General features: G+C 41.0%; 1 protein-coding gene across 2 annotated transcripts; it reads right to left on the bottom strand.

Annotated features, from left to right (window-relative positions):
- Positions 1 to 27267: 27267 nt before the first annotated feature.
- On the bottom strand, positions 27268 to 143864 carry ATP10A (ATPase phospholipid transporting 10A (putative)). 2 transcript variants are annotated; one of them, XM_009666377.2, is made up of 21 exons: positions 143119 to 143864; positions 97824 to 98028; positions 79172 to 79257; positions 72450 to 72556; positions 72208 to 72339; positions 69626 to 69759; positions 67729 to 67981; positions 56995 to 57212; positions 54693 to 54887; positions 52678 to 53239; positions 47204 to 47307; positions 46908 to 47034; positions 44492 to 44676; positions 42802 to 43123; positions 40805 to 40881; positions 36875 to 37000; positions 32319 to 32519; positions 29971 to 30051; positions 29781 to 29885; positions 29258 to 29445; positions 27268 to 28526 (listed from the first exon to the last, which is right to left on the bottom strand). In XM_009666377.2, the coding sequence occupies exons 1-21, from the start codon at positions 143559 to 143561 to the stop codon at positions 28040 to 28042; spliced, it is 4338 nt and encodes a 1445-aa protein (XP_009664672.2). In that variant the 5' UTR covers positions 143562 to 143864; the 3' UTR covers positions 27268 to 28039. The 2 variants fall into 2 exon arrangements, with proteins under 2 accessions (XP_009664672.2, XP_068779451.1); XM_068923350.1 differs by lacking the exon at positions 143119 to 143864 and having other exon boundaries at positions 27280 to 28526; positions 79191 to 79257; positions 97824 to 97962.
- Between the last annotated feature and the right edge of the window lie 315 nt (positions 143865 to 144179).

Raw genomic sequence — 144179 nt, 5'->3', positions numbered from 1 at the left:
TTAAGCAGAGTGGAGTTGGGGTGGGATGCATTGCTTGCAGGTGGAGCACCCATGGCAGAATAAGAGGAACCAGGTTCCTCCCAGGGTGCTTGAGAGGGTGATGCTTGCAGCACAAAAACACGGAGTCATAAGCCTAAGCAATGGCAATCCAGAAGAAGCTTCGGACTTCCCAAAGGGTGGGATTTGTTTCACCTAAGTCCAGACCATGCAAGTCATCTAGACTCCCTTTAAAGGCTATCAAATAGACTTAGCCCATTGCATGTCCATCAAAATCTGAAGCTAACACTACTTTTCATTCCTAGCTATCTGAGTGCTGCTATTTGCATTACACGTTCTATAGGCCCATGGGCACCTTCCAGTCCCCTCCACATTTGCTACTCATGCAGCTGTGTAGTATGAAGGGGGGAGACAGGCCCAGCTCCTATTCCACGCTTTGTATGGGCTGTAAGTAGTATTTGTAACCTGGAATTGAAATATATATCACCTGATGGGCAGAGGGTCAGGCATTAGCAAGGGCTATTTGAGGCGGGATAGCAAGATATGCTGTGGTAGATACTTTCTTGAGAGGCAGCTTGTCCTATTGAGGCTGCAGTGGGCTTATTACACCACAAAAAGGGACTGGGAACTTTTTAGAGACCATTTTGCTCTTAAGTCTGTTCAGAAAAATGAGAGTGCTAGCCGTGCCAAGCAATTCATAAAAAAAGAGGGGGTTGCACTCAATATTTGTAAGGCTATCAGCCATATCCATCAGCGATCATACCTATTAACATGATTACTGTCGATAATGTACCCTTCAGTTCTCAGCTTCTTTAATTTGAGCATTCATGACTATCAGATGCCAGCTGAAAGGCTTCTGAAGTTTTTTTCCTGAATATTATTAGACAGAATTATTGCCAATGATGAGAAATCTTTGAAAAACCCCTTCCTCTGGGAATTGAATTTTGGCATCCTTTTCAAATTTTCTACTCCGTGAATGCCTGCAACAAGAGCAGAAATGGGAGAAAAATGTGTCCTTGAGCACATGTTCAGTGCTCAAATTCAGCTGCAGCACCAGATTTGAATGAGGCAGCAAAGTAGGACAATAACCTTTTTCTCCTGAATGCTCTTGAGGTCAAAAGGAGAAAATGCACCATTCAGCTACAGAGATTTCCAGTTTCTGAGGCAATCACTTATTTTTGCTGTTATCAGCTACTTATAGTACTACGTGTTATAAAAAATGATTCCCCCATCCTTCTGTACCCTTGTATTGTGCTTGTTTATGCAATTCTGCTGTGACACTTATGAAACAACCAAAGGAAGTTTCATACTAAGCTTCCTATAATTTTATACATAGCCTACATGTGTGAATCTATGTGTTTCTGTGTGAATATCTATATATATCTGTGGAGCGTGGTATAGTCAGGCATTCTTGGATATATTAATTAATAAGTCCTAAGTAAAAGAGTGTATCTTACTATCAAACAAGGCATCCTTCTGCTTATATGGATGGACACACACATTACCTGTATATTTATGTTTTCACAGACACAGAAATAAATGCACAGATATAAATATGTGCGTGAAAGGGACGAAAAGGCAATATTTAACCCTGGACCCGAAATATTTAACCCTGGACCCGAAATTAAATTGCATTTTGATGGCCCAACTTTATGCCATGTAACGCATCGGTGAATTCTTTATCTGGGGCTCTCTTACCTGGATTCAGGCCTTCTGCGAAACGCCCAGAGGGAGACTGCGTGCCCGAGCTACCCCTGTTCTCACAGACATGTCTATAAAGGTGTGTTATGCAATGTAGCTTTCTGGAATCTCAGTAATACCTGCACCTAAAATGTATGTTGTAGCTATGTCTATAAAAACACCAGAAGGAAGAAAGGATGTGTGCCTTATGCCTAGCTTTCCAGTTTGTGTAGGAAACATTATTTTCAGCTATAAATTTACTAAGCTTCAGTGGCCTAGGATTTGTTTTGGAGAAGAAGGAGATTTTTAATATTTTGGAAAGGGGGGGTTGACTAGAAAACAAGTTTATTGTTCATTTTGGGAGGGATATTTTTGTCATTGGTTTTTTGTTATGCATCAGAAAAACACAAGTCCCTTCCCGTTTTTTTTTTTGAGAGCACTAGAGAAAATGTATTTTGTGAAACACACTTTAACCATCGTTAGTCTTTGATGTGCCTGAGACCCAGCACACCGAATGAAAAGGTCTGGTGAAAAAAACTGGCAGAAGGGCCAGGTGCCAGATTTACAAATTGTACGGCAAATGAAAGCACATTTCTCTCCCATATCAAAATCACAGGTAGGTATAAGCTACAAAGTGTAGTGCCTGACTTCCTCGTACCATATGGGACTCCCCTCTGGGCAGAGCAAGGTGGGCTGGGGGCCCGTTCTGCCCTCCACAAGGGCTGCTCGGCTGGATGCAGCACAGGACAACTGGGGAGGAGAAGCGTTTCGATGGCTGTTGTGAAAAAGTGAACGAAAGGTGAGAAGCAGGCATCACGGTGCACTTTTGAGCTGCCCGCTTCACTTCACGCTTACGTTATGGATCTGTCCCTACTTCCAACGTTTGCACCATAATGCTCTCCCAGTGTAAAACAAGTAAAGGGATGGAGCGTTAAGCTCAGCTAGCAGCATCAGCTCATTAGCTAGCACTGGTATATGAAGACAAAATGCCAGAATGAGGTTGCATGAGAAATGCTAATTCCCTCTAATGGTAGAGAGCAGAGGCACAAGCCTCAGTTTGATCTGATGCATTTGCTTTAGCGGTGAAGTAGGTCGTCTTGGAGGTGCTCCAGATGGCTTATTCTTGGCTTGTAATAGAGTGAATAAATACCACTCCTCACTTGTAAAGCCAGGCCCAAGTAGGTGACTTTCTCCTGGAGAAACTCTCTCATCCCCTCTTTGACAGTAGCATGTTCCTATGATTAGACTGAGTGCATTATAGAGTAATAACCCTCGAGTACATTGAAAATCTGTATTAGAGCCAGCAAATAAGGGTTTGCATGACGTTATGGATGGATGGACAGACCTGGTCGGTCACAGCAGCAAAAATGGCAAAGTATCTTGTCTTGGCAAAGGCTGCAGCAGGTATGGAGTTCAAGGAAGCTTAAAAAACATATCCCTGGAGGTGGCTGTCTCAGCTCAGGTTCTTATGTTTGTAGCAAGTGGCTGCCAAACAGAGCTACGGGAGTGATCATCCCCATAAGACAGCTGTCATTCATCTGCTTATCTGAGTATGTTGCTCACTTATGCCTTCACTGGTGCTGCCTCCTCCTCTTCTGCCTGGGAGCCTCCAGGTGTTCCTCATGCATAAATGACCGCAGGGGCCATATCTACAGCTATGTATTTTGCTACTTCATCTCTGCATGGTTAAAGTAGGAGAGCTCCTCCCGCGGAGATGTAGATATGCTGTGACGAAAACAGTCCTCATGCTGGAGGGTTTTTTTTTGTTTGGTGAAACAAACTCCATGCTGTTGCTGGATGAAGGGATATAGCGCAACAATGCTGCTCTACATCTAGTGCAGGCTTTTTAACCAGCTTAAAAAGTACCAGAAAAAGTAAATCACACCTCTTATGCAATTGTTAACTGTGCTGGTGACACCTGTCACGTGCCAGGCTCCAGCAGGGTCAATAAAGGCGTCTAACCGCAAAGCTGCCAGATCTCATGCAGATCTCTGCCTCCCTTTTCATCCTCCCCAACACCTAGGCCTAGGGCTAAAACATGCCGCCCTCAGGCCCCAGCGGATGCAGACCTGGCTCCCGTGCTAGGCAGCACAGGGCGGTTCCCAGTTTGCACAGCCCTGTCAGCCTCGTCAGCCCTGCCAGCGCCAGCATTTAGACCCAACCGCTTGCGCCAGGTCCCTGCAAGGCTGCAGCCTGCCTCTTGCTCTGTGATCTTGTCTTTGTCTGAGGGGGCAACTGGCCTAATCCATGGCCAGCAGCATCTGGACCCGGTGGGAGGCTCCACGGCAGAGAGAGGAGGTATCACCTGGTGAGACGCAGGGTTAGAAGGGCCACGCTCTTCATCTGCAGACGGTCTGCTCACCCTCGCTGCAGTCATGCCTGCTGAGGTGGTGCTGGCTTACTCATGAACTGATAAACATCGTGTAAGATCTAAAATTAGCAAAAAGAATTTAGAATTTCTCTCTCTCTAGTGGAGATAGTTCTTGAGGCTCTGCTGCAGCAGGTCTACCTTCGCACCCAGCTCTCTAATATTTGACTGCAACGCACTTAAACTCCCTGGGCTGGAGTCAAGCAAAACCACAAAGAAAGAGCTGCCACCTTTCAAGGCTGCACACATTTTGCAGCCTCCTACCTGCCCCCACATCATGGGCGGCTGCATACTCTCTTTAATTAGAAACTCTTGTGCGCATATTCCTCAGAGAGTAGTTGAGAAGCTGATTACATTTCAAAATTAGTCCAGTGAAGAAAGAGAAGGGAACTTTAGTTCTGTCATTTGTTCCCTTCTTTAGCTGGCAATGAAAAAAAAAACAGTAAGGCAGGAACAATAAGCAAAATGAATGAACCTAAAATCCTTCCTTTGCTCTCCAAATAGGAGAAATAATTCTACAGCATGAATGCAAAAAAAGCCACCAAAAGCTCCAGGGCTGCAGATAAAGCTCCTTCCTTTGAAAGCCTTGCAGCAAAACACACACCTTGAGAGAAGGAGGAATTATGTTACTTGCACAGTAACAGAGAATTCAGCACTGTAGCGTGTTTACTTAAGGAGTAATGCTCTAGCTGTTCTGTTTTATGAAGTAATAATGCACTTCCCAAGAGGGTAAGCTGTGAGGTCAAAGACCAAGTTGTGTATTACAGCTGGAGAACTGAATTGTTACTGATATTAATCATAACAAAAATGTACCACGGTAAAGTATGACAGCCATTACACTGGTACGCATGCAGCTACCTTGAAAGAAATAGGCATTTGTCGCTGGCATTGTAATATATGCAAATATTCAGACACTCCAGGATAGACAAGCTGACCTGTGCAATTCCAGAGCACAACCTGCTCTCGGCGGTTGGGCCGAAAGCTATCGACTTCTCAAATGAAGGAAAAATCCTTACAAACTCCAGATTTTTTCGCAAAGCCTTACTTTATCCTTCTAAAAGACTGGTGGAGATTTCCTCTATAATCAGTGCAGAAGTGTCTGCCTCTTTCCAATAGCTATACTGCCTGGACAACAGCAAAAGACAATCTGACCTTCAATCAGAGATAGTTACGTATGATGAATCCCATATCCAAGAATGGGTGGGAGCCAAACCACTGTTGTTGAGGTCTCCTGGGGGTGCAACATTTTCCTTTTCCCTTTGAAGGGTCTCTATAGTCCTCTGGGACAAACCTTGAAAGCATGTCATAGCTAGCAAAGGAGATGTCCTCCAGCCTCAGAGCAAAGATTGTCTGTGACCCTCCCGTTTCTCTAATATGCAAACCACTGGGAAAACTTCTGATCTCAGGATGGTAAGTAATATTAACCATGCAGACTTTGCTACAAAGGATAAACAGCTTCCTACAAGACTGGGGTGGGTGCACTTTTACCAGGAAAGCCCAGCCCTGATGAGCAGGTGCCTTGGGTCTGCTTTTGGTTGCTCAGCCAGTAGGTCCAACCAGCAGAGTAGGTTTTGCTGAAGGAGACCTCATCTCGTGGTGACGAGACCCGAGGCATTTTCTTTGAGCACAGCCGTGTGACAAAGCAGTGTCTGGACCCCCGCAGGGTTTCACCAGTGTTGACCTCCATAGGTGTCCTTTGGAGACAGAGGAGATTTCGAGCTGCACTGTTTGCCTGAGGGTCTCTGGGGTAGGGGAACCCAAAGGAGCGGGCACTGTGTGTACATTAGGCTCTGGTGCAGGGAAGGGATCAGTGGAACTCCTTCACACTGGTGAGCCGTTTCACCCCCTGGGGCAATTGCCTGCTTGGCATCTGGTGCTGTCTCCATCCCAGCAGCAACATCCCCATCTCAGTGCAGTGTGTGGGCTTACAGAGGGCCATTTGTGATGGCTGAAACTTTACAGCTCCTCAGAAAATGCCCAGGGCTGAGGATCACCGGTCTGAGTGCCTGCATCCGTTCTTTGACAGCGGGCTGTGTTCTTACAACTCTTCTTGTCACCCTTAAAGATTACGGCACAATGAAAGCTGAAGTAAATTAAAATCTATCTAGCAGAGCTTGGTCTACAAAATTGTCGACTGGCGGAGTCTGCCTGGTCCCTAGAGCATCACATGATGTTCAGGTCTGATTTTAATTATTTCCAATCTATAAGAGCAAATGTCTCTGGTTTAGCCATGTAAAAAGCTTCTGAATTACTTGTACAAACTAAATAGGTAGCAAAAGAAATTCCTGCTGGGCTTTTAAATGAAAGCTTTCTTCTACTTATTGCTAAAGGCAATCATCTCTCCTGCTTTGCAGGACTAGTAAACTCAAAGCTGACAAAATCTGAGTCATCTTTTTGTCCCTGAGTTGTTTCTGAAATCCAGTATTCTGTTTTTTTACCTTCTACCAGCAAAAGTCCGTAATTTCAGACTGCAGCTGGCAGTCCTTGTACTTTTTGGGCTCAGCCCCTTTCTTCTCCTTTCTTTTGTATATGATTCCTCCAGTTTACCAGCTCCATCAAATAAATATGTGGCTGTTATGATTACGCCCCATGCTGAGTTAAATGTTCTTAACAATGTTAAAGGATTGTTACAGAACAGAATGCCTCCTGGGTGAAAATACAGTAGTAAATGTGGAAAATGTGGGTCTCTCCAAGCAGTCAAAACACAATTTAAAGCAGTCTGCTCTCAGAAGTGCTTTAGTTCTGCAAACATAATGCACACTTTTGTTATCAAAATATTTCTAGATCAATATTGCTCTTTGAAATCACATGGGGTCTCTGCTGGAAGAGGGCTGTAATGAAAATTCCTCTGTCTAGGATTTCGCACTGGGCTTTGTTTGCTCACTAACTGAAAGAGAGAATTAGAGAAATGCTGATGCTGAGGGTACTGAGCTACCTCTAGAAGTCCCTTGGCCTTTCTTTGGTGTGTACTGGCCTGGTCATATAAGGCAATATAAGGCCTTACAATGGAAGTGGGGCACAGCGTTTGCTTGTAGTCCTGGTACCTGTCAGGACACCAGATTATAAAGTCATCACATTCTGTGCCATAAAAGCAGGTTATTGTTGAAAGTAACATTTATTATTTCTGATTTTCTTCTCCCCTTGGCATACTTGCATTTGTATTTGTGGTCTCATGATATCAATTCTCTAGGAAGAAGAAAATGGCAGGAAGTGCTACAGAGTGCTCTAAAACTTTAAAACTTTCAAGATCTTTTTTTTCTGAGAAGGGTTCTTCTGATAGATGTGCAGGGTTTGCAAAAATCCAGTAGGAACATGCAGGTTTGGGAAAAAAACATGCCATTTCCAGCTGTTAATGTCCCATCTGCTTCCCTAAGATTCCAGGTCTTCTCCAGTTCCTTATCTGATCTCAGCCTGATGTGACTTTGTCACATTATTGTCCCTGCAGGGATGAAAACAAGCCCCACTGCTGAATATCTGCCTATATCACAAAAGTGCAGCTTCCGGACCAGCCTCCCCATCTATACCTTGATCTAAGAGCCAGGTGCTGGGAGACGGGACAGTTCCCTGAAGGACCTGGGGCTTTTTTTTTTGTTTTCTATACGCCTGTGCATGATCAGTTGCTCTACTAGTAAAGATTTCATTGTCGTTGTGATGCAAGTGCGCACATTATTAAATAATTTGAAGAACGGATAGCAACTTCCTAAACACATTTTTAAGGAAGCTGCGTATGTTCTGCAATGCCCGCTAACAAGCTGTACAGGAGCAGCATGGAAATTAGTGTCTTCCCTGCTTCCACTGAGCCTCGGAAATGCTATTCAGAATGGTTTGTTTTAATTTTAGCGGAGAGAATTGCTTTAAAGGCTTATACTCTCTATGGCATTATGAAATGTATGCCCTGAAAGGCATGTTATTTAATCTGTTTTCACGTCTGTGTACAATTTAATGAAAAAAAAACACCACACACACAGAGGTTTTCCACTGTTCTTTCTTTAACAGCCTTTAGAGAACAGCTGAAATGCAAAAGCAGGAGCCACAGTATTGCCACTGCCATAGAGATAACAACGGGGGGGACACGCTGTAGGCGAGCGGGAAGGTCCTTGCTGGGGCAAGGACGCATGAGGTCCTGCTGGGATGAGGTCAGCCAGCAAAGCCGGTCGCCTGCATGTGGGTCAGAGGCTGGTGCAGCCGCTCACTACTGCTCTTCTTCGCGGAGCCAGTCAGGGAAATCAGCTCCCAGACATGCGCCTGCGATGCTGCTTTGCTCGGCGGAGCGTGCTAGGAGCGTGCCGAACACGCAGCAGCTGGGAAGGAGCTGAGCAGGAGTCCTGGGACAGAAACAGCTAAGGGACAAGCTTTTTGGCACTTCAGAAACCCTCGAGCCATTTCAGAGCATGGCAACAAGCTTATAGGGAAATTGCTGTCTGATACCGCTGGTCACAACAGCCTCATGGACAGAGAGAGGTTTCCTCGTATCTGTGCAATGGGCTGAGTCAAAAGCCTCAACCTGAATGTTCTGGAGCTTGGAAAAAAACTATTTTTAAGCCCAAACTTTTCAGCTCAGGATTGTTTGTATTCCTAACCTAGCCACAGAATAAGTGGCTAAATAAGTCCTTTTTGTACAGTTTCTTGAAACGGACCCCAGGGCAGTGACTGCTAGAAAGAAAGGGTAATCTCTTTTGGTGAAGTGCTGGCCTACAGAAAGCGCAGCTTCATTTCTTCGTTCGGCTCTAGGCTTGGGGCATGCTAGATAGCTTACGGCTTACTCCCTTCGTCCTGCAGTCCTCCCACAGGCTGAACGATCACACTCGCACCACTCTTTGGAGAGCACCGTCAGCCTTTGCGCTCAGATAGGGCTGCCGAAGCATAACCGGGAGAAGACCAAATCCTGCTCGGAGCTGGTGGCATTCCCCACGTTCACTTTGAAGTCGTCAGGCAGTAGCCTTTCTCTCTGTCAGTGGTGTATGCAAGCAAAAAAAAAAAAAAAAAAGAGAGGTGAACTCCATACATACCTGCTGTGACAAATCGCTTGCTGACGTGCAAACAAATTACTGCATTCGATAAACGAAACAAAATAAAAACAGGCTGAGAAAACTGTATCTTTCCTCAGCTTCCTCTCAGAGTCCGTGAAGGGACAGATGCATTTTCCCACTTTCCCAGGCAAAAAGAGAACAATTCCTGGGGCGGCTCTGCTCCCCACCGCAAACTGCAGAATTTCTCACAGTCCACACTGATACAAAGGACGTATCCTACCGCTGTCTCTAGCTTCATTTACTCCATTCAGTAATCTTTATAGGTAGATGAAGAAGAATTAAATCTGGACGCAACGTGCGTGGTGTATGCAGGGAGAAAACTGCTTAGTGCCTTGCTTAAGGATTCCTTCTCTTTACAGCAAATGCTCACTCATTTTGCAGTCAGGACAAATAAACCTTTCTGCAAAGGTGGTTTACATTGGAGGGAAATTGTGTGATACAGAAATGTGACAGCTGCTTGTGCAGACTCCTGGTAAGAACGCAATGTTCTCTGGAAAGAAAATATGTTAAACTGCTGTCACTGAAGGTATTTTCCCAGAGTGAGTGGAGGGGGGAGGTGAACAGGGAAAAGGCTTTATACAATTTCTGGACAAGTGTTATATGGAAAAATTCCCTGTGACATCATCAGTCTCCTCAGCAGCCAATTCTAGCAGACCCCCTTCACCAAGGCACAATTAAAGGCTCCAGGACAGGATTAAATTGGATGACGTCCAGGGAGGCAGCATGTTCCCACAGCTGGCTTTATCTTACTCCAAACCAAGTAGTTTTTTATGCTGAAAAAGTACAGAAAAACGAGACCCAGAACATCCCAACTACTGCTAATTCCCAAGTGTTTGTGGCAAGCTTCCTTGTGGTACAAGTCCAGGCCCTCAGACACAGCTTGACACCGTGGATGGACTTTGTTTCTTGTGTAGAGCAGACGCCCTCCAACGTTTTCCTCGCGTAGCCTATGCTTTCATACTGGGACCCTCCCATGAAACATCTTGCCCTCACACTCCCAAAAGCCCCATGGTGGCTCAAGCAGTTGCTCACGTGGAAAAAAGCCGTATACATAATAATAAGCTGGAGTAGTTGTTTTAAATGCATTTTAGCGTCCTGGAGCTGCCTGGGATAAGCACAAACCACCACCCCCTGCCTTTTCCCCACACTACACCGCCTCCAAGGTTAACAGATTCCCAAGTCTGTAATCTCATGTCTAGGTCTCCCTCGCTCAAAGCAAACAGAAAGAGAAACACACTTTTCGCCTTCTTGAAGGTCCCTCTCTCAGCTGGGGCGGGAAGCCCTCTTGCAGGCCACTGGTCGGCTGGCTCCTACTGGGATGACGGGGGGATTGGATGGGACAGGATGGGATGGGACAGCTGCTCCTAGTCCCAGTGGCAGCTCTCCCACTCCAGCTGCATTAATAGTAGTTTCAGCTGCCTGCTCCAGAGGCCCTGTACTTCGCTGCCCCTCCTGCATGGGTTCATGATCAGCTCGGGGCTCCATCTGCAAGAAAAACAGGGCTGGGGGAAAATCAGAAATAGGCAGCTCCTACTTGCTGTTTTCTGCTCTGTTTTACTGGAAAGATGATGTCTGAGGCACATGCTCGTGGGGATTTTGGGTCCTACGGTGAAAACACAAATGAACAGAAGTAGGGCTCTCCCCATGGAGAAAATGCGGGGTAACACGTGGGAGAGAGCTCTCCTCCCGAGCGAGACGTTTGCCCAGAGAAGAGTTCATTGCGTAGCAGCAGTGTGCATGGCCAAGGCTGTAGCTATCACCGCCTGAGGGCATTTCCCGGGGACCTGGGAACTGGAATTTTCCAAAAAAAATCTCATCTGACACGGCAGCAGCGTGCTGGCCTGTAAGCTAGAGGGTCCTGCCGTGCGAGAGAGACACCCTGCGCATTCTCCTGCGGAGGCTGGAGGGTCTCCTTGCTCTCAGTGGAGAGTCCTCCTTAAAGAGGAGCACAAATCTGGGACGAAATTTCATGTCTCGCTCCTGACCTCTCTGCTATAGCAAAGCACCTGGGCTGCTGCTGTTGGTTAAAGCTGCCTGTGTTATCAGGGTTTCCAGCGTCAGCCCTCAGTCCCTGAAAAGCAACTTTGCTGAATGGCTTTCAGCAGAGGGCATTGGCGAATGCTGCTCTGCTTGCAGTACTCCCTCGCAGGTGGAAATGTGGGCACCTGGGAAAGGGGGTCAGGTTGGTGAGGGCAAACTGGGAGGGAGCCGGTCGGGGCCGCGTGTGGCTCAGCAGCAAATTTTGCCCAGCTGGGCTGCTGCGTTTGGGAAACATTTGCAAGAGCAAATGCTCGGGTCTTAAAGTTGAAGTTATCCAGCCAGGACAGTGTATTGTGGGGGGTGTGTGTGCAATCCTTGCACCTCGTCTGCGGAGAAAATAATGCTCCAGGCAGGCTCAGTGACGGATGTGAAAACCCAGCTGGGTCTGACAACTCTCTTGCCCTGACCAGCACGAAGAGCGACCATGACGCTGGACAGCCTCCCCGGCGTGGATAAGCCTGGCTATAAAGGTGATTTTTTTTTTTTTTTTTCCTTTGCAAGGTTTCTCCAAGGCACTGCGGCCCTGAACCCTGCTACATCTGCTCGCTGTGGAGGAGTCAGCAGTCCTTATGGACCACAGTGATTTTGAAGGCTGGGAAGATACTTGGCTTCAGCTCACCCCTCTGAGTCAAGTCTCATCTGGTTTCCTGCAGGATGGAAGTACTTCACCAGCCCATCCTGGCACTCCACCCTCCAAATCAGGGGAAGTCCTGGCTGTATTGTATCAATGGCATACTGTATAACAAAAAAAAACAACAAACAAAAGAAAAGAAAAGAAAAGAAAAAGGAAGAGTGTTTCCCACAGATCCCCTAGTAACATGAGGTATTTGTGATCAAAATACCTGAGGCAGGGTTTTCAGAGCTGCCAGTAAGTGAATGAGCTAATTAAAGGATTTTTCTTGGCACAAAGACCCCATTTTTGAAGGGGCTAAGGGAAATAGGACAAAATCAGACATTAGGAGCTGCAGCACTTAAGCACGAAGCTCCTAAATCCTTTATTAGCTGTCACTCTAAGGATCAACCTGCCACAAGTGACTTTACTGTGAATGAGCCACAAAAATGCCTTCCTGTCAAAACTGCCAATAGCAGAATGCCTGTTTTAATCCACTTAGCGTCAATTGATAGTAACCTTTGTCAACTGATACTAACCTTTGCCATGCTGTGAGGGCAACCCTAAACAGGGACGATGCCAAGGTTGACGTGAGGTACATACCAGTGTAATGGCAGCTCTGGTGAAGAAATACAAAGAGGAGCCCAAAGTTAATTTAATATTTTCCCAGAGATGCACAGTATTGCCCACAGAGACAGGAATTCCCCAGCAGAACAAGGCTCTGGGCTACAGTTTCTGCAGCAAAAAAAGATTTTACAGTGAAAGGACAGAATTGAACTGGACCTTAATTTTTTGAGAGCATGATGAAGGACCCACTCTTCATCCACAGATTTTCCTTGGATACCTGAGTCTCGAAACAGACCAAAACCAGTAAAAAATAAAAGGTGGGAAAGAGAAGTAAAGTAGCCAGACCCAAAAGCAATGTTTAGGGTAGGCTCACTTACAGCAGACTGTAACAACTCTTTTCTGGATTCCTGACTTCTTGATTTACATCCTAGATGTTTTATGATTGGATAGAAAAACCTCAACTGGAAAATACAAAAAATATGAAAATCAGCTAGCACCTTCCTAAACCAATATAGCTGAAAGAAATCACATTGAAAAAGAAAAAGAATGGATTTGATTTTGCCTTAATTCCATGTTTGATATTTTTAGGGAAACAAATGCCTTAAAAACATGATGGTCTGCTACTGAACGAGTGAATAAATAAAAAGGAAATGAGTTTGTTCCTAGACAGAGAGGCTGCATTCCTGAATTAATCAATGCATTCAAAGACAAGCAAATTGAAGTGCTGGTGGCTTAATAAAAAAAAGTCCTGTAACACATAGGAGTGTTACGATTTGTGGGAGGAAAATGCGGAGTGCCCCTAAGTGAACACAGAGCTCTGGACTACAGGAGGCTTTAACAGGAAAGCTGAAGGTTGAGCTTTTCTCACCGTAGGGAGCTGAGTAGTTTAAGTAATGCCCCTTTTAAAGTCAATGGAAAAAGATAGGCAGTTACAGAGTGGTGAAAATAGTGGTGTTAAGAGAGGGGGGGGGTGAAATCTTTGGTGAGGGTAAATGCAAGCACATCACGTGTGCACTGGGGTCTGGACGCTCGGCTCTGCGTGGTTTTCCTGCTGGACCAGGAGCGGAAACAAGCAGAGACCTTCAGTCCTGGTGTTTCACAGATGACAAATTCAATCTGTAATTCTTACATAGCTCTTGAGGCAATTTACTCTGGCCTGCTAATACAAGATACAGCCACGTTTCGTACCAAGACGAGATGTCAAGTTACTCTGCCCTTCTGAATAAGATGAAAAATACACCTTAGACGTTATTGCATTCATCTCGGAAGCCTGCTCACAAATCATTCGGGTTTTCCTGAGAAGGAATAAACCTGATGGCTATGTATTGAACAGATTATCAGATACGGGCATGCCCAGCTGCTTTGCGCTCGGGTTATATCTGCACCCTGGGAATGTGCCGGGCCAAGCTGGCAGCCCCCTTCCCAGGGCGACCCCTCGGCCCCACGAGCAGCACTGGGGGCTCAGACCAGCGCTGAGCTCACAGCAACTCCCACGGCCAAAGGGTCACGCAGCCCGGCGTGAGGGAGACAAATAAAAACCACTGATTTTTTCCAGCTCCATCGGTCGCTCTAGTTGCCTCCCCAGCCAACCCTCCCCAGCTCACATGAGGATGGTACCATATGCAAATGGTGCATGTGATGCCTGCTGATTGAACATGCCAATGAATTAATTTAGGCCAGGAAGAAAGCTCGCTTCCCCAGCCCGTCTGTAAATACGTCTCCGCTTTGGTTGCACAGGACCGGAGGGACAGACGAGGAACGCAGGCTGCTGTGATTTACGGAGCCACACGCTTTATCAAGAAGAGGAAAAGAAAGAAAACTTCTGCAGTCAGAGCAACGCGCCGACCTCATCGGCTGCGCAGCAGCACCCGCAGCCCGGCCGGGCGACGGCGGCCACGCGCCCCACGGACAGCCGGCTCCTCGGGGGACACCCCGTGCCGCAGCACGGCCCTGCCGCGCAGGCAGGTTTCTGTAGCTGCCTCATTTCTGCATTCTGCTTTTGCAAAACCACTTCGTCAGCCGGTTTGCTGCTCCTTCTGGAGCTCACAGCTCTTCCTTTGGCAGGATATTTCATTTTTATGGGTTCATTAAACCGGCCCCAAACTATGCTTTTGTCACTGTGACCTGTCACTGTGACTGCTCGATCCTGTGAGTTTGCAGCTTTGCCCGTCTGCTCCAGCTCTGAAGCTCTCGGCGGCGAACACCTCCGAAATACGTAGCAGCTCAAACGTGCGGATCGCTTCGTGTCTGGCCAACGTTACTTAAGTCACACGGCCTGCACAGACACACACACACGCAAACAAAAGACACGTGCACACGGTTAGTTATCTTTCAATGCTAGAAACAAAACGAATCCCCCCTCCCCCCCCCACTGTTGTTCTTTCTGTATTGGCACCCGCGTTGCGTCTTTACCGGGCCTGAAGCCTAGCTGCTCCCCACCAGCGCTGCTCTTCGCGTTACCCAGGAGCTCCAAGAAGGAAACGGCCTGCGCAGAAAAACTACGCCTCCTGGCAGGGAGGGACCTGACCAGCTCTTCTCGGTCTGACGCTTTGTTTTCAGAGGTTTTGCCACGACCCGACACCTGCCTCGTCCCGAGGCTGCCCAGCTCCTGTGGCACTCGCAAAACCACGCGTGCCCGAGTCTTTGCAAATTAAAGCTGACGAGGGCTTCGGTGCCTGTCAGGGGTGGGAGCGAAGGCGGGGAAGGGCAAGCGTTACTCTGCAGACACAGCCTGGGCCAAGCACCAAAGTGCTTTTCTGGACCGAAATCCCTTTGAACCACCGGTTGCCTTTCGCTCCCGGGCACCAACGCCACCCAGAGGGGCCCCCAGACTCGCTTCTGTGGCAGGACGCGCCGGTGAAGTCCCTTCCCCAAAGCTTCTGCGCCGGGATTGCCACGCAGATGGCAAGTGAGATACAGTTGGGTAGAAGTGTACTTTTTTGGGGAGAAGACACGAAAAACAGTTTTGAAAACCGTATGGGCACTTCACCGACTACCAGTATTTTTAAAACAGTCTGGCCTTTTCAAATGTCTCCATAAACCTGTCTCAAATGGACTTCTTGAGGATAAACATCATTTATATTTGAAGCACATCTAATTAAAACTATTCCAGTGTTTAGTTCGCATTTCTTTCTGGTTTCGTAAGGAACAAAGTGCATTTTTTCCCATCCTGAGGCCATTGCAGCTGAGCTTTTGTCTCAAAGCCCTGCGTTACAGATTGGCAAATCCCATGTTGCTTTCAGAGAAACGCAACAGTTCTTGATTTTAATTAACTTTTTCTTTTTTTTTTTTTTTTCCTCCTCTTCACTGAAGCACTTTCTGTTTATAACCTGCCTCGGTAACATGCAACCAAAACCAGAGGCTGGTAACGGAGAGCGCTGGGCAATTTTGAGCGTAGGCCTCACTCCCAGCCCTACTGACTGCTGCGTAGCCTCAGGGGCCTTACACCTGTTGCAGTACAAAACGCTGAAGCGTGTATACTAAAAGACGTAGAGGCGCTGGTGCCTGGGCAAGCTGCTGTGTAAAGAAAAGCAGCTCCCCAGGGCAATACCAGCGCAAAGTCCAGGCGGCTCCTGCCGGCCCCGGCTGTGATTTAATTCAGGCATTTGAGCCCTGTCCGAGGGCAGCTCGGATGGGTGCTGGGTCCCTGGAGGGCAGGTTGCCCCGGGCTGTTGCTGGCTACCGGCACCGATTTCCTCCCAGGCCTTATTCCCACGCTCGTCCTTCCTTCGGCTTCTTTTTTTTTCTTTTTTTTTTTCCCTTCCCCGCTGGATCATCTATCAAAGCCCAGGAAAGTCCCTACCTTTTTTGTATTACCTCAAGATAAGGAAGCGCCGGTGGCTCAACCCTCCACACCCTTGCGCGCGGTTCAGTCCCCAGCTCTCAAAAAGTCGGCGAAGAAACCAATGGCTTGTTTCCCCATCACGAGCTCTGCTGCCCCTGACTGCAAGAGCTGGGTTTTAAACCCTGCGGCTGGCACGAGAGGCAGCAGTGAGGATCAGGGGACCGGCTGCCGAGAGGGGACCCCTCTCCTTTCTCGAGTAATGCCTAATTGCCCAAAATTTTCTGCTAAAAGGGGGCACATTCCTGACTTTTTTTTTTTTTAGATTTTTTTTCTTTAAAGATCCTTTCCCTAAAGTGCGCAATCTTTATTTAGCAGGCCGCTCTGGTTATTTTAATGCACCTCCAGGCACCTTGGTCCGCTCTCTGATTCGGAAGGCGGAGGCTGGATAAAGGCACTTTAATGTAATTTTCTTCTTTGCTTTTTTCCCTTGCCATTTCCCTCCCGCCCCGCTTCGTTGTTTCTCTGCAGTGAATCATGGGGCAATAGGCCGGCAAAGGCCTGAAAACACCTGGGCGTCTGTAAGCTGAGGTGGAAAAAGGGACTCCAAGGACTACAAGACCTTTTGAACCTCAAGCAGTGGATTCAAAGCAAAAGTGCCTACACCGAGGTGATACACCACTTGCTTACCTTTCTCCTTGCTCTTTTCCTGCTCCCAACAAACTGGGAGCAACAGCAGATTTGCTTCAAAATAAAAATATTCTCCTCTTCAAAAAAAAAAAAAAAAGTTAATATTCCTCCCTGAAAATAGCTGGCCGCTTCCTTTGCCTTGGCCCCCGGTCCGGGGTGGTGGCCGGCCCCCCCGGGTGGCTCTGGACTCGCTGCCTGCGGACGGAGGAGGAGAAGATGTAGGTATAAGCCTGTAATATTGTAGACGTGACGGAGCATCCCTTGGCAGGCGCAGCCTTAGGAGGACCTGCCCCCCAGAGCTGTTCCTTTTCAGCTCCCCCGCCACGTGATATTTTACTTTTTATTTTTATAGAGACCCCTCCTCCTTGGGACAAAGTACCGGCTGCAGTACGTGAGATGAAATTATTCCCGTCCTGCATAGACAAGTAAAACTGGCTGGAGCAAGATCCCAGTCAATGGTTATATTAGACTGAGAGGAAAAATGGAGCTAGAAAAGTGGGATAGGGGAGGGGAAAGGAAAAAAAATCTATACATGTTGTCGCAGAGAGAAAGGTAAAGAGTGTGGGGAAACGTGTCTTTCCCCAAGCCGGGAAGTGGGCGAGAGGGAAACGCTTTTCCTCTCTTGGCTGTGCCCCGGGCAGGTGGGGATACGCCAGGGCTGGCGTTCCCGCGAGCCGTCGGGGAAGGCGCAGGTCGGCGGCAGGCTGCGCCAGGGCTTTGCTCTCCCCAGCATCCCGGACGCCGGGGAAGGACCTGGGGGCTTCGCTGCGCCTGGGCCAGGGCCCTGCAGCGCAGCCCCAAAATCCTTCTGCTGTCACTTGAAGCGATGCTAAGCGGGTAGAAAACGCTGCCGTCGGTTCAGCTGGCAGAAGAGTAAGCGCCTACACAAGGCGCAAGGCAGGGGAGAAACCAGCCCAAGCCTCGCACTGGGCGGCGCGTGAAGCAGCTCAGCGCAGAGGGCCGGATAAAACTCCCTACCTGGGCCCAGGGGCACGCCGGCGCTGAGCTCAGCACCTCCCACATCAGCTCATAAACCAGCCTTGGCCCCGGCTGTTTACCAAAGTGCACTGCAGTCTCTTTTCTCTGAAATATGTTACTTTTCTGAGTAAGGGTAGCTTACCCTTTCCGTAGGCACGAAAAAAGTCGCTGGATTTACAGCCACACAGATTTGTGCTTGCCCCGGAGAGCGCGGGCCCCGGGTGCCCAGCTGATGTTCAGTCCGTCACAGTGACCGTGCAGAGGCGCAGCTGAAGGCTGTGGCTAATGCAGAAAAAAAAAATCAGGTGCACAGTGGTGGCTGAGCTCTGAGCAGGGGCCCTCAGGGAGGTCGAGGGGGGCCAGTTAGTTATTGAACCGGAGCAGCCAAACCTGCCCTTCCCTGCCTTGCTGCGGATGTGAGCGCAGGCTACCGGGGGTCATTAAGGAGCAGCTGCTCAAAAACGAGGTTGCAATTCCAGCTCCTTTTTTTCCGAGCTCATTGAAACCTCTGGGTTTAAAAGCGCGGAAGGTGGTTGCAGTTCTCCCCCCTCAGTCAGTAATGCGAGCCCCCTGCTCAGCACCACGGCTGAATCGTGTACAGCGGTGTATTTGCCTGTCTGCAACGCTCCACATCACCAGGACATTTAGACATAAATGAATTAATTCACTTTCAAGCTTTGAAATTTAGGGTAAATCTAAGAGAACTTTAGACTAACTGCAACTCCTGATACCTTCGTTGATCTTAATTCTTTCCATATACGCACCCAGGGACCCTTTGCCTTTAGTTACTATTATAATTGCTCCCATGGTGTGATCCTTTGTCCTCAGTTTCCGGATTACGCCAAGCCAACCCTTCTACTTCTATCATCTTACACGGAGCTGAAGATTGAATCTCTTTCAGCTGTAACAGTTCTCTTGAGTTCTTTGGGGTTTAGCAAAACAAACTAGATACAGATTTAATTGCGTCTGCAAAATGACAGGAATCATACAGACTGCAAACACCCGGCCCACTCAAACAAAATTGGTTCATGCAGCTAGTCCGTACGATCTTTAAGGCTGATTGAAAACGTTTCTCACAAATTTGAGTTTGAAGTAAATATAACTAATGGTAGACTTGCAGCTTTAAAAAGTTTCTGTTCTTCGTTTGAAATCGAGCTCCCAAATTTTCATCAGGAATTTGACAAAAAAGTGCTTTGCATTTTCAGATTTTTACTGTGAGATGCTGAATATCCCCCTTTTCTTGCCCAAATGCCTGAGCATTTGCAAGTAAAGCATTTCCATGTAACAAGCAGCTTCAGTTCTTGCTAAATCCCCTTCAGTGGACAGTTGTGGAGGATATGAAGGATGTATCTGCCAACCTGCTACTTAAAACTGAATTGATTCAGAGGCCTCTCTACTGCTTTTATTAGCAAAAAGACTCTTCAGGCCATATTCTTCTGTCATTTACAGCTATGTAGATCATGAGCGATGCCACGGAAAACGTTTGAGTCACAGCCGACATTTGTGAAGGTCGAAATGGCATGGTCCTTTACCTGCATGTGACAGGGAGGAAAGCAAGGGAGAGCGCATCCTTCCACTGAGGGAGGGCAAGAGCCAAGACAATATGGAGCTGGCTCCAGGAATGTGTAGATGTAATCTTGCACATAAAACAGGCAATCCAGGAATAAAAGGGAGACTTTAAAACCTGCGGCTTTTGGAAGATATAATGAATAAGCACAAGCAATATATTGGCAGTCCAAGAACCAATAATCTTAGTTACACTAGTGCAATGTTTTTTTTTTTTTTTAATGCCCAAAAGACTTAGGAGCCTGAGCGTGAGGCACCATTATTCAGACTATTATTCAGTGCTGTGTCTGGAAACACATACTCTGCCCAGTCCGTCCTGGAGAAACTTCCTAGGTCATAAATAGGAATTAAATTACTGGGCCATCTTCCTGCAAAAGGAAGTAGTAGGTACGCCACCTGGTTTGAGTAGCTTTTATTTGTCTAGTGCTAGTTCTTCACTGACACATTTCTCAGCCTCTTAAAAGGTTCTTTCAAGTGCTGCATGTGCACCAAGAGACTTCTTTCATGCATGTGCTACATATGTTGCAATAATGCAGGGATGACCATGCTAAATGTTGAAATCTTTATTCCGTTTTTAACAAGGCTCCTGGTTAGTCATACCTCTTATTAGGCTAAATCACAGCTAGGCTTTATGCGAGACGAACTGATGTAATAGGACTTTAAGGGCTGACCTAGCTGAAGTCCTCACTGCAGCAGAACTGGCTACAGGATCTGGCTGCCTTTTCCTGCCCTGGATAGGACATGCTAAACTTCCTTTCGGAAGGATTTATGTAGTGCTGCACTTTATATATCAAGGGAGACATTACTGAACAGAGCAAACAACTGTGCTTAAAACCATGTGGAAGCTGCTGCTCAATTTAGACATCATTCTTCATATCGCTATATAGAAAAATCTCCCTTAAAAGTTAGTTTTTTCTTTTCAACAGTTCTTCTTCCGTGTAATAATATACAGTCCTTGTGTCAAAATTGCTGTTTTGAATAGCAGCTTCTAATTCTGGATTGTGGGATTCTGGGGTGGGCAGACCCCCCCCCCCTTTTCAGGCACACGAAGCACCACAGATTCATCTGAAATGTGTGATGCCCCGCAGGGTTTCACAGCACAGGACAGCTGGAAAACACTTGTCTACATCTGGGTGTCCAGAATCAGAGACATTTGTAAATCTTTCCCTGTTATGTGCCTCTTAAGTCAGGGTGAAAGCATTTTGCCTTTTTTTTTTTCCCTTTTAACTTAATATACATGGGCTGTGGCCATGAAGCAGCTCGTTCTTCAGCATTGAGGAATCCTAATGAATCGCACGCATAGCGACTGCTGGAGCTATTGGTAGCAGCGAAGGCGTCCAGCACCCTCAGTGTGGCAGCCCAGGGCACAGATGCTTTAAGAGGTCACTTTTTGCTGGAGCACAACATTTTCCACAACATCTTTGACAGCAAGAAGTGCAGCCAGGTTTTCCGATGGCCAGGATTATTACTGGAAAGCGTGGGAGAAAAAAATGAGAGATTTATACAACGCCTTAGGAGATTATTGATGGAGCAGGAAGGCTTTCCCTACCAACTTAGCTGCTGCTGCTTTTCCAGGTCACTGAAAGCCAGGAGTTGTCATGTGCCCTGGACATAGCAAACAAATGTGTGGATTCAGATGGGCGATCAGTGGAGGGTCTTGCACACGCATAAGGACACCAGGGTGCCCCTATTCTGGCTGTTTATGGACATGGCCAGAAAGCAGTCCTAAGGGGAGCGCTGAGCACTGCTTGAGTGCGGCAGAGCTGCCTGCATCGCTGGGACCCGTTTTGGAAATCAAAACAACAGAGTTGCCAAAGACGGAGTAGCCAGACTGCCCCGGAAAGGACCCTTTGGATAGGAATAAACCACTGGAGCTGGACGAGGGAAGCTCGTTCTGCCCTGGCCTGCGCTGGCCCTTCTGTGCAAGATGTTTATGGAAATGGTTACTTCCATTATTACACACAATAACGGCCCCTGGGAGGGTAAGGATAGGAAACAACCCTTTCATAAGCTTCTGCACTTTACTGGAAAGTGTTTATTGACTGGGAAGGATACCCAGTCAATATACCAAATATACCAAATGCTAATATAGCATGAATGCAGTGAACATTACCCTGTACACAGGAGAGCAGACCTTGCAGCATAGCACAGTAGGGCAGGTGCATTAGAGGTGGCACCTTGCTTCCCCTCCAGAGTGTCTTACATCTTCCTTTGGGGTATGCGGACACTGCGGCCACAGCCTGCCCATGCCTGTAGTTATTGTGGTTGTGGGAGCTGGTGTTGATGGGGGCTGAGCAGCTGTGACGTGCCATGTTGACAGGCTGGGAAGGGTGTTTTTGACAGGCTGGGAAGGGTGTTTTTCTCTGTGTCCCCTGGTGTTGCTGAGCTGAACCCTGTGCTGGAGCGTGCTGTGGTGGAGAGCGGCCGCCAGGCACGGCCGCAGCGCTCAGTGGCGAAGCAGGTGTGCAACGGCTGGTGGCCTGGCCATGCCGGCCCTCCTGCTTTGCTTCCCGCTGAGCAGATCCTCTACGAAGTGGGCTTAGATAAAAAGAATTTGGGTAGCCCTGGATTGGGTTGCGGGAAGGAATGCTAATACTGCACGGGGACCTGCCTTAATAATAGGTCTAGGAAGCATGCCTAACAGGCACACAGTCAGCAAGTTCGTGTTTGCAAAACCAACACCTCCTACCTCTGCTTAGGTCAATACAGCTACAGTGCTTGATGTCAGCGGGGTATCCAAGCCCGTTATCTCCATTCAGATCCAGACAACGAGCCAAATTCATTCTTGGTGTAACTCTATTGAAGTTTAATGTCGGTACGAATAAGCCTGCCAGCGGGTGGAGAGGGAGATATGCAGCATCACTTCGCTGAATCAACACAGTTGGAAAGCTTTAAAATTCCACTCATCTTTCTATCTTGGGACTTTTGAATAGCATCTATCACTGTTTTTCCTTCCCAGCTACACTACATCTGTATAAACCTGTCTCTAGTGGCTTCTGCAGTGTCTTTGACATGTATCTGCTACTACTCCATCACAATGCACAGTGTGTTATACCAGCAGTGTTTTCCTGAACTTCTACATGCATTGACTTAACAAAAGTACACTTCTGAATTTAATGCTATATCAAGTAATGCCTCAGGCTCTGAACAGTTTGAACTGAGAACTTGCTGCTGCAAAAAGATGAGAGCTTTTTTTTTCAGTATGGGTTTTGATGCAGATTTTAGACAGTTACGCTCAGATGATTCAACCATCCAATAAAGCAACATGCAATTCTGATGTCATTTATTATAACCTTAACATATCCATACACTGCAATCACTATTAGTGCAAAACCCTTCTATGCAGCACCTTTAATGCATAAACTTCCTCAAATCCTCCACATCTGCTCTATGTGGAGAGGGTGATCACCCTACAACATTTGGGCCATATAAGCCTGGAATGAAGCCAAATGTGGGCATGCCACCAGAACGCTGGGGCACGACGTAATGAAATGACACCGGTTAATTGAGTGGGTAAAGCTGCGAGAGTGTGACTGGGAGCAAGCATAGCCCTCAGACTACAGAGAAGTGATTACAAATAACCTACAACTCATGGTTCAATATAAAGTAGATGGAAAAGTTGTCTCGTGGGAGAAAGAGCAGTCTCTTGTTGAATAAATTGAAAGGGTCTAATGAACTTTTATTAGTTCGCAGCCAAAGACTCAGCTCTCCCCATGAACAAAGCCCTTAAATCAATGCAGAATATCACTGGACTTGGCCACACTGAGAAGTCATCACTATCATCAGCTTTCCAATTTATGAAAAACATAAAAATCATTTAACAGCCATCAGGGGATAGGGCCTGGGTTCTACCTCTGACGCAAGAGTATGACTAGCAGGTGCCTAACTGTCTTGGCGCATACAGCAATGATGTATAGCTGAAATATCTTGTAAAAAATACTAGAGTGTTGTTTTGGTTCTGTTTTGACATCTTATATGTCCAATTCCACCTCACTGGCATATATTGCAGATAAAATTTCTGAGATTAGAGTGCTAATCTGCTAGAAGAGTTCTGGTTATTCCTCAAAGACCTCTGCACATCCCAAGGGAAATTCGTAATATGGATAAATCACAACTAAGTTAATCCAAGTAAATAAGTAAGAAATATGAAGCACTCTGATGCTTAATTCACAGTTCTGTTCTCCTCAGTCATTAACATCAGCTGGACTACTTCAACTGGCAAAATGCAGCAGAAGTAAAAGGGCTTGCAGAGTTCAGTGCACAGACTTGAAAGAGTAGTCTGTTGCTGGTAATGGATGGAAACTGGGTATTGTTTTAATTGCCTTATGGAATCTTTTAATTAAAACAATTGTATGCTTTTTGAGGAAGTGTGAATTTAAAGCTTTGTTTTGCATGATATGACTATTGCTCAACTGCACCAACAGGAATAACTTTAGAAATTTATTTCTATTTTACTAAAATCAATGTATACAGCTTCAGAAAGTCATTAGTGTTTGTTTACTTAAAATGTTTCAAGTATTAATAGCAGCTTTGAATTGTTGACAAGCCTTAAAGCCTAGCAAGTAATATGCTTTGATGTATTTGTCTTCTGAAGAGAGATCTTCTGATTTGAAATGAAAAGAATTAGTTTGCTTAATATTTTCTTTCCAAATGTGAAATCAGTTGTTTTTTCTTTTTCCCTTCGACTCTGTGGTTGAAGTTACATTTTATTTATATTATTTTAAAACTTATCTCTCAGAAGAAAATGGAGATATCTTGCTTACTTTTTACTGACCTGGTTCTGTGCTCCTAGGTATCTTGCTGTAACTTTGGCACATGGAGGCCTCAATGTTAAGTACCTTCCTATCTGCAAGCATACAAGCAGTCCTGCCGAGGTCACTGCACCATTAAGGTCAGTGGGATTACTTGGTTTATTTAAGGTTAAACTCGTGTCAGTTTGCAGGACAGTAGCCATAATAAGATTTTGTATCTTTTACTAAGAAGCATTTACACTTTATGTATTTCAAAATACACCTATAAGTAATTTTTTTGGTAGCAAAATACAGCAGTTATTGAGGCCTGATTCTCAACTGGGGAAGTCAGCTTGCAGAAACTGATGGAGCTGTGATGGCTGTAGCAACTGAGGAGCTAGATCTATGATAATGTTGACTTTCCCTAAACATAAGACACAGATGTATTGCTCTCACAGTCATAGTGGCAACTACCTGGCAGCACGTCTTAGTCCCAAAGGAATACGTCTATCCCTCATCTACACAGAGAGTCTTTGAAATACTAACAACACAACGATGAAACCAAATCTTAAGTATCACAAAGGCACAAAAACAGTAAGAAAGAGCATCGTTAGCCAGGAATTTAGGTCCTTTTTGATGAGAACACCCCACTCTGAGCCAAATACCGCTGATGTACCAGGCCTGCACCAGGCCTGTCCCAGGAAGACACTATGGGAGAGTACTAACTGTAAATGGGTAAAATGGCTCATGTTTCCATGTTGTCTCCTAGAGTGACTGCATTTCTGTAATCAGTAAAGCTTTTCTCATATGCATGAAGTACTGCAATGTTTGGGGAAAGATTTCACGCAGGCAGAGGGCCAGGAGCAGTATCCGAGCCCTGAAAACTCTGCTTGTAGGAAAGGAACTTGCAACTTTTAGCCTGAAAACTCTGTAAGGCTGAGATTTTATACAGTTTAATTGCAAGCTGCCTTGTCTCACAGGGATCCAGTCTTGGTCGGTACCCACAAACTAGTATCTCACTTACTCTAATCTAGGGACTCCTCAACGTTTTGAAGAAAGATATCTAAGGTAGAGGTGCCATCATAATTTTCATTCATAACAAAATGGAAATGAGCCTAAATTTGGATTGCACGACAAGAAAGTGTGCTTATTCTTATCTTTTAAATTCCTTTCACAGCAATTCAACAGACCATAGTGGTTAGCAGGTGTGAGCTGAGAAATGCTACTCTTTACACTGCAGTACACCAGATACGCTGTAGAAAGATGTAGAAGAGTTAACAAGCTTGAAAGATCTTCACCCACCTGCTTGTGTTGGTGGAGCCATTGAGGAAAAGCACACACACAGAGGACATCCATGGCAAGCTCCTGCTATGACCTCAAGAAACTCTTTAGATTGAAGGTTGAATTTAAGGTCTTGCAAAACTATCAACTCTACCTACTTGGTATCTGATATTCTGTCCTTATGCGAGATCCTGTTTCAAGAGCAAGGGAATGTTTCTAACCAGATGGCAATATTTACACATTTCAAAGTGTCATTACATTTCCTCACTAAAAAATACTGCAGCTCCAGATAGGAAAGTTATTTAGAACGGCAATCACTGCACAGTTTGTATCAAATACAGCCAATTTACCTTGCAAAAAATTACCTGTAATGTAATCCCAGCAGAGTTATTCTCAAGACCTAGGAGGCTGGTAGAGCAAGTAGAAATGTCTAAAACAGGAACTGTCATACCCAACTACGAACCCTTGCAGTGCAGATTTCCCCACCTGTGCTGAGTCACCCAGGCTCCCCTTCCAGACAGTGAAGAGAAACAAGCACTTTCAAGGTGCGAACCTCTGCCCTGTTTTAGAGGTCTACATCAGCAGGCATGTCCCAGTAGTTCCTGTTTCCAAGACTGTAAGAGAGGCTGAGAGTAAAAAGTTCCTATGTTGATGCCTTTAGTGCAGATGCCTACGGTCAGTGAAATGAAAGGCCACTCCTACTGCGTCACTTCCTTAGTAAGAATAGAGCAGAAAAATGTCATAATGTTTTGAGCCAAATAAGTCAATAGGGGTGCTTTTCTCTGCTAAGATCTACACATGTAGACCTATACTCCTGTTTAAGTAGAGGCTAAAAGGAGGAAGTCGTGTTTTAGGTACAATTTCTCTTTGAGTCAATGGCAGGCTTAAAACTCTTCACAGAAGAGACTGAAAATCCTGTAAACCCTTTAGCACGTTTGCTCTGTCCCTAATTAATTCTAATCCCAAAACATAGTTTAGCTCCATGTTGAGCCACATTTAATCAGGATAACATATGTACAGGCTGCAGCTTTTATTTAGATTGATTTCATTTCTTCCTTTCATTGCATTTTACAGTTTGATATTACCAATTCTGTTTTTGGGAAGAAGCTAATGTATAAAACCTTAAAATAAAATCCCAAATGGAATAGAAAGTGGCATATGGTAGACACTGTGGCTTAATAGTTGAGGCAATCCATGTGGCAACCAAGTTGCCTGGCACTGTGCTGTCAAGAAACAACATGATGTAACAAGGTTCTGGCCTTACACAACTAATGGTAAACAAGGCAAAGATGTCTGAAAACCTGTGACAAAGGAAAGTAAGAAGCAGAACAGCTAGTTTATGCGCAATTATGGTGACGACATATGAAAGAACCAAGCAGCCATCCAAGGTTAAAAACCCCTGTGATCCATCATAGTGGGCCCAGTGCAGCTGCACACCAATATACCAGCTGCAGTTTGTGAGAAGCATGCAGTACAACCATGTAAGGTCAGTTCAGGCATAATCTCAGAAAGTACTGCAGTTACCTACTTTCAGTACTGGTGCAAGCCTATTTTAGACCGAGTTCAGGTACCTCGGCACAGCACTGCACTGTCCTGGCTGGTCACGTCCCTTCCTGATCACCAAGGACTTGATTTAACCCGGCTGAAACAACAGTAAAAGATGCTAACGAGGCTCTCCACTCTGCCTGCCCTCCACCCACCCATTAGCAAGCAGGGCTGAGTTCTTCAACCTGTTTTCTGTAGCGCTCCAGCACAGAAGATCACAGACTCCCCCAAGTCCTACTCCACAGTGGACACAACACACCAGTTCTTTGCCACCCAGTAATTCCACAAAAACGAGAAATAGCTTTTCTTCAAAAGTTGAACAGCCTGATACAAGGCTGTGACCTTCCAAACACTAGTTACTCCAAGTGAAAGGCTGAGTTGCTATTAATGCCAGACTGGGTAGCCACTTTGTAATATGGACGGTCATTTATTTATTGTTTTATCATGACACATAAAATGCTATGGCGGCAATATCAAAATATGGTATCACTTATAAAATACCAGTGTTATTAATGCGGTGGTAAGATACTGTTAACATTTACAGAGAAGTGTATAGTATTTCCAAAGTCTTGCCTAATGGTTCGCTGCTGTGACAAAATATCCTGGCAAGTAAATGATGCATGGAATACAGTGTCTATTTATTATCATGGTTTTTTGCCCTTGATTACTGAATGGCCTGTATTGATATCAATAACTGTTGCTGAATCTAATCCTTTTGGGTATGGTAGATAGGTTGTTTGCTTTTACAGTATGTGTCAGAATAAAAGAGAAGCATCTGAAAAATAAACAGATAGCATTTCCTTACAAAATGAGATGAAAAAATAAAACAATATAAATGGGACTTTCAAGTGTTTCTTTTTATATTTAAAGCTCTTATTTCAATATACTGTATTTACATATTCTTAAATAATCATTCTGTACCTTTGATTTTTTTGTTTCGTCTTTGGAAACAAATAGAGTAATCTCACTATAAATGTGTGCAAATAGAAAATATATAAATATCTTTGAGGCCCATGTCATAAAAAGGTGGTCTCAGAATTGTCACTTTTACAATTGTCAGCTGCAATCCCTTTCATTTTGTCCTGGAAGTTGTTTGAGCTCTGTTCTTTCAAGCCTTTGAAGTCCACATGCAAAGAAGAGCCAAGCACAGACACACTGTTTCAAAGGGTGTATCACTCACTTTAGCAAACTGAAGTCTGACTGATCTGCTTCTGAGTTCCATGGGAAAGCTGCTCCGACAGACACTGACTCCACCTCTGAAGTGTTGTGGGTAACTTCATGAAATCCCACAGACCTTCCTGGACTACTTGCTGCTGAGGAGTTTTTGTTTTCCCCATACAACAGAGCACCTTGGGGAGAAGCAGCCACGGTCCGATCTGTTGCGTGTTCTGCCCTTGCAGGCTCTGGGAAAAGTGACTCATTTCTTTGATGAGATGCTGGCAAAGGGGTGCTTTGGTTATAAGCTGTGTAACAATCACTAGCATTTGAGCAAAGGTTTGGTGTGAAGCTGCCTGCAAAGGGCTGTGTCTGAACAATCACTTCCCTTTTGACATTCAACTTGGTCAGAAGCTGGGTGCGAATCTCTGGGGATAGTTTACTCAACTGGCGTCCAAGCTGAAGCTGAGTTGGGAACAGTGTCCCCTGAAGGGTTCTGTACAGAAATCTGCAAGAGAAGAATGTGCACCTGAAAAGAACTGAAAGAGAAGAAGTACCCAAGATATTATCAAGAGAAAATATCCAAGAAAAAAACACAACATAGGAAAATAAGAGAGTTTTGTGCGCTCTTCCTACGTTTGACACAAGAAAGATTGCAGATGGAAAAGCTCTGAATGCTCTGGTAATATTTTGATTAATAGTAAGCAATGCAGTAAATCTGTGTCTTTAGCCAGTGATCCACCTGTGATTACAGATGGTCTTTCATCTTTCCTGATGTAGACTCAAAGCCAATGGGGATCAGTCTGCAGGGCAAGGCTCCTACACCCGTAAGTAGGTATGTAGTCCACAGCATCCTATCAGAACATCTGTACTGTGCATTGTTACGGGAGGATGGGTTGAATCTAAAAACATCATGGAAAACCTCATAGGGCAGCGCAGTGAAATGTGTTAGCTGACCACCTTCTCCAAAATCCCTGCATGGCCAGCAAAGCTGATGCACAGTCTACCATTATCCCCACTCCTGTGGTCTATGGCTGGGATATGTGGTCTATTCCTGTGGTCAGAAGCACAGAAAAGGTTAGACAATCTGGCTTTATATAATCAATGACTGAAAAAACCTGCTTGGCTGGTAAAGCAAAAAGAAAGAGAGAGAGAAGAGCAAGAACCCTTTCTCACCCTCCCAAACATACGTATGAACTGTTATCATATATAAGAAAGATATGAAGGAAGATACAATACCTGGGCAGCAGCGCAATGACTGGTGATATAACGCAAGTGAAATAGAACATAGGGTCTCCCATCAGCCTTTCCATAGTCCAGTAGGGATTGGAAGGAGGATGGCATACTGGGCAGGAAGCATTGTAAACCAGAGCCACAAAGAAAAATAAAAGGATACTGAAGATGCAAGATGACCAGTGGAGACAAGTCTAGAACAAACCAGAACCAAACATTAATGATTATTTTCTGAGAAATCTGCAGCCATTCTGAATTAATAGTTCTTAATTTCTGGAGAAAAATCCATGCACAGGAAAGTGTTTAGAGCCTTGTATTTTCAGAAATTCGTATTATATGCACAGAATTACAAAGCTGTTTACAGGTCACAGTTTAAAATCATGTTTAAAAATCATGTTTGCTTAAAATGCTTGATAAAAAGAGAATGTGCTGAGGGAATGAAACAAGCATCTTGTGTTTTTAAAGAATGGCACTCAGAAAAGAGTTGCGATATTCCAGCAAGTTTCTGTGTAGTCTGTGGATGCCTTACCCAAGTTTTTGTTTCAATAGCCAAATGTAATATGATGGTGAAGAGAGCTATCGTGGTGACGGGAGTTCCCCAGGAGAAAATATCCACCTCTGAATCATAGTAAGTCTGTAAAGAAGAAGTCACAATTTAGTGCAAGCTGTGTTTCCAGTTCAAAAGGCTTGAAATAGAATGTCTTAAACCAAACACTTACAAAATATGGGATGAAGAAGCAAACAAGGCTTTGATACATAGCATCAATCATGTTCATCCAGAACATATGTGGCTGGTACTCCTGTGGCACAAAAGAAAAAAAAAACAACAAAAAAGAAAAAGATCAGAGCCTAATGAAGATGGTATTTTTTGGCATAGGTATTTGGAGGGGGATATTCTAATGGATATTTTTCAGGGCTCATGCAAACAATTTCACCACTTTGCCAATCGATTAGGTACCCTGTGAGTTGAGGTGTGAAGCAGGTCACTCTCTCTGGGATGGAGACTTTGCTGCTGCTTTCCCTCCCCGCCCCCATTGCCCCATTAGAGGGTATAATCTCATACTGATACCTGGGCCAGCAAGAATTTACAAAGGCTCAACCTTAGGCACAACAGTTTGACCACAGATTTCAGGAGGAGCTATGTGAGGTGTAAGAACATGAATAAGTGCTTTCTACATCATGTACATACAGACACAGAGTATTTATTCACAAGAGAGAAAACAGAAAATGCACAGATATTTAGAAAAGAAGATCTATAATGATCTTTAGTGACAATTTACACCACAGTGTATGCTAACTTATATATATACATATATATGTACAAGAAATATATATACACATATATGTGTCTGGGTGGGTGGGTGCGCGCGAGTGCGTGTGGGCACAAAATAGTTCCATAAGAAACAACACCAAAGTAGCATTTGGATTTAAAGGAATTTACAATTGCAGGGATATGCTTATGCAAAAGACCTGGATATAATGGAAAACAGTCTGTAAATGCTTAATCTACAAAATACTTTTTTTGTTAATTTTGGGATACAGGTTAGATCTCCTACCACTCGGCTAATCAGAACTCTTTCCCTCTATGATGAACATAATTTCAGCCTAAAAATGAGACATGAAAGAGGCTGAGAAAAAATTCTGGTGTTCTTTGGTCTAATGAAATAACACATGATGAAGCACTGGCATAGGTTGCCCAGAGAAGCTATGGAATCTTCATCCTTGGAATATTCAAAACTGGACTAGGTAAGGCTGTGGGCAAACCTGTCTAGCTTTGGAGCTAGACCTGCTTTGAGCAGGGGGTTGGACCAGATGGCCTCCAGAGGTCCTTTGCAACCTAAATTATTCTATAATTCCATATGCATTGAATCAGTAATACCTTTTTGAAAGAGATCCTACCTCAAGCAGAATTTTTGGGAAAGTTTTTAAAATGCCTTTTTAGGTAAGTACTCAGAGAAAATCTCACTAGACTTCAAACAAACTTAGAATGATCCCTAGGCTTTCCTCTGAGAAGTAATTCTGCTGTGAACCTGAGGGACTTCTCTCCTTCAGCTTGCCAGCTGGAGAAAGGCAGACAAAACCTTCCAACAAGCTTAAGCCGTGACATTTCTGTCACCTCAAGAGTGGAGAAAACAGACAGGAATGAATGTTATGGATCTTTAAAGTGTAATACACTGGAACAGACAAATGGATAAAAAAAATGAAAAACAACAGCTGGATGAAAAAGAGAGAATTTAAGACAAAAGCACTAATAATAAGCCATACTAAAATTCTCCTCTTGTCTTTCCACAGCAGTGTCTAGCAATGTTATTAGACGTGTAGCACACCACAGGCAAGCGTACATTTGGAGGCAAAAGACAGTCAGGGTCTCCTCTCAGAGGACACACTGTCAGACACTTTTAAGAAAGGTGTTTACTTGGAAGCAATCATTGGATTTGGATAGTTTTGCCAAGCAGATAATCTCCCCACAGTAAACTGTAGTTGCAATCACCAGAAATGGTTTGGCTTGCATCCCTTCTGCAGTTCTTTCAGTCTTTGTACAGTCTAAGCAGATGGGGATAAGGTGTTTTCAGCAAAGGCTTTCTGAATCTGTGGTCTGCTGATGACTAGTCCCGTTAGAGCCTAAGTATGTCAACCTCTGTGCTTACTCCTAAAGCCATCGTTCTCTTCTGCCTGTTTGCAAAGGGCTAGGACCTGAATTTTCCAGTCAGTAAGTACTGTGTGGGTTATTCTGTGCACGTCTGCACTAGTCTAGAAGGTATAATCTGCCTTACCTCTGTGGTTGTTTGTGAGCCTACACCATGAGATAGGTGTTCAGCGTTGACTGAAAGCAGCCAGCTCCCCTCCTTTATATATATATTTAAAATAACATAGCTGTTTTTTTATTTTTAAATGACCTTTTGACACCTAGATACTTTGACTACGATGAGAAATATTGATAAATAACAACAGTCACTTCTCAGACTTCCATTTTTTATTATTCATTCGTCCTTTGGAAGCAAGGTCGGTTTTCAGTTGAAACTGATGTTATTTAGGAAAAAAAATTCCAAAAAGTATGAGTTTTTACCTCCATATTCTGGCCACTTTTGTAGAGCTGAGGTACAGCAATTAACAATTCAGCTGGTACGTCCTTATCCAACACACCAGTAATCAGTTGTGGAAGAGAAGAGAACAGTAAATTAAAGAAGATGAGATACCACTGATCAACCATCGAAGAGCCAGAGAACCCGCAGTAGAACTGGTACCAGAAGAGAAGGGCCACAAACATCTGAAACAAAACCAGTAATGCTGTAAATACAACTTGTCTGGAATTTAAGACAAAGAGGGATCATCATCCCATTGTGTTCTGAAATCATTCTGATTCCAGCTTCTGCAAGGATGTATCTACGACCTCTAAACACATAAGCAATCCTTCTGAAGATGCTTAGTCTTTAACATACTGTTCTGGATGACCAGACCACTTAACTAAGCTACAATTTGGCACATGTGGAAATCTTTGTGCCACTGGAACCTCAGATATCCTGAGTCAGGGATGGCTTCACAAGAAATCAACTTTCAATTCAAGCGGAACTCTCAGATACAATTTAGCTCACCACAAAAAGCTTTCCAAACCATCGCTGACCGCTAGGTATATGAGCACTGATCCCATAGCACTTATATTACTGTCATAAGAATAACCATTTCCATATTATCTTCTGCTGGCTTGAGATGTTTCTGGAGGCTCAGCTGATCTACAAATGGTAAATGCAGAGCTTTTTCAAGACTGTCATGGGACTATTAGCAGCAAGGGAGGTGAAACTATAAGGTCTAACAAAGTTATGTTTAACTATTCCGATTTCTGTGCTTTGAATTTCAGCAAATTAACAGTGCTCTAAAGATTCTTCAGTCTTCCTGTCCTCTTCACGTGAATGAAGAAATCAGTCGCATACATCGCTGCTGGAATAACCCAAATTGGTATGAAATATACAACTCCTTTCTTCTACCATCAGTACAGCGTGGAAAATTCAGAGTTTTTTGGGGTTCACGAGAGGTGCCGATCTCATCTGTGATGGAGGATTTGAGCCCTAGGAAAAGATGGGCACCTTCCTAGGGAAGGAAGTAAATTACTAAGACTTGGTCCTCCTAAAACCGTAATTTATATAATCCTTCATAAAGTGATAAACACTAAATGGAAGTCTACTAGAAATACCTGGGCAACAATCCCTCAGGGGCTTTCCCCATTTTAGCCACGAAGAAAGGGAAATTACACGGCCTCTCCTTTCATTTCCTCTTTGTTTTATATTCCGTTTCCAAAGCTCTTACCCAGCTGGAATATATTAACCCTTCATCATCTTCAGTTTGACAAAGCAAAATGTAAATATGTTCTATCTGTATCCTAAAATGCAGGTGAAATTTAAACATGAGAGAAAAAAGCTATGGTCTGCTTAACCAGTGAAAACTGCTAAGGGGAGAGGAAGCACATCTTATAAAGGAAAATTGCCACAGAATAAGAGGGTCAACGCTGTTGTACACAGCCAGGTTGTACATATATATGTTCAGTCAGTGTTTGCGTACTACGTTGAAGTAGCTTCTATACCAGCAGCAACGTATTTCCTGCTGTTTTTGAATAAACTAACCTGTTAAAAGTTAAATGGTAGCACTTTTTAAAGGATCACCTCTGAAAGCGCTCCTATGAAGAAACATGTTTCCAAAAAAATATCTTCCCTGTCCTATGCAGGGATATGCCTTGTGTGTTCTTTGGCCACAACAAGATTGAGTTAATAGAGCTTACCATCTACACTGCAGTTGGCTGGAAGATGGCAATTACACTTCACAATTGAATAGATTTTGAAATTTATTGCCTTTCCACACCCAAAATACAACAAAACTTCCTGAGTGTTTTCTCAAAACGGAATTGGAATAATATATGGATTTAGACACTTTCTCGCATCAGAAATAATGAAAAGCTAGCTAATCTTGGGCCTCAGAAAATTTTTCTATTTAGAACTTTGCTAAAATTAACAAGTCTTGCTGAAACATTTTGGCTTTGATAAAAATGTTTATATTGATGAAAATACAGTTAGTTGAAAACTTTCCATCAGAATTTTTCTACCATCTCTAGAATGGGCCTCAGCAGTCCCGTCAGCAAAAGCTGTGCGAATAAGTGACATTTCAGTAACCAAGCTTAAATCAGATTTTTCTTTTTCTCTGAAATTTTAATTCTGGGTTAAATAGTGTTGAATTTGAGTCCAATTATGTTTCATCTTGTTTCCATGCATTACCACTCTGAAAAATAATCAGAACAAATCAAATTTAATGAAACATGCTTGTTTTGACACAAACATTGAATTAGTTTTTTTTTAAAAAACAGTTTCCTTTTTTTTTCCAGATAAGACTATTTCCTGAATTTGGGCCCAAATAGAATTTCTCAGTGAATAAAGTATAAGTCAAAAAATGTCCAGTGCTCCTTTGCACAGGTAATGTATAAAGGGAAAGCACCAGTACATGCTTGTGTTGGCAGAAGTTTGTGTATATGAGCCCCCTTTGTATCAAGCTATCTTTCCAGGCATGCTATGTTTTATGTTTTATTTGTATTTTTATTATCCCCACCAAGCCAAACATCTTCTTGAATAAGTCAACTGAGTTTCCAAATAGCTTTTACAGCAATCTGGAGTTTAAACTCAGAGTTAGATAAGTTGCACTGGAAAACAGAAAATGTCATAATATGAACAAATGGGGGGAAAAAAACTTGACAGAGTAGAAAATTTGCAGAACACATGCAGTGTAGCTATCTCGACTCTATGATGGACAGTCATCCGGAGTAGTCTCCTTGCAAAAGGATCAGGTGCTCACACCTCACATTTTTGAATATTCTTTCCTGAAGGCAGCCACTGTGTCAAGACACGTGGATATACACTGCATGCTCCACTACAGTTTTAGAGTCAGTAGCAACAAGTGTTGCTCATAAAGCTCTGAAGTCTGCAAAAGCAGAGCCAAGACAAAGAGAGATTCTTCAGTTATACTCTAGCCTTAAGGCAGCACTTTCTGAAAATGTCTTACTAAAAATGGCTTAAGAAATAATACTTGTAATCAAGGGGAGTTATACCGAAGGAAATGGAAGATTTTACAACAATGTATAAAAAACACCTCTGGCTGTTGATTGCTGGAATACCTTATGTGTATTACTTTAATCTTTTTTATTTTAAAGTAAGATGGCTCCGAATATATTTCTCGAAGTTGATGAGAACTGATACTGTCAAGCCAAAGGGTATCCTGAAAACATACAGAATGGGGTGTAGGGGTACAGATGTTCAGCGTCATTCAGGATGAAGTTTTAAAACTCAGGCCTTCAAACACCTGTGTTTCAACAGGTGGACCTCCACTCACAGCAGCATTATTTAAATCTGCTTGCTATTCTAGACTCAGAGAGGAATTCAGACTTTGCCAGCCCCTACCTACTTTTGTGCCTGGAAGGGTGCTTGCATGCAGTTTCTGATCAGACACAGAAGGTATTTTATCCTGCTTGCATGTCAACACAAAGCTGGTTTACTAATTCTTTAGCTCCCTTAAGTATTCCTATGCTGTTCATAATTTTGAACAAATCATGGTCTTTTCCTGAAAAAATAACTATCTTCATATTCAGATCAGGCAGAGATTACTCAGACAGAGGGAATTTACAGGAAAAAGTTACCATGGACTAAGAAATTGAGGATTAGATGGAATTTGGAAAGCAACTTTCACAAAAATGAGAGCTACTTGTTTTCTTGCAAGATTCCGATAAGGACGGTGAAATCCACTCTCCCAATTGATAGTTCACACATTACCCTCTGGAGCAGATAGAGGTCTGAGAGATCTGGCCCTGCTCTTTTTCCTGGCTCTTCACTTCCCTTGCTCCCAAGGTGATTTGTAGGTGTTGAAAGTGTGCAGGTCTCTGTGCTTGACTCCTACACAGTCGATGGAATTCTTGGTTGTTGTATTAGACAGTTTTCAGTCATCTCTGTACGACATCAGTAATGCAAAGAGACTTTGCTGGGCCAATGAGTTGAACTTCTACTGGCCCAGTGCCCAGTACTGGAGTAATTCCTGCTTCATATACCAGAGAGGAAATGCAGACCCTTAATGTGTTCTTTACCACAGTGTGCTTCCCTTCTAATGCATTCATTTGGTTAGTTGGGAGTAAAATAAATCAATAAAAATTTTCCAAATCTCTGCCTCTGAGACACACAGAGGATTCAAAGTATTTCACGTCACTGGGGGAAATGTACAGTGATTCATAACAGATTACAAGACAGGGTCAGGAAGAGAAAACACACCCAACTGCTACTTTGGACCAATGCTGGATAGCCTTGGCATTAAAGACTCCTGTGTCTAGCCAGCTAAATTTCTGCAACACTGCTCTATAAAGAAACTTTTCTTAAGCCGTGCTTGTTATTTCTGTTACCTAATTTGCACATTCAGCAGCACACTGTAGCTGTTATGGAGTGGGGTCTGTATTTCTGCAAATGGCAGCCAGCTGTCTTTCAACTCTGCAAATTTCTTTGCAGCTTATTTATAAACTGTTTGAAGGCTGACCTAATGCTCACTTAGCACAAAATAAACCCTGGAAACATGTGGCGCCACAAAGCTGCCAAGTCAAACACTTACTGCATTTTTGTAGAAGAAATACAGCACCATGTTGGCAAGTCGGGAGTAACACCAGTGTCCATGAACAAGTAAGAGCTTCTCCAAATGCCGGAACCTTGGGATTGCAAAATCACTTGCCATCACTGCCTTCAATGAAAGAAAGAGTTGGAATCATTAGTGCAAAGTGCCCCTTTCAATACCAGCAAAGAATCTAGTCATCCTCTCAACTCAATATAAATGTTAAGTCGATGGAAGTTGTGGTGAAGAGGAGTCAAATCCATCACAGTGCACCTGAAATGCAGCTACTGCTTTGCAATACCTATAAATACCCAAAACCAGGCTGCTCTACAGAACATGTGAGAAGATCTGGTCCTTGCCCAGAGGGGATCTCAGTCTACGTCCTGGTTGGTGACAAAGAGCAGGCAAGTGAGAGGTGGGAGAACGGCAGGGTTACAGCAGCATGAGCATGAAGGCTCAGAGTACCTATGTGAACATCTTGGTGGGTGTAAAATCTCTCTCTGCAAAGCTACAGGGATACTGTCAGGACAAACTGAATTTCCAAAGGGAAATGAAATGAAAAAAGCAAGATTAAGTGGTTGCATCTTAACTACTGGACCTTAACTACTGGACTTTAAGAGGCAAAACAATAGAAATATTAGTTTTCATTAGCATTCGTAATTCTGGCTCACAGAGTTCACTTGGCTTTCCTCTCAGTCCCTCATTTTGAGTGAATTTTTAAATCACATGCTGTCTAAAACTCTCCATGAAAAATCATGCCAGACGACACTCCTGTGGGACTGTGCAGCCTGCCAAATCACATTGACAAAACGAATCACACAATTTCTCTCTACTTCTGACTGACTAAAATTCAAGGCACTGTACAACTAGACGAGAACTTGTAAGCGATGATGCATCACAGTCGTTTCATGAGCCTTCATATCACTAGGATCATATTAAGAGGTCATGTTATATTGTTTTCTATTTCATTTCTAATTTCGGTATCATCTTTCTTCTCACAGTTTAGCAGAATATCACAAAAGGTAAATTATCTCCAAAGGTCCAATGTCTTCCTCATACTCTACAGAGTGTATTTTGGCTATATTTTTGAACAAGAGATGCTTTCCTTTTAATCTTTTCTAAATCCTTTTCTTAGTAAATCATTAAAATGTTTCAATTTTCCCAAATAAGTACCTTCAGAAACTATTAATATAAACTGTAAAACAGGATGCAAGAGAAGCTGAACTAATCTAATATAATTTAAGCAAAAGAGGTATATAAACACAACGGGGCACTTTCTAATATGTTGACCTATCCTAGGATTTCTCAGGTACTGAGATACAGCTGTTATAACCTCACTACATAGAACAGTCTGTTCTGTCTTGCAGACTTTATAAAGCTGTCTTGCAGTTTGAGATGTGCCACATCTGCTTCCTTCTCCTTCACCCAATCTCATTCTATTCCAGTGTTAAGACAAAACTGTTAGCTTCCTTTAATTTTTGTGTTTTTATCACATTACTTCACAACATGTGAAGGTGTCTGTTTCTTTAATTCCATTTTGATCAGAGTGAGAAAAACGGAAAGATAGCGTTATCCAATTACATCTTCATGTTTGTTTCATCTCAAAATATCCTCTTGATTTTCACATTTTGGTTTTTCCTCCAGCTTTTTCACAGGAAAGTGATTCAGCTTCCTCACGCTTCCCCCCTCCATAGAATGTGGAAGGAAAGTAAGTCAGACAGTATTGCTGTCTTAGACGTCTGAACGCTCAATGCCTTTTGAGTACCTACACATGTAAGATTCTAACAGTTGTTTATAGTAAAAAGGCTTGCATGGTTCCTTAGGACCCTGCAGTAAAGGAAATGATCTATAAACATTTTCCACTCTGTTGAACTTTGATTTAGAAAAAAAAGGAGGTATTTTAATGGGTTAATGGGCATATAGCTTTCAGATTTGAATACATCACAAAAGCCAGGGGCATTTGAGGACTAGCTATTGGAAGTGTATGAGCTCAACTGCAAGTAGAATAATGGGAAGAGGAGTTAAAAAAAATGCTATGAGCATTATATCTCTACATTAGGAAGAAAAGTGAAAGGATAATACTGATTAAAGCTTGAGCCAAGAAGTTAGGGGCGGACGTTTTTGAGTTACAGGCTTGAAGATGACCCCACAAATACAGTCTCTTCTGGGTTCTCTGCAGCCTGGACTGCCTTCAGGGTGACCTTGCAGAAGTTATGTGGAGCTCTTAGAGCCTTGTGAAGACTATGTAACAACAAACAAACGCTGTATCAGCTTAACACAAGACTCTCTTTTCCTGCTCTCTCCATCCATCAAAGTCAGACTTACAGGAACTATGGCTGTGATGCCATATGCACAATGAATATTTGAATATTCCTGCAGTAGCTGTTTTCCAGTCTGATTTACATCTGCTACCTTGTTCGGAGAAGTATTTTTAAAGGATTGCTGGACTGACATCTGTCCGTCCGACTGACGGACATACATTTGTATTGGAAATCGCTTCGAAGCCACCCACCGGTTGAGGACAGAATGAGGAGAATGAGGAGAAAAAGTGTAATAGCTCTACTGGGTCAATCTGAAGCCCATCTTCCTCAGTGTCTAGTCTCCAACAATGGCCAAGAGAGGATGCCTTAGGAAGAGTATATGGATATGAAAAACACCTACTGACTTTTCTCCGAAGTGCTGTCCCAGCTTCTGGTGATCTGTATCTCAGAAAATTCACGCAAGTGGCATCCAAGTTCATGGCTTGGTTAGATTTTTATTCCATACATTTGTATTTTTAACCCAGTTAAATTATAGCATTCCCAAAGTGTATGCTCCCATGGAGTAAAGTTCTAGAGCCAACTTGCACACTTAGTGAGAGAGGTCTCTCTTTGCTTTCGAACAAAACATCCATCCAGAATTGCAAAAATGCAATCTGGGTCAGAGAACCACCCACTGGTAACTAAGTTAAGGAGTACGCTCATCTGCTCAGGTCCTCAGGATGGCAACACTTCTCGTCTTCTCTGAAGACCTCTTTGTCATACTCATACTCAGCTACTCTATTTTCTCATGCAACCTGTCTGCACCTACCCCAATTACAAGGTTAAGTTGTGGAAACCAGTTATCACCCTCACTCTCTGCAACTTATTGCCACTTCCACTGCTGGCACTGCAACTAAACTGAACTAGCAGTAGAGGAGACAGAAGCGGCATTCAGAACGCTGAGCAGCTTTGTTATACACCCTATACACACACATCCTTTTCGGGATAGCAGAAATTCCTCTTACACAGTGGTAAATGCAGTAATCACAGGTTGAATACATCCAAAAGACTGTGGAGCAAGTCCGTCTATCTTGCTGTTCCCTGTGGCAGGAAATTGGGAGAAAACCAAAACTTGGAAGAGTGCCATAGGGAGCAGTGGTTCTGCAAAGGCCTGCAATTTTCTCTTTCTTCACTGGTCTGCTGTCAGAACAGGCTGTCTGAGTGAGCGAGATGTGTAGGTGTCTAGACTAAAGGACCATCACACCATGGAGATTAGCTGCCTCAGTTGGATAGGCTTGTGCAGCTATTCCACAGGAAGAGTATAACCGAATAATGCAGGAGACAGGAAGAATAAATCCAGAATAAGATGAATCTTCATTTCCTGTATAAATAATGCATAGTTGAGCCTTTTTAATTCCTCAAAACCAGTATTTAACAAGTTATTTCTTAAAACATACTGCTTAGAAGGATCTGGTGAGTTGAATTTTCTGAGGAGAAGGCACCATGTTTAAGCTCACCACAGATTTAAAACACAGGCTCAAAGTCAAGCTGAAGGTATCCTTATGAAGTGCAACTGGCCCTCCTCAGCATAACTTCTGCTGGCTATCCAAAGGCAGCTTGGTCAAGCTGACTTATGGGAAGCACCTATCCAATCCTTTGCAAGAGAATGTGTTGCAGTAAGAAATAAAATTACCTGCATGCCTTCTTGACCAGAGATCCCCACGCCAACATCTGCCACTTGGATCATACTGACATCATTAGCACCATCACCTAGAGAAGACAAGATACAGTTTTGTTTGTCATTGGCAGACCAGTAACAGTTAGTGGCAGCAAAGCAAAGGAAAACTAATGTTGGGTGCATATAGGAAGGAAGAGCTGGGGTTGGAAAGAATCTATGTTTGGAACACAACATTCAAAGCTTGGCAAGGCTGCCAGGACATTCTCATCTTTGTAGATTTTTATATCATGACAAACAAAAATAAGCCAAACACCTCTCTCTTAAATAAGACCTAAGATACAAGTGTCAGACCTGAAGTGCACAAACACTAAACATTCCATGTGCAAAAACAACCAGGAAAAATTCCTGCTGCCCAATAACTGTCTACCTGCAATCAGGTATGATTACGAGTGAAATGTGCAAGGAGACCTAAAGCCAGTGGTGATGCCTACACAGCAAAAAATAAAATAAAATAAAATAAAGAAGTAGATGAATTCTTGACTTTGGCTGGCCACTCTGAGCTCCCTGATACACCAGCACAGGCAGATCTAACAGCAGTGGTTGCAGAGTCATCATCCCTTGCTCTGCTTCCCATCATGATATCACAAGTGATAGGTACCTTAGAAAGGATACCAGAATGGGACATAAATCTACTGCTTAACCTCTGAACTTTACATCTGGTGTACTAATGGAAACTGAAACTGTGTTAGCTGATGACAACACACTAGGTTTTAAATTGCAGTGGCTGAGAAGGGCGTTCACATCTCACTTCACTTCCCCTGCTGTTGGCTCTTGTAAGAGTGGTATCCACTTACTTGACAAAGCTCATCAATTTGCAACTGTGAGACACAGCCTCAAGTTAGCTCATGTTGGTTAAAAGTGAAGATGGGACAACTCGGGTTTTAAGTAAGAGACAGAGCTTGAGTTCAACCCGCACAGGCTCAAGCTGCTCAGAAAGAATGAAAACACAAGCTGCCTGATCTCCACTGGTGTTTCTAAGCATGCTGGATAATTCAAGTTAGCCAGCCAGACTTTTTTGGCAACATAAGCAAATGATTATTTCATGGTCAGTCAAAGGTATAAATTCAGCATGAGGAAGGCAGATCTGAGTGAGATTTAATGTAGTGAGTATAAGGATTATTATAATCAACACACATTTGGTGATATGGCTATCAATCACAGCCATTTGGCACTCACAGTATGTACTTAAGAGATTCCGATGGGTAGGTCCAACCCACATGTTGCTGTGTCTTCGTTGCTATCATTAACCAAGATAGGTAGATGAAAGCTAGGGTGTTTGTGACAACAGATGCTATAGTCATGTCTTCTAATATAACAGAAGCCTAAACCTGAGATAGGAGAAGAAGAGCTAGTTGACTTTTCTTATGTAAAAATCATGGAGATGTGGAAGATGCTGCCAGATTTAAACCAGGGTGACTGACGAAATCTCCCCTTTGCCAACCAAACAAGAGAAGGTATTAGCTGGGAAGAAGTGTAATAGTTGGCAAGTTGGCATGATGTCACTCACAAATCTGTTCTCCATACAGACAGAGGGCCAACTCATGTCCCATGCTGTATGGCTAACTTGTGACGAAAAACGCAGGACCTTGAGTTTAATCATGACTTGCTGAAACGACACTGAACACAGTTTTGTCCTGAGTAATACACTGACTGCTGTTCTGCATAGTATCATTGAACTCTTCATAGCAGTGTTTGAACATGCCAAAGTCACAGAGCGTAGCTTGGCCCCCACTACCTAACTTCTGTAGGAAGGAATCCCAAATATTACTTCAGAGCTCCATATCTGGTTTCAATAAAAACATCAGAATCATCAGAAACACTTTCAAACAAAATCAGAAGCTATTATTTGAGTTGTGAGGCAGCTGAAAGGATCCCTTTGCAAGTCAGAAAAAAACAAAATTCTTGAGGCACAGTATATATCAAGGAAGGCTAGTTTAAACTGAGATATTTACCTATTGCCAAGGTCATCGCTTTGAGTTTGTCTCTGACTAGTTTCACTACCATGCTCTTTTGGAGTGGGGTAGAGCGACAACACAGTACTGCACGGCATCGCTTGGCTAGAGCAAGAAATTTATCCTCTAGTGTAGGTTCCAGGGCATAAGCTAGAGTCCTTCCATCAATCACTAGGCCCAAGCTGGAAAGCACAGGGGAAGAAGGTGGATAGAGAGGGGTGAACCCAATAGTCATGTTTCCAGTAGCGTCGTCTATTGGGTTGTTTGAAAATTTAGACTCTACACATTGCAGACACTGTTCCAGCAAGATAGCACATGTCTCCTGAAAAAAAATCCAAAATAAATATGCTTGAGTGGCAGGAACATATATTTGAACATTTGTGCTTCCTATACATTTAGGCATAAGAAATACTGGGAATGTGGTATATTTGCTGCACTATACAAGTTTTAATTTCTAATATTCTTTTCTTCTTCTCTACTCCCTTTGAATACACTTAATTCTTGTTGTAGAAGATATAACAGCAAGGGGTACACGAAAGCTTAAAATCTAATTCCTCTTTAACATGCAGTATTGTACGCTAAACTAATTTCTTTTAGCTCCATCTCAGAATAACAGTGCTGAGGAATGATATAATCAGTATTGGTACCAAGTTAAGCATGGTGATGAGCACCCTGTAAACGCCTACAATTCAAATCAAATACTTATGCATTGTTAAAGGCCAATTAAAGGTTATTTAAGCTGAATTTAAAGTCTTTTCCCTAGCTATACTCAACTAAAAGATGTTATTGCTAATATCTGAACATTTAATATAAAATACTATTGCTCTTACAGCAAAATATGACAAAAAGAGAAAGAACATGGAAAAATCAATTTACCAGTTCAGCTGATATACTCAAGAAGGGAAAATGCTCTTATTTTTTCTTCCTTTTACAAAGGAATTGGAGCTGGACACTGTTGGCCTACCTCTCCTCTGCTGATATGAAGTCCAATTTTATCTCCCCATTAAAGGACTACAGCACTATCAGTCTGGTTCCTTGTATGTTTGACCATATCAGTAAAGTCTTTGTGATTGCTTGCAACAAGTTGAGCACAGGAAAGGTCAGTAATTCAGAAGAGTTAGAAGAGGTCTGTTAGGAAGCAAGGCCTTACTGTAGATGTGGTTTTCAGACTCTCAGTGCTAGCACTGAAATTTAAGTATTGCTTCTATCTCCAGAGAAAAAGCCACCTGAGAAAACATGAACGACTGAGTTATCTAAATACTACAGTTCAGTGATTTAAAATAAAGCATAAATTCTCAATAGGTAGTCAATTGTTTTCTTCCTCAACACATGTTTAATAACAGGTTGCTTTTGGAGACCCAGTGGTGCCAATAAGTGAAACTAGGGAATTTTTTGAGAATACAGACCAAAGAAAGGCTTTTATGCTGTTATGGCATATTTTAAGTCATGGCAGAGCCCACTACCCATACATGCCTTCAATAGGTTTGTGATGCATGACACTATGATCTAACAGCATTAATTCACTGAAAAGTATTCAAAGTCATGTCCTACCTGAAAATTACGAATGAAGCAGGAAAAAAGAAAAAAAAGAGGGAAAGGAAAAAAGCCATCAAACTTTTAATTGTACAAGTTGAAAATAAAGCAAAGCTAGTTCACAAGTAGACTTCAGCATAGTATTGGATCTGCTTACTGGTGATTCAGCATTCAAAGTGATGATTTCCTCATCATGATCTAGTAGCTTGCAGGCATAAGCAATATTAACAGCTGTTTCTTGCTTGTCTCCAGTGAGAACCCAAATCTGCAACCCAGCTTTGCGCAAGTTTGCAATGGTTTCTGGAACACCATCCTGTAAACGGTCTTCAATACCAGTTGCACCTAAACACAGAAAAAGTAAATTAGTCCGTATTAAATAAACACGTAGGCTTTACCTCAAACTGTAAGAGAGAACTCCAGGAGGTAAGTTTGGCTTTTTCAATCAACAGCAGACACCTTTCCTGGTAAACAGCTAAACTAACAATGCACGTGAGATATGGGCAGCTTTTTGGGGTATCCAGACAGAGAGGTAGGAAGTAGCTGCGGCAAATGTTTGCATCAACAGCCAACAACACATCCAGAATTCAAAGCCTCTAAAGTAATCTAATGCCATTTCTAGTCTCAGAGGTTCACGAGGTTGGTGTACCTTTGCTTAGCACCTCTCTCTTTTATCTTTGCCATTTCTTTTGCATGTTGCTAAGATATTGTTTCTAGGAGCTAGTTTCAGTTCTAAAGGGTCTTGACTTCCTCTCCTCAACTGAGAGAGGGTTGGGTCACTAGAGATTTCTGCCCTTCAAGGAGGAATGACAGCAGAATAGCAGCTTGGCAATAGTGCATTAGGCTGCAGACAGAAACCCTTTCCTGCCTTGCCGCTGCTCTTGGATCTTGCATAAGGACACTGGTTGCCAAATGAGTTACAGCAGGGAATAAATCATAAATCTGTTGGCCATGATGTGAAAGCACAGTGTGGCTTTTTCAGGCTTTCAATGTATCTTGCTACTTGTATGTTTATTACACACTGAATATCTTTCCTATGCTTTCATACATCAATTGAAGGAGACAAGATTTTCAAATACTACAGCAAAAGCAGTTTAGGATCAAGTTTAGTGTCACCACAGATACATCAGTACCCCCTGAAGTTTCAGAGAGGCTTAATGTGCGTAAATGTAAGTCCTCACTATCAGATAACCTGGAGATGAAAGGCCTGCAAATTATCTGGAACAACAGCAAAAGCAAAGTAAACTTCTCTCGGCTATTTATTATTTCTATGGTTCTTTGGAGAAAAACATTTCAGCAATAGAAATCCATCTGAAGTCTGAGCACCAGTCATGTAGATGAAAACATTCTTACTGCAAATGCCATGGAAGCTCTTATCCAAACAGTATGCAAGGTAAAAGATACTCCTTTTCCTGATGCACTTTTTTATTCATATGGGCTAATCATAAGTGATCACTGCAAGATACAAACCACAGTCTGAAATTGTTAGGGAATGGTTCCCAACAGAATAGGTAGGTTATTTCTGGCGAGAGCTCCTTTTTATTTGTCCAGCAGTGGTTAGTTCCATCTCAGGTATTCTTTTCAGAGTGCAGCCAGAGCTAACAGGCACATCCATGGTGGCATCTTCCTGATTAATGTGGTCAGGTGGAGAACTAGTCACTTCTTGCTTCCCTTTAAGTCAGAGGAGAGAAACTGGCACTTCTAGGGTGTGATTCATGTAATCCTAAAGCAGGTAGCTAAGGCAGATCAAATGAACTGCCTTTTTTTTTTTTTTTCTTCTCTTTCCCCTGGTTATACAGGGAGCCTTGGAGATCTGCATTGGACGCATCAGAAGCTGGATGAGGTGAGTCTCCTCTCCCAGAGACTGACTGATAAGTTGGAAATTAGTGAAGGTTTTATCTTCGGTAAGTGTTACGATTGTCCCAGTTACATCTCCTTTTGATAATAATGGATATATACACATTTTAGAACATCAATGTTTTCAACATTTCAACAAAGTTAAGAAAAAGTATGACTTAGTCCTTGGAATACTTTTTACATACACAGATTCAAACTATATCACTGTGAAGTACTGCAGTCCTTTTCCGCAGAACCCACAGGCCCTGAGTGCATGTGCTGAACCTGATGCATATGAGAGTTGATGCCTCTCTCAAATGCGCCTTATGAGCTTTGCTTTACCAGCGTCTCTGGTGCCCCTGGAGTCATGGAACTCTCTGACATGTTAAAGTGGCACTAAAACTAATGAAATTCTGCAGACAGGCTGGGCCAAGTACTTCTTCTCCTACTTAGATCAGCAGTTCCCATTTATGCTGTTGTGTCAAATTCATCTCTGGTATTACTCCACTGACTTCACTAGTTATAAAATGATTGCATGAGCAAGGCAAACAGGGTATGTCTGTTATGTTAATTATAATCCTATTCCTTTGTGGTGCTGCACAAGACAGTCATGACAAAGTCCAGAAGAAGCCAATTTCTGTACTGTCAGAAACCATTTAAAGGAAAGAAAGGATTTTATAGCCAAGCTTTCAGAATTTTTCAACACGTTTTAATTTCATATCCAGCTCTCATTTCATTACCTAGCAGATGCAGATTCTTCTCTATCCTCAGCGCTGACTGAAACAGAAGTTCTTCACGATTTTCAATAGAAGATTCTGCTTCTAAATGACTTTTTAACCAACAGGCATACTCTTCCTTGCTGAGAACCTATTTAGAAGAGGATGTGAGGGCATAGTCAAAATGATGCAGAGGCATTCATACTTTATTGAATAAAATGAAAAAAGTTATAAATCAAGAACAATATATTAATAACTGCCTTCAGTAATTTTTGTCAAGGCTCTCCTTAAAAGCAAACTAAGAGCATGCATTTACTTACTCTTTTTGCAATACACAGGGTCCGCAGCCCATCTACAGCATACAGATTAAGGTAATTCTGGGTTTTGCTTTGGATTTTTTTTTGATGTTTGCCCTGAGGGTCATCTAGAAAAGAATAAAAGAAGAAATTAGTGATTGAAAAATAACAGCGGCTGAATGGCCTCAGAGAATAAAATTGTGTCTATGGTATTCTCTGTACTGGTGCTTTAAAACGGATACTTTCAAAGAGCTCCTGATTTCTCCTGGGAAACTTTCAAGTGAAACATTCCACTTAGAAAAAAAAAAACAACAACTTTTTCTACAGTCTTTTCTTCCTTCTTTATTCAAAAGTCGCCACCCATACGTGTTAAAAAGACCTTTTATTCTTAAGCATTTGTTTGCCCTGAGTACTTTGGGATATCATGATTAATCTCCACAGCAAACAATAATGTGAGAAAGAGAAGTATGATTTCAAATTATTAGCAAATGCTTCTGCACGTATGATCATGTGTAGAAAAATGACACTTATTTTAAAATAGCACTTAATTTTCCACCAAGGTTAAGACCTTTCTCAAAAGAACCAGAAAAGTGTTCAGTTTTGCGTATCTAAGTACAGGAAGGTAAGAACTCAAAATCAGGACTGAGCATCTGTTTCTTTTCCCTCTCTAGCGACTGGTTCGATGCGCTCACACTGTGATTGAGAAAGATTAATACATATGATAGCTATACCTTTTGTTCCATTTTATTACCTGCAATGAGGTCTTTGAAAGACAAAAAAAGGTGGCATGTATCTTTTTTATCATCTAGGATCAAGACAGATTCACGTACGATGTACTGCCATAGCAATCTTCAGTAATATGAATTGCAATGGCAGTGTTAAAGGAAACTTACAGGTTTTCAGATTGAAACCATTGAGCGAGAATGACTGGTACCTTCAGGCAATTCTTCCAATCTTCTGATGCTATTCAAAGTATTTTTTCAAAAAGTCTGCATGTTTTGGGAGGTTTGTAGAATCACTTCAGGATTATAATTTTGTAATTAGAGCTGTTCTGAACACTGTATTAGCGTTACTGGTACTTGTACAATAATCAGTCACAGCATTAGGTGGATGCCACTCATCACCAGAAGTCTGAACACTTGAAGAGGCCTAATACAGGTGATCTGAGCTGACCGCTGGATATGTCCACCTCTCTCAACTGACTGTACTGGGAACCTATGGTCACTATGCCCCTACCTTATGCAGTTAATTCAAGTATCTAAATTAGATGATAGGAATATCTTCTTGTTTTCAGTTCCCATGTTCCCAGAGTGCATTCATATTCAATTTGATCTTGCTATGTGGGACTACGTATATATATGTCTATCTGTCTCTCTGTCTATAAACATAGACACATGCAGCACTTTCGTACTTAAACAGAGTCACAGTGCCTACGTGGCCCTTTAGAGGCTCCAGTACAAACTTTGAGAACTATTGATATTGTTGGAAGGTAGGAGTTAGGAGTCTGGAATCCCAATAGTCTGTTTTTTGGTCCTGTTATCTCAACCACCTATCAGCACATGTTACTCATTATATAGCTGTTTTCTCACCTTTAAAGACTGTCCCATCCTCTCTAGGTCTGTAAAGTACATGCCCAGCTGTTCCTAAAGAATGACATAAAGATTGCTGAAGGTACTTCACGCTTTCCTTCATTTCAGTTCCATCTCTAATCTAGTCCTGTGGTGAATATTGTAGAAATATGCTGGTGGGCTTGTCTGTCTATTAATCCTACCTGTGCTATCGGTATAGATTTTTTCAGAAGGGCAATACAGATATACTATTCTGGAAGAACATCCTTGTGAATATTATTTGCAATTGGAGAGTCATTTCTTACACTGTGGCTTGTCACACTCACCGCACCAGATTCCTTCAGAAATTATTATAATGGCTCACAATCAGGTTCAGCTGCAACATGCAGTGGAAATATGCATATTCTAAACTGGCAATCTAATACAGTTACATATAGCTTCTTTTCTATTTGCGCATAATAGTCTCTTTTGGCATATGTGACTTGGCTGTTTAATGTAAGAAATGTTTTTCTGGGAGTACTGCAGTAAACCCAAGAGACTTCTTGTGTTAGTGAGTCAGCTTCTTTTAAACTCTAAAAGAATAAAATCGACAAGCACTGTTCCTAATTTATTGTGATAAGTTACTGTTCTGGAGAGAAATGCCATATTTCTTGCATATTCCACAGGAAATTATCTTATGGAAGTGGCCATTCCAGTCATTCACTGATTTCACTGATTTCAATTAGTGCAAGCTTGAACAGCTGCTTAAAAACACCAAAAGCTTTTCTATCACTTTAAGGTTAAGTGGTATTATTAACTAGATCTGCCTGAATGCCATGGGCACTAATGCAGTGCTCATAATGTCAAATGTTTATACTGCCTTTAATGTATGAAGGCAGACACTCTCTCCAAGTAGAGATGTACACAACCTTCTCCATGTGAATTCTCAATTCCGGCCTGAAAGACTGCATCTCCCTTCTCCATCAGCATACCAATAAGAGCTAAAATGAGTTTTAGCTCTTCATATGCCTCATCAGTCTTACTGTGAAATTCATTTTGTGCTCAGAAGTTAAAAGGGGGAAGGAAAGAAATCTCTCACAGCCATAATCCAGTTGTTGAGATTTCTTTTAGTTGGGATGCAGTTTTCTTTGCCTAGCAGCACGACCACATGCACTATAGAAGTGAAAACCAGTAAATAAATCTAGAGAATGAGAGAGAGAGAGTAGGATTCTGCTTGCTCCATTTCCTTCCATAATCATAAGTTTTAGAAAGCCAGCCCAGTCATTGTTTTCTCAATGACTTATGTTCACAGTTCCTGTGTGAGTTGGTTATTGACTCAAACAGTAACTTTCTTATTCATGATTCACATGGTGACTGTTGAGACAAAGTAAAAACAATATACGCTTGGGAATCATTTCAGGTCTTTTGAAAATATTTGTATGCTATCAGAAAATGTCAGGTTCCACAGTTGCAACTAGATACAGTTGTGGCTTTTGACAGGCAGAAGAAACCGAATGAATTCTGAAACTGTAAGTTTTGAAGCTCGCTGGTGATTTCTGATTTTACGTAAGATACAGCTGAAGCTACAGCTTAATATTTCTGAATCTGATTTTGGCCTGTTGCTTGTTAGGATATAGCCATGCAACATGGTGTTTGAGTATGCAGGTTATGGACATTATTATGGTGCCCTGGTCTTTCAGTCTCAGCATACAAGCACTGCAAAGCCTCATAAAGCAGAACTGACTTGTACACAATTTACATGTCATTGAGGCACTAAGCTATAAAAGAGCACTAGGATTAGCTGACATGTTGATTCACATATTGGTCAACTGCTTCCAATGATAAATGCCTGAATTTTTTTAGTATTTACATTTCTTCTCACATTCACATTCCATGATCAATGGAGAACAGAATGAAACCACTGACAATATGTATATATACAGCAAATCCAGCAATATATACAATTTTCATAGCATAGATCTGCTGAGGCTCCCTCTCCCTCGGCGATACACCCCTATACTGTGAGAAAGATGCAATTGTCTCAGGAATTAACAAAATATCCACTGATGTTAGGATACTGCAGGCAGAGGCCATGAATTTGTTTCCAAGAGTGAAGTTGTTCAAAAGAAATGTCAAACATCCTTTAGACGAATCAGCTGAAACTTACAGAATTACTAAAGCCAGCAGTGGATTACAGGGCTGGAAAGTAAGGGAAATTACTTATTAAGTTTCAGTGACTGCACTTTCCATTGTTTGGAAAAGCAAAATATACTAAAACTCACAGTTCAGTTTGGGTTAAAAACATTTAAAAAATGCACAATTCCTAAGTCACATTTAATTCACTTGTCTGTAAAGATGGTGGAAGATCACTCTGTTTGCCCAGTAATGAATGGCATTTACTCGCTGCTAACAATGACCTTCAGGAACTCCGCTGTTTTCCTTCTCTGACATATACCACCTTATGTTGTAATATTGCAGCTTTGGGGGTCTAATTGGCCTTGTTGCTTTTACTCAGTTGAGTCCTAGACTCATCTTGGAATTTGCCTGAAAATTCCTTGATCCATTGTATCTACTGTGAATGAACACAGTAGCGTTAAATATAGTCTGTTTTATTTTTTCGTTTTAAGGTGATGGACAATGTATGTGAGACTCACCATAAAATCTCCCCTTTTTTTTTAGTTCTTGTACGGCTCAGTAGGATTTTTTATACAATTCTAAGAACTCATTTCCAAGTATTATTTTCCAGGTATGTTACTGGTAAGTCTTCCCAGTATTCTCTGTTAGCACTTTGGAGGCAAACAAGTTACCACAGATGCTCTATGTACCTCTGTGATATCAGATCTTTACCAGAATATTATTCATGAATACTTTGTTGTTAGTTAAGGACAAGTTGTTCTTAATTTTTTGGCTCTGCTTTGACTCATGTGGCTGTAAACACAAAACTAATGCCAACATTTTTCTGTAGTTCATTAAACTAAAATTACACAGTATAAGCCTTTCACCATTGTTTACTCCAGCTAATGTAAAACTAACCGCAAAGTCAATGCATTAGGGACACAAGGGAAGTACCTCTAGCACATTAGGTTTCTGTCCATTTACTCTGGGATAACCTTTAAACACTGGTTAGCTTCAGTGTTGAACATGCAGTAAATTAGATACAAAATCTGCAGTTCACGCAAACTGAAACCTCTGTCTCTCCCATAAATTCTGAAAGCTTACAGAGTTTTTCTTGAATCCAAATGATTACAATTAGCAGCTATGTAAAGTTGTCTCTGTTTCATGCAACATTTGAGTGCGGAGCACTTTGGAAAAGCAGTCCATGTTTGCAGCTTCATGTCTGTTCCCTACTCTTCAACTACATCGTTGAAGCATGTTTGAAGCAAAGATTTGTAGTCTGAATAGCATCTCCCCTTCTTATTTTGCCACAACCTTTCTGTTCTGATGGCTGACTGAATTGATTCACAGTGTCCTTTAGCATCATAGTCAAACCAATACAGAAGTGTGTATTTATGCAAACATACTGCAACAAAAGGAGGTTAAGATTCACATATGAAACAGCTAGAGGAGCTACAGTAAAAAGTATTTGGGTTTCATATAAAATATTGAAATATCCAAGCAGTGCCGGGCAAGTTTTCCTGAAATGCAAATCGTTTTGGCAAAGTCTCAAAACATTCCTTCAAAATAACATTTGCCAGTAGAGGATCTTGTACAGAAATTAATTTAACTCATTCTTGTAAGGTAAAGAACCAGTAATCTGTTATAGGAAATTTGCTATAATAACAACGTATTTTAAAAAACAGAGATGACTGATTGATTGCCATTCCTACCATTCTCTATTCTCACAAACCAAGCAGGCAGGTCTGCTTGCTAGAGAAGTGCAATAAAACATGATCAGTTCTTTAGCAGTTAATTACAACCCCCCACCTCCTCCAAGCTATCTAAGAGGTATACCTGAAGAACAAGGTGGAAGAAGATCCATAATAACTGAATCTGCTCCTTTAGTGTAAACATTTATCTCATCTGTGAGGGGATGTCTGACCACAACCGACATCCTCTTCCTGATGGAATCAAAGCCCAACGTATGCAATACTTCAAAGTTCAGTGTTCCCAGGTGAGGTAGCTCCACTGATACCTGGTCAGACAGCCTTCCAACCAGGGAACAGTTATATGCCCTTGCTGCATAGACGAGAGCAGCTTCGTCTGGACTCTCTGCTTCATAACGGAGTTCTCCTTCCTCAGGTCCACTCCCTATAGCTGTCCTGCCTTGCTGTGAGCTGTAGCCATTGTTATTCATCTGTGCAGAGTATGCCAGCTTCTCTTCCAGTTTTAATAAAGTGCTCTCAGTAGATGTAGATGAAAGAACACTTAAACCAAATCTGTGCACTGATTTACTGGTAGCTAGACTAGATGAACTGCTGCTGTTAGATCCAGAGGTCAAGCGGCTTGGAGTGAATCTTCGGATGAAGTCTTCTATGGTTTTTACTGGCGATTTTAGTTCAAATCGATCTCTAACCTTGAGAAGTAAGAAAAAAAAACAATGAACAAAACCCAAAGAAAAGCTGTACAAGAACTCAGACGTTTATACTCAATCTGAGTAACTCAAACTAGAAAAGAACATTTCCTTTACAGCAAAAAGTAATGCCATTTGTATTTTGAGACAGAAGAGTAAATGGACAGATCTGACTCAGGAGCAAAAAAATTGACTAGAACTTGAGAAGTGTTCCACTGCTGGCCTCTTTCTCTGTGTGAAAGCATGTATATCTTTGTTAAGCACATTTTTTCTTCTTTGATCTCATCAGATATGACCAATTGACAGACTATTAACACTGGACTACCACCAGCAGTGCATACTAAAAGCTATTGTTAGTAGGAAACGTTGGCCTTCTATGAATATATTCAGTGAAGGTAGTAAAAAAAAGTTGATGCAACAGTTCTCTACTGAAAAGTGTGGTACCAGAAATGTTTTATGAGAATGTGCCAAAGTCAATGGCATTTTCAATAGGGACATGTTGAAATAAATAATTTCCACGTTCTTCTTTTTAGTGTCAAAGCATTCTGTTTCAGTTTTATCACTTACCGCAGTTTACTTAATCTTTTATACAATGTTACCAATTGTAATAAAAAATTCATAGTAATATATATTAAATTATTTTATAACAGTTTAGCATTCCTGAAAGAGCAAAATTCAGCCTTCTTCTTCAAATGTTTCCCTGGCGCAAAAACATGTCATTTCGCAGACTAGTTCACTTTTTATTGCAATTTGGAACAAAAATAAATCTTGGAATTTCCTCCAGAATGGAAATTTCAGCTGCTGGCTAACTAACTTTAATACTACATTCCATTACAGTTTGGTCTTACAGATCATTTTGAGATTTCTTTGTTGAAATTCACATTCATCAGTGATGTTGTTTCAGGCTGATTTAAGTGCTAACAATCATTATTTCTCATAATCAGCTTAAGATGCATTTTTTACACAATTTGAAAGATTTAAGCAATGTTTTTCAAGCATTTTCTCTTCATTTTTTTAAAAGGTCTGAGCCTTTTTTAAATTTAATTCATATTAAAAAAATATTTATAGACAGCTTATACTCTCATCTTTCCTGGGAAGTCTTGCACATCCACAAATGCATTTCTACACATATCCACCCACCCACCCACCCACCCACATATATACACACATATGAATTTAGTAAGTGAATAAGTCATAGTACAAGAATTCAACAAACTTCAGAAGTATCTTGAAATTGTAGATGAAACCATACCTCGAAGATAAACGAAACAACTGAAATACTCCACTTAGCTAATGCTTGACTAAACCTACTCATTCACATAGTGGTACAAAGAGTTGTCTCATGATTACCTCTGTTTCTCATTGGAACAGGCAGTTTTCACTTCCCCAGTTTATGAGATAAATTAGTATCTATACAAAGGAGATTTACCGCTGTTTTGCCGTTTCTTTAACCTACCTTCTGTCGGGGCTGATTTGGTGCAGTAACCACAACTGTATTACATATAGTCAAAGCTACAAAAAAGTCAAAAATGTCGCACAGTTCAGGGCTCAGGTGGGATAAAGGCTGTTCGTGGCTCCTCACGATCTCCAGATGCTTTGCACATTCATTCACCTTTTCTAACAGGCTAGGGTCAGGGGTGATGTCCTTTTCCTAGCAAAAAAAAGCAGTGATTAACATCTGTGATTGTGCAGATTTCCCAAGCAGCATCCAGTGTCAATATCAAAGAGTTTTATGGCAGTCTTATACACTAGTGGAGACTTTCCAACCCTCTCCTCCTCCTCTTTCTTCCATCTGTCAGCTCAGCAAGGATAATGGGGCTCAGAAGGAGTCTTTTAACTTTAACTTCTATGGTTCACGACTACAGTACAGTCTCTGAGACATCAGTGCTGTTTCTTGTCCAAGTCCTGCGGGTGAGGCACTGCTTATCTCCTAAACTCAGAGAAGATCCAATACTCAGAGAATGCTTGTCCTGGGTAACGGAAGTGCAAAATGAACAGCAGCCACAGAAACTCCAGTGTGACTGGGGTGAAAACATGTTGCTGCAGAACAGAACTTGGTGCAAGTGTGTGCAGCTCTAAGGAAAAAGGAAGGAGAGAATGCAGCCTAGGCACTGGGGAATATGCTGAACCACTTCAGAGTGCACTCACAGTATGGCAGAAGCTGGGAACAAGACGGTGGGAGACCCTGCAATGAATGCACAGATGGGGTATGAAGTTATTGAACAAAAATACTGCCTTGGCTGCTGAAGAGCTTTGCATGCAGCTTGGCATGGTGAAGGGAAGTCGCAGCTTCATTTTGTGAACCAGACTGGATGCCAGGTTGTATCCCCTGTGCTTTACAGGCCCTGTCAGCGACGAAAGAGAGTTGGTGGAGCGGACTGTGACACACCCATTCTGGACAATAAATAGTTAATAATAAGCCTATTAATGGAAATGGAAATGTGAATAACCGTGTTACCAATTTTTTCACTGCTGATAATTATAAATGCAATATTCATCCAATTTGGGGGCAGCGGACAGGAAAAAAGTCACACACTAATATTCCTCCTTTTCTCCTGTCTAATTCAAGACATTCATTAGTTATTACTAAAGGGTGCTACACTACAGACACCAAGAGTGGAGAAAGATTGGACAGCAATGACATTCACAGTTTGGTCTTATCAGCACAAAAAAATGGAACTATCTTGGATCGTCTGTCATTTTGCAGAAACAAAACCAGAAACAAAAAATTACCCACGCATTGAGAGTAGTTCATGTGGTTTTTATATCGAAACACAGAGCACTTTCCACTTTATTTCATCCGCACTTTCCACTATTTTGTCTATTTCTTGTCTGACTCAAACTCAGGTATTTCTCACTATACCAGGATGCTAGGACAGAGAAAGAGTGTTTTAAAATACAAACAGATCTGAGGGACTTTCTTCGGAAGAATTTTATTCTGATTTTATCTGCTCAGGTTCATCAGCTAATGAATCTGCCCACACACAGGACCTCGCGTAAAGAACACAGATTCAAATTTTACCAAAAGAGCTTACTCTTGACTGAAAGCAAGAAGTTCCACCAGTGAAACAGCATCTTTCGCTGTCTATATTTATGTCTTGCTTCAAGGGTAAATTTGTGGCGACAGTGCAACAGTGCAAATTCTCCATGTGGACAAGATCTAGCTACTCTGCTCCATTATCACCATTCAGCTTATGTAAAACTTCCACAGAATTACAATAGTATAAAATAAATTAACCAAAGGAAAGTTGTAAGGGCATCACCTCAAAAAATTTTTGATATGGTTGAGTGACACTGAAAATGACATTATAATGTATGTCGCTAACGTCTGAGAATTGGAATATCACAGTGTACAATACAGCACTCTGACAAAACCTCTGGTAAAATGAAAAGAAGCACACACAGAGCAATTACAATCCTTGATGTGAAACCTTGCGCTACCCTCATCTTCTGTAAATAAAGGGAAGGGAAGGGAAGGGAAGGGAAACCTTTTCAGAATAAAGGTATACCTAACCCAAAAATTTCCAATTAGCTTTAGCTTTAGCTTCCTCCTAAAGAGAAGGTATTTAGATAAGCTCTATACCTACATTTGGTTGTCTTTGTACAAACAACTGTGACTACAGAAGAAAAAACGGCAAGAAGTTGAAATCTATGAGGGGTACACAACGTTCTACAGATTTCTTTATCTTTCCCTTTTCAGGACATCATTGTTCTATTAAAAGATACAGGACATTGTACATTTATTTCTCATGACTTACCATTGGGCTACTGAATGCAGTATGCTTTGAGAGTATGCTTGCCCTTTTTGCTTCAGCTCTGCTGCCAGTGCGTCGGTGAGTTTTGGTACTCTGACTTCTGTGGACTACTTTAATGCTCTGATGGCTGCAGATACTATCACGCTGGGATAAAGTTCCTCCTTTGGGGGCTGCTTCCTCTTCCTCGGAATCAGGTTCCTGGTACATCGCTAAGCGTCTGGCTATCAGTAAAAACAGAGAAGGAGAAATGTTGCATATGTTAAATGTGGCGGAGAAAGAGGGAAAGGGGCATGACGACTTTTTTGCAGTGATCTGGTCTCAGTAATATACTGGGCTTTCATGATAAGAATGAATGATACCATTATCAGGGGATAAAAAAGTCTAATCTTAATTGAACGGTAATATCTAATGGCTGATGCAGATAACATAATTAGAAGCATAATGCAATAAACTGCCTCCCTCATCATCACGCTCTCTCTGAAAGACAGCTAGACTCTACAGTAACTCACTGCATCCCTGAAGCCTACTTCATAGCCCAGCTTGACGAAATCAACCAAATTCTTTGGTCTTCACTTGCAGTCTGAGAAGAAAATAAACAATCCAAAAAACTTTCTTGTCCTTTCCAGCAAAATATGGATATTTCATAAGAAGCATTTTTCAGAAAAAATGTCTTATGACATCTTTCCGTTATCAGTTCCGTTATCTTTCCGTTTATCAGTTAACTGACATGTGAATTGTCTTGCATTTATCTCCAGAACACACCTACAGAGCACTACTGCCCTTATTTTACATACAGAGATGAGGTACAGACAGAGTAAAAGCCTTGCTCAAGGTTGGGGCCGTCTGTTGCAGAATGAATGCTTCAACCTAGGTTCCTGACTCCTAGCCCACTGCTAAGACAACCCTGGAAGCTATCCTCTCCTCTTTGCATAGGATTATAGAGGCAGCATAATGCAGCCTGTGAAACCCAAAATGACTGCACCTTCAATTGCTGCAACATTGGTTTCTATTATTATTTGCTGCACTGTGCAACAGCAGATGCACACAGAATGAAACAGCGTTATATAGTTTTCCAAATGAAACATTTTAAACAAATACATTACTATTCAAGTAACCAACGACAAGAATTAATGTCAGAAACCAACCCTGGCAGTTTAATATACAGAAGATATAAATGAAAGAGAAAGAAAAGGTGTAAAACAGTACTGAATTTGGCCCACCTAATGACAGGTTCCATTTAGTTCTAACTGATCTATAACATATTTTTCCATTCCCAAAAGACCATGGACATTTAATTTGGGTTAGTAGTGAATACTAGACAGGCACTCATCACTTTAACAGGTATCTATTAATTCCTTCATTAGGTATTCACTGAAAAGTTTTTCATTATACTCTCAAAATAATGCATACTACACAGATATTCAGTACAAGTTAAATACTCATGGCTCTGCTTTGTTTTGGTTCTCTGGTGTAACAAATTGGATTCTCCTAATGTCAAATGATAAATCACTAGCATGTAAGTTAATTATTCAGGTATTTAACAAAAAAAATAGTACATGAAGATTTTTCTATCAAAATATTCCCTGAGAAAAATCTTGAATTACATACAGTGAGTCTGGCATGGGGTCACTTTTAATGATGTGGCTAGTTTTAAGATAAAAAAAAAACCCCATCCTCTCTGTCCACTGCAATTTTCAATCATGCTTTAGCTGTCAGAAAGCAGTCAAACTCCACATAGTACATGGTGATGGTCTACCACTACAGTATCATATGTCAGAGTTTTTCTCCATCCTATTTGGAATGTATATAGGCTATGTCTGAAATGTGGAGGCTAGGAGAGCTTCCTCGTTCCTGGCTGTGAATATACATACATCCAGGCATTGCTCTAATTCCATGCCAGGAGCGGGCTTGGATATGCAACATCCTCCTCTGCATTCTGGCTTGCACTGGAAGAAAATTCAGGTCAAGCAGGTAGAAAGGGCTGTAGTGTGTTTGCAGACATGAAGAACAAAGACTGCCCCATAGTCTAGACACAACCTTGCAGTCCAGATTTTGAGATGGATATAGACTAACTACGGTGACTCCAGAGTTTCCTTCATTAGCACTATTTGGTGTGATTCACGCTCCTCTGTTTTATGTGATGGAATAAAAGTTGAGCAATGGCATATCTCACATCGTGAGGGGCAGCTGCACAGCAAGCCCCACAGCTGCAAATGGAACAGCGCAGCACTGTCTGCTTCTCCTCCTTTCAAGGGACGCACATCTCGTCCCTTGATGTAGGAGACTGAACCTACAAGATTTCTCAGAAAGTTAGGGCGGTCAGTGGTCTTCTTGACACTTCTGTCGCACATTAACGAGGTGCAAAGAAATAAAGGTCACTTCACCCCCACAGGCCATTTCCCGCAACTTGCTGCACACGCCTTAAGATAGCAAAGGTCCAACCTGTCCAGTCATTCTTGTTTACTCATTTTCACCTTCTTCTGGTCTGTAAGCCTCTACGCAATTTCCTAGTGGAAGTGGAGATCCCTATACTGTAAGTTTAACGCAACTGATCATAGGTTTGCCTCTGTCAGCAGAAGTCCACAAAGAGGGTCAGAAGTGACCTGCAATGTGCCCATAAGCCCTGTCCAGGCCCTCGATCCCCTTGCTGCTGTCTGAGTCCCTCCTGGGAGGAGGACAGCATGCTCACCATTCCCCCCCAGCATCCAAGTTTCTGGGCATCCAAAGGAAACCCAGGTATGTGAGGAAGGAAGGAACCACATGGAAACCTTGGCGAGCTCCCTTAAGGGGATGACTGAAGTACCAGTGCTGAGCTGCACACTGAAGGACCTATGTCCTCTGCACTGAGGAGGTAAGATGGAGTATGCTTCCTTGAATGCAGCCTGTGGAGGGCAGTCCCCGGGCCAGCACCGCAAGCTCAGCCTTAGTTATCTTTTGCAGGCTCCTGGCTGCGTTCTGCAAATCCCAGGTTGAAAATCGTTGCTCAGGATGACATACCAGTGAGGCTTTTTGCACCTTACCATTCTGCTCAAGGCTTAAATTCATCATAAGAAGCACATTTCAATGCCCGATCTTGACTAAAGCTCTGAGTGACAAGCTCAATCTAAAAGGAGAGGTGGTGGGGTCTGTGGGCGCTCAGCCTCTCTCAGAAGAGATGTAAGATTGGGTGTGCCACAGAAATAATCTTCCTTACTCTGAATAGTGTGCATTTGAAAGACAGATTGACAGAATGATACACTCCTTGCCATAACAGGAATATTCCTTGACAGGGAAAGGACTGGGTGCGATTATTCTTTTTAGCTTTTGCAAAATGTGCTACCCAGTCGGTCAAACTCCTTTCCAAGCACAGTTGTTTGTTAATGAAAGAGTACATGTTTTTGAGTGATGGTCTACCTTGCTAAGTCTTTTCAAATGAATACGATCTTTCATAATCAGACTTAATTTAAGCTTCTGCTCTGAAAATATATCTTGAAATGTATGACTCCGAAGACCCTAAACTAATTATTTTATTCCAAATATAAAAACTGTAAGTTCAAAAATATGGTGCATTTCATGCACAAAATACCAGTTATGCTTGCACACCTTATCTCTATGTTATTCATTCCTTTCTTCTTACAATACATCTAAAAATACTTCGTTTATTCAGCATAGGAAGAGCTGTTTCCTAACACAGCATTCAGCTTTTTCATTAATATTATACTAATAAGGCAGTCCTCCCTAGTCTGCTTATGTTGCTATTAGCTATCTCTTGTTCCTTAAACAGATTTCCTTTGTAGCTCATTCATTTAATTGTTGCTGCCACTGGGAAAAAGAGAAAAAGGGAAAGTAGATACAAGACAAAAATTTGAAGTCTTTGTACTAGAATTTTATTTTACAAAGGCAAATATACTTCTTTTGATATGAATGGCACAATTTCAGTTTTAAATCAAGGTAAGCTTAATATAAAAAACAGGCCTTTGCACTTTTCAACAGTTGAAGTGCAGTCTTATATATTATGCAGCAAGAATTAAGGAGTTTGAAGAAATAATCAGACGATTCCATCGTTATGTTATGGCTACGGTTCATAATGCTTCAGCTGTGCAAAGCATGCTTCTTTGGGAACATTAAGTTCTCTCCACCCACTCAGCCCCCTCAAATTCAGAACCTCTTCCTAAGAGCATTATAACCTGAAAGACATTGTTGTAGGATGCTTTTCAGTTTCAGCACTGAAAAATTGATGGCCTTGATCTTTTGTCTAATGGAGAGTTTTTTATTAAGGATAAAGACACAAACAACTTCTGGAAACACAGCAATGCAATTTATGAAAGTCAAATTTCACAGTCCTACAGTTCATGCTATATTTATAGCACAAAGAAGAAATGATAATTGATACTTATTCCATGAACTCTCTTCCACCTTTCAGAAGACAACAGTAAACAATCAACAAAACATCAGTAGTAGCTGCTGAAGTATTTTTACAGACACTTCTTTTATTTTTTATTTAGAAAACTCTTTTATTTCATTTATTTTTGTTTTTGTTTATCATCTGCTTCACTCATCATACAATCATATAATCGTACCTTCCATAATACCTATGTTCTACTCTGGAGCATCCATTTTACAGGCCAAAAGGGACATTGGGGCCACCCAGCCATATCTTCCACTAACTGGAAAGGTGCATTCAGGAAACTCTAAAAGAATTTCGTCCAAGCAGAATAGAGTTCCAGACCCCCCAAACAAGAATAAATCTGCTGTCAGTGTGTGGGCCGGCGATGATTCCGTTTGATCCCAAACCATTTTAATAAGGTTGTTATCATGAAGTTATCATGAAGTTAAGTCTAGCGTGTGTAGTAGCATGTACTCGCATCACCTATTTTCCTTACCACTTCATCAGTGCAAGCTTATTCCACTCTGAAGTGCACTCTAACGTCTGCACAAAGAGTTAGTCGAGTAGATAGCGTACTACAAATTTGTAAGAATGAGCCAACGCAGCCTTGAGATTAGGAAACACCATTATTTTCCTTCCTCAACCCTCCTGCCGTCCCCCAGGGCTTAAGGAGAATAATCCTACATCTCTCTTTAAGAACTTTTTACTCGCCTTAGAAATATAAATTACTCCTATTCTTCCAGAAATTTTCCAGAGCAATTGTGCTGTAGGTAAAAAGAAAGTATTAACTGTCTCAAAACTTGCCCATTATGAGCTATTCCATACTCCACAGGAGTTTAAAATCCAGCACTTTCAATGTACTTAGTTCTACATCTGCTGGCACTGATTAGTGACTAATTAAAATTTTTCAGAAAGCAGTAACAAATCAAAAGAGAAACTACAAATAAGCTACTTAGAATTCTGGAAGTACCAAGCCCTACTAAAATTCTGATCTTTTAAAGTTTGCTCTTTCTGTGGAAGGTCCTAAACAGACTCTCCTGATACCTGAAGGTTGTCAGCTTGTAAAGATAAGGCTGATGAGGAGTCCCTTTGGAAGTGACAGCCATATTCAGAGAAAAGGTTTAACTGATTTTTATGCTTTTAATTTTTTTAATAAAGCCAATTCTCCAACATGGTTGAAATGTGCAACATAGAAATAGGAAAGTTCCATCACAAAATTGTTCCTCAAATGAAGAAACAGATCTTCTCACATAATGCACTTTCCCATGAAAAGTAGTTGCTAGCCGGTCTTCACCAAGAAAAACAGAGAGAACAGAAAGAGTCCTCTTGTTTCCCAAATGCAATGACTAAGAAACTTGGCTAGCCAAGAGAACATTGCTGGGGTTTTCACCACCTTCTTCCCTCCCCCCTGCCCACCCTAACTTCTCTTATTTTTATGTTGTCCAGAGAGTTTTTTCACAGACAGTGCAAGGAAGGGGGAGGAATGCAAAGAATGAAGAATTTAGCCTTTTCAGATTTTTGTGGCTGCATTCATGAAGCAACAACTTGCGTTCAGTCAAAACTTCCATACAATGGAAAGTGAAATCTAGAAAAACAGAGACCACACCCACGGGCAAGAGTGCTTTAATTTAGCGTTTGGAAAACTTCGAGGACACATGTCAAGCCAACAGCATCTGGCTGTAGCTAAATCGCATAACGGCTTTCACAAGTATAGTCAGCTTTTGGGCATCTACTGCCTCTGGGATCAGCAGATAAACTTGGAGCATGGCCAATTTGAAGTACTGTTAGAAGCTGGCTACTAGCCTGAAGAGAAGATGCATGGTACAGCAACACAATTTTGAATATAGGGCAGCAGTTCCCTCTTCTTTGGTGCTACCACTCTTTTGGCTTAGGAAGACAGACTGATTAGAAGAATAATTTTTCGTGGTGTGCGGCACACCTTTGCAATTTTATTGTGGAAACACACAGCAAGACAATAGTTTTAATAAATAACACATGGATACAACTCTATCTATTTCTGTATTTTAACCAGAGTGTATTGCCAAACAGTATTCCATAAATGCCCAAAGCATTTATGAATGGGACAATCATTCTTCTGCTTGGAATGTTCTAGGACACACTCCAAATTAGGAAGAGCTTTGGAAGGAAACAATGGAACAAATGTAAGAAAACATGTACCACAAATATGGGGTGAGAATTCTTCCCACCTGTCTTTAGACTTCTAAAACATAGAGAAAAAGATATTGCATTAGACAACAAATGTAGCTGCCTAAACCAGGTCTCATGAACTGCGTCCTATAAATGCTTACTTTTCTGCATCAACTATAAAGTCACTAGGTGACTATCCTAAATATAGATATCTAGAATTAGGTAACAAGAATTTCATTCCTTTTAACATGGTCCTCACAGGGCCAAAATTGGTCAAATTCCTGTAGCTTCATCCTAATCACTTCATAACCCATCACAAAAATACCATAGGTGGCCTAAACAATGATGAATATTTGACATAGCTTGCAGCATGGCACAAGCTGGACGAGAAAAGTGCTGAGTACGCTTACATCTTCCACTGCAGCCTTCAGAAGCGTTTCTGAATTCCTTCTTGGTGCTAAGCTCTCACATTGCAGTATCCATGAGTAACACTTTGTACTATCTCCAGCTGGCCTAGGCTGGTGGAACTTACTGGCTTCTATTATTCTTGTCTTTGCCACCTCTTGTCTAGACTAAAACAATGCAATATTCCTGGGCACAGCGCCATCAGCCCCATAAGAAATTTAGCGCTAATACAGAATTCTGCAGCAAAATGCCTTCTCTAGTAAATTCATAAAATCTTCCCCTTGTTCCCCGTGCTACCGATCTATAAAGTATTGAGTCTAGTTTAGGGTTTCAGTTGTTATTTCAGGAGCATTTAATAGCTTCAGCCCTGCATAAGGACCACATAAGTGTCTGAGAAAAACTATGATTAACATGTCCACTTTTAATGCAAAACAGAACTCTCCCTCATAATCATAAACCTCACCTGCAGAGGTTTCTTAGGGAACTTACTTGATTTTGTGAAACAAATTTCCAAGGAAAATAAGGACAGCCAGAAGTCCTCTACCACTCAAGAACAAGACATCCTCAAATATGCCAACCCTAAAAGAATAGTACTGCATATGCCTTTTAAATATCCCCAAACCCAAACAAACTGCACACGGCACATGCAACATTCCCATGTGAAGAGAGGAATAAGGGGAAAGAACAGACTATGCATAATGAATGTTATGCACGTTGCTTAGCGCACTTGTGGAAGGCACTCAGATATGATGATGACAACTGTGGTATAATAATCCCTGTAGAATAGAACAGAATAGGACAGCACTGGTAGACAAATTTTATCGAGAACTTACTTATAATGCAGCACAGAAAAAAGTTGTGAAGGCTATGCACAATTTGTTCATTAATTAATAGACAAATATGGTAGTCCTAGATTATGCAGAAAAAATTACTTTAAAAGAAAATTATAGTTCCAAAATGAGGAAATGACAGGCCTCAAGCTGCCACTGTAGGCATAAGTTTCCCAACTTGTGTGTATGGATGGCTGAGCTCCAGAATATAGAGCTTCTAGATCATTTCAAACTAAAGTTTGCAGAACTTCTTAGCGTGGGAAAAAATGTGTGTTTCATCTTAGCTTTGTTCTTACATATGCCTGAATAGAACTGTTCTGACTAAAACCTATCCCTCAGAAATTGTGCCTCAGGCAGACATCTAGCATGGAAAACTTTAACCAAATAGTTAAAATTTTGTAAAACTATCCATAACTGAAAACAGGATCTTATCATGGGAAGGGTCAAGCAACTGTAATAACAGGCACTGCTACCCAGCCACAGTAGAATAACAAACTTAGGCCAAAGAGCTCAGAACAAGTATATTTCCACCCTGAGTAATCTGCTTCTGCAAAATACCACACTAGAAAATGACTTGTTATCTTCAGCATTTGAATCTTGATCTGCATACAAAAATTTTAAATTCATTTCTTCATCTGAAAGACTACTCAGAGTTTGGTTCCAAGTAGCAAACCACTATGTCTGAATAACTATTCCAGTAAGTGAAGAAAGACACAGATCATCTTTGAAGTGGATGAGAAAAGGCAGATGCATTTTACTTGGTCTTCTTGATCCCTGCATGTATGGCAGCACCGGAACACTTGCCAAGTGGAAGATTTTAGAATTTTCTAATTCATGAAATCCTCAGCAAAATCTCAGGAGGAAAGCTGGATGGCATCAGTTGTACTATAACTGAATTCCCAAACATCTCAGAGGGGAATTTAAATACTCTGTATGGAACATAGAAGAGCTGCTGACAAATCATTTGCAGTTAAGCAGAGAAGCAATGAAATGTTATTGATGTACTCCCTAACAACAGAAAGGGCTGTGGAAGACATCTTACCATATCTAAATGAGATGACTGAGAAATCAGACTGGAGAATAGAAACTAACAAAAGATGTGAATGAAGAATAGTTTTTCTTACATCATTAATCCTGAGAATAGGGAACAAAATCAACAGAAATGATTAGCATGTGTGCACAGAAAGGCAGAGAAAGATCTATTTTCTGTAGAGGAGAAAATAAATGATTAACATACTGTTCATAAGGAGGATCATCAATTTTAAAATATTTACATCTCAAATTTTATATTGACCATAGTTACAAGAAAGCCCAAACAAAGCTGTAAGTGGAAGAAGCACCAGAAAAAAAAAAAATCGTTTAGTCCTTTCAGGTACTTAATCGATCCCTTTGCGCATAGTGAATTTCACTTTACTGTTCTTAACATTGATATCGTAACTTGAAATTGCAAGAAGAAAGTAGGCACAAACAGAAATGTTAGACATGTTACATTTCAAGAATAAAGATCTGAAACTCAAGACCCAAATTTAGGAGCCTGAGTTCAGCATCCATATCAGCTGATGATATTAAGCTCATAAAAGTACCCTTTCTACACTGTTTTAGTTGGCAGTAATGTTATCATTCCTCTAAGGAACACAGTACACTCTGAAATTAGTATAAACAAGCATACAATTAGCGGCAAGAAAAAAAAAAAGAATAAATAAAGAGTGTCACAACCACAAGTAGGAGTCCAGAAACGTACTCTTAATTCTAGTTCTTCTCTCTTTCCTACCTAGAGTGTAGAGGTAGAAAGAAGTCACAGCTTCTCCCTGTTTAAAGCTCTTCTTTCTGTAACACTGGAATAATAATGCCACCTAAACAACTAATCTTTTGAAGAAAAGTGCCTTAAATGTAAAGTCTCAGTATTACTTTAAACTAGGACAAAAAAAGAACAATCATTGCATAATCCTAAGCTCCAAAATATCTTTTATCAACTCATATACTTTTTAAGGCATGTTTTATATTTTCCAGTCTATTTTGATTATTGCTCTTATTCCATATCTTATTTGTAAGCTGAATTTCTGTAATGACTCTTCAAGAAAACTTTCTAATCAGTGATTTTAATATGTTCTGTAGATTAAGAAACTTGCTTTTTGTAATTAAGAATGCAATACTGTCACTGTCAATATTTTCCAGGATACAGACAGAGCATGACCTGAAGATTTAAGATCTGTTATATCACAGAGGATAACAACAAAATGTTAAGAGAAAATAGCTTAGTACAAATTACAAAAAAAAATCACAAAATAGATCATTTAATAATTTTGAGAGCATGATGAGATGACACAGGGATGACAACCCTCACATTCCCTTGTGACAAATAATGACTCCTAGTATTTCAAAAACTTGATACTTGGGGATGTTCTCTCAACTACAATGTTCATGCAGTAGTCAAAGAAATCTTAAAACAGACATCTGTCACTCAGAGCACTGAAAAGAATCTATTAAAGCTAACATAAAATATGCTATTAGATCAGATTATGTTTTCTTTTAATATGAAAACCAGCAGTTCTGTTTACATTTTGTTCTCAGCACAAAAGGATAATCTCATTCCAGATATTCAATCAGAGATTAATCTAGTCTTCTATACTTAAACATCTGTCTATCTGGTCTATCTATGATTAAAGCTGATATTTAACACAGTATACTTAAATTACAGTCTTGACACCAATGGCACGATTCAATTTGCTTAAATTAACCATGTGCTCAAGTGCTTTACCAGCTGCAACTGTCTTGACAGCATACTGTAGATGTTACAGAATATTTTGATAAGATTGCCATTGCCAGCAGAACACAGTCATCAAATTGCAATAATCTGAAAACAGCTATTACGAGTTTGTTGCAATTTTTTTTTGTTTTTCTTTTTGATTTAAGATTACAGTAACTTTTATGCATACTTTAGATTGAACCACAGTACAACCGTTGGATAGAAAGCGAGATCATGCTCACCATTAGCATCGTGGGAATACTCTATTCCAGAAACAGTGCATCTTCGGAAAACCATCTTATTTTCAGTAAGGGTCCCAGTCTTGTCTGAAAAGATAAACTGCACTTGACCTAAGTCTTCTGTGATATTTAAAGCTCGGCACTGCAGCTGAGAGTCTGTTTCTTCATCATATAAATCTTTATCTTGATGAATAAAGTATACTTGGCAGATTTTAACTATTTCAATAGATACATACAAAGAAATTGGAATCATAACCTAGAATACACAAAACGAAAGAGAATTAGTAGAAAATAGAAGCAAGGATACAATGAATTGGTTAAAATCTAATTAACTTGGTAGTAGACTAGAACACAAGGAGTCTATGTACTTTAAGAGTTTAAATAGGCCCACAAGCCTACGGTAAAGTTAACTACAATGTTTGAAAAGAGTTTGCTATGTTAGATTGCGAAAGCCTATGGTCCACATCCACTATTACGTCTGGAAGGGTGATTATCTAAACATGGACAGTAGTAAACCTTTTTTGGACTAATAAGGCAAGTTTGAAACTAGCTAGGAAAGGAAAAGGAACAGATAGGAAAAAAAAAAAACAAAACAGAGAGTGCAGTCAGAATCCTGCAAATGTCAAAGGATACTTTGCGTGTAAAAAAAGAGATATATAATCCAAATTTATTCTGCATAAATAACACTGCTCACAAATTCACTCTGCAGGAAAGGAGAAACAAAATGAAAAGTATAAAGTTCTCCACAGAAACAATCTCTTTGGCCTTGGCTTTTGCACTGCTGTTTATTTGAATGAAGAACACATTTTATAATTGCCGAAGAAAAAGATTTGGTAAGAAGCTTCTCCAGAAATGATTTTCAAAAGTTTCTTGAGGATGGTCAAAAGCCCATGAAAGACCTAATTCGTACCTCAGTTTTCCCCTGCAGATGGTTTTCAGCACAGAAATTCCTGATTGCACGCTGTGTATTGCTCCATTAGACATGAGGGATAAATTACAGCATGCATATAACTGGCAAATGTGGTTGCTTAAAGAAAAACTACAGTAAAAGGTGGGTGTTTTAAAATAATTCTGTGGTGAACTTTACTTAACCAGTATCATAACCAATACCTTAGAGTAAAAAGTCATCTAACTTATCCTTTTTCATTCCTCTTCTTAAAGGAGTTGTTGCCTCCATTAACAACTTTCTCTAGTGCCTCACTGAGCCTACTTCTACATGTCCCAGTGACACGGATCTCTGTTACTTCTCTGATCACCACCTTCACCATTCAATATATTTCTCTTCATCATCAGAAAACTTTTTACTCATTTTGTTATTCAGCTGAGATATGCAGTTAAGCTATATACTATCTTTACATTCTAATGTATCTTTGGGAAGAGATTAGAAAAGCTATGTATCGACTCATGCTCTTAAGCAGGCAGTTTACCCAAAGCTGCATCCCTAATCTTTGAGGTGTTCTTCCACAGTGAGTAGATATGAAGCACAAAGCTTGTTTTCTCACAAGAGAAGCCAGTGCATCCTATCTCCTCCTATTTCTTTAAAATAAAATAGAATAATCGGATTTTTGCGGGAAGGTTCTCAGCTGGTTTTCCCTTCCATAGTCAATGGAGCTCTGACAGTTTTCTGCGTGGATTGTTCTGTTTCTTTTTCAGAGAAGTTTTCACCTTTTTACCACGTGGTAGACCTTTTTTTTTAAATGATGCTGTTTTATTTTTCTAGTAATATATTATCACATTTCCTATAGTTATAATTAAATTTTGAAGTGACTAAATGTACTTCTTTTTAGTGCTTGGTTAGCTCCTCGGGTGCCTTAGTGGGAGAAGGCATACTGCACATACTGCACATTTATAATTGTCAGCAAACTAGGAATACAAAAGTCAGCACGTACAACTTGGTTACCTGAAAAACTATTATCACTGTCAGAAATAAATATACTGAAGCTAGAACAGGAGATAAATATTTGCCATCAGGCCCTGGAACATCAAAAATTGGTTTCTTCTTCTCACCATATTGCCATACCCATAGGCCATGACCTGCAGAACAGTTCAAAGAGAGAAAAATGCAAATAAACTCCAAGAAAAAAATACCTAAGGTATGAATGTGTACTTTACAATGAGTTATACAGACAAATGATCTTTGTTTTCATCTACTCTGTATGACTTTTGAAAAAAGCCCCCAAACCTTCTGGTTTTTTTTCCTGCATTGGGAAAGAGGTTTGTCTGTTCTTAAGGACATTATGTAAGATTCACTTCACGTAACTTTATCCAAATAAAATGAGCTGGCTAGTCAAAATTGGTAGTTCAGGCTCTTTCTGCAGAGAAAATAAGGCATTTTCAGAAACTGATTTGTTTCAATGGTATTAGATAGCTGTGTTAAAATGAAAGATGAACTCCACTAGGTATTGCTAGGCTAGTTTCAGCTGGATAAAGTCAGAAGAGACTTCTCATTTTACCACGTGAATCTTGCCCACCACGTCTCTGGAACTAATGAAATAACAGCATCAGCAGAGTCATCAGCATGGAAGCTGAGGAACTAAGAACAGCAGACCTCAAACCCTTTTTTAATCAACTGTGCTAATAACTAAATAAAGGCAAGGTTGTCATTATTTTGGGAAAACAACGTTATTCTTAAAGAGACAGCAAGCTGCCTTTTTAAGTACAGTGCTAGAATTTGCAGTTAGCGTCTTCTAAGATACACAGCAGCTTCTTGAGCTCATCCAGGAGAGACCTAAAATGGTTTGCCTGACGTTTTAAAGGTTAAAAATGAGGAATAATCCCCACCACCACAAAAAAGAGAAAAAAAATAAGAACCATTCAAAACATAAGAACCATCAGAATCAGCAGAAAAAGGGCAAAAGCCTACTTCAAACATATTTTTTGTAAGTCACAACTGACAAGATTTTAAACTGTCCCTTGAAACTTGATAAATAAAACTAGTATTGAACTCTTAATAATTAAAAAAAAAAACTTAAGCCAAACAAGGGAAATTATTTCTTCCCTGTATTACCAGTACAAACACATCATTATACTAATGTCTTTCTCTATACTTAGCTGAGAGCAAAATTTGAAGTCCCACACTTACAATGAACTATATCAAGACTTGTTTTATAAATATTCTGATTGAGATTTTCAACAGAACTATTGAGCGTTATGCCTCCTTTGCACTTTCCTGATAGAAAGTAAAAATAAAGCCTAACTGTTACATAACACAACTTTGCATTTCGTGAAGCACCAGGCACTTCTGGTTTCTAAATGCTCTAGCAAATGTCTCCAGTTGTTTTGGATGTTATCACCTCTAGCAGTTTGCACAGTCCCCTTGCTGGTGGTTACTAGCCTTGCAGCAAGAGTGACAGAATGAAAGGTGTATCTATATGTCACCTAGACCCACTCACATTCATAGTCCTGCATCACAGTATTTCAAGCTGAACCAAAGCTACTGTGGCATCTACCCTGCTGAATGTGCTCTGGGGCGATCACCTCTGATGGAGTGGCAGAGTGGACAGGCGCAGGCACTGACCTCTGGCAATTAAGCCTACCACAGCACTTCATCAGAGCACCCAACGTCAGAGCTCCCTGACACTGAGACACTACAAAAGGGTGTTGTGAACTCAGTGGAAACAAATACATTCATTCCCAGCTCTAAAACCTTGTCTTTAAGTAACACTGAACAATACCCGGAAAAAGGCATACAGAGAAGAACTAAAATGACATAAGACTGCTATTAAACCGCACCATGGTTGTTAGGAAACATTCCGGTGTTTATGCCCATATTACTCACACACAAACATTACAGAACACATAAACATCAAGAATATGGAATTCATATGCAATATATAAACAACCATTTTTGATACCAACTGTAAAATTCAATTCTTTCCCACAGATGAATAGAAAAACAGCCTGAGGAGTTTTAACCTGAACCTCAGCATTTTCTTAAACATTTCATGAAGTCTAGAGAGTCTTCTAATTGGATTTATGCAGATTTAGACTTTTATGTATTTCTTCTTTGTTAAAGCTGCAGCCTTAGGGACAGTCTGTAAATGTGGTACACCGTGCCCTTGATTTACTAAACAGTAGTGGGGAAGAGCATTGCGCTAATTAGTTTACCCTCTGCTCATACATTACTTTGTTGACTGATTAATGGCATGTTACACTCTACCACCTGTAATTTTAAGGGACCTGCATATAAAGTGACTTCTTCCGCACTTCACATTTTCTGATGCTATCAAGGGTAGTAGAATCGAAGCATTCATCTCTCTGGTACTAATAGCATATATCTGTTTGATACTAAGAAGCAATTTAGATGGGCTTATGTATCAAGACATCTTGATTTCAAGGAAGAAAGAAAATACAACAAAAATTAGATAGTATGGAAGCAGCTGTATGGATTGTATGTTTTGGCAGATACATTTTTGATAAAGCAAAACACATCAATCCCAGGAGAGCCTGGTACTTAGGCTGCTATTTTTAAAGAACACTTACCAATGGCAGAAAACAGACACATGATTAGAAGTATGAGGACACACCAAAGGACATCAGCATTCATCTGTCTTTCAAGCTTACTGCGTTTGTAGCGGGGTCCATTATTATTTAACAAAGCTTTGGTCTCATGCCCTGCAGAAGCAATTGCATCAAACGATGTAATATGGATTTCTGTTAGTATTTTAAGGAAACTGTAAGAAAGGCAGTGCGCCCAGGCAGACAGAAAAAAAAAAAACTTCTACCTGCATAGATTACTATTCCTGCCACTTCTTCTGTATTTCTAATAGTACATCCACGTAACAAAAGATTTTCTTTGAACAGTCCATCTTTTTTTCCACTTTTATGTATACTGTAGAAAATTTAAAAACAGAACAAAGCACAGCATGTCAAAACATTAACTTTTTAAAATCTTACTACTCTTCAATACAATAAGTCCAGGAAACATCTTCAAAGTTTAATAAGTCGTGTCAGCCTGATGGTGAAATATTTCCTTAGATGTGTCCTCTTCCTTGTCGGAAGATTCTCTGGCAAACTTTGAAAACTGAGAATACCTACCCAAGAATCCCAGACCTCTGGCACCCAAGTTGGAGCAGTACCAGTAGCCTTGATTAGGCTGCTGAATGTACAAATGTACTGGATAAATGGTCAACTAGAGATGTGTAGGTCAAATGTACGACTTTGAAATGCACTGGACTTTCTGCGCATGCACAAATTGACTGTGCAATCACAATTAACCCAGTCCATCTAAGAGCAGCTGTACAACACATACGATTTACACACTACACGTCTGTGTAGAGGAAATCCTAGAAGAAAATATGGTGAACCTGGGAAAGGGCAGTGTTTCAGAAGCAGCGACACTAAGGAGGATGTGTCAGGGATAGTACATGTTGGTTCAGTGAAAGGGAAAGGGAGAAAAATTCCATGTGTTCATCAGTGAGAACAAGAGAGATTCCTTTCAGAGAGTCTCACTGAGTGGCTAAGAAAGAAGAAATGGCATGCACCCTGAGGATGATTCTTGTTGACTAGCACCAAAACACATGAAAAAAATGGCACAAAGTAACATTTTTCCAGTACAACTTCTAATTATCTGTTGTATATGGACTGACTCAAATTTCAGTAGACAAAGAAGAACAGAAAATAGCCTTATGAGAATTAACTGCCACAAGGGAAATGCTAAATAATAACAACAATTAAGAAATAGCATCAGAATGTTTCATTAGCTAAAAAAGACAAATCAAATAATCATTCTAGACCTCCTCTGAATGAATAAAATTTCATTTAATAGACTGCAGTATCCTAATGCCTCAGCGCAGATTAAAGGAAAGTCTGCAATATTTAAATGATCAGCCTTGACTTACAGAGCATCAAAACTATCAGGCGTCCAAAAATCCACTGCAATAAAAAACTAATGAGAGCCGGGAGTTTTATGAGAAATCCTGGAAAAATGCAATGTGCTATAACAAAATTAACAATCTGATTTAACTGCTCTTGTTGTCACCTCAAACTTTGTGGTTACCTGCATTTGAGCATTTTGAGCAGCTTGTGTCCCACAAAATCTGTAAACTGGCTTAAAATTGTAATTTTTACAAAAATGTTGAGTTCTTTTTTATTTGCTTCCTATTTTCTGAGCCTTCATACCTGAGATGCTTTTTAATGAAAAATTTAAATTCAAACTTTAGCACATACTTTAGGATCTCAGGCCTGAAGAACTGTACCAAATATCCTTAGATATGCAAGAAAAAATGGTGATAGTTGGAAATCCTATGTATTCTCCTCCTGTGTATACTAGTAGGACTAGCTGCAGATTAAGGAACTGGTTATGTTAAGTAGCCTGTAGTCAATGCTTTTAGTGGTTAGAATATACCCATAAATTTTTTACACACACACACACACACACACACACTTTATGTATATATATGCAGACACATATACCCAGTCGTCTTTATTTCAGGATAATGTATTATATCCCCTCCTTGCTTCTAATAGTTCACAGTATAAATTAAAAGCATGGGTGTTTCAACAGGTATGCTTAGCTTTTCTCAGTAGAAGTGGAGAAGAAGCGATGGAGTTGAGAACTGAGGTGGCTGCAGCAGTGATAACATCTGACTAGAGATCAAAAATGAACAGAGGAGCAAAGAGCTAGATAACATCAAGTTTGCAAGTCTGATGCAGAAGTGAAGTTTTTTCTTCATTAGGAGAGAATTTCCCTTGCTCAATTCATCTTCCCTGAAGGCCTCAGATATGAGAACCCAAGTTCTGCTTTTCTCCTCTTCAGCAAGCCTCTTTAACCCACTGCCTCACCTTTTGTCAATGGAGCTTCAAAAATTGGGGGCTGCCCAACAGTGCTCTTGTAGCACGACAGTACCTGTAAACACTGATTGCCAGTCTGAGAATTACCTGAATTTGGCTGGGCTTACACTTTGGGAAATCGTTTCTTGACAAATACATAGTGCAGAAATTACAGTTATCAGTATTCTGCAATTCCTCTGCTTTTTAGTACTGAATTCTTCATTAGCCTTTCTCATAAATCATTAAGATGTTAGTTTGAATTTCCAATAAAGTCTCCAAACCATAGTTACGGTTCCTCTTAATACAGAGGCTTTTTAAAGATAAACCTACTTAAGAAGTAATCGCTCTGGCTTATGAATTTATAACCTTCAACCATTTGTTACACTTTAACAGTAACAGTGTACTGTGATAGGTATATTGTGCATGATAACCTTTATATGTAATTAATTGTATACTTGTTCTATACAATTATATATTTGCTCTTATTATCTTGGCTTATACAACATCTGAACCTACTCCACAGCAATGGTACAACATCTGAAGGTGACTATTTGGTGCCAAGACCCCAGTCTACTGCCTTCAGTCACAGACTGGGCCTTCTCAGCACAGCTCATCTTATCCTTATATGCATCTGGCACGGCTTTTTGCCTTTTCATTGCCAAATGATGTTGCCCAAATCACCTACTGCTCACCCGACCTTTAAAAAACAGTATGGATAAAATCAGAATCTGTGACACATAAGCTGGAAGGACTGAAACTCATTGTTTCCTCCTTGTCTGCATCTCATTTCTAGTGACTCACTGACAGAACATACATGCAACCCAATCAGGCACTGACGATAAAAGGAAGAAAAAACTACAGACATGAAGGTCTGGACTGAAAAACTTAAAAGCCCTCCAGTTAGATAAACCACTCACTTTGATAACAAACCTGCCAAGGCTACAACCTTATGTTCAGATAGCTTAGATCTCATTTCTAGCCCTGCAGAGCTATAAGCCTTAAGCCTGTTACAGAGGTTGAACAGTCTGTTTTTCCCCTTTCTGGATTCAGGCCAGTATAATTTTAGAGGCAAAGAAGAAAACTCTTCTCTGTCAGTATTTAAAACTGTTGCTTGCTGAGGCTGCTCAGAAGCTTGGAATGTGAAGGCTAGCCCACAAGGAAATGTGTTGGTGAGCACAGGTGCACTACCCCTTTATCTCTGCAATTTCTCACCTGGATGTCATGGCAAATATGCAGTACATAAACATCTAGAGTACACATGCACCACATATTATGAGAAATGGGCTTACCAGATGCGGTTAGCTACTACTTTATTACAGCACTGAAAAAGTGTTTGCATAGAAATAAGCCTCACAGTAACTCAAAAGTGAGTCTTACGATAGCTCATTTCAGCCTCCTATGGTATTTTCACTTGTTTGTATACTGGCATTAAATAATACAGTGAAATATCAAAATTGTATTCAAAAAGGAGTATTTTCTCTCACTCTCTGCTTCCTTCAGTATCTGATAAAGCAAACGGTGTGGCAGACATTACTTCCCGCTACTTGACAATCCCAAAGAAAATATTCAACAATCTTAAACCTCATCAGCCCCAGCGCTTATCATTAGCTCGAATCTTCCTGACTCTGAAGAGGCTGTGTCATTGCAGCAGGTCAAAGAGACATCAAGGCACAGATTTATACTTTTTTTAATAAAAGGATAAGTCTGATTCATATAATGATTTTATATTAATTTTGTTTTGTAAACTTATGACAAGTTTTGAAGTAGAAATGCACACATGCATTCACATATTATTATCACTCCTTGCTATACTCCTTTTGGTGTTTCCCAGGCAAGTCTTCTGACATCACATGATCAAATGAAGATTTCTGTTCTTGTCTAAAGTAACAATAAAAGATCTGCTTTTCAGAGAAAAGCTAGAAAGCCGGAATGCAAACTACCCCATCTCCTTTTCCCTTGCACATACCTGCACAGAAAGAGCGAGAAGAAACTTTAAAGCCAATTTTGTTATTTTTGGAATCTGGTACAGGATTTCTGAATGTTTGCCATACATACTGTACATAAGCTGACTAGACCCATACAGGCAGGAGGCATGCTAGATTCTACTCTATTCTTTTTCTTATTCCTTTTCTTTAGAGGACTTCTTCTAGGGGAAATAAAAATGAGGAAACATGCTTGGGATACATGAGGGTGCAGAAATTGCAAAACAGTATTAACGCAATTGTTCGACTAGAACAGGCGGTCTGTCTGCCTGTCTGTGCACACAGAGAACGCTCAATGCAGGTTGTGCAATATGACTGAAGAACTCATATGTACTAACGTGCATGCTACACAGATGCAGACATAGTAAAGTGTATGGCCAGGCCTGTCTCAGAGTGTTTTGTAACATTTTTGTTCTTGTTTTATATTATCGCGTCTCCTTTTACTCTGGCCTGCCGGTGTTACATCGGTTATCTGTAGTGATCCCATTTTGGATTAACTGTGGGGAAGAGATTTTCCCCTCCACCAAACACCTGCTTGCAACACACACACAAATATTTCTTTCTCCCTAAAAAACTGTCAGCATAGCCATTTGAACCAGAGGTGCTTTTCATATTTCAAGTAGAAAAAAATAATCATCTTCTAAAATAGAAACCTACTAAGTGGTCAAAACTTCAAAGCAAACTTTGACAGTAATGGGTCAGCACAGCTTTTACACATGGATCTCTTGAAAGCCTACTATTTCATAGCATCCCTATTTAAATATTTCAATAACATTTCTTTTTACTTGAGCTATTACTTGATCAGCTGAGAGCTATCTGAACCTGTCTTTCAAGCACCGCCTATCAGTATGATTTTGATCATGATTATCAAGATCTGATTTTGACATGGAAATGACATGTTTCAGTACAGATATACTAATTACTATTCATCTTCCTAACATATGATTTGAAATAGACCCATGATTTCTTAATACTAATGAAGAAAATCTAAAAAGAATAAAAGAAGGAAAGAACTCTCTTTCCCTTGATAAATTGGAAGGCTGAATGCCAGTATCTTCCAAAACAAAGTTTATATTTGAGAGTCAGTCCCCACTTCTCACTTCAAAAGCCACACGCTCTTTCAGTTGTAAATCTCTGGCAGCACAGCTGATGAGACCTGATGCTTTCCGCCATATTCACAACTGATGTCTGACCTTTTGCTATGTCAAAAACCACCCAACTCATTGGCAAAACATTAAAATGAAGAGAAGATAAAATATAATCTATCTATCTTAACAAAGGGCTTCCATGTTATTTGCTGTGTAATTTGAACAGTTCTGGAATTTAAAAGCTACGTGCATTTTCCACATGGAGTACCTAAGTAAATACACAATGAAAGACAAACTTATGCATGTATCTTGCTGTATTCAACCTTTGTTCAATATTTTGGAGATTAAGATTCACACATATGAAGTGTGCTAGAAAAGCTGCCAAACTTTCCATTTTCGTATCTGGAAATGTCATTTCTGCAGCAGAGCAGGCTCGCTATCATTGTAGACAGTTACACACCCTCATGCAGTAATGTCTAATACTGAACTTTTATCTTTAAATGAACTGTGGGGTTTTGTGCTGTTAAGTAAAGCAACACATTTTCCCACAGTACAACTTGATGTAGCTTCAAAAAAAGCTTCCCTCATTTACACCAGTTGACAGTACATCCTACACAACCTGTGACACATGAGAGTAGTAACTGAGCTGGTAAATAGCATCACCATAAAAACTCCCCAAGCCTCACCAATTTCAGTTCTTGTGTCATTTAAGCAATTCAACCTTGCCCATCATTCCTAATCCATAAGGATAATAAACCATTGTATTCTAAACAGAACTAGTGCGCGCTTAACTCTTTTCATCAAAATTTACACAAAGAATTAAGTATCCTGGTCTCTCACCCTGCATGTGGTCACAGACTACAGAAAGAAAAGTCATGCAAGAATGCATCTCCTAAGTCACCACTACTACTGGCATGCCCACATAGTACAATCCTGGCTGCATTAGAAGCAAAGTGCTCTGCACATATTAAACATTTGCTTCTGAGCACAACTAATGGGCCAGAGATGACCACCCTGTTAAGGCAGTTCTGTTTGTTTAGAATTAAGCCAAGTGGCTGTATGTGATTCTGCACGGTGATGTACAAGCACACCCATAGTGTGAACCAGTTGTTTTATTTTGTCTGAATGAGAGGAAGGGAAGAACAGCATAGCTGGAGTACAGTTTCACCTTCTGCTTTTCCTCAGTGGCTCTTATTTTAAAAGAAACATCAAACAGACACGTCTTCATAAAAATAATGCACAGCAGACTGTGTTTGTTTGTTGGCTCTTTTGGCCTGGTTTTCTATTTCCTCACATTTCCAGATGGTCTTTTTTGATCTGTGGAGGGAGGAAAAGGAAAAAGAGTGCCTGTAACTTCACTACTTCATGCATTTGTAACTGATCAAGGCTGGCAACTAAATTCATCCTAAGGAGTGGATATGTGAGGCTCCTATGTCTCTCCGAAGAGAAGTTTCTCTAAAAGAGCTTTGAGTATCCTTCTCTAGACATTCAGAAGTGACGATGATGTAACTTGCAGAACACAGCAAAAACCAAAGCAGCGTGTATTTTATCCCAAGTTAGAGAAAGAGGGAGTGTATACTAAAGATTATTATATGAAATACTCACATGTAACCTCGAAACCTACTTAAGTCGTTGTTTGGCTTCTCGCATTCAATGACACTGGTGAACTTCAAGGGGTCAAATTCTGAGTCCTGGAATAGTAAAAGTATTAATTACTTAGTGCAAAGATCTGCAATTTATAGCCAGCATTGCTTTCTTTGCTAGCTTTTACAATATTTCAAAGCTAAGGTTTTTTAAAAGCACACGAATGACACTGAAAATCAAAGGGACCTGGGCAACGAAATTCCTCAGGTGCCTTGAGAAATGTCCCTTACAAAAATGATTTTTGTTCCGCAAGTGAAAGAATGAGAGTCTCAAGAAGCATTAGAGAAAAAAAGCAGCCAAACCCAGAGGTCAAATGAATTTAGTCTGGAGGGAAAAAATCAAATTTGTCTGGGAAGGCTCAAAATACCCAAAAGCTTCACTATACTTAACATTCAAGTGAAGCTACTGCAAATTTAGGACAATATCAGCCAATAAATTACCAGTTATGAAAAGACTAATATGAGTTTTTGAAATATTAGCACGACTTCTTAATTGCTTTATACCAACACAGATAAATTAATATACTACAGAAAAGTTGACACATACAGAAGAATATCTTTTTCCTAATTAACACTTAAAAATCTTCCTGATTCTCTAGCTAATTAGTCTGAAGGTGGTAGTTTTGTTGACTGTGTATACAAGATGTTTATCTGTAGTTATAAACTTCTTATGCCTGAGGAAAAATGTCCTATCACAGCACAATTATTTAATTTTGTTAAATAAAAATCAAGGCTCTTCCTTCTTCCAAACTAAGACGGATAGGCCAGACTAAATGAACTACACAGTGAAATCAGTAGAGATGCACAGTCTCAGTGCTGCTGAGACAGCTGTTTGTCTCCATCAATGACGAATGCCTTTAGAAAAGGGCTTCACACACCTTTTGAATTAAAAAAGCTAATTGTGGATCATCACATTATTAAGTTTTCAACAGTGGTAACACTGCAAACGTTATGTTTTTATACTGGTTCTACTGAGCAGCTGTAGACCCCTGACCACATTATGGGAACAGCCAAGGATCAGTAATCAAAGGACAAAGACACAGTCCTATTTGCCAGCCTCTCTGAAAAACATACGTGTCTCAAAAAAAGTTTTTTTTAATACTGACTCCACTCAGAAGACGAGAAAGAAAGCAGATTTTAAATAAGAAGTAAAAGAACCAGAGGATGTCAGCATCACCATCAACTGCCTCCTTCATTTTTCTACCAGTCATGCTTGGAAAAAAGACAGATTTACAGTATATAGGGGACAATTCAAATCACCCACGCCTGACACCTTGGGAAACCTTTACAGGATTTTCAAGAAACAGGAAATGATAAGCCCACCGTGAAGATGGGCCGTCACTTAGAGACAGCTACAGCCCACTGGAAGAAAGAATTACTTTTATATGCAGAATTCAACTTGTAAACAGGAAAAAAAAAAGTAGTGAAAACAACAGGCAGCTCTGAGGGAGGAGCTTCCCTCAAGGAAGAGGGATGCTATGCCAAGATTCAGACTTCCTAAATTATGTCAAAGTAGGCAGTCAGGTACCTGAGCCTTAGGAAGAAATCCCTATGGTCCTCTTAGCACCACATACTGTCGCTACTTAAGCTCATTAGATGTTTTTCCTGGTCAGCCTTAATTTTTTCTCAATGACTGAAGTTTGATGCCGGGAATGCTCACAAGTACCTCGTTCTAGGGAGGCTCCTGAAACTTCACCAGGCTCTAGAATGCAGCAGACATTGTAAAGTGGCACATTCATCCTCTTTGACCCTTATTCCTCAGCCGCTAACCTTAGAGCGGCAAAGACGTTTGCAGTCACAAGGAAAGAATCACTGGTGAGAACAGCTATCAGCTCTAATTTGTTTTGCACAAATTTTCATTAGGTGGTCTTAAAAAAAAAGGAGAGAAATCTTAATACCTTTGATGAATGCCTCAGAGAGAACCCTAGAGATACCTAATAACAAAGGCCGACCTAATGAAATGAAGGTTTTCTATGGCTGCTGAACTCAGCAAAGAGAGCCTCGTTTCAAATCTATACAGACACATTAACTTCTACAGCAATTGGAAGTTTACAGACTGAATTTCCTTTCTCCTAGGAATACCTGACAACAAAGCCAGTAACTTCACAAATAAAAAACCCACACCTTTACTACCTAGAGCTAAAGTCTTCTCAAAACAAAGATCTTGTCAAGATCAGACAGGGCTAAGCCGACCCTACTTCCACATCGTTACTATACAACGTATTCTTTCCGCTCTGTTTGTTGGATTCTCTTCATTTATGATTCAGTTTTGGAACCAAAAGTCCGTTATCATGAAATCTAACTCTCTGTGTATTTGTGTTCTGTTACAATTAACTTGAAACATGTGATAATGCTCTTTAACCAGATAATATCTGGGAGGGGAGAAATTCAATTAGAATAGTAGTTTACATAAGGGAACAAAGCTGCTAACTTCTGATTTACGGCAAAAGCTCTTTGTTTTATTAATAAACCAAACAGCTCCATCTCTTCCTTCTGAAATGGAAGTGTAGATGTATGCTGTATTACATTACAGCTGATGACACTGTTCTGAGGTAAGAATGCCTTTTGGTAAATGAACGGGCAAATATGTAAACACTGCCTGCGTGGGACTGCTTTCAGTGGTTATAAAGAAACACAAAGTCAACATAAGATTTCACAATGATCACGGTTTTGTTCCTTTTTATGCTGTTACCCACACTTTAGCAGCAAGTGAAATAAACCATGATGGTGCTTTCATGTATTAACAGCTAAGGGAAGCTGTAGCTGTAGATGAAGTAAAAGTGTTGGTTTTACAGTGCACAAAGCATCATTTGTGTTATTTTCTGGGTACACGTCCATGAAAAAAAGAAATACTCTGCCACTACTTTTAATTTTTCTCTTACAGGGGATTTCTCTGTCACTGTTAAGACACACAAAACTCAGCAACAAAATATGGACCAAACCAGTACTTCCCCAGAACTTTGTGTAGCAATTGCCTGATGTGCCTAATTTTCGGTGTCTTACTTTTCACTTACAGAACCGCTGGGTACTAGAGCTGTCCCAGTCTTGAGACAGATGAAAAGCTCCATGCCTAGCTTCACTGGATCTGTACTGAGGCTTTAAGCCTCAATTCAGTGCTTAATTTCCCTGAAAACTTGTCTTGCTTGGTTTTCTCGGGGTCTCCCAGTGCTCATCAACAAGATCAGGTCATTCATAAAAAGCAATTGGAGGCATTTTTTTTTTCCTGGAGGTATGTGATGATGTCTCATCTATTATATGATACCTTTGCATATTTCCCAAATTTGTGCCTTATGCACTGTTGATTTGAACAACTGACTTCCTGGTTGATAAACACCTGGGAGAGATTTGCTGACTGCAAATAAAATACGCCAAGTACTTCACAAAACTATAGCAGGGCAAGTGGCAGGGCTAAAATATGTTCATGTCAGTCAGATCTTTTTCTTAACCTGTTTTCCCTTTGCTAAAATGTAAATTTTAATTGTCAGTACCAATTCTGAGGTTGAGTCTCTGCAAAACAGGATTAAGGCTTTACACTTAAGGCAGAGTTCTTACTGCTAAGTAGGACTTTATTAGGAGCACAAACTCATCGTTGTTAAGAAATTGCAGAAAACTGTCAGGATACGTGAAGGTCACTCGGGGAAACAAGAAATCTAAAATCTAAAAGGGGCTAGAAAGTTTCTGTACTAGTTTCAGTGAGTGCTGACTTTGAAAAAGCTGACATGAGCACCATGTATGCCAAAGTCTAAGCAAAGTCAAGCATATCCAATTTCTTCAACAGAAAATAAGAAACAGCAACCAGAACTCAAGAGTTTCTACTCCTGCATTAACGGCCTAAGGCTGCACAATCATATTTCCACTTGTGCTCCCTCCTTCCATTCCAATGAACCTCAAATTTTCTTTGAGACTGTGAAAGAGTTACAATATGAAAGATGGAGGATATTTAGGAGTCATGAAATGTGAATTTGCTTTCTGTAGCGCTGAAACAGGAAATGAACTCGATTCTGTTTTTCCTGGGGTAATAAAACCAGTGTAAACCTTTCTGTCCATGCTGCTCACACTATCTTAGCACTCGCAGGCTGTAACAAAATGATTACCTTCATTGCAACTGCTGCAGCTCTTTTCCAAATTTTAGATATTTTCCCTGCTTTTTTGACACAGCAAGCACAGATGCAAGCACTGTTCATACGGGCTTCAATTTTGTGCTCAGTTGGTCTTTCAGCCTGGTGTTTTTCCTCCTGTTGGGTTTCAATTTTATATCATGATCATGATACCAGAGCATCGCAACACTGCAACAGGGGTTCCAAGCTGTACTACATGTGTACTGATAAGTTACTGACAAGTAATGCAAGTTACTTCAAACAGTAAACACAAAAATGTGTCTGGTTGCCTTTTCTCTGGACGATGTAGGGAATGGCTGGCTGGTCAGTAAATGTTGCCAGAATAACTGAATGAACACAGGCCTGCGCATAGGGGATGAAAAGATAAATTTGGTGGCATGCCTTGTCCAGTGATGTGTGTGGCCAGGCAAAACACCGGGAACCTGTTGCTACTACTATCATGGTACAACACAGTTCTCTTAAGTCAGAATATGGTCTTGAAAAATGTGAAACAAAGGTTTCAATCACTTCTTCCCATATTGTTTGAGAATTTCAGAATCAGAAATACATCATTTCGACAACCATGCATGCATAGAAACATTTATCTATATCCCCACGCTCTGGGCGTTTATGTTTTGTATTTTGAAAGTCAGTCAGTGATTATTATTAATCCACTTCACTCCAGCGCTAAGAATTCTTTTTCAGTAATACTACTTTAAAAATAGGTATTTTAGGTTTCTGCAGCATGAAATTTTGCGCTTACTGAAGAAAAAGACACCTCACACGAGCGAGGGCGACTTCCTGCTTAACTCTTATGCCGCATCATGGCATAACAAAACGAGAGAAAGGGAAAAAAAAAGAGAAAAAAATAGGGGGAAAAAAAAGAAGGGTCTTCATTCAAATCTCACTTTCTTCAAATGCCTGACTTTCATTTTCATTTCACTAAAACAACCTAAGTTAGTTCACTGCCTTCCTCTGTAAAAGTGCCGACCTTTTAGGAAATCATAAGTATTTCTGAAAGGTTGAAACTTGTCAAAAGGACAGATAGTACTGTTTATAGCAGGAATTTTATGTACTCCAGGATTCCACAGAACATATTTTATTTCTTTAGGAGTTTTCTTGTTAGGAAAAAGTTTGATACATTACTATAAATCTTACTTCTTTCAGTTTCTTAAATTTTTAGGAATTTTATTCCTATTCTAAATGCAGCAATGGAAACATTTATTTTCCTTATATATACAGACTTTGGCAGATTGCAGAAATCTGCTAAATATTGATTCCTTCAAAGCTGAACTTCAATTTAAAGTTAGTTTAAATTGCAGATGTAAAGGGTTTTGTGACTAGGCTTTAATGCTCTACTGAAACCAATTAAACCTGATAAAGTGTTCCATTTAAAACAATAACTTGAGGTCCACAATAATTGGGCTCTGTCTCTTGAGGGAAGCAGAAATGTACACAGGAGAGGAAAATGCAATGGTAAGCTAAAGGAAAGCTGTTTTCTTTAAAATTTCCCCTTAAAATAAATCTCTGCCCCATATCTCTCAGGTGACTGTTGATGAGTGGGAAACAATAGGTAGAGAGATCAAGTAACCATAGAGATCCGTCACAAAAAAAGGAGATTCAATTTAGCTCTCTCCAATACAACTCTGAAGCCTCAGCTGTAACAACCTTCTGAATCTCTATAGTTAAATGCCAGCCTTTTTGACTCTGCTGGCAACCTTACCAAACTGCCATGGCTCAAGAAGCAAAACAGGCTGCTCTGCCAAATGAGTTAGTTTGACAATGACACCACGTTCAAAGAACATATTCCCCTTCATTAAATGTGTGTTGTACAGGTGTTTTAATGGCCTGCTAGAGTTATTAATAATGCATAGTTATTAAAATGCTTTCCTTTTTTCATCTGGCCTACTTTGCCACTGCAGAAACCTGAGTTTGATGTCCGGTCCTTCCTTTCACTAGGATCGCCTACACCAAAATACCCTTGCATCAGAGGGACAATGTTACTCGTTTATCAAATATTCTATTTACTGGATACAGTGGAGGACTTTTCCCTGAAGTAAAACTGCTGGATGAGGGGTCTGGCGTTTGCTTTGGTGTGTGCGTCTGGAGGGAGACAAGGAGAAATGGAGCCATGGGGACAACTCCAAGGAAATATTTAATAGACAAAAATCTCCTTCAGGCAGAAAAACAGCTTTATAGTTTGAAAACTTTTAAGCGCAGTAAGAATTAATCCCCCTAATGCATTGGTCCACCCTACTATTGCTTTATACAGCAATACCCTGCATTTACCATATAAAATTAACCTGACCTTTTATAATGTGCAACCAGAATTACATATTGATACTACATATCCAAAGCATGAAGATTGTTTATATACTAAAACAGTGAAATGTTTTAATATCTAAACTGCATTAGTCTCTCTGGCAGAATGTATCTATGCCACTAATTCACAAGAAAAAGAAGAAACAGTTTGATCTATGCTATTTAGGAACTAAGGAGATCTAGTCGTACATTAGAATTTAATAGCTTTGTTTTCCACACTGACAACTACTACTATAATTGGATTTTTTCAGTAGTGTTTGTTTAAAGGGAACAGAGATGTTCAGTATTTAGAAACACTGGAACAGCTGAACAAGCCAAACACATGTTAGGGGGCTGATCTTCCTCTTGCTGACATGTGAATTTTTCCCCTTTTGTAGAAAACATTATGAGGGAATAGCACAATATTCAGCCTGTAGAAAAAAAATGTGTTGTTCATATGGCCTATGAAAACCTCAATAATTCTATGACAGCCAGCTGAAGAAACTGCTTTCAGTCAGTCACAGGACAACACAGCACCAGAAGAAAATGCTAACAATGCTGAAAATACACATATACAACACTATAATCTGATGTCCTTTAGGATGATGGCAGTCCTTAGCAATGCATTGAAAATGATAGTGATTGAATGAATCAGTTGACTGAGTATTGCAGTGCTGGCAAGTGGTCAGGAAACAGAGTATGTCAAGGCTGAAATACGGATCTAGATCTGGACAATTAAGGAAGTGGTATCTACCTGTCCCAAAGACCAGCTGCTGAAGTAGATGAATGGGTTCCTAGTCCATAGGAACCAATCTCAACGTGAGCTCAGCCCTTGAACTAAACCATAGGCCAAGCCCGTTAAGGGCTCACCAAGCTCTGCATACAGCATGTCCTGTTCCTCCAGTGGCTTCTCTTGGCTTTGTTCGCACACTCTCCAGTGAGATGCAACCCTCCCCACTCTACAGTACTCTGCCCTTTCAGGAGATGTTTCCAGCAGTTTTTGCTGCATTTCAAACTGCTGGAAAAAAAATTCATTTGCTTAGTGCCCTAAGTACTGCACAGTCGTTTTAATTTGGTAGCACCATAGCTCATGTCAGCTTTCAAATATTCCTTGGCCGTCTCATGCTCTCACCCTGGGCAGCTGGCAAGTCAGACTACTTGTGGGACAAACTTCTGCCAGAGAAAGGAATAGGAAGAACCAGCATCCTTCAAGAAGAAGAGGGAAATGCCAAGTACCTCTCTTACATTGTTTCACAAATAAAAACCAGAACTCCAGAGTCCTGATAACAGGAAGAGTGGCTGGTGATGGAGGCTCTTCCTTACGAATGGTAAAACCTACCAGTAGAAGCCAGAGTGTCAGGATCCAGTACACCAAAGCCTGATGTGCCCATCTTACCCTGAAGATGTGATATCTGGATAAAAGAATGTATACATTGCAAGGCATTATGTGCAAGAAATATTTCTAAGATTTGAGCAAAATCTGATTTGTGAGATGAAATCTTTAACGCTCAGCAACCTCCCAGATTACTGAGAGATTCCAGTTCTCACCATTAGAAGAAAAACGTAGGGGGAAAGAAACAGTCCTAATGAAAATAGACCTTTCATTCCAAATATTACAGAGCAGCATTCATATCAGTACTGTTACAGTTTTGTCAGTCTTTCCATTAGCGTCTTTAATGTGAGAAGGTTATATAAGTATGAAAAACTCTCCAAGTTGGACACCGGCATGCAGTCTTTGCTTGGAATAGTATCTTATAACAACATTCATCATCGCATGCCTGCTCTACTAATGCTCCTAATGCAAACACAGCATTAAGAATGCACCTTCTCCACTTAATTCCAGCTGTTTCGGTACTTCCTTCCCAGCCCTGCTGGGAGGGTAGAGGGGAGAATGTGAAGATTAACAATCAATCGGAGAACAGTAAGGCTGTGGTTGGCATGCCGAGTACATGGAAGATGGAAGATGGGATAGCCGCAAAACACTTCTGAGTAAGAGTTTTGCTGTCTGGTCTGTCTGTTCTCACCCACTATCTGTTTTACTGAAGAAATTCCTTTTCAGTCAACACACTAAAGACTTCAGAAGTAAAGGGAAATGCACCTTCTCAAAAGCTGGAGGAGTTCAGTGCATTATTTTTTTTTGCAGATACCAACTGATTACAGAAGTCTTGTGAAAAGAAAATCAGGAGGGCACTGCCAGTTGCAAAACTGTACAGCAGAGCTAGGAAATGAGTTCAGGTGGATGAACATATATCGCCAGGTTAGGTATTAAGGTTCGCTTCCTTCTTCAGCACTATAGCCAGCCTCACGCTTCAGGCACGCACAATGGTTATGGAGTTCCTGCTTCGCTGTGGTCTTCAGCAACTCCTTGTGCCTTGTTCTTAAGTGTGGACTTAAACCATGCACGAATATGGCCTGTGGAATCAGAGAACAGGAGAACAGCAGAGTCCGTTACTCCTGTGCAGGCTTCCTTCACTAGCTATCTTCTCCTTGGGGTCCTTATGCAAATACTTGTTACAGGAATTCAGTAAATGTGAGATGTGGAACTGCAACAGGTAAGAACAAATGTCAGGAGTAAGACCAACAGGGAGAACATCAATGAATAAAATGGCTTCTTTGTGTAGTTTTTCTTTCATTTCATTTTCAGGCACCTCCTCAGGAACCTAAATCACGATCACTGAAGAAGCTCTTGTGGAGCAGATATGCCATTTACTATTTGTTGCTTAATAGCTGACATGACCCACCCCCATGTAGTTAGCAGCAGGACAAAGCCATTTTTATCCCTTCCTTCTATGCTTCAACACCCTGTAAGTCAGATTCCTGTGATCTTAGCCATGCCAGCTGCATGGCTATGCAGGCATATGAGTATACCTTAGCCATACGGGATGTTTTTCAATCTGCTATTTAAGCAAGTCAAATTAAAAACTGAATCAGCAAACATGCCTGGAAAAGTTAAGGAGAGGGTGGTAATGCTTATACATGCTTTCTAGACAGGTTGTATGTTAAATACCAAATTCTCCTCCTCTTAGAAGGGATCAGGGCATCAGTAAGAAAGTTGAATTAGCCAATTAGCACTCCTGTCTATAAATTTGCATGCACAACTGATGTTTTTAATTCAAAACCAAATGGAAGTATAAGCACTATATTTCTGTGTTGAGGGCAATATCTCCTCAAGTCACGTATCTAGAGGACAAACTTAGCTTTCTCTCTCACACACATGCATGCATATGTAAAGTGTCTAACCAACACAGAGTCATAGCAGACCTTGAAAGTATGAACCTGAGTATAACCAAAGAATGGAAATTTTCATGAGTTTATAGAAATAATGGTTTTGAGACAAATGGTTGGCCACTTCCCATGTAAAAAGCATTTCAGTGCAAACTTTTACTGCTCTTTGTGACCTTATCAGGATTAGAACAAGTAAAGGCCTTGGAGGGTAGCAGGTGGGGAAAAGAGAAGTGGGATTAGGCTCACATTTTAGATGCTGATGCTGATGCATTTTAGACATATAGAGGAGTTTCTCACACTGCTGCTCTAGCTTCTCTGGTAGAAAAAAAGACTCCTTCTCCACCTCAGAGCTTCTAAAGGAAAGTGAGACCATGCCATCATTGCTGGGGTTACATGGCTTAATACCGTGAACCCTCCTGCTCTGGAAAATAAGGTCTTTCCATCTTTTCCTAATCACTGATACTGCAAATTAGGGTTATGGTATCAGAGTCTAATAAGTTGCGGTGTGCTTCCAGCTCCAAACTCCTGGCCCTAGAATCAGGAGTTCTCAGCATCTGATTAGGACATACAGCTTCTAAGAACCCATACTCCAGATATTTCCCCCTTCCCAGCTGACACGCCAGTGCATGGCTAAGGAATAAGCAGTCCCAGAAATAAAACTTTTGCTTAGTAAAACTGAATTAGGCTAGGAGATTAGAAAAGTCGTGATAAATCAATAAGAAAAGAAGGTCTGCTTGGGAAAACCTCTCCTTAACTTCATTTAAATGTAAATGTTTACATCTTTATAGCAAGAAGCAGTAGAGCATTTAATTTTCTCCACAGACTTCAAACACTCTCTTGTTTTCTAACATTTATTCACCAAAACAAAGGATTGGAGAGATGCGAGACTAGCCACCTGGAGAATGCAACTGGTGCAGGAAGGGTTACCCTAGGGATGGCAGGTCCTTCGCAGCCAAGATGTTCAAACTTAGATTCAACAATTTAGCTCCTATCACCCATAATCAGGCACAAAAAAATATAAACAGCCAATGTCAATGGTAAAAGTCAAGGACTCAACACCTTTCCGAACTGGACTCTTTATTTTTTTCCTTGTGCTTAAATAAAGGTATGCACAATTTTCTGTTACAGTTATTCAAATCCTTTGTCCCTCTAATTAGTCTATCTTGACAATGAAAAATTGTGGTTTGGACACCTGCACAATGGAAACTAGAAAGAGATGATAATCTTGCTCAAAACTGACCAAACAGGAAATGAACCATAATTCTTTAGTTTTTAAAAATTTGCATTCTTTCCCCTCACCCCCCCCAACCACAAACTAGACTACTCCCCTAGACTACTAATTAAATGCCATGGTAAAACAGTACAGTGAAAAATAGCATTTCTTAAGGACTTCTGGCTAGCACAAGAGTTTGCCAAACCACTGACTCGGATCCACTCTGCAATAGGCCATTCTGCATGCAGCTGTATATGTTTGTTCCTCTGTCAGATAGACAGTAGATGCTTCCTCTTTAACTAGAGAGTACACAGTTTCCACAGAAGTTGTGTCTGAACATGGTATTATCAAAAAAATATATTAAAAACAGTATAGATGTTAAGCTTTTCATAGTGATGTCATTTTCATCAGATAAACTTTCTGAACATTCAAGGCATGACTTTGAATATAGGCTTTCATGGTGCTTGACGTGCTAGCATTTTGCGCTGAGAAACACAAAAAGCCTACATAATCAAATGAACCATGCCTGGGAGTTTTTAAAAGACTTATTTCGCTAAAAGCTTCAACTAAAATGTAAAAAATAGTTTTTAATTTAATATTCTGGTAGTACATAGGGAAAAAACATTTATTTTCTTTTGTTTGTTTTTTTTTTTTAAACTTTCTTTTCCCTCAGGGAAATCTAATTTTGGCAATGTGTGTGGGATGGAGCATAATCTCCTGTTTTAACATGTGCATGTCTGGAATTTTCAAGTCACTTTTCTTAGTCTTATGAACCTTTTCAAAATACTGCAAAAAAGAAAGGCACAAGGGATGACCCCATAAAGATGCTGGAAATGTCTCCACTGTTCATGTGTCCTCATTCTATCTTTTTAAAAGTACTTATAGTCTAAATGAGACTGAGTATGCTGATTAATTCGCATTCACTTGATCACAGTACAGTCCACGTTCACTCGATCACAGTACTATTTCTGCTAATTTTGGGTGGATGCACATACAGAGCTGGCTCTTTACGGACGTGTGTGTGAGTATATTAGTGGGACAAGGAGCAACAGGGAGTGTTTAGCCATGCCTCCTGTTGTGTTGCTTTAGAAGACCCTGTCACACTCTTTGAGATAAAGACTCATATCAGCAGGGGAAATGAAAGCCAGTCTTGCCTGGGAGTTGTGCTGGTTTAACTCCAGCTGTTCTCTTAAACTGGGCTACTACACACTTGTAGATGGCTCTAGGAGAAATCTTAGTTCAGTTTAGCCTTAATCAGAACTTGAAAACTGCTTTTTCTTGAGGGAGAAAAGTTGGAAAAAAAAAAAGAGTTCGAATGCAAAGGGAACATCTACATTGAGATATTGGGTCGGCTCTGTGAGCTCTTTTCACCCAAGCAGCATTTAGCTCCTCTAGATAACTCATATGTGGTGCAGCATCAACACAGTAAGGCTTATAGCCCTTCTACGAAGCAGTCTTGTCTTCTCTTCTGACCACTTTCTGCTTAGGACTTACAGGGAAAGAGACAGTATAGATGGCCTAATGCCTGGAAGAGGGAACTGTGGGACTGTTTCTCTAAGGCCAGTTGTATTTAGTATGCTTCCAACACTGTGCAAGAACAGGCAGGGCTGGAATGAAAGCTACACTTATCCATTCAGCCCAGATTCCAGGCTGTGGTGGAAGTGGAAAAGTATCTGTAGTAAAGCACAGGCTCTGAGTTTACACGTATTCCAGAAGTGCGGACACACCGACTTGCAAGGTAATCAGATTGATGAGTTATTTCGGTGCTAGTCTGCATGCAAGTGAACCCTCTCAAATAGGCAGACACCAAATTCAAATGTGCTTTTTAAAATAAATTAAATGAGCAGCCACAAAATCACTCGCAAGGCTTATCTAAACCTGTTTAATCATGATATTACAAATTTGTTCTGAACAACTGCCTATTCTTACAAGAAAGAGAGAGGAAAAGACCCATCTCCTACCCTGTCAGTTCTCAGAGGGACATATGCATCTTCTCAAAGGGGGTGGCAGCTGCTGGATTCAGCTTAGCTTTCAGCTGAACTGAAGCTTTCCACATAAACATCCCCAACATGGCCAGTGGTTAATAAACCATAAGCTGCTCCAGAATCCACAGTGAGCCTCTGTGGATTTTGTTAAAATATATACTCAGTAAAAACAGTGGAGTATTTTGTTTGTTTTGTACTACAAGGCAGCAAGAAAATGTAAATGTTTTTCAGGAGTCTAGATTCATACTAGCAAAATATCCTAAATCAAGTTTATGAAACCTGAAAGGGAGGATTGAGCCTTTGCAGTCAGAGCTGTATCTGCTTATTCACTCTCTGAAGAGTGGCTGACAAAATGTTTCAGATGCATGTAAAACATTCCATAAGCAATTATGGAGGGTGTGGTGGCAAAACAGCCTGTAGAGTAATACAGAAAACACATTGATTCTCCTTTCATAATGTGTCTCCTATTAGGTTCAGTACACCAGAAATGGCTGCTGTGACTAGACATCAGCGAGGGTGGGTTAGAAATTAGAAGGAAACTGGTATCATACCAAGAAACACTCAATTTTTCCAGAGATGCTTACCAGTCACTGCTAGCATCGTTAGATCACTCACAAGGGGTTCAGTGAAGTATTTTATCCTTGCTTAGCGCTCCAGTGTATCATGCTGCACATACAGATCTGATCTGTGCTTCAGCATGAAGACAATCCACTACCCTTTTGACTTTAAATAGAGCGTGCAGAAGTACATTTCTGACTATTTTAAACATTTCTAACACATCCTGTCCCTGTAATATCTGGGTAACGAGACCACAGTATTTAGATTATCTGGAGAAACATTTTAAAGGCCGTTGAAAAATCCTTTTCTTTTCTTTTAAACCTATTCAGTGAGTGATTTCTTTATTTGCTAGACTGATTACTGTGAATGTAGAGCAACAACGTATACATTCAAACTAGAGTCTTCAGACATACAAGATTTACAGCCACAAAGGAACACGTCAATGACCGCCTTCACACCTTGTGTATCAAGAGGATGTAGAACTGTGTACAGAAAGTACAGTTTTGTGTCAGACAGATCACATTCATTAACAAACACACAAACTTAACAAGCAATATGTTCCCATTCTACTATAAATTACTCAAATAAATCAAAGCAGTGCTAAAAAAGAAGCAGTATTTCTGGTCACTTGTGCTATAAAGGAAAATAGTTTCTTGGAATTCACGAGTGGAGAGGTCTATTCCAAGCCCGCATGTGCCGATCTTGGATCTTCCGAGCAAATGTTCAGGAGTGTAACAATGCGTGCAAAACACTGGAGACAAGGATACAGAACTGCTTCTATAATTGCTTATTGCTGCTTCAAGAGTCAGGCTAAAAAGAGAACGCTACCTTTCCCAGTGACAGGATAGTATTTTCCGAGCAAAGGTCTAGAAAAGGGGAACTCTAAGACATTTTACATTTTCTGTGACTATGGACCTTATTATTAATAGTGAAATGAGAGACACAAAGACACTTTAGACCACCTGGCAGAACAGCTACCATTCCAGAGGACAGCTCTACCCAACATAATAGCTCTGGGCTTGCTTTCCTCTTGAAAGTGCATTTGGAGAGCGTGTTGTGGTTGGAAGAGGGCTGCCCAGAGCACATTGCACTTCAGCTACTCTAAATTGGTAACCGGGCTCTCTGTGGAAAGCAGCTTGCAGTAGATCTGTGGGACTGTAAATTGCAAGGGGTGGGCACAAGGCAGGGACAGAACTAGGAAACCATAAAAGTGGCCTAAAACAACTTTTCCTGCCTCCCCCCTTTCCCATACTCAGTAGAGTTACGGGTACAGAAATAGCTATCCTTTATTGACCTACTTCCCAGGCATGTGCTCAAAAGCAATCAGTTCATACAAGAAACACAGAAATGTCAAGCTTTATAACACAGCTTCTTTTAAGTGCTCGGGATACTGCTACAGAGACATTATTCAAAGCCTGCTATGGGCAGCTGATATTTTAAGAAGCAGCTTCCAAAAAAAAAATCTTTTGTTTCCTGTCCTATGACAAGCCACATGACCAAGCACGTCATTCTGTAAGGCGGGTGGGGGAAAGAGTCTGGCAGTGTGGGAAAGGGAGGGTTAGGACTACATAATCTATTTGTTTGTCTTACTGCTTGAACAACAGTACTGTAGAACGAGACAGTACCAAGCAGCTACTGAGAGTTATTCTGCTGAGTACAATGATAATATAAAAAAATATATAAAAGCATTCTTGTCCAATGGATGAATGGTTTGGGATGGAGGTCCTACAGGAGGGCTAGGAATAAACTCATCTGAGGTTTGTTAAAAAGGATGGTCAGCATTTGGTACAAAAAAATGTTGGTCTTCTGAAGTATTTTATGGGATCTACCAATAGATTCTCTCCAGTAGGGGTGACATAGACTTATCTAGACAAGGAATGAACTTCACTCCAAAAAATGGGTGTCGCCATTATATTCCAGGACATTTGTCTGTGAGCCCACTATTCATCCAACACTTCCCAAGCAGCTCCCTCTATCTAACCTACCACTAAGCGTCCCTCAGCAGGGCAACACTTTCAAGAACCAGTAATACCCTATCCTTACTAGCAGGGGTGGGGGGAAGGAAGCTAATACTGCTGCATGTATGCAGCAAACAAGTATGGCAAGGACTTTAACGAAGATTGCAAGTTTTCTGCTGGGGGACTTAGGGTTGCTTTTACAGAGAGGCTCTGTGACGCTGCAGCTGCTGAGGACTTGGAACTTGCAGGTGTGCACTTTGCCTACCACTTAGCTGACACAGGAACCAGGGCTTGGATATGTTTCCTGCTTTCTCAGCTATTTTAGGAGAGGGGAGGTAGTCATGTGTGGTTTTCTTTCAGCCTTTCTTTCACTACTGGACTTCTTGAGGCCCAGTCCTGTTTTCATTGAAATGAATGAGCTTTTTGTCATCGACCCCCGTTTAACCCCTGACAATTTATTATGGACCCTATTGCTATTGCACCTGGGTGTCTTGTGATCTAAAGGTTTATTTATCCTCATGCTTTGGATCACACTTCTGAGATAGATAAGTGCCATAATCTTATTATAATACAGGGAATGGAGATAAAGAAGGTGGATGGCCTGGAAATTCAGTGTGTGAGGTATAGATATCTATAATGCTGACTAAAAGATATCTCTTAGTTCAACTGATTTCCTCAGAACTCCTGCTCGGATGCCACTCAGCAAAGCAGAATAAGCCAAGTCATATAAGGCCTTGATGTGCGGAGCAGCTTCGGACATAAACCTAGCCTTGATTCCCTAGAAAGGTACTCTTTCCTCAGCCTCCTTTCCCAATGGGGCCCAATTCAGTCTCTAATAACCTTTAATCTGATGGAGGAGGAAATGACACTGCTACTCGCACACAGCAGTCTTTTGGCTACGTAAAAGACCCAGATTTAAACTCTCTTGCTACCTGGCTTGGATCAGTTACTTAAACCTAAGTATGCCAAACACCAGATTGCAAGGGTAGTTCCTCTTAGTGTTCCTGTTAAATCTGAATTATTGCATGTATATATTCACTGGGCTAGAAACAGAAGAGTGATTCCGCAGTCAATGGCTCAGGCACAGATCTTTCTTTGGGTCCCAGCTCCCAGGAGCAGGGAGTTATTTCCCAGCAGTTCTCACTGGCTAGGTTCCAGGAATCACAATCCTAGCACTAAGCTGTGACTCTTCTGCTAGGGAGGCCTGGGTACCTAACACAGTACAAAGGACACTAGGGCAACTAGGCTCTTAAAAGTCAGGCTGGAGTTGCTCTGTACTTGGACACTTAAATCCTGCTTACTGTGTTTACCATCATCTACTGCAGGGTGTCAAAAGGTCTTGAATCATGAAGATCTGACCATCCGCCGTGGATGACTGGGTGAGGTGGTGCCTCCCCAGGTGTTGCTTTGAGACAGCTGATATATGCCCTCAGCCTACAACTGTACCTGAGAATGTGGAAGCATACTTGTATTCAGTAGACTATATGCGACCTCTAGTTTTTGTCCTTCATAATGTGCCTGAGGTCACATAGGAACTCTGTGCTGGCAGAGAACTGAGCCAGATCATCTAAGTACCTCCCTGGAGCTCTACCCACTGGGACGAATTTCCTCTCAGTGGAGCAGGACAGGACTTTTGACAAGCAATCCAATTAGCTTCTTTGGAACAATCAAAGTTTTTTAAAACATTTGGCCTGTAGTGGATTAAGCTTCTTGTCATGGTGGTAGCTGACATGCGATATCTAAATTCTTTGCAGGAATCACTGATGATTAAACAAGTCTGTATCTCATGTTTTTACAAGCTTTTAGCAGAAAGGCTTTGCCCAACATAATTATTAGAAAGGCACATTGATTTCTGGATTACAACTTCATTAATGCTGATACACCTCAGTACAATTATAGGCTGCTGTAGTCACTTCTGATGATAGTCATAATGACGATAGCCCCTGGGGAGGCCACATCTGGAGTACTGTGTCCAGTTCTGGGCTCCCCAGTACAAGAGAGACATGGTACTACCGGAGAGAGTCCAGCGGAGGGCTACCAAGATGATTAGAGGGCTGGAGCATCTCTCCTATGAAGAAAGATTGCAAGAGCTGGGCCTGTTCAGCCTGGAGAAGAAAAGACTGAGAGGGGATCTGATCAGAGTGTACAAGTATCTGAAGGGAGGGTGTCAAGAGGATGGGGCCAGACTCTTTTCCGTGGTGGCCAGCGACAGGACGAGAGGCAACGGGCAGAAACTGAACCACAGGAAGTTCCATCTCAACATGAGGAAAAACTTCTTTCCTGTGAGGGTGACAGAGCACCGGACCAGGTTGCCCAGAGAGGTTGTGGAGTCCCTTTCCCTGGAGATATTCAAAACCCGCCTGGACGCAATCCTGGGCAACGTGCTCTAGGTGACCTTGCTTGAGCAGGGGGGTTAGACTAGATGATCTCCAGAGCGCCCTTCCAACCTTGGCGATTTTGTGACTTTCTAAGGACAGAAGTCCCATAGTTTGCATAATCTGTCAGATGAGAAGAGATACTAGGAAAAAAGATGTAGCAGAGTTCCAGAAAAAAAAAAAAAATTTCACATCCGAGCCAAAGCACAGGAAACTGGGGTTAGCTGTCAAGAAGGATGGGAGAAGAGGGCATACAGATAAATGCTATTTAAATAACATTATTAAATCAAGTAAAACTTCAGGTAATTTCCTCTAATTCTGCTGACAGTATCTGATCTTCTGGATTTTGCTTTGTTTTAAAACAATGCTGCTGGAGAGAAATAAGTGCAATGAGAGAGCAGCAAAACAAGTTTTCAGCACATGGACCTCTAATGCATGTATGCTGCCTCTTTAAATCTTACAAGCTTTAATGCTTCAAGTGCTGGAGGGATATTCTGCAACGTGGGGTTTCAGGCAGAATTCTTAATTGAATTGAAACTGTTCTGGTCTGCAGACAGGAAAAGTAGTTGTTTATATTAAAATATCTTCTCACTAGGCAGTTAAAATGTGTTTTCAAACATCAAGCTACAATAGAAGCCATTTAAAAACCCCAATATTTTCCAACCACACACAATTACCCCAAATAATTCCTATTCAAATTCAGGGAAAAATTATGGCAAGATATTTGCTACTATTATGAGGTCAGCTGTTGGCAAATGCTAGTATTTTAATGACAACCATAATAGTAACCCATCACCACGACTAGAGCAAGCAGATTTATCTGGTGTGGAGCACACTGGTGAGCAGTTTACTTACCTGAAGCAAATTTTTATTATAAGCAAGGGTTAAGAATGGTGACTTACCAGCTCTAAGAATCTCCTCACTACCTGTCTTTGTTTTAAGTTAGTTTCACCATCCAGGTTAGCTGTTTCTATATGGCACAGCCCATCAGGATCACTTGAAGAGAGCAGCAATATGTCAGCAGGTATAATTTCATTACAGCGAAGCTGAACAAAGTCTCCAACTTTCACTTCTTTCCAATATCTGCTTATGTATTTCTTTTCATTCCTAGAAAAAAGACATTTAAAGAACATGTATCAAAAAAACCCAACAAAAAACCCCCACGTAGATCAGGGTGCCTCAGATAAGATCTGGTTTAATTTGCAACAGGAGCACAGCGTCTTTGAGTTCCTCAAATACTTTCAAGTCATGCCATGAAAAGGTCACACAGACTGCCTGGAGGCCAACTATCACCAACTAAGAACCAGGTCAGGGCTCCCAAGGGCTTTGGGAAAAAAAAACAAAAAAACACCACCACCACGATGCTCTTTATGGCCCAGAGTACCACAGGTGGCTGTTGGAGCTGGGATCCTAGGGGTAAGTGGGTGCTGCACATCCTCCTCCTTCCCTCAGTGGTCCAACCCACCTAGCTGACCCCATGAAGGGGAGAGAGCTATTGTGTGCCACGAGTGAGGAGGAGTCACAGACTGACGTATCTCCCGCACTTCGGGGCAAGCGGGGGAATGGCAATGCAACTGAGAATAGGCATAGGCACAACACCTCCTTGGCATGGCTCCTGACTGACTTTCTTCATACACCACCTTCTGATATACCCTCAACTGGCTCCCACTTTTCCCTCTTTCCAATAGGGACAAAGTTTGTATAGCGCTGCATGTGAAATTTGGATGAAGGAGCCAAAAATCTGTAACTGAAAGAAATTTCCAATATTTATCACTAAATCTAGAATTGCAAGAACATCTCCTGTGCAAAAACACAGCCCCAAGTACTCTGCAGGGAGAGGACACAACCGTTTCTTTTAAATATTTCTGCAGTATCACCATATTAACCATAGTGCCATCTGTTACATAGCTCATTTCTGCTTAGTTACTGTGAACATTTTATTTTGGAGCGTAATGTCTTTGTCGCTTCAAAGACTTATCCAACTGAAACATTAATGTGTATGTTGTTCATTTAGATATAGCACTACACCTCTCTATTTTTAAAAGTCATGATAATTGGCTACTTGGTTTTTTTACTTTTTATTCAGAGCAAGAGGAAAAAAGAACAGGTGCTTGCTTAATTAATTCTAGTTGAAATTCAGGTTTTTAGCTTTAAAAAACTAATGTGCTTTCTTGGCATTTGCGAAAATTGCTTTCCTTCATTGTGTTTTTGAAAGAAATTCCTTCCAAAACAGCCACAATATTAACTGGGTAAAATACCTCCTGAAAAGGGGAAGCAGTTATTGTGACTCTTTTGTAAGCTGCCAGAAGACACTGTAAGCACCTAGGCTACTGTCACCCAGGGCTGGCACCCTGTCACTGACAACGAGGGATAGTCTTCCTTGACAGTACTTAAACAGGTAGAATGGGATTCTGAAATAGAGGAGGTGCTATTTCATGTTCTTTAAAAGTATATTATTTTAAAATACATTACTTTCAGTAGTAACATGAATAGACTTGTAACTAAATGGAAATATACAGGAGTCCTGCTAATGTTGTCTGGGGTTACTGATAGTGATGCTCTGCCCAACTCATCTCTGTCATGCCTTCAAGGGTGTTAAAGGAATTAGTACATTAGTTTACTTTCATTCATTTATTTAGCCTGAGCCCTAAGGAGTAACATCTCAGGTAACGCAGCAAGGATGAATCAGATCATGTTTTACCTCCCAGAATTTCTTCACTGCCCTTTTCTAACATCCAGTTCATAAAAGGAAGAAATAAAATTACGGATGTACTCTCTATTTGGATAAAGCCTGGAAACGATTAATGAGAGCTAAGTGTAAAACATGATAGTCTAACAAGGGCAAGTAATTTACATACTAGCTACAGATATTACCCATTCCCTTCCCATTCAAGCTGAAGCCAGCATTTAACTTTCCCTGCTAACGAGTATGAAATTGCTTTGAAACCCAGTGTGCCGTAACGCAGTGCAAATCGCTGCATCACAGATCTGAAGAGTTTGTTAGCTATGCAATCTGAAACCCCAAAATCCTTCACATATAGCCATTACTCTTGATCCTTTCTCATTTAACTGTGGAACTGGGTGATGTTCAAGTGCATGTACAATGAGTGGCACTATGTAAGTACTAGCAGGCCAGAAATAGCAAGTAGTCCTGTACTATGCTATAAAGACTAACATTTTTATGTAACTTCCATTGTTTGAAAAGGATTACTATTTTAGCATTTCCTGATCTCCCACATGCTTGGCAACTGTCACACTATATATGCTGCCTGTGGCAGGAAGGGTGGGTATCTTGCAACACAAGACCGAATGGCTCTGCTAGGATAGAACGAATGCAAGAACTCTTGCACGCGTGCCAGGGCTCCAGGGGAAAACCTCCTTCATTAGATGCACAGGAAAAACTTCGCCTAGGATTCCACTTAATCCAGCTCTCTTTGCTAACAAGGGCCAGAAGTGGATGAACTGTCCGCCCTCGTGAAAAACTACTTCCTTATCCTCCTCAACTAGGGTTGATACAGTACGAATTTTGTCATTGGCTTCTGCAGAGACAGGACTTTGGCATCCAAGTTTTATACTGCCTACTGAATATTTAGTCTTGCTGTTAAATCGTGCCAGTAATTTCCAGAAGTTACATGATATAAAGAGCTAGGAATGCTATACTTCTTATAAGAGAAATGCTGTCTTTAAAATTAAGCTCTCCTTTGTGCTTGTGCAAGGTGGGGCATAAGAATGCCTAACTTACTTAAAATTTATTTGAAGTTCAGTGCTTTGAGTACTTCTGCCTCAGTGTAACATCACAGACTTTATTTTTCTAGATGCTTTTCAGATGGAACTCCTTCTGTGTCTCCAAGGATTTACATTGCATAGGTCTGCTGCAATAGGCAGCCCAAATTAAACACAGGTGAGCGTATGCACATTATTACATATTTGGGGTGGTGTGTACATATTTTCAAATGGTTCATTATATATTTCAATTTCACAGCAAACATAACGTTTAAGCGGATACTTCAGCTGAGCTCTTCACAGTAATGGCCAATATTGGGATATCAGGAATTTAAAACACAAAAATATAGGATTGAACGGAATACCTAGATCACTGAGACCAGTTCCTTGCAACTGCAGAGATTTATGTAACGGAGACCAAGCCCAGAAGAAAAAATAGAACCACCACTCCATATAGTCTTACACAAAAGCAACAAAATGCAGTCAGGTGGAAGTACGCTCACGCAAAGGATACTGAACAAAATGCAGTCAGGTAGGTACTCATTACTTATCCAATGATCAGTATGATTTTTTCCTGTTATGGTTCTATCCGTTCATTTATCTAGTAGGTGCTTCTCAAACGCCTTCATTTTGTCTTGAATGTCCTAAAATCATCTCAAAACTTTGCTCTCTTTCCTTTTTATAATTGCCCAGTTGATTATGTTTTAAACACAGATGCCTTGGTCTATTCCTCTGAGATCCTGCCATTTGTTCCTGTTTTGTCCCAACTCCATAGCTATTTTGCAGTCCATGACAGTCCTCTGAGGTCTTATGACAGGGCCTCAGACCCTGTTTGCAAGGAACTTTTATCAATGGCTTCTTGCAAGTTTAACTAGACATTATCTGGTTTTCTGGAATATTTTGCTGAAGTACACAAAGACTCTTAGCAGAAAAATATGCCTGGAAGGGAACACCTGCGTTAGCGAGTCCAACCTCCTCGGCAGTCACAGGAAACGCTGCCATGGATGTTTAGGCCACCTGCCCTCACTTATCACAAGCCTCAACATAAATTTAAGTACCTGTAACAAATTTAACATTGATACTGCAAGAAACCAATGCTGCATGAACCACAGGAGGAGGTCAGAGATACTAATTCTTATCTTTCAAAGCTGGAGATTTAGGTAAAAGTCTTCTAAACAAATATGCTATCACACACTTCTGCCACTCTACAAGAAGGAGTAGATAGTGCTACTCTCCAGTTAAATCATCATGATGAACTACTAGGTTCAGACAGCTATGCCCAGCTACTCTAACGTGTTGTGTTGGGCTCACATATTAAAAATGTCTAGCCACCTGCACACGACCTAATCTCCATCAACACATTTACATGCAGAGCGCGTGCCGGTCAGCTCAGGTTGCAAATCCTTACTGATGGAAATATTCCTTCCTCTCTCTGCCACAATCTGAAACAGAACTTGCCACTGCTTCTGCTTTTATGTGCATGTCTTTACACGTAGACATTGATTGAAATCTAACGATGGATGCCTAAAGAGTTGACTGGCTCAGCTGTATCGACCTCAATACCATCAGCCAACAGCAACTGCGGCACTGGCAGATTCAAATACCTCTAGAGGTTAACGTACTTTTGCAGCACTGAAATGCAATTATTCTACCACATCCACTTTTGAACACACAAGGGAAAGTTTGCAACATCCTTTCAAATGTATGTACACAGAGAAAATTACTCTAATTGCTGTCTAAAAACTTGTATTATTCTACCTACTGCGTAGGCCTGTGCTCTGTTTTGAACTAGAACAGCTTGCAGGTTTGCGACAAATTTGGGATTTGCTTTGGTTAACAGCAGAAAACAACAACAACAAAAGTCCCAAAATACTGATGAACTTTTTGTCTCCAAGTTTAAGTTTAAAAATACAGAAACTCAGATATTCCTTTTTTTTTTTTCCTGTTAACCACGCTCTTGCTTCTTCTGGTCTCCCCTGCAGCTTGACCTGAAGAAGATCCTGCCAATAATTTCACTTTTCTGGCCATATAAACATCAGTTTAAAACTATAAAAGGCTGAAGATTTAAAAAGGTCTCTAACTACAAAAATAATTTTGTTTCCTTTTTTTGAATAGCTTTGAACTGTTTTGGTGTGATAAGGCATTATCCAAATTGACCATAAAGGAAGATAATAGAACTTCATATGCATATAAAGTTTAGGAGAAATCTTCCGGTCTTTTTTTTCCTCTCCAAAGTCTAAAGGAAAATACCACAAGGAAGACTAGGTAGGAAACGTGAAAGCCATGCGGCTATAATCTGTTCCACCTGTGCATGGCTTTAGTACTAGAAATTTTATACCCTAAGCCCAGAAGATGGGATTACTGGATAATCATTTCTTGCTTCCTGTATTTCTCTGCTGACAACAATTGCAGTTAATGAGTGGGAATGGCAGACACAGATTTGCTCCACTGATGCACAGAGTGGTTGGGGAGCCTGTACTTATACATACTACAGCCCTACCTTAGTCCCAGCATAATCTCTTACTTCTGCCTCAGGAGGGCTTCTGAAAAGGCATTTAGCAAAAGATAGGGGACGTGCATGTATATTTCCTGGGCTGCTCAGTCTGGCTTACAGAGCGTGCCACTCTCTGCACAGACTAAGACTGCTGCCTAGAAGGTTTTAAGCCTCCCAAAACTGTCCAAAAAATGTCCAAATGACATTTTGTTTCCCAGTCCAAGCCTGTCGGCTGACCTGCTTTTGAAGTACCAATTGTCCTCACTTCAAAAGAGATCAGACTTTTTGCCTTCTCTTCAAGTCCAGGTTGGTCACAGAGCCAGTGAAGCCAGGCTTTAGAAGAAACACAGGAACAAATTAACTCTGTGGAAGAGGAAGAACCCTGTTATAAAAGGCACGTCAAAGACAGAGGGCATATACAAAGCATACTTTGGAGCAGTTGTTGATGTCAACCAAGTCCTTCCTTTCCCATTTCAGGAGGCAGAAAGAGGGTGGGGTAGAGCTAAACAAAGTATCAAGAACATTTCTGTCCCTGATACCTTAAAACATGTTCTAGTGAATTGGCTACAGCTGCTGGAACAAGCTTACTGGAAAAAAAAAAAAAAAAAAATTGAGGCTAACTGGCAGATCCCAAGCACCACGGCAACCTCCACTACTACACACCAAGAAAGGGAGCCTCATTCAAATAACAAAGCAAACAGAAGTCCCACATCAGGCCAAACTATCTTTATGAGAGGCTGTAGGATCTAGCTGTTTCTAAACAGGTCTTTCACACATTCAAAGGGTTTTCACAAATTGTCTTCTCTTCTTTCCAGTCTCCCTCGCCTAGGCTGGGGCCCTCCCTTTCAACCCTCCGCCCTAGTGCCTGACACTACTGCAGATGTAGATGGCTGATGCTAACTGAGCCCACAGAGCTCTGTTGACACTGATGGCAAGTACAGATTTTGTATAACTCATCACAGGCTACAAAACCAGAGCCAGTGACAACACTGAAATATATCACAGAATCACAGAACGGTGGAGGTTGGAAGGGAACTCTGGAGGTCATCTAGTCCAGCCCCCCGGCTCAAGCAGGGTCCCCACACTGCCCAGCATTGTGTCCAGATGGCTTTGGAATACCTCCAAGGATGGAGGTTCCACAACCTCTCTGGGCAACCTGTTTCAGTGCTCTGCTACCCACATAATAAAGCATTTCACAAATTAGTCCACAAAACTACTGAGTTACAACCTGTATCAATTACAATTTGAAGACTACAGGTATAGCAGATTTCAGAGTTTAAAAACAGAGCTATCTATGAGACTAATGCATGTATTACTTTAAGTCTGAAGATGCTAAATATCTATGGAAACACACTGGAAAGAAACCATTTGGGTACAATTACAGTGCTGTGGCAGAATTAAGGAAAAATATGTAGCATAAGTTAATGCCAAAGCAGGTTACATAATGCCCAGAATATGTCTTCATTGCACCATAAACGATAACATCTGCTTCTATTAAAATAAATCATGAAGAGGCTCTGAATCTGATATTAATCAGACAGAAACAGATTAACATAGTATGTTCTTGAGAAACGTTTAAGAGAACAAAATCTCTCAGGGACTAATGTTTCTAAATAGACCCCTTAATCTTCACATTATTTTAAGAGGACCTAAAAGTTTTCTTTTCGTGGACTTCAAATATTTTTTTTTTGATTAGCAAATGCAAAGGCAAGTTACAGATATTAATCCTAACAAAAGGACTAGGAATATATGTGTGTCTGTGAGAATAATGAGGTATAAACGTGCCTTTTAATAAATTCACGCTTTCTGAAAAGCGCTAATTTATCTGTTAAAAGTCAAACTTGCTCGGAAATAAAATGTAGTGACTCAGGTTTAGAATGTGGAAGCAATCACTGAACTTCTTTTGGCAGTCTTATCTCCATTAGACCTCATGTTGAAAGAAACCTTACTATTGTTCACTACAATGAAACATTTGCTGCCCAGAATAAACGACCTTAAGCCAAGAAACTTTTTGAGATAACAACATGAAACTTAAAAGCAGAATATTCAATGAATTTTTACACAAACTGAAGAAAGAAAAGCTGCCTTCTAGAACTGCATTTTAAAACTCTGAGATTGTTTTGGAGTTACATCTACTATCTTTTTTTCTTTTTTTTTACTAGTATGATCCTAGATACTCCTTTGTTTACTGCCAAAAGTACTAATAAACTGTTATCATTCTTCCAGTAAACATAATATTGGGAGAGAAGACTATCTATTGCCGATACTTAGCAGGATGGATAAATAATGGTTTGTACAGCAACTTCCCAACTGGGTACCACACAGGGAAGCGGAAGAAGTGGAAGAACTGCCTGGATGTAATGTGCATCCTGTCCTACCGACATTAAAATCCATGAGTCAGTTACCTCCATATCAATGCCACAAAGCTTCCAACAGCTTGATATATTAGCAATTCTCTTCTGAACAAAGTAGTGCAAGAAAGCATTCATCTGGTTTTCCTTAGGACATCTTCTTTCTGACCATCAATAACCACAACTCCTACATTTGATGACATTGCTTACTTTTGCTGTAGATACTAGGCTGATTTCTATAGTAAAAACCGCAGATGCAAAGGAGACAGCTACCTCAGGAGTGGACTCACATCCAAGTAAGATTCTCATCCTAATTTTAGGACCACCACAGACAGTATGACCCCAAACAATGAACTGTGATAAGATTCAATTGCACCTAGTGCTGTGCAAACAGGCAGGCCAAATCCCTGTCTGTGCCTACTTCCTAAACAACTATAGAACAAGTAGGAACTCTTCCAACAGAGATCTTAGGTGCTCAGTTTTGTTAAGAAACAATCTCTGTGCAGAATTTTCCAACGCCCTCATTCTCTAAACTGATAATTAATAGCATGAAGACACATAGGAAAACTGTTTCAGTACCTAAATTTTAGGTGCAAGTTAGATGCATAAATTTAGTGGGCGAAATCTCACACTTTGGTGCTCTCCCACTGCATTTAAGTCAGTGTAATCAGCTGAGCATTGAAAATGAGTTTGTCGTACATAACTATGCCCTAAAAGGTAAATTTAGCCTGGCTCTGCAGAGTTAATGAGGGAAATCCCAATCTTTAATAAGATTCAGATACTTCAAGGAAAATGTTGTTCCTTCTCATTCTTCTGATTCTACACACCTGCCTATTTGATCTCAGGACTACACGACACAGGTCATAAATGCATTAATGCATTCACTACATAAAATCTATCTAGACACAGAAAACTTTGTAAAGAAACAGAAATCTGTTACATGAAAGGCATTTCTTAAATGAAACTGTTTTAACTTAAAAATAATTCCAATTCTTTTAGCTAAACATGTAACAGTTGAAAGAATTTTATCAGGAAAGGTATTTCCTGTTAATTACGTGCAGAGACCTGCTAGAGTTGTTGAATAATATCTAGTTTGAGAGACTATTTTTTTTCAAATATCCTCCTGCACATAGCTGTGCCACAGAAACACATCTCCTTTAAAGGCAGCTTTGAAGCTCACGTTATCTAATCACCACACAAAAGAACTCTAGAAGTTAATGTAGTTCAGCTACCACTCAATGTTAACAAGATCGTTGTTGAAAAGAATGTTAATAATTCACCAATTTAGTATTTAATAGACAAAAATCAGCCTCTCAGGCTGAAATGTAAGTCTTTGATCTTTTTCTCCAGTTCCTCCTGAAATTGTGAAGTTTTACATTTTTCTTCCACTTCTATTCTTGTCTGAAATAAGTCACACAGTGTCCTGTTCCATTCCTTACACTCACTAAAGAGTAAAGGAAAGAAAAAAAGCGTTTATACATTCAAATTTAGACATGCAGGATATAATCTAAATTTCAGGTTGAGGATAATTAAAAATACTTACCTATCCAAATACCAACTTAGGTCTCAGCGGGTCTCAGTGTGCAATGCTCAAACTCAGACCAACTGAGATGATGTTCTACGTGTTGCTGCCTCTAAAACACTTATGACTGCACTGCCAGAACATCGCTTTGGCCCATAAACAAGACTGCTCCTCCCAGACAAAGGTGAACTGCTTAAAGAACTGGTAAGGATAAAAAGGTAGAAAAAGCTTTTTGGCTGTAATACTATTACAGGAATCTTGCAGGTCAAAGCCAGGTTGGATGCTATACCTCTGCAGAACATGTTAACAGTTCTTTCTACTTTGAAACTGAGACATGAAACTGTGTAATATGTGTGCCACTGATTCCCAAGAATATTTGAAGCATGTTTCATCGTACTCACATCTTAATTCTTATGAACTTTATTTAACTGTAGCGTTACTAAGGAATTAATTTCCTCTCTGTCAGAGGAGATATATCACATGGAAATTGCAGGAAGAGTGAAACTTCAAACTCAGGCACAGTGTTCTATCTTTACACTGAGAGGCACAAAGTGAGACTTAACATACTATCCTGGATAAAACCATGCTCTATTTACCATCTATCCGAAGTCAGACGCCTGCACCAAATACTCCCAGGCAGGTATGGCAAAGCAGGCAGTCTTACTTGACAGTCATGGATGCTTACAGGCTGCAGGCTAAGCAAACTGGAAATATCTTTGTGCTTTTGTGATGGTGATGGAATAAAACCAACGTCTGCGTATAAATCCTGCCAAACCATGGAAGAATGGTTTGGTAGGATTTAAGCGCAAACATTGGTCTTACCCTTTAACGCCTACCTGGGAATAAAAGAGGCCCCAGAATACTCAAAACCTGGCCAAAGTGGGTATCACCGCAGGATCTAGCAAACCTCTGTTGAGCTGATACCATATACTGCTTTTAGGGCCCTGTCCCTGGTATGATGTGATTGGCTACCCTAGGCCCCTGATACAAATCCCCAGCGGGGTGGGAGAATGCTTTGCTCCTGAGCCATTGCTCGTGCCACACCACACTCATGTCTTCCTAACTGGCCATGGCTCAGCGGAAAAGAGGTCAGCAATTCTGGGATAACTGGGTTCCCATAACTTTCTTCCTAATATGAAGGCACACAGGGGTCAGCTAAGGCCCTGAAACATGAACATAAAGATGCATTTAATGCCTTTTTTAGTATTTACTATTATTAATTCTTCTTTGTTTATATTTCTCCATGTAGGTTCTTAAACATAAGAGCAATGAGATTTCTCAGAAGAGATGTAAATGAAACACAGAACTAGAGCTTGCAGCACTGCTGTCACTAGCGCTTGCACTGGTGCTCAAAGTGAAAGAGCTGTCTGCCATTTTCAATCTAGATCTAAAACGCTACTTTGTGAGAGGCAATACGAGTATAAACCCCCGGGGAGCCCCTGATTTGAAATACAAACATCTATTTCCAGCATCAGTACAACCCCAAGAGAGAAGGAGCAGTGAAAGGCATTACAACGCTGAAGAATCCTAATTCTTCTGATTAGCTGGCAGGAGAATAGGCCTTACCTTGTACTTCAGGCTGATTTGAAAAGCACAGTTCAAGTTTTAAACAGAGTGACTTATCCTAGACTGTGTGTAGTCCGATTTCTCTATATTTAGCTGCTCCCACAGGTTATGTGGTTTGTCTTTTACCTTTCTGGATCACTGCTTGCCCCAAGACAAGAATACTAATGCAAGGAAAAGCAAATAGCCTCAAGCTATACTTTAGTACTGAGATATGTTTAAATTACCATGTTGTTCTCATAACAAAATATAGAAATCTAAAAGTCTCTACAATTTTGGTATGAATTAATAACAAGGTGTTTCACAAGAATGCTTAATAGCGATTGATAAGGACACATCTGAACTGGAACTTGGGAACACTTCTCAGTACTCATGACTGAGTACACACATTGGTTGGATCCTGACTATGTGTCAGCTTGAAATCAGGGTGTGCATAAGCCTCAAGTTGCTATGCTCTAGGTCCTGACGCAGTTTGAATGCAGACATACCAAAATGTATAGAACTGTTTTGCTTTCATACAAATTCATAGAATATAAAAATGTTCCTCATTCTCATAAGAGAAGAATTAGAAGGCCAAACTCTATGCAAATCACATGTAGCGATATGAATCTTTGAAGGCTTGAGTCAAAACAAACATATCTACGGATGCAAATTTTATATTCAAAATTCTTGGTGAAAATAAATGATAGAGGTTTATACTGAAGAAGTGAAAACCACAAAATGCAATGTTCTACTATTCAAATGAAATGTAAGATGCCTTTAGTAATATTTCAGTAGTTCAGATTCAACAACTTGACTACTGCTGCTAGTTGCATATAAAAAATTTAGGATGAGAATTCATTAAGTGTTTTCAATGTCAATCTGATTACACTGAGAGCCCCTGTTTTTACACAACCTATTGCTTCCCTGAATTAAAGATGTTGGTCTTCATCTCATTAATATTTCAAACTTACTGGAGCCAATCAATGAATATAGTTTAATATGAAATTCTACGCTAGAACAGTATTTTTGTTTTTGCAGAGATAAATGCACTCTTGTTCTGCCCCACTGATTTACAATCCAAATGCTATGAAATATGGTTCACGAGGTACAATCAGCTGAGACACAGAGTACATCACAACCTGTTAACTTTAGTTATTCAAAGACCTTGTAATTGGAGAGCTCTGCAGGGAAGCAAGTCATCTGTGCCGCTTGTCCACAACTACAGAACTATCATCACTAAAAAGGACAATTGCTAAAGAACCACGTTCCATGAATATAAATTTTGATAGTCTGGTGGTAAACTTTCCATCAGTTTACCAGATAATGCATTTTCACAACAAAATATATCTTTCTATAATAATTATCCCACATTTTTTAACCATTCAGGCAGTTATAGGCTGAACATTTTCAAGAGCATGTTGGCTGTCAGCTGCATATGTATCTGTATGCTTTTAGACATAAAGAGGGACACTTACAATCTTTTTTTCACTGTTGCCCTGTTATAAAGGGATAATAATGTCATTCTTGTGCACTTTTTATAGCATGCAGATTGTTCATCAAAACTATTTAAGTTCATTTTGAAGATTTGTATTTTATTTCTTTAAAAAATAAGCAGGCCAGCTAATAGGATTGAATACTGTGTTTCAGTTCTTTCTGCATGAATGGAACACCTCATTAAGCTAAACTTCTCTTGGTAATTACTGAAGTTCTTTGCAAATATTATTCTCAGAATAAAACTATTCATGAATGATTTTCACTTATTATTTCCTAAACTCCAAAAACAGGCTAAAAATCTAGGTCCCAATTCAGGAAGGTGCCTAATTTTATGTCTAAATTCAGACAGAAAAGTAGTTTTACTGGCCAAAGCGCAGAAAGAAACCTTCTCTGTAGTTAACATTCATACCTTCCTTGAGTGGAAAAAAAAGATAGAACACTGAAATGCAACACCGTGGGGGGGGGGGGGGGGAGGAAGGGAGGGAAGGGGGGGTGCAAGGAGGCAAACTTCAAGGCTTTTACTGCAGTCAACACAAAAAAGTGACCAACTGCAAACAACTCTGCTTTTCAAACACCCAGAAAGTGAAGTTTAGAGCAAGCAATTACAATGGGACTATTTATGGGAAGGGTTTGAAACACACAGGGAGAACAAATAGTCTGAAGGAGCCTGTGAGATCCCTAACACCTCAGCAGGTGGCAGGCCACGCTCGTCCTGTGCGGAAAAGTCAGCATTCAGCAGCCTGGCACATACACAAAGATCAAAAAGTCTGTATCACATCCTTAAGGCAAAATATATCTTAAAAAGTCAGGAATATCAGCATATAAAAAAAAAAGATCAAACTTCAATTCGATGTCTCAGTTTACTATTCCAGATTAAATCAATCAACTCTGCAGATAAAATTTGCAAATCTAACAAAAGTTCTTTAACCTGAACCCTTCCCCTACAAGTCTGTAAGAGGTTCGAAAGGTTTTGAAAATGCAATTCACAAGTTTTTAGAGAATACACAGGTCTTCCAATCAGATAAATTTAGACACACTCAAAGCCCACACTTAAACTTATTTTGCAGACTCTTCTGCTTCCCTCTCCTTTGCACATCTCCATTTTCAATTCTATCACTCAAAACCATAACTGAAGTTTATTTTTTACTCCTTTTCTCCCCACCATAAAAAACACCACATCAAAAACTTGTGCTTTTCTTTCGCTCCTTAATGCCAAACTCTTATCAATAACCTCATTTCCAGTTTCGCTCCATCAGCTTCCACACCAGTACTACCACAATCACTTTCCTTCTCTATTGGCAGCAATTAATGACTTTGAACCCTACGGCTCCTCTTTGCTACATCCAGCTGAAAGCTATATCCACTCCAAAGCATCTGTCCTCCTTATCGAGCTTTTGCTATACCCCTGTGGATGGTGATCTTGTCTGTCATTGTTGGCACCTTATGAAGGATTATGTATATATTCTTTTATAACTCCTCTTGGAGATATGGACTGCATTTAGGTCCATGTCTGGAAAGACAGCTAAGAAGAATTCTCTGTAATAAGACACCCGAGCTTTTAAGACTCCTAAAACTGAAACTCATGCTTGCAATTTCACTGTGAGATAGACCTTACTAATCTAAAGAAAACAATAATCTTCAATCTCCAGGCACTAATTTCAGCCAAAATGCTTTGTAAATGCATAGCACAAATTCTGAAAATGCTTTTTTGACCATCCACAAAACAATCCATCTCTTTTTTGTAAATATATCAAGTTACTCACGTCATCTGGTGACAAATTCAGTTCAGAGGCCTTCCAACATAGAGGTCATCCTATTAGCATGCTGGTGGCTAGCATGCAGCCACTACAGTGGGTTAACTCTGCTACCCTCCTCTCCTGCTGCAGCCCCTCTGCTACAAAACTAGCGCAGCTGGTTTTCTTACAGGCTTCTGCCTCTTGGCTGGATTCATTGGTGTCTGACAAGGGGTGGGTGCAGGATCCTGCCTCTCCCTCACTGGAGCCATTAGATGGGACACACCGCAGCCGATCTCACACCTGCCTGGAACCCGTGGGGACTTGGCACCTTCTGAACATCCCTCTGACAAAGTCAGCTGCAGTGAGCTGCTAATGGTAGGCAGAAAATGGACAGGAAGTTTTATAGACACAGTGAGCTTGTTTCTGTGGCCTAAATAAAGTGTCCAGGGCCATCTGAGATGCCCAAGGTGTCTAGTCTCCAGCTGCCACTCCATAAAAACATATATCCTGTTTCCTACCTTTAGCCTGGTGTGGAAGTCTGAAAATCCCAAGGCATCGCAAATAGCAGTGGGCAGCTATGTTAAGGGAACTGAATTGGGCCTGACGTTTCACCTTGTATCATGTGGGCTCTGCGGGACAGTCTTCCTTCTTTAAATTCCCTGTCTCTGCCACCCAATAGGTCCTCAATCTCTGACTGAGCTCTTCAGTGGTATCACAGGACAAATAACAGAATACTATTTTCCGTGAGTTTCCCTAGTGATGTTATTCCATCTTCCCTTGTGGGACTATATAGCAGAGAGAGATGAGATCAGGGTGCTTCAGTAAGCTGTGTACGGAGACAAAAGCCATAACACAGGAAACTTTCGAAACGTCTGACCTACTCTGCTAACTCAGCTGTGGTATGAGAGCAAGACAGTGGGGTGAGAAAGATGCATAAATACTTCAGGATTAAACTAAATACTGTAATTTTGGGGAGAGCATAATCCAAATAAATACGCTTCCTCCACATTTTTAGACTCATATCCATTTATTCTGCATAAAAATAAGCAGAATATTTTATGGTGTACAGAAAGGCATCTTCAATCATTTTTTGTTTAAGATTAGAAAAAAAATTGCTATTGGCCCAAAACCTTGTTTGAGAACTCTATGTACAAAGCATCCTTTTCCTTCATCTTTTCAAAGAACAGGACAAAATAGGAAAATAGTGACATGATCTTAATCAGAGAGGCAACGGTGTAAGCAGCCCCAAATACTTCAACTGACTACAAAGCATGCCTTCAGAAAATCCAAACTGATAAATTCTCAAAATAAATGGGAACCACTGTATTCTGCAAAAATAGATGTCTGTCAAATACATGTTAATTCCTAATGTACAGCACCCTCTGATATATTAATGATGTGAATACTTAGTCTCTGGAGACTGTCAAATGAACCATGAGAAAGAGTGGCATTCTCAGAGAAGACTCTAGTGAACAGGTTTCCAAAACCTATGAAACTGAGCGCTGCTATCTGTGTGCTACTCCATCACAGATGGCAACATACCGTAGAAGACCAGGACACTGTTTAGATTACACTGTTTATCTGTCTTTGTCTGAGACAGCACCAAATTAGACCCCCATAGGAATCTCCAACTGGCACCTAGTGTAATGTAACTACTTTTAGGAGAGGCACTGGTGGAACCAAACTTAGCTTAGCTACAATGCAGCTAATTTTCCTGAAATCAATTCAGACTAAAAAATGGCTTCTAACAGTATGTGTTTACTAATCTTTAAATTCATTCATTCCTTTTTGACATGGAGCAATAACAATTTCTCTCTTTTCTTCCCATCTTCACATCAGTGAGCAGGTTCCCTTCAGGCTGGATTTACATCCCTTTAGAAAAACCCTGAGTTTGTGTGCAAGTCTCAGACAGTGATGAAGAGACAGACAGCAGCAGAATCCGCTGAATGGGACTGGGCAACGAGAAGAGGTACATGAGATGCATGAATACAGAACAGGAAAGGGTGAGGAATACACATAAGAAAGCCTGAAACGATGAAGAGAAGCAGAGAAAGGGAGCTAATGGCTGTCTGAAAACACAGAGCAAGGCACATCAAGGAAAAGACCTTTAACTGAAGCAGAAGAGCAAATGTTCTGTTTTTGGAAAAAATCAGTCAGTTATTTGAAACGGGGAAAACTGTAAGGCTGGCTGGTAATAAAAGGTTGCTGCTTCTGTGACTCTGCCTTTGCTGGGGGCTCCTAAGCTTCATTTGTGGGACTGCAAAACAGGGCAGTACTGTACACCTCTGTCTTCCTGATCTGGCACATTAGGTTTGAGGCCCCATCAGTTTGTGGGCCACAACAGTTTTTGCAGGTGTAGAAAATAATTCACCTGTTGCATATATGCTGAGGGCTGCACTCTCAGCATGACTTTTAGCAAAGTAGACAGGAGACATTAAAGAGAATCCAACTTCAAGTATTTCTCAATGGACTATTCATATTCACTTTCATACACGTGGCATAGTGGTTTTCAGGGAGAAGGGAACAACAGAGAAATTATCAGAAATAAAATGCTGTATTTTATTTTCAAGGCTGAAAAAGATGCACCTCAGGTAAGAAAGACTTGCTGGTTCCTCAGTGCCTCCCTAGAAACCACAGAAAAAAGAAATCTCTTTGCCCAGTCTTTTCTTTCCTACAGTTTGGGACACAATCATCTCTCTTTTATCCCGACCTACAAAAAATGAATATGAAATAAATATATATTTTTTAAAAAGCGAATCAAAGATTTTACAGATAAAATAGAACTTCCAGGATGGTCAGAAAACACCCTAAAATGTAGGCAGATGAAATTTCAAGTTACATTTTTCAGCATGTGTAATTTGTACAGCTATGAAGAAAGGGAAAAAGGGGCCTAGAAATTTGGTAGCAGAGTTAGGAAGAGAACCTAAGTCTCCTGTCCACTAAACACAACTATAAAGGCAACACCGCAATCTGAAAGGTGCTTGCTCCTGTTTGAACAGCAGTTAGGCTCTGTGCTTTTATGAACCTCACTTTAGTTACTAAGAAGCTGGAAGCCTAGCTGCTTCAGAAAATGCCTTTGCAAATCCAACTAATAATATGCTTGGGTTAAACAAAGCCATTCTGCCAGTATTTCATAAAATCTGAATCTCAGCATTCATTCAAATGGTTTTATGGCAATATATCTAATTGAAACAGCAATATATGAAGAGAATCATGGAAATCACCATTGGATCTTACCTTAGGGTACCTTTACAGTAACCTGAAACAATGGGAGTGTGTGCACTAGTGATACACAGAGCTGACTCTATACTGTTATTAAAACCACCAATAATCACATATATCCTCCCACACTCATAATCCATAAAACTCAGAAACTTAAAATAAGCAGAAGTAAACATTCATGAGATATAAATTGTAATTCTTGTTTTTTATGCACTGTCTTATGATGCTGTCAATTGTCTAGTCTCTTCAAAATCAAGCTGGTTTTAACTCAGAGGAGTTCAGAATATGCTAACTAGATTATTAAGCAGGAGGGTAAACTGATACGTGAGAGAAATGAGGAGACTGGAATATCCATGTATTGAATTCAATAAAAACCTATGTTTTAAGGAAAAGGAATTGACTATTTCAGTTGTGACTCGTAAGCATCTGAAAGCCAAACATACGAGTGAACAAGAAGAACACATTTAAGTGATACAAGTAGTATTAGAGGAATGAAATCAAATAGAATGAAAAAAGCTTATAATTTCCAGAATTAAGTTATCAAATAACAAGATGTCTGCTGCTCTCAGAACAAAACATTTCATACTGTTTCATTTGGACTGTAGAAAATATGAATGTTATAGTCAGAATACACAGCATGCCTACTTGTGGCTTTCACAGCCAGCCTCAGTTCACTTGGGCAAGTAATGAGATTTCAAATTCTTGATTCTGTACATTTAACGTGAAACTAAAGGAACCAATTCTAGTTTTGCAGATATGAACAATATATACTATTACACTTTGTTATCAATCACACTTTGCTTTCATATTAGTTCAAATGGGAAATATTACATTTGTGTTCCTGTGCAGAAACTGTAGAGATCTATTTTTCCTGCTTCGATTTAGAACTAATTTAAACTTTTTTATCAACCTGGAAACTGAGGATGGTAGGACTGAAGGGTGCCTTCCTCAATGATAAAGAAGAATAATATACTTCAGGCCAGAAAGTTTAATATCCATGGATTGGAATTTTATGATCAGTGCACCTTAGTAATGCACTCTTTCTATTTCTTATTAGAGGGAATTTTATGCAAAGGAATCCAGCAACTTAAAACTAAAGAGCAGGCTGTATCATTTTTAGTGATCAACTTAGCTACAGTAGTCTGTTTTTATGTCTCCTTCAGCCCTCGATTGAGCGGTGAAGCACAGTAGTAGACGGATAAGCAGGATATGCAGCAGGACTCCAAATATTTCTATGAAAATATTTTATCTTTACGTATGCACATACTGATAGAGACCTTTGAGACAGAAACGTTCAAGAGGATTTACCACTACGATGAAATAAAACATTTTTTGCTCCACATGATTTAATCTTGCAGTGGGCTAAGTATTTTGTACTGCGAAACATACGTAAACCTCAACACTGAGCTCATCGGAGCTCAGTCTGCTGTCAGCTGTCACTGAAGTTATCCCAGTATTTTGCTGGACTCAGGCGCTCAGGCTGGATGCAGCACTTCCCCAGCAACATATTACACGCATTTTAAGTCATGGAAGCCCAGACTGGACTTTCTTCAAAACCCGTTTAAATCAATTGATAATTTATTTGAGCTAGCATTCACAATACAGCTTCAGAATGAGAAATATGGGCTTAATTTACAGTACTGATAGTCAAGCAATCCTAGCTGTAGCACAGACTATGAATCTGTCAAGCAAGGCACTGAAACTTAGAAAGGCTTAGCCAAATTCCAGCAGTTTTCCAGCTAGAACTTTAAACAATTGGTAATTGTCAAGCTAGTGACAGACCACTGCTTAGAACTGACCAAGTAAGTCAAGTTGTGCTTGGCCTAGGGTCAATACCATCGTCATTAGAAACTCAGAGAAAACAAATGCAGATGACTGTTTACTAAAAGGGGAAACATATGCAACAGCAAGACAAGAATCAAAATTGTCAGATCATGAAACACTGACATAATTTAAAATAATGTAATCTTGCTTTTAAGAAATCTGCAGAAATAGCTAGTTTCCTTATTCTCCCCAAGTGTCAGAACTACACCATCTCAAAAAGTTGGGATATTTTAATGTTGTTGTCAATCTGCTTTCAGTAGAAACTTGTCTTAAGACCTCATGGACAGGATGTAAGCATTTCAATAGTAGATGGAATATCATCTCTGTGGGAAGAATCACTAAAGCTGTTATTCTTGGTCTAACTGCAGTAGACGTAGTCTATTTCATATAGCTCAGAAATTAAAAAGGTGGTTAATAAGACCTTTGAGCAAATCTAATAGTCCAGCCAAATCTATGATCCAGTAACAATGTCTACAACTTACAGAGGTGAATTCTCTGATCTCTTCATAGTATAAACCTATGGCTCCTTTTTATACAAAGTCATGCACTCCTTTCCTCAAGCAAAATCATTCACATTTTTATATTTATCTAAAACCGTTTAGTGGAAAAATAAGAAAACTATCTGGGGAACATCACTATTTTAACTGCTAATGATGTGCCTCATTCAACTTTATTATGCATGAAATAAAGTTACTGTACATATCTTCACACGGAGACAAAACTGTCTGTAAATAAAACTACTGATTGTTTTATTATTATACTGTATTTAATCAGTTAAAAAAATATTTTGTTGCAGTTTATGAGAAACTTTGGACATTCTGGAAAGACGTGGACCATTATGATGGTTTCTTAATTGAACTGACAAAGTGATGGGAGATATCGGTCTGGATTTTGTGCCCAGGGTAACAGGGGACAATACAGATATTCTCAAAACTCTCACATTTTTTCCAATTTTAAAAAAAGAATTGGATAATACGAGTTTCAAAACTTAGAATCATAATTTTAGGGTATGGGTATAATATGTGAAGAAATAATTTAAACACCTGATGAGTAACAATGATAAAAGAAACACAGACCTCTCAAAGACTTACATGTCAAAGTTCTCTCTGGTTGCAATCAGATTTTTGGCTGGCACGTCTGGCAATAAACAGTTGCAGAAAAACACCTACACAGAAAAACACCTACAAGGACGTAATGTGAAATGTGATCACCTTTTCTAAAGCTTGCAAGTAAGAGAAAAAAGAGTATATAAAAGTCTGACTGTAAGTGCAGTGATCAATATAGCATTTCATGAAAGCTTTCTGGAAATGTTACTTCTAATGGTATCAGGCATAAAGAGCAGTATAATATGACATATATTACTTGAAGGGCTGTTGACATAGGTTAATAATGAACGACAGCATATGGAGCAGTGACAGGCAGTCACAGAGGAGCGCTTGATTAACTCCAGTTTTAGTCACCATCAAAGCTAATGATCTGCAGGCAGTAGTATGTACCATGGTAAACTAGACAGATCAAATATATCAAGTACAGGAGCTACTGAAGTAAGCTGCCTCATATCTGTTTTACTACACAGGCTTAGCTATGTTAAATAAAACTGACGGTTTTATTAGTACCGTGCTGTATTCAGGCAGTTTTTAAGAAAACTCCTTACTTCAGAGGATGGAGATTTCTTAAGTCCCTTTGGAAAGACATGAGCTACAGAGGTTAAATATAAGACTTCTCAGCACTGTAAAGAGCACTGAGGACCCCTCTCCTGAACACTCAGTGGAAATTATGCATTTGAGGAAGGAATAAAGTGAGCTACTAAATACCGTATATAATAAGCATGAGTCTGTAGAGCGTGGGTGGAAGAGGGCTCTGATGATACCCTCCGGGCAAGTCACTGGTCTAGATGACAGAGATGAGGACCTGAGAACACGCACTGAAGCACACGTGCTTTGCTCACACTAGGTGAGGCTGAGGATGGAAACGCTATCTTGAAATGCAGTGGTAGAGGGTCAGCACAATTTGCAGCTGAAGGCAGAGATGATCCCACCATCTAGCAGGGATTTCTATTCTTACCACTCTGAAGTTTGAAATATTGCCAGCTACCTCAGCAGTGGAACGAAAAGGATGAGAAGCTGGGCCGAGTTCAGAGAACAAAAACATGGAACAGGCTTTATGAGGAAATATAAAAATAACTATGTTGCACAGTGCATTCAAATCATCCACATCTTACAAATACTGGGAGCTGCTACATGAAAGAGGGAAAGCATATTTAGTGTGACAAACAGGTACCCCGTCAGAAGCAATGAGATGAAAGCCCATTAAGTGTTTTGCAACTAGTCAGTAAGCAACTAGTATGAACTGTGGGACTATTAGAAACGCCAACAGCACACCACCTATACACGTCAGTAAAAACTTGTGGCTGTATTTTATTCATGCTTGAGGAAGGGAAAGGCTTGATAGCTGTCCTTCATTCCAAGCACTGGCACAGCAGAGGTAGCGGTACTTCATGTTTTCCCTGCACTGCTCTAGGAAGATACTGTAATAGCATCTCCTGGTCTGAATACTGCTGGGCCAAGTAGACTGGTTACTGTCTCTAGCTCACCGCAGACTGCTCACCGCTGCCTTCCTGACAGAGGTGTCTGATCACTCCATTGCTAGCACAACTGCTTGTGTGGCTGCTTCCTAGGTCAGCTCAGTCAAAAAGAGAATCCTACTATTAGAAGTGCTGAAGCTAATCTGGATCATTGCTACTGAACTGAGCTAGGAAGCAACATCAAGGTAGTTAAACCGAGCAGCTGAGGGGATGGGAGGGGGTCTTGTGGGTTATCGCATTTGCAGGGCTCGGCTGCAGCTAGAACAGGATGTGTAACCACACTGTTGTTCCTTCTCTGTTTTGTGGAGGATGCTTCTGGAGGAGAAAAGCAGTTCTTTCTCCAAGCCTGTTCAAGTTCTCTTGGCTGAGAAAGCATCACAGGGGCCAATAACAGTGCTGGCTTGTCCACCGGCCACTAAACTAGGACCATAAACTTATCTGCCACTTGAATTGCTATCAGCAAATATGAAATTTTCGTTACTGCTATTAGCCTGGACAAAATACAAAAATTAATCATCCTCAAGGAAGAAACTCTACCATGCTTCTAATCTCCTACCTCATCCAATATTTTAAATTAATGGAGGATGAAATGAGGAAAACAAAAAAACAGCCTCCATACTCCCTTCACACATTCCAAAACTTATTTTTCTTGGGATTTTTTTGGCAAGCAGCTTAAACACAAGACATTAAACAGAACTGCTGAGTGAAGATGTCTATCACAGACGAGTGTCCTGTGAAATTGCTAGCAGCAACCCACACCTAGAGTGCCTCCTGCTACATTTGCTACCTCTGAGAAGAGTGACCTTTCAGTAATCCAGCTTTGTCCCTAATGCACTGCAATACCTTCAGAAGGATCTGCTGGGAGGATAAATGAGTTTAATGACTAGTTCCATTCTGGGAGATGGCCCCTGCCAGTATATTCTGGGTTGTGTGGTTCATTTCTGAAACTATAATATTCCCTAAGAAAAAGAAGGACAATTCTTGGCTGCAGGGTGGATACAGAAAGGTGGTTTTCCTAAATAATAAATTAGGTCAGCCTTTAAATAAGTCATCCCCTTCTCCGTGGATAAATATTTACTCCTTCCAAACTAATATTAGGTTTACGCATCTCCCAACAACTTTGTTCTGTTCTTGAGTCAACCATAATAGAAATCTACTAGATGGCTTGAGGGGATAAAAAAAATCCTTGGGCTTTGTTAATTCAGCAGCTGGGCTCAGCACACATTTTAAGGGCACTCAAAGATATTTCCCCAACAAAAATAACCACTAGAACAGAAATAAAAACACGGGCAAGAATCTCAAAATGGAACTTACCACTGGAAACTTACGAGAAGCTTGCATTCTCAAAAGCAACTGATGATTTATTGGAAATTGGAAATGACAGACCCCTCATCCTTCCAGAGCCCTGGGCTCCAAACCAGAGTGTCAAGATGGCAAACGCAGTGAGAGAAGCATTATTTCCAGGGTACAAGGCCCTAATATGACCCCATTCCACACACTGTACGTGGCCTTGTCATCTGGGCTCAGGACAGAACCAGGGGGACAGGGATCAAACTATTACAGAAGGGACAAAGGGATTAACTTAAAAGGAAAAATTAAGGAGAGGGCTATTCCACAGGCACCAGTGAATCTCAGAGACGCCTGACCAATGGATCACCATTGTCAAGAGTTTGATGCTTTTCTGTCTTAAAACAATTTCTGTTTCCAACCGTCATTCCCTAGTGATTACAGAACTTAAAAATGCTTTCATCCAGAATGAAGAATAGCTTTGAGACTTTCAGTTACCAAAATATTGTAAAGAAATCAGTCTGGGTCCATTAAAAAGCTTTTGTTTTCATTCTGAGCTTTTAAAGCGATCTGAAGGTAATTCAAGGAAAAATTCCTTTCACTCACCTCTGCTTGGTTTTCTTGGCCTAGGAAACAAAGCCTAGAGAGTAACTGGACTGTTCCATGAGGGCAGACTCAAAGGGAAGAGAATTGCTATTTAAACATGAGGGAAGCCCTCAGACAAAATCAAGTAGGTACAAAATTGGCCATGAAAAACCAAGGCTGCAAAGAACATGACTTCTCAGGATTGGAGCAAGATAAACCAGGGCATCCTCCTAGTAGTAGCAGTCAGAACAAACAGCATAGGTATTTTAAGGTGGAGTGTGATGCACTTACGAATGAGACTATTTGATCGATAACAGGAACAGTGCATCATAACCCAGTTCCAGGTCAGCCTCCCAAGAACCTAAATTGTTTCTGAAAATGGAGACCTTGACACCACAGTGAACTCTACACAGCTCTGTATTTCCACTAGCAGGCAAATTTCTGCCACCGCTAAGCTTAGAAAGGCCTTGAGACCTGTTTCTAAGAGTAAGTGTTCTGATTTTCAAAACCGCTAAGCACGAGCAGCTTAACAACATTTGAAAACACACTGTCATGTAGTTAGGTAAAAGAGGACACAGAAGGTTGTCAAGAGGCTTTTCTGTAATTTTCAAGTTCCCCATCTAAAGAAGAAAGACCAATAACAACCAGAGGAATGGAAAGTTAATGTTACTATTTCACCCTTGAATTTTAGGAAAAGAAGAGAATTTTCTAACCCTTATATGTTTTTTCTTCATTTTGGCAAGTGAAAGACACCTAGTATCAATAAGCTTTACATGCAACAAAAGCAAAGCAACAGAAATGTAAGTCACGTTAAGTTCTCAACAGTTTTTGTGATTAGAACTTCGAACGCACGGTCTCTTGCTCTGGACCAAGTACAAAGCTACACTTGTTTATCCCTTCTGCTATAGAGTGTATGCTTAGCTGAATCAGAACAATCAGCTTGAAGAAACATTCCTAAAAAAATATTTTTTTAAATTATTATTATTCTTGTTCAAAAAAGGGGAGAAAAACAAACATGGAATTGCAGTATACGCCCAAGAGGTTTTCTCCGAGAACACTTGTATTTGTTATTAAACCAGTAAATGCTTTGCTGGCCACATCAAAGCTCTTTAATTTATCTATGATCAATTTGGAGTAAGGTTGTAAGAAAATATCTTTTTTTTTCCACCAGCTAAAAAGAGAAAACAGGAAAAAAAATCCTGGACATCAAACTAATCAAGTTATACATGTTTTTAGTCTCCAGCAGCTCCTTAAAAGTGATTATTGAGAACAAAGCAGTCTGCTTTAAAATGACTTACAACTAGAAATATTTTGCAATTTTTTCCTTTCAGGAAAGTCCCAGTGCTTTATCCCAAACTCACTGAAGTCAGTGAGTTTTTTTGCACTGATTTCCGTGTGCTTTGGAACAGGTCTCTAGTGAGTTCAGATTTCTGCCAAGCAAAAGGTTCTGAAATAACCCTGACATTTCTATGTTAGCATGGGTGGGAGAGAAGAACGGGTTCGACTCTCACAGTGCTCATAATATTTTGCACAATATTTGACACTGAATTTCCCCCTATATTAATGGCTGATTTGCAGGAAAACTAAAGGCAAAAGACAGTCCTTAGTGAGCAGTGAAAAACAGAATATTGTTCTAAAGCAAAAAAAGCAACAAAGCAACACATAACATGTGGTCTAAAAATAACAAATTAATTTTATTTGCTGTAACAGTACACCTTACTTCTGATTCTTATCCTTTTATAATGGCGAACTAGGAGACTAATTTTGCACCCATTAAAAATAATGGCATTCGTGCTATTGATTTCAAGTGGGAAAAGACCCTATATTATTTTGATGCTATTCACAATTCAGGTCGTTGAGAATGCATTAACATTTAAATAACAGTCCTTTCTTGGTGAGCTGAATAGGTAACGTAAAGTTGGCAGGAGGAAAATCTAACCAAAGTTGAACTTGTAGTATACCACGAATGACAAGGATAATACTGACTTCCTATGTCATGGGTCAACCTACTTAATCAACAAAGAGAAGGCTGAGAAGTGACTTGATCTATTAATATCTACACAGGGAGAAGCTTTCTGAGAGAGATGATCAGGCAAAGAAAGATCAAGATTCACAGGCTGAGAACGGAACCTAAGCAAAGCTCAGATGGAAAATGAAGTGCAAGTTTTCCGCAGTAGCATCAGGATGATTTCAAAAGGGATACGGAAGTTTTGCAGTCAGCTGAAATCTTCAAATCAAGATTGTGCGCATCAAATGCCCACTTGATGCTGGAATCTCATAATGAAATTGTGTCCTGTGCCATAAAGACAATGTAACTATCAGACAATTATTTCGGTCCCACTGACTGCAATGTATTTTCCCCAGTGGAATGCCTTTATATTTCTTAAGCTTTGATCAGAGCATACATTTTTTGTATTTTGGACTCCCACTGATGCTAACAACACTATGCCCAGGCACTTAGCTCCTGAGACCGCATGTGAATAGCCTTCCCACTTCTAGAGACAGATTGGAAACGGGAGGCTGCTGATTTGCAGAGGTTGTCTTTTAAAATTTAGCATTCTTATGCCTTCCCCCCGCCCCCGTTAACTAGTAATGCAGAAGTGAAATTAGGCATTTGTACTTTGTGATTCTGAGAATTACTGGGATGCCTCTGCAATCTGAAAGGTTAGAGCAGCTTTCTTTCAAAACACCTGCCGTGTTATTACTAGAAGTAATGTTCTTCTACAGCAATTCACACCCTAATCACTTCCCATCTGAGGAACGCCTGACTATCACTATTATTCCTCAAAAGCTGTAATGAGATTGATGCGCACTGGGAAAACAAAACTTCTACAGATAGTTGGAACACTTCCATTTTCTGTTTATTTGTTGTTGTTCTTTTTTCGTTTTTGTTTTTCCTCCAAGAGAAAGTAATTAAGTACTCCAGAGGAAAGAGAGCTTTTTTCTGTTCCATTTGGAAAAGATGACTAAGGAGCCCTTTATTTGAAACACTATTTACCTGCACAGCATTCCTTAAGGAAAACATGCAACTCAGCCCTCCCTGCAAGTCTGCTCAGGCTATATTTATAGAATAAACTTATGGCTTCTCAGCTTGAAGAAAAAACAAAAACTTCATTTGTTTAACTTTGCGTGGTCTAGAAACAAACAATTGGTGACAGCAGTAAGTGTGACAAAAATGTGCTCAATCATTCTGTTGAGTAGAGTGCACTAAATTACATTTTGTCCACTTGTTGTGTTTGCAATGTTCCAAAATTGTGCCAAAAGGTGCTGGGCCAACAATTTAGCTGAAATAGATCAGAATAGCTCAACTGGTAAGTTCAACTAAGCAGACTCTCTCACAGCCTTTGCAGTTTGAAGCAGGCTTCAGTCACACATTACTAAATTTACCATTTCACTTTGCAGAGATTTTTGAGTTTTGTCTTATTTTTCATTTGTGTGGGGTTTTTTTTTGTACTGAGGTACATAGCCAGCATTTTTAAGCCTACTGACAATAAGCTTGTTTTTCACTTTTCACGAAACCTACAAGCAATGCCTCCCGCATCTCTTGGGATTTGTAGATGCAGGTGGAAAACTACTGTTGGGTGTATGTCAGGAGGAAAAACGCACAGGTAGATGGTCAGAGTTGGGGAGGGTAACAAACCCCAACCCTTCTGTGTGCTAGCATTCACTCCCATACCTGAACTGCTAGTCCAAAGATCCTCTACAGGCCTAGCTGGAAATATTTCCTTCATTTTCCTTCTAAAAATAAGAAATAACGTTTTCAACAGAATTTGACAAAGTTTAAATCTTCTAAAAATGGCTTATTTGGCTGGGTCAACAAACAAAACATACATTCCATTTTGAAAAAGAAAGCTGATCCCCCTTTTCTCCTCTTATTCATAAACTTGCCTTGCTCTCTGTTTTTTTTTTTTTTTTTCTAGTGGAGATGAGAGCAGAAGGAAAAACTGGAAGAGCTCAGAAAGAGGCCAAAGGATGTGTCGCTATCACCAAAAGAATTTAAAGAAGCGCACATTGGATCTAAATTATCCATTTCTATATTTTTTCACAAAAAATCACCACAATATATTTCTGTCAACTGTACTCCTTAGCAATCTCTCTTTCCCCTCTGCATAAAGGTGAAGTTATATCCATATTGCTCAAAATGGCCTAACGTTTATAAAACGATTATACAGCATGGGTTTCGGGAAAACCTTTAAAAGTATGTAACATTTTCAAATACTCCCCCACTTTACAGAGGACTCCATTTTGTAGAGCTTTCACTGCTATGGGAAATAGAAGAGCGTTAAAAATGGCTGTATATCTGACATGGGAAACCTTCCTGTAGCATCATCAAAGATAGTCTTTGCCAGAAAGACTTCAGCCCTATTTATGAATTTCTTCATTACGGATGTCCATAATCCCACATTACATAAGAAAACCTGAGTACTATTAAAAAAATGTAAGAAGGTCTCCCAAGTCATTTATTTAAAGCATACCTTAAAGGGTTAATCTGACATCTTTGTTTTGGCAACAGCTCTGAGGGGACTCAGGCCCACAGCTTTTGACAGTCACTTTTTCTGGGTTAGAGCGGTGGCAGAAGCACACAGGCAGGAGGAAAGCGCCTTCCGCAGGCAATACTGCATTGACATTAGAGGGCTCCCTTGGCATTGTGCAAGCAGAGGGGTCAGGAAGGCCTACTAGTTCTTGACTTCTGGCTTGCTGCTAAGTTTGCTAACTTCAAACACACTTGACAGGAAAAGTAAAATTGCTCTGGTGAGCAAAGCAGCATGACAATTTTTAGAAAAATAGCAGATGCACTGACAAAATTACAGGAGTTTAGTCAAAATTGGGCCTGTACCGGGACATGAGATTTGCTGCTGATGAGGAGCTCACTGTTAACAGCACTAAGAGATGAGCTGCTTCTGAGAGAGCACATGCTGGTTTGTATAAAGCAATGGAATAGGAGTGAGTAGGTGAGGTGCAACAGCTTTAGGGACCTCTAAAACTGGGTAACATTTGGGCTAAGTCTGATATTTACAATAAAGTCAAACAAGCAGGTGGCTGGTCTATTTGTGTGATGCAACTTTCTTATGACCAGTACAAAGCTAAACACTTTCTGTTAAGATAACCTTTAGGCACATCCACGTCCACCCTTCTGGGGAGACAATGTTATCATTTCACCTGATTTCAGTTGTCCCAAAGGGAGGGATCTCTTCTGTGCTTGTTCGTCTAGGCTCCTTTACAGCAAATCGAAAGTGAAGGAAGGCTTCTGGTGTGTGATTCTTCACATGGCAAAGTGGGTGCCACAAACACCCACTGGAGATGCCCATCTTTCTGCCCTGCCTAGTGAGGAGGTCTAAGGGTTAGGTGGGACTGAATGACTAATAGCCAAACAGTATAAGGTGAGGGAAGATAAATGTCATAAATGTTCCAGAGAAAACCAAGAAACTTCAGCAGTTTAAATGATGAAGTTGGCTGGTGGTTACAGAGGGTGATTAATGCTTTACCCTCTTCCTTTCTGGGAATCCTAATTTTCCCTCCGATCTGATAATTGATATTGAAGTCCTTTACACTACTGCATAGCCCAGCATTTCTGCAACTACAAGCATTTCTGAAAATGGTTATTTCTGCATATGGCACCTCCAAATATTTTGCACTATCTACACTACGCTTGCCCATTCCTTTTTGGGGCACTTGACAACGCTAATTTAAAACTTTTTTGATTGCAGAGTAGAGGAATTATAATCCATTTTACCACAGATGCTGCCAGCAGTGTTGGGAGTGATCAGGTTCTTATGGATGGTAGATACAAATTTATCACCGGGACTGTAGTTCTTCCGTAACACATCTTTTACCCCATTCAAACTAATTTTCAAATCAGGTCGCTAATGACCCAAACATCCAGGGAAAATCAAGTTTTTCCACATAAGTAGGCTCCTCTGAAAATCCACGGCATAAGAAAATGAAGACCCTGAACTCCCGTTCAATTTAAAGGGGAACTGAATCATCACAATGACCTCTTTTAAAAAAGTGCCAGTTCAAATCTCAAAAACCTTGTGAGGTAAATCATGCTGTTCCCATTTTGTAGACTGTGACTCTGGAGTATAAAAGGATATAACATAACTTGCCCAAGATCTGACTGAAGACCCCAGTGGAGATCTGCTGACTCCACATAGTCATATTTAAAACATAAGGCCATCCTTTTCCCAAAACGCCTGAAGGCCTGCCAGTAATTTAACAAGATGCTAGGGGAAAGAAAAAAAAAAGAGGGGGGGGGGGAAATAAGCATCGACGGGATATCTAACAGGGCTTTGGATGAGCAGGAAGGATACCGTAATCTCATCTTCATTCACCGATGTCCTTAAAGCTCTCACTCACGAAGAATATAGCTTGCCTTATTGTGAGAGTTGACTTTCTCTCACAGGTGATGTTCCCACTTTGCTGGAAGGAGAGCTCATGTGCTTGTGAAGTAAAATTATAGCCTGTCACAATATAGGAAACGGTCCATCATAAAAAAGAAATCAAGGGCTGGAGGTGAATCAAAACCATTACTCAGTGGCAGTCTCCTCCTAGGGCTAGCTTCAAAGCCCAGGTTCTAAACTCCAATAGCTCTTTTCTTGGCCCTTAAAGGTCAGAACCACATTTGGGTTTTGCCCTATTTTTTAATTTATCTTCTTATTCAGAAAGTCCTTCAAATAATCAAATTTTGCCTATTTTCCTCTCACTGCCTCTACCATAACTGACCTCTAAAGCACTAGTTAAAAAGCCATCACTTTGCAGCTCTTGTAGAAATGTTTTGTCCACAATAGCTGGTAAGAAGCATTCTTTTCTGAAAACATGCAAGCAGAAAAAAACTCAAGAACGCTGATGCAAAAATTAACTTGCTTTGGCAAGTTCTAGTATTTCATGTGTGTGTGTCTGTAAGGTGTTTGTAGCAAAGCTAATTTCTGCTTCATCCTAGATATTGTAGAAAAATAACCAAAACAAAATAGAAAACCCCAAAACACAACTGCTTGCCAAGTGAAAAAAACAACACTGGTAGAAGAAAAATATTTTCTTCCCAGCATCTCAGATTATTATGGACATTAAATAGCATTTAAGAAAATGCTTTTTAAAAAAACACAGAAGTGCTATTTTAATATCTTGAAAGAGACGGAGATAGAGCCAACGCTAGTGATCCGTGAAGGTTGCCTCTGTTCTTACCCATCCTAGCAGGTTGAATTACAGATCGCCCCTACCACCCATGCAGCCTGACAGCTTTGTCAACCGTCAGCCATATCCGCGCCTGGAGAGTTCAAAGCTCAGTAGTAAAGCAGCTCGCTTGGACATGGGGGGACCAAAAGTTTGAGCTGGCCAAAGCATAAACCCAGGCCATGGTGAAAAGCCTGCATTTCAACTTTCTGGACTATTGTGTATCACCTGCACTCAGGAGAAGGAACAAAGGAAATACGATAATCGTACTGGCCATTATTTGCTGGACTCCTCAGAGGATGACTTACCCCTCCTTTTGTACTGATTATCCATTAGGTGGTCGCTCGCTGTCTACTCTGAGGTTTCCTGATAAACAGGATGGCTGAACAAAATAGACAACTGTCACAGCCCACAAATGCCACCTACTTGATCATTGCTAACTGCCAAGACACATTTTCTCTTGACAAGGCAGCAAAACTGTCACTCTGCCTATGAGAAAGGAAAATGATTAGCGTCTGGATTCCTCCCTTATATTTTCCAGCAGTTTCCTGAGTGACCTTAGACAGGTGCCCTTAATCCTCTTCGGCTTCAATTTTCTTCTCATACCCAGCTTGTTGCAAAGCAAACTGACTGAGTTTTACAGAATACCCTCTGCTCTATTACAGAGAAGGAAAACCAGCTACTATTTCATTCATAATCATCTTAAGGTCTATTAAACTCTCAATCATCTTTTTTAATAGACTTTCCTAGTTCAAAGACTGAACATTTGATGGTGCTACTGACAATTGCAAACATTTTAACCTCCATGTTTCCTTTTGATCCTGAAAACTAAACTTGAACCAGCTCCTGTACAGCCAGCTTTTATCTCAAAGCAATACAACCATAATCAACCATAATGTGCCTCATGCAGTCTAACAAGGTTTGTTGAACATCTCTGAGACACTAATCTGAATAAAGCTGGGTTGTGCTCTACCATATAGACACACCAGTCTGTTTCAGTGCCAGCACAGAGATTTCCTTGCTGGGCAACATAAATGTGCTTTTGTGTTCCCTGCACAAATCACCATGGATAGGGATTAGGGCAGGTACAGATGTAGACAGACGTTAACTATGAAGGCTAGTAAAGTTAAAGGCGACAGGAGGTGACCTAGTACAACATGCTATGGGGGTCAGACTGAATAAAGTTAGGTCTCCAACTGTCGAGTTTCTGAAGCCCAAAGTGTTCTATTTTTGGGAGGTGGGTATGTCTCTTTAATGGGGGGAGACATGAGCCACATTAGACAGTGGAGCTGTTTAGAGGTATTACAATTTTCACCTGTCAGTCTATTATGGTAATTGTACTGACTGCCTTTTTGCTATTTATACTTACTGAAAGTAAGTCTTCTTCTAGAAGACTGTTCTCTCCCAATATTACTGATACATGGTTATAGCCCAGCTTTTGCTAGGAACATATTTAAAATTTTTGGTCTAAATAGTATTTTAAAAACATTTAGTATTATTTAGTATCATGAATGTTATTTACTATGTCATATTACTTATTTTATTAAAATAATGTAAAACAGCTATTTTTAAATTATTTGAATAACTATTTCCAATTGCTAACAGGTTTTATTTAAACTTTTTTTTATTACCATTTAGCATTTTAAGTAAAGTTTAATTCAATCATTATTGGGAAATTCAGATTCTGCCATGTCTGACTAGCAAAAAGGATCTTATTTCAGAAAGCCAGAGAAAACTCATGGCTCAAAGACAGTTCTCCCGTTGACTTTAAGCAGAATAAACATTACCCTGGAACAAGAATTGCCTAAGCTGCTGTGACACCAATGGGTTACTTTTTGGAAGCCTCAGAAAATTGGTAGGAATGTCTTGCTCTCTTGAATGAATTTGGATGGCAGAAATGCGGCAGAGAGAGAGCAACACGCAGTTGCACTTGTTTACATCATCTGCTTCACTTGAACCTCTTAAGCTTAAGTTCAGTTTGTTTAATTTGCTTTTCAACCTTGCGTCATGAATCTTCTGGTAATTTGATCTGTGCTGATGTGGTAAAGCACACCTATGCTATATGCATGTCTCAGGAAAAAAAAGTGCTTTCACAAGGGCACTATTTATTCCAAATTATTTCCTCATCTAAAATTACCCAGGAAACCCTGCTGCATCAACTGTCAGTAATGAGAATCATAGTTTACCCTCCATTTGATCACAGTTAAACTGAAATAACCCCTGAAGACCAAGTATAGTCAAGCAATTTCCACTGGCATGTATTGAAAATTTTCACTGGCTTTTTTTTCAGTGTGAGGACACATCTGCACTGCATAAAATAGAGCAGGGCCCAGGGTCTCAAACTCCCACCAGCTAGGCCCATCCACAAACAGAAATCTGTTATTCAGGTGAACTTGCCTGTGCTTTGAGCTATAAGTCCTCCTAGAGACAGCACAGCAGTAATGGCCCATACTGCTTCTGGAGAAGCCAGCACCTCCGCATGGTGCTCTGGAAGTATGTGGATATAGCAGTTGGGACAGTCCTGCTTCTTGCTAAATGTGTGCAGTATAAACATACCTTTTGCAGGGTTTTAAGCACTGGCACTCATAGAGGCAACTGAGTGGGAAAAATATCATTTTAAAAAATCTTATTTCTCTGAGCTTTGCCTCTTATTTGAATTATACGGGAGCAAAAAGATGAACGGACAAAGCTTTCTAAATACATGGCTTATATTTTCCCAATGTGTACTCCATGCCTTAGAGCTCCCACAAATATGTACAAACGCGTGGCACAGTTAGAAAATGGACAGGGAACACTGATTGGGCACTCTTCCTGTGCAGATGATATTTTCATATTGTGCATGTCCTCCATGGAACCAACTGTTGTGAAATCTAACTGGAACTAAGCAGTTACTAAAGCAGATCAGAAGAAAATTAAACACGTATGAGGAGACATCTCACGGAAGTGCTGGACATCTGGATGTATATTCAGTAACTGGAAAAGAAAGAACACTACCCTCAGATGATCAGCAGTAGGGTCTGCAAATATTCTGAATACTGCTCAGCTAGCTGGAGCAATGAACCATTGGCCTTAACCGCTTCTGTAGACGTGGTTATGTTCCTAAACTTTCTTCCACTGGTAAAGAGCGAAGTACGTCGATCACATTTTTCTTACTTAAAACTTTTTTTGGTAGGGTGCAGCATCATCAATTCAGGTATATTTTCTATAAATGTAGACAGTGGTTAAAAAAAAAAATCTTTCCAGAAGTTGCGAGATAGGACAGCTCAAGGGAATGTTATTATGACTAAAAGGCTGGACTCACTGCACAAAACAGTTACTGCCAGTGATAAAGCACAAAAGTTAAACAACTGGGGACGAGATGCCAGATGCAGAATGGAAAGCATGAGCTTTCCAGCTTAAGAGCAGCAGAGGAGGGACATAAATTAATTATGTCAGGGCCAAATCCTCAAAGCCAAAATAAATGCCATTGAAAATAAACTCAGGAACCTTCCTCCTCCTCTCCTGCTCATTGTGCTCCAAGGAGGACTGAATTCAGAAGAACCTTTCAGGATTTTAGAGAAATCTTACACTAAAATGCTGGACAAAGGCTTTAAAAGGTAAAGATACTGTACGTGCTTGATACTGTATATATTCAGAAGACGCTATTGCTGTCCTTATCATGCTAGATCCTTCCTCAGTACTTCTGTCTGAAAAGGGATCAAATGTTTTGGATTCAAGTATTCTCATGAGTAATATCTTTAGTGAGAATGGTAATGATCAGACTGACTATTAATCAGTTTTGAGGGGTAATAACTGATAATTTCTACCTGGCTTATTAATTGGAGAAAAAGCCCAAAATTAAAAACAAATCGGCAATTGACCACAGGACAAATATGTGAAATTTCCTAGACTGATCCCCCTAGATTCCCCCACCTTCCAGTGCTGGCTTTGTTTGCACAATGTATAGCAACGCACAGGCTGGGGATCCTATGCCGCAATAGTCTTTGGCAGACTGTAAATAGGGTCTTACGGGTACGTGCACATTTTTCCAGCATGAGCTGGTAGATGTCCCACTCCAGAAAGGCAAGCTATTTCACTGACAGTATGTCAATAGGTTTATTATATAATGTCGGTAGGACTTCAAAGGTGGAGTCCACTGTGACTCTTGGAACTGAGGTTGTACCATGGATCGATGAAAGAGAATGTTATGGACCTTAAATGGAAATTTGAAAAATAGGTGAGGGAGATCAGCCCCCAACTATCACTAGACTGATAGCTGATTCAGCCCTGGCACAGTTTTTCTATATAACCTGCATTTTGGAAAGCTCCCACAGGATCTGACAGAAATAGAAGCTTCCACACACAGCCATGATCCTATCATAGAGGCAAGACAGACAGATAGAACAGCACTGAAAATGAACGAGACACATATGTAGACAAAAACCCATAGGAGACAGTACATAGACGCCTAACCATCAGGAAGAGCACAGTGTCAGTACTGCAGTCAAACAAACAGAACTTAGGACTTTTAATATAGCAAACATTGGCACGACTGGACATCTTATGCTGCTGCACCTCTCATGGCTTTATGGTGTGTCTGCATATGCCTGTGTTCACATACAAACAAGCACTGAAATTCCAACATAGAAGTTGGAGATCAAGGGCGAATCAGTGACATTCAAAGTTACCTAAATAATTTCACCATTGACTCACCCAACTCAGTCCCTGGTCACCTAACGTTATCCCTTGCAGGTCTTAACATCTGATTCTACAAGACGTAAAAATAAGCCCAATGACTATACGTGATATTTGTGAGATACCTGATATTGAAGCCTCACTTTCACTCTTGTAACAGCCCTGCCTAGACCCTTTGCATTGGTAAGATATGCATACTCCAAAGCCCTTTTAGCTGACCCAATAGGCACATCCAGACAAATGGAAGAAGCACAAGTAGGAATCTTCTACTTTATGTTTCAACATCCCTCCCCAAACGCCGCATCTGAGGTTAAAAAGCAATTAACATCCAAAAATATCAAGATTAATGTAGGCAGCCTGAAAAACTCCACAGATATGTAAATATCATCAGTTACTCAAGGAGGGAAATTATTTATTGATAACAACTAATTGCTTACACTGTTTCTCAGCTTTGAGATAAATTATGTAAATATAATTCACTAGTATGAACGACATGGGTAATGGGTAACACTGAAGGCAGAGCAGGGCAGCAGATGAAACAGTGGAGACTGGGTTAATCCCTTCACCCGACAGTGGAATATACTTTCATCGATGTTTTTTAATGTGTAATTCTTAAATAAGTCATTAAAAATGTCCAGCAGGACAGGTCATTTATCTGTAGTCCAAAAATCATACGGAGCATTAATAGGAATTAAAATGTAGCCCTTCTGAGCTTACAGGTGGGATACTCCATCTTACTCAAATTTAGCTGTGTAAACCTGCTAGTCAGGTTTCCGTTGTGGAAGGCAGGTCTCCATTGTATCCCCACTGGAGAGAGGTAACGACCTCCTCCTTTCCTAGCCTCTCCTAAGGCAAGTGTCTCAAATAAACAGGAAAGATTCTTCCCTTTCCCCCACACCCTAAGGTGCCTAATGCTCTCCACTGTCTGCAGCAGAAGTTTAGACGACTTGGTCAGACCGGATGCAGAACTTTCAGCTAAAAGTGATGCGCGATAAATCTCACCTCATGTGTCCCAAAAATAACCTGACAAATTGCTTCAGGAAATACTCGTCATGTCAGAGAGAGCCTAATGAGCAATCGAGCGGATTTCCTGCCTGCTAGCCACACATCAGTGGTTCGCTATCGCTTATGAGGAAGACAGCTAATTGTATACGCAGAAGAGTTAAGACACGAAACAACCTGTCTATCAGGAGAATGGGGATTCCAAGCACTGGTGATAAAATATGAACATATGATAGTGAAAGAAGGAAGATCAAAGTGCTTTCAAGTGTGCAGATAAAAATAAATTGTGTGTTTATTCTGGTAAGCTGTGTAGGAAACGCGTGTTTATTCTGCTAAACTGTGGATGATTAAGCTTTTGTTTCCAGCTTTGCAGGTGTATAGCAAAGAGGGAATTATAGCAGCAGGAAAGTGAGAGTGAGAACATGGAAATTTCAAAAAGGGGGGGGGAGGGAAAAGGAAAGCATCTGAACCCCAAAATTTAAGTGTGGATTCAAACAGATATAATGTACACAATTGCAAGATCAGGCTTGGGTGGGTTAGATTAGATTTCTCATAATGGATCGCTTTCTTACATACTTATTGAACTTCCCGCATTTTGAAGAGCTTGGCTGCTAAATCTTCCTGCTAAAATCTGTCCACTGGCATCTCTCCTGAGGCACCTTACTCCGTGTCCAGATTTTGAGAGATCCTGAACATCCTCACGATTGTATTTAGGTGACTAACATTCAGCCCTTCATGTGCTGGCCTCAGTGTTTTGGGAGACTTCACAACAAACTGTCTCAAGGACTGCTGAACAAACAAAATCAGCTAACAGAGCCAAAACAGGCACGCTGAGGCTTTTACTCAAGGGAACAGGCCAAGGGGAGGCAGGAAGGGGAACAGATGGAGGGGGAAACATATAGGTATATAGCTCCGCAACACAGGAGAAGTCTGGCAAGCATCAGATAACAAAGGGAAAGAACTAAGGTTACAAATGCTATCACTTCATAATTGACTTTCTCTTTCCTTCCAAAAGGACAAAACTAAAACCTCCCTCAAAAATACAGAAGTACCAAATATTCTGTAATCATGTTCACACACTCAGCGTTAATATAATAGCACAGACATATCGGAATTGGAGTGCAGCTGTCAGTCAAGCATTTAAACTCTTCCTTGAAGTAGGTCAGTATTTCCAGGCAACCAGAACATAAAAACAAAACAAGTGACCTCCATGCCTATTATAACAAATCTCCAGCAGCGGCTGGGTTTATGAAATAACTGGGCATGATGCAAATGTTGGCTGCTGCACTGGAGAGGCTGGCCTACTTGTCACACCACTCCGGAGAGACTGTAATCAGACATGAATAAAACTAATAAAAGGGCAGAGGAGATGGCAGATGTTTCCTACCTCTAAAATGTGTGCCTTGACAGCGCAAGACTGTCCTCTGACAAAACAGTATGGCCTTAAGGATGTAGGATGAACATGGTCGAAATCACCTGCAATACCCTATACAGTGACTAAAACATTGCCCTGTTGGAGCAAAGGACTAGATGGCAGTTTGACAGCTTATAAGGGTTAGATAACCTCAGCAGTCCACAAGATACAACATATTACTAGTTGGGCAGTTAACAGCTTTCCATGACCAGGCTGTGTAGTGGAATCTTAGAGATAGTAAAAAAAAAAAAAAAGATGAAGTTGTTCTTATGAACTTAGATACTCCCTCCATTGAGAATTGAATTCTGAGTTTGAAAATCCCTCATGCTCACCTCCTGGACATGCAGGAAAGACTAAATCAACTCATTTAGGACTGTGTGGGTCATTTTCTTCAAATTAACTCTGAGGCTTGCTTTATCCTGATCCCTTTTTGATCATTATCAAATCTTTCAGTATCAAAGATGCATTTCGTGTGTACACATTTCCTCCGCTGAGCTCAGCAGTGGGGCCGCTCAAGCTCCTAGTATAGGATGTCAGTGTCGTGCTCTTTCCCCTTCTCCCCCCACCATGACACCACAAACACCCATCTCAAGAAAAGCTGCAGGCTGGTGCCTTTTGCGTATTTGCATTTCGGGTGCCTTTTGGTCATGGGTCAACTCTTGTGGTTGTCATGAACCAGAGAGAGCTACTGCCTGTATCTACGCACAGTATCAGTAAGGGTTCAGTGTCCTGCCTTTTAGCATTGCGCCTGCTCCTCACTTTGCAATCACGCCATTCACTGAAACATGCTCTCTCTGGCCCAGCGTGTGGAGACTCCTGCTGCCTTGCTTCCACTTCCTGGTGAGATAAGGTCAGGCACCGTATTACTGCAGTCTTAGCAGCAGGGTCCAGATCTTGTTTCTGCTGTAGATCTCTTCTGGGTACAAACACGAGCGGCCAGTAACACAGCTGTATCAGTGCCAACACCCAAACGAAAACACCAAGACTGGAGGTAAGTTGGGGAAACTGGTACTCCTCTGCAGCTATGTGAAGCAAAACAGTGTTCTACTTCTCATGAACTTAACTGCTCTCAATACATGTGGTTGCTACAACCAAAACTGCACAGTGCAAATCCTGAAAGTCAAGCACAATCCTGGAGCCATGTGTTGGCTTGCCAGCTATATTGCACTCACTGTGTATACATACAACAGCTGCAAATACCCAAAAGGCATGGTGGTGTGGGGGGAGGGATGGGTACTCTTAGGCTGCTCCTAGACAGTGACCAGGCTGCAAATGAGCAGCAGGCCGGATTACATAGCAAGGGAGATCTAGCACTTGGACTGCTGCTGCTGTGGCAGGGTAAGCAGCCTGTCCCTCCACAAGAGTTGTGCAGGCCAGGATAAGACATTTGAACACACTCTGTCCAGGGGCAGGTAACCTCTATCTTCACCTTATCAGCCAACATTAGTCAGAAGGAAGGAGGGGAAGCCACAAAAAGCCTTTTAATTCTTCCTCATTCCCTGGAGTCTGCTAGTATTCCCATAATGCAACTGAGGCCTCCCAAGCAGAGCTTGAGAGTGCTGCTCTAAAAAGTACTTCTGCAGGACCGGTCTGCTAGGGGAAGGCATGCCCTGGCCACACTATGCCATGCTGCCTAATGAGCAGTTCCATAAGATATTATTCTGCAGTGTGCCAGGGTGCCAATATACACATTTTCAATTTTGCTGATTGGAAGAGACCTGGAAAGTGGAATCAAGAACCCAATATCAAGCAGAGTTGAACAATACAGGCAATTGTTTTACCTTGTATAGTTTATTTGGAAATGTACTTTGAAAAACATCAAGTAGATCTACTATTCTTTCAACCACCTCTAGCAATAAGCACGATCTCAAGATAACACTGACACAAAAGAGTAAGGGGATCAGTGCACAAGGTGGCCGGCTATACTGCTTGGGTGTCTTCTGCCTAACGCAAGCTACAGTATTCCTTCAGAATGCAGTCTGTATCTGCAAAAGGTAACGGGGACATCACTAGCTCTTTCAGTGGAGATTAACAGGATCTTCTTCAGCAGTCAGCCAGAGATGCGTGAAACAGCCCACAGCTGCTCTCATGACATCCATCCTATACAAACTAAGCAGCTTTGTAATGAGAGGTGAGCATTTTTCTTTTCAAGCAGTGAAACTCTTGCACTTAGCAAATTTGCCCTACATTGAATAGCAAATATACTGCATGCATTAACTCTTCTGCAGAATGAATTTGCACCCCGTTAGTCCAACGTAAGAGCCTCTGCTACACCTCCCAGAATGGCCCAAAGGGAAGCGAAGGACAAAGATGCATTAACACGAAGAGAACAGCACCTCTCTGAAACTGAAGAAGGGAACACTGACTTCACTGACACAGATCCAGACTGCTGTTTTCTACTGTCAGCTCTTTTGTGCACTGAGCGCACTCACAGAGGAAACTGAGTAATCCCAGGTAGTTTCCTTTTGAATCACATTTACTGACATTTTCTTTCTGGAAGAGATGAGACAAGTTTATTTCTTATGGTGATAAGTGTCTTACTCTGCTTGCAGTTCTTGGGACAAGAAGTTACTCTGGTCCATTTGGGTAGTGAGGGGAGATAATCCGGAGAGATCAGTGTTGCCAGGAAAACAGGGAGCTTAGAAGTGGGGTGGTTATGGGACAAGTCGTCATGTGGCTAGCTTAGAACCCACGGGTGGAATCTGCTTTGCCCTTGCGAAGAGCTGGTAGCACTGCTGTATCTTTTTTTCTGAGGCTGGAAATGCCTTCACTGGCAGCTGACAGAGGGGAAGAAGGAGGGAGTATATTCTGGAAATTGCATGAACCAACTTGCCAACATCAAACTCTTCTCTCCTCCTTAGTTTTGCAGGAAGAAATTAGCATCTAATATAAAACAGCCTGCTTTGATAGATCTCTGAGTGCCCCATTAAAGATCTTCCACACCTCAGGGGAGAAAAATATCAGGTCATAAATTCCAATTTGTCATGAATTTTCCACGTCACAGGTTGGCGGAAGAAACAGTTATCACTCCCTGATCAGTATGCAGAGACCATGACATTCTTTAGCAATTCTCTTCAATGGACACAGCAAGAATCACATAGTACACTGAAAAAGCAAAGCCCCTGTATTGGGCTCCTAGAAAAACGTTAGCTGAGATTATTTCACCAATACAGTACTGAGTCAGTTACAAAATATAATTCCCGGCTGGATGATTGCCACTATTTGTTGCAATTGTATAGCGCACTTTTTCACAAGCACACTGAAAACAAAGCCTCTCCTCCTAAGAGTTTTAATACTTCTGCCCCTAGGACAAATATAGTTCTATCATATATTAGCAGCAGCAGCAACATGTATGTTTCGGAACTATTTGGAGCAAACATTTACCTGTGCGATTCATATCTCTAGCCAGAGGTGGTGAAGACCGGAGGTCAACAACTGCCAACAGAAAGTCACCCTCCCAAACCTCCAGGTCCAAGAGAAGAACCCAGAAACCTAACAAGATTTCACTATGGGATTGTGAATTTGTGATCTCCATTCTTCAACCTTCATCCCTGGGTGGTGGAAATGAGGAAGACAAATGAAGAGAGGAGACTAAGAAAGATGACAACAGTGCTGCGAAGGTTATGCACACAAAATAATCTTCTGCAGGCTGCGCTCTAATGTAGAGCTTTAAACCTGCGTTTAAACTGACTAAGCAGGAGCTCTGGCTGCGATCCAGGTTGTCTTAACTTAAGCACCTGGACTGAATCTAAGTTTTAGGTGACCTCTGAAATTGCCCTCCTAAACTAAGCACCTAAGTTCCTCTATAGAGTCAAACAAGAGAGGTGCCTTTAAAGACCTCCAGAGACAGGCCCTATTCACTTCTCTTGGCTAAAAAAAGCTCCCTTCTTTGTCTGTCAAGACCCTGAATGCTCTCAGGGGCAAACCTGCAAACTCCATCACCTGGCAACAGAAGTCTGCACTTCTCCAGCATATTTCATTCCTTGACATATGCTGCCAGTTCAAATAGCTTCTTTCAATTAATTCAAAGAATCAGGTCTTTTCCCTTTAAACTAACTGACTCTAGAAAGCAATAGCTTTTGAGGGACTCTCCAAAATATCCAGAGTTTCTAAATGAAAGCTCTCTTCTCCTTCTCTGAAAACAAGCTACATCTCTCTCGAGCTTTTACTTTACCGTTGCATCATCTTTTGCTGTGTTTGTCTGATAAGTTTTGCCAACTATGAACCAGTGAGTCATTGATTCAGCGGTGGTTGTATGAGGAAGGGTCATCTGAGTCCGCACCACTAGGAAGGCGGGAGGAAGAAGGCCTAGCCTGCACACCAGCTGTTTAGTAGTCTGCATAGGAGGAGAACAGAATTTCCTCCTCACGTTCAGATTCCTGACGGGGTCTGTTTGTGTTAAGTTCTTCCAGAGACTCTCGCAGGGGACATTGCTCTCACGCAGCTGGAGCACCTTTTTGATGAGTTGGGGTGAACTGTAGTAGGCCCTGCCTATCCCTAATTTCTCTCCATTATGTAGATCTCACATCATTAATTGCTCCTTGTGTGTAATAGGGGGCTGGTACTTCAGCAGCCAGAACAGCAACACATGAAGGATACATGACAGAATACACATGATCTGACTTGAATCTTTACCTGGTCATTAAGGAGCCAAGAGTATATAACATAAGACAGAGGGATTGTCTCTGGTAGAGTGAAGCAAAAGACCCTGCTGTGAGCTGCTGACTGTTATAATTAGCAGCTGTTTGCTATACTCTGCGTTTGAAGTGGTTATCTTTCGGCTGTGTAGGAGGGTGGCAGGAAAAGGAGCCCGTCACAGTGCAGAAGACCTGTCTGGGACTTACACACATCCCATCTCTCAGGAAGCCTCTTTCAAAGCTGTGAAGTACTGACCTGCAGGAGAACAGCTGCTGCTCTCCAGAAAATCCAGCAATTCTGGGGGGCACGTGACTGCAATGATGTTCATTAACCTGCCCTACCTGCAGAAGCATCTGTATCGAGAACGGTATTTGCATCAAAGACTGTCTGTACAGCACCACAAGGAAGTGACAGGAAAAGGAAAAAAAAAAGAGAATGAGTCACTTGGTCAAGGTAGTAGAACTGATAAAGTGATCAGCGTAAAACAAATGTGGAGAGAAAACTTGTCATTTATTGCTTTCTTAAGTGACATCTCTCCTTCAGCATTTTTCCAGAAGCAAAAGGTAGAAGGAAACAAAGCAAAGTCACAGCCTTGTGCTTCGGGCACTACACCTTTCTGAGAAAATAGCTTTTCTGAACTCACTCCCAGCAACCTTCATGAGCTTAACACAATCCCAGTCTTGGTTCCCTTCTTTCAAGATTCAGCTACAGAAGCCATGCAAGTTGGTGAGAAACTTGGTTTGTACTAGGGCTGGGGAATGTTCAAAAAGGTGACTTCGTAAAGTTTAAAAAAGACTAAAGAAAGACTAAAAATAAAACAGAGGGCAGATTAAAAACATAAAAATAAATTATTTTACCTTCATTTTTTAAATTGGGGGTAGGGGGACTGATTCCTAATTACTGTTTGAAGGTGGAAATAGGTGAGCTGCTACTCTGCTTCTGCAGGCTGCTTTAAGGAAGTTCAACCCTTTGCTCCTACTCAGTAAGCTGTATTTGAATAGGTGGCTAAGAGTTCCTGGGCTTTCACATTCACTGCCCCACAGGGATTAAGCTAGCATGCACCTCTGATGCAAACGCAAAGCTATCTAAACTACTCCCAAATTAATCCATGAAAATGTCACTCAAAAGTAATCCAAATTCTGCAGTCTAAGGAAAAGTTCTGATTTTCAGCCTGGCACAGGATAAGCGTTACAAAGGGCAATGTGCTTAGGTGGGACTCCCAAAAGAGCACAAGTGACATTAGCACTGAAGGTACACCTTTTTCATAGTCACTTCTCCCTTTTTTGGCAGCAGACAAGGGTATGGAAAATTGCAAGGGGAAGAAACACTCCAGAGTTAATGTTCTAGTATTAGCATTCATTGATATTTTGAAACAGTTTCTGCACCAGGCACTTCTTTTTTCCTTTCAACCTAGGACACAAGATAACCCATTTCTAAATCACTTTTATCTGATGGGAGCTAGATTTTGCCATTCTCATTAGCACTGCTTCACTTTTTTTCAAGAATGGTCCCTTACCAGCCCTCTTCTCACTCACCCCCCCCCTCCATCGCAGAACTATTCAGGGTTAAGGACAGCTACAGTTGAGCTAGGCACTAGGCATGGCCTTCTGTTAGCATTGCCCACATGTGTGATTTGGCTGGGTTAGTTATTTTAGTTTTAGTTTACATAAAAAAGAGCATTTTACTTCTGTTCCCACACATGTATCTACAGGTAGGGGTATATCCCTGGCTGAGATTTCTTATGTACTATTAGTCTGTGAAAGAACAAACTTAGTAGGCTGAATGCTGAAAATGCAGACTTTTTAGGTTTTTTTTTTTTTTACGTGACTTTCTTACAGTAGGAGAATTGCTCTCTGCCTTCATGCTTACGTCAGGCCAGAGGACCTCTCCCAGACAGCTTGGGGAATCAATGTAAGCTTCTTGGCACGTGCTTCTTTTCTGTTAGATCTACAAGCATGAGGCAGAGCACTAAAACTTGCTCTCATGGAAGCTGAGCTCTTCCCTCAGCCCCCAGAAAATCTCAGCTTTAGCTGCTACGAGATGACTATCTAGCAAAGTTGGAAACAAAACAAAACAATGGTTCTGTGAAGCTGGATTCTGAGCACATAAAAATGTTAATACAAAAGTCATTTCAGTCTGATTTACAGATACCAAGGATGTGGTCTAAAGCCCAGATCATTAAAAAGCTTTCTAGAGGAGATGAATGACCAAACACTGCAGGAGGTAGAGAAGTCACAGGGAATGATGGCAGTTGAGACGATAAATAAAAAGTATTCACTTAAAATAAACGTTCAATGAAGGGACTGCCTTACATTCTTTAGAAAAGCAAACACAGCTCAGGCTCACTGATTCGCATGTCATGAACCCTCATTCAAATGCAGAAGCCTCTGGCCTCTATCCTTTGCTCAGCAAAGATTTAATAGCAGATAACTTGAGTGAGGTCTCATACTACTAAAACCAAATTAATGCCTGAAACTATACCCCAGTATAATTGACCGCTCACACTGTGAAGTATTCCCATAAAGGCTCACAAATCAAACGATGCTTGCGACACTTACGTTCTCTTTGTGATGCACTGTCCTCCCTTTAAAACATAAAACACGACAAAGCCCAGAGCATACACATATACAAAAACATCGCTTACTCATAATTCAGTAATTTACTGTGGCATTCCCACTGGTCAGAGCGAACTAGCTTTCGTCTGACAGCACAGGACTTTAGGAACACCCACAGTTTTGGATCAAGAGGCAGGAGACGCCAATCCCAAGGACAACCGAGCGTTTCTTCGCACTCAGGGGGTGAATCAAAACTCTTCGGAGCAGACCTGCCCACTGCTGTGCATTCACACGTCTGCTCGCTCAAGTCCCCACGCCCCGCGGGGCACCACCACCATGGCGCTCCCCATCCTGGCGCCCGGCCCAGGCCACCTCACCTGCTGTACACCAGGCACTCCATGTGGTTGATCTCCTTGTCGGAGCGGTAGCGGCTATAATCCTCCCACAGGTCCTTGATGGCAGTGACTGCCAGGATGAACAGCACGGGGGCCAAGGCCAGCTCCGGCTGGAAGGCGTTGACCGCCGGCACGAAGTTGAGCAGGGCGATGAAGACGAAGTAGACGTTGGCCAGGCGGTGGAACTGCTCAAAGAGGTTCTTGGGCAAGAAGGACAGTGCCGTGTACTTGGTGGTCTTGAGGCGGTTGCTGGCCAAGACGGTCCTCTTGGACTTCTCCGTCTCAGGCTCGAGTAACAGCAAGTTGGAGCGCACCAGTCGCGTCTTACCCTCCTTCTTCTTCCTCCGCCTCCTCTTCCTCTGCCTCTCTTTCCCCTCCGGCTGCACTTGGGGCGCACCCTGTGCTCCAGCTGTGCCCTGGGACATCTCTGCCGCTCGCAAAGCCGCTCTGGCCCGGCGCAGGGAGCGAAACCCCTCTGGAAACGTGGGTACCCCTCCGCGCCCGGCAGCGGCCCCGCGGCCAGGCGAGGCGAGGCGCGGCCAGGCGAGGCGAGGCGAGGCACGGCCGCCCGCCCTCCCGCCTGCCCTCCCGCCTAAGTTATCATTCTCCGCCGCTCACCGCGGCTCTCGCTTTCCTCTTCCCCTCCGCGGGGAAGGAGGAGGGCGCTTTCAAACCCTCTCCTAACTGTTGTGCTTGGCCTTCGCTCGCTTTCTCCTCCCCGGCCGGGGAGGGGACGTGGGCCGGCAGCGAGCCGAGCCCTCCTCCCTGCGGCCTCGCCCCGTCCCGCTGGCGGGCTCGGCCCGGCTGGCGGCGGCGGCGGCGGCGGCGGGGGGGGGGAAGGGGAGGGAGCCGGCCGAGAGGGGCCGCTCGGCGGTGGCGGTACGAGCTTCCGCTGGGCCGTTAGCGGGCCCCGGGGCGGGGGGGGGGGGGGGGGGCAGGGTAAGGGCGGCGTCCCCGCCGGGAACGGGGCAGGGAGGCGGCGAGGGACGAGGCGTCCCGGGAGGCGGCAAACTTGGGAAGCGCGCGGCGGGCCGTTGGGCGCG

This window comes from Struthio camelus, chromosome 1 (genome assembly GCF_040807025.1).
Source record: "Struthio camelus isolate bStrCam1 chromosome 1, bStrCam1.hap1, whole genome shotgun sequence".
Lineage (NCBI taxonomy): Eukaryota > Metazoa > Chordata > Aves > Struthioniformes > Struthionidae > Struthio > Struthio camelus.
Note: the sequence above shows the minus strand (reverse complement) of the source record. Positions and strands in the feature narration are given on the sequence as shown.

Bases quoted from the DNA above. Each gene is read 5' to 3' on its own strand.
- ATP10A (XM_009666377.2), bottom strand. From the start codon at position 143,561: ATGTCCCAGGGCACAGCTGGAGCACAGGGTGCGCCCCAAGTGCAGCCG. The intron at 57,213-67,728 runs GTGAGCATGATC...TTTTACTGATAG, and splicing joins GTATTCCCACGATGCTAATG to CCAGACGCTTAGCGATGTAC. The intron at 44,677-46,907 runs GTAATGAAATGA...TTCTGTGTTTAG, and splicing joins GAAGAATCTGCATCTGCTAG to GTGCAACTGGTATTGAAGAC.